The sequence below is a fragment of the Anomaloglossus baeobatrachus genome, chromosome 12 (assembly GCF_048569485.1).
Source record: "Anomaloglossus baeobatrachus isolate aAnoBae1 chromosome 12, aAnoBae1.hap1, whole genome shotgun sequence".
NCBI classification, from domain to species: Eukaryota; Metazoa; Chordata; class Amphibia; order Anura; family Aromobatidae; genus Anomaloglossus; species Anomaloglossus baeobatrachus.
In genome coordinates this window covers 128874000-129018178 of record NC_134364.1, presented here as the reverse complement: position 1 = coordinate 129018178, position 144179 = coordinate 128874000, and the positions used below count along the sequence as shown (strand labels likewise).

Genomic DNA, 144179 nt, shown 5'->3' with positions numbered 1-144179 from the left:
TAGCAGTGATTTATACACTCTGGGCGGAGCTATCTTACTGTACAGTGCTGTATACACACTGGGCAGAGCCATGTTAGGGTGTAGCAGTGATTTATACACTCTGGGCGGAGCTATCTTACTGTACAGTGCTGTATACACACTGGGCAGAGCCATGTTACTGTGTAGCAGTGATTTATACACTCTGGGTGGAGCCATCTTACTGTACAGTGCTGTATACACACTGGGCAGAGCCATGTTACTATGTAGCAGTGATTTATACACTCTGGGCGGAGCTATCTTACTGTACAGTGCTGTATACACACTGGGCAGAGCCATGTTACTATGTAGCAGTGATTTATACACTCTGGGTGGATCTATCTTACTGTACAGTGCTGTATACACACTGGGCAGAGCCATGTTACTGTGTAGCAGTGATTTATACACTCTGGGCGGAGCCATCTTACTGTACAGTGCTGTATACACACTGGGCAGAGCCATGTTACTGTGTAGCAGTCATTTATACACTCTGGGCGGAGCTACCTTACTGTACAGTGCTGTATACACACTGGGCAGAGCCATGTTACTGTGTAGCAGTGATTTATACACTCTGGGTGGATCTATCTTACTGTACAGTGCTGTATACACACTGGGCAGAGCCATGTTACTGTGTAGCAGTGATTTATACACTCTGGGTGGATCTATCTTACTGTACAGTGCTGTATACACACTGGGCAGAGCCATGTTACTGTGTAGCAGTGATTTATACACTCTGGGCGGAGCTATCTTACTGTACAGTGCTGTATACACACTGGGCAGAGCCATGTTACTGTGTAGCAGTGATTTATACACTCTGGGCGGAGCTATCTTACTGTACAGTGCTGTATACACACTGGGCAGAGCCATGTTACTGTGTAGCAGTCATTTATACACTCTGGGCGGAGCTATCTTACTGTACAGTGCTGTATACACACTGGGCAGAGCCATGTTACTGTGTAGCAGTGATTTATACACTCTGGGTGGAGCTATCTTACTGTACAGTGCTGTATACACACTGGGCAGAGCCATGTTACTGTGTAGCAGTGATTTATACACTCTGGGCGGAGCTATCTTACTGTACAGTGCTGTATACACACTGGGCAGAGCCATGTTACTATGTAGCAGTGATTTATACACTCTGGGCGGAGCTATCTTACTGTACAGTGCTGTATACACACTGGGCAGAGCCATGTTACTGTGTAGCAGTGATTTATACACTCTGGGTGGATCTATCTTACTGTACAGTGCTGTATACACACTGGGCAGAGCCATGTTACTGTGTAGCAGTGATTTATACACTCTGGGCGGAGCTATCTTACTGTACAGTGCTGTATACACACTGGGCAGAGCCATGTTAGGGTGTAGCAGTGATTTATACACTCTGGGTGGAGCTATCTTACTGTACAGTGCTGTATACACACTGGGCAGAGCCATGTTAGGGTGTAGCAGTGATTTATACACTCTGGGCGGAGCTATCTTACTGTACAGTGCTGTATACACACTGGGCAGAGCCATGTTACTGTGTAGCAGTGATTTATACACTCTGGGCGGAGCTATCTTACTGTACAGTGCTGTATACACACTGGGCAGAGCCATGTTACTGTGTAGCAGTGATTTATACACTCTGGGCGGAGCTATCTTACTGTACAGTGCTGTATACACTGAGCAGAGCCATGTTAGGGTGTAGCAGTGATTTATACACTCTGGGCGGAGCTATCTTACTGTACAGTGCTGTATACACTGAGCAGAGCCATGTTAGGGTGTAGCAGTGATTTATACACTCTGGGCGGAGCTATCTTACTGTACAGTGCTGTATACACACTGGGGAGAGCCATGTTACTGTGTAGCAGTGATTTATACACTCTGGGCGGAGCTACCTTACTGTACAGTGCTGTATACACACTGGGCAGAGCCATGTTACTGTGTAGCAGTGATTTATACACTCTGGGCGAGCTATCTTACTGTACAGTGCTATATACACACTGGGCAGAGCCATGTTACTGTGTAGCAGTGATTTATACACTCTGGGTGGAGCTATCTTACTGTACAGTGCTGTATACACACTGGGGAGAGCCATGTTACTGTGTAGCAGTGATTTATACACTCTGGGCGGAGCTATCTTACTGTACAGTGCTGTATACACACTGGGCAGAGCCAACTGTGTAGCAGTGATTTATACACTCTGGGCGGAGCTATCTTACTGTACAGTGCTGTATACACACTGGGCAGAGCCATGTTACTGTGTAGCAGTGATTTATACACTCTGGGTGCAGCTATCTTACTGTACAGTGCAGTATACACACTGGGCAGAGCCATGTTACTATGTAGCAGTGATTTATACACTCTGGGCGGAGCTATCTTACTGTACAGTGCAGTATACACACTGGGCAGAGCCATGTTACTATGTAGCAGTGATTTATACACTCTGGGCGGAGCTATCTTACTGTACAGTGCTGTATACACACTGGGCAGAGCCAACTGTGTAGCAGTGATTTATACACTCTGGGCGGAGCTATCTTACTGTACAGTGCTGTATACACACTGGGCAGAGCCATGTTACTGTGTAGCAGTGATTTATACACTCTGGGTGCAGCTATCTTACTGTACAGTGCAGTATACACACTGGGCAGAGCCATGTTACTATGTAGCAGTGATTTATACACTCTGGGCGGAGCTATCTTACTGTACAGTGCTGTATACACACTGGGCAGAGCCATGTTACTGTGTAGCAGTGATTTATACACTCTGGGCGGAGCTATCTTACTGTACAGTGCTGTATACACACTGGGCAGAGCCATGTTACTGTGTAGCAGTGATTTATACACTCTGGGCGGAGCCATCTTACTGTACAGTGCTGTATACACACTGGGCAGAGCCATGTTACTGTGTAGCAGTGATTTATACACTCTGGGTGGATCTATCTTACTGTACAGTGCTGTATACACACTGGGCAGAGCCATGTTACTGTGTAGCAGTGATTTATACACTCTGGGCGGAGCTATCTTACTGTACAGTGCTGTATACACACTGGGCAGAGCCATGTTACTGTGTAGCAGTGATTTATACACTCTGGGCGGAGCTATCTTACTGTACAGTGCTGTATACACACTGGGCAGAGCCATGTTACTGTGTAGCAGTGATTTATACACTCTGGGTGGAGCTATCTTACTGTACAGTGCTGTATACACACTGGGCAGAGCCATGTTACTGTGTAGCAGTGATTTATACACTCTGGGCGGAGCTATCTTACTGTACAGTGCTGTATACACACTGGGCAGAGCCATGTTACTGTGTAGCAGTCATTTATACACTCTGGGCGGAGCTATCTTACTGTACAGTGCTGTATACACACTGGGCAGAGCCATGTTACTGTGTAGCAGTGATTTATACACTCTGGGCGGAGCTATCTTACTGTACAGTGCTGTATACACACTGGGCAGAGCCATGTTACTGTGTAGCAGTCATTTATACACTCTGGGCGGAGCTATCTTACTGTACAGTGCTGTATACACACTGGGCAGAGCCATGTTACTGTGTAGCAGTGATTTATACACTCTGGGTGGAGCTATCTTACTGTACAGTGCTGTATACACACTGGGCAGAGCCATGTTACTGTGTAGCAGTGATTTATACACTCTGGGCGGAGCTATCTTACTGTACAGTGCTGTATACACACTGGGCAGAGCCATGTTACTATGTAGCAGTGATTTATACACTCTGGGCGGAGCTATCTTACTGTACAGTGCTGTATACACACTGGGCAGAGCCATGTTACTGTGTAGCAGTGATTTATACACTCTGGGTGGATCTATCTTACTGTACAGTGCTGTATACACACTGGGCAGAGCCATGTTACTGTGTAGCAGTGATTTATACACTCTGGGCGGAGCTATCTTACTGTACAGTGCTGTATACACACTGGGCAGAGCCATGTTAGGGTGTAGCAGTGATTTATACACTCTGGGCGGAGCTATCTTACTGTACAGTGCTGTATACACACTGGGCAGAGCCATGTTAGGGTGTAGCAGTGATTTATACACTCTGGGTGGAGCTATCTTACTGTACAGTGCTGTATACACACTGGGCAGAGCCATGTTAGGGTGTAGCAGTGATTTATACACTCTGGGCGGAGCTATCTTACTGTACAGTGCTGTATACACACTGGGCAGAGCCATGTTACTGTGTAGCAGTGATTTATACACTCTGGGCGGAGCTATCTTACTGTACAGTGCTGTATACACACTGGGCAGAGCCATGTTACTATGTAGCAGTGATTTATACACTCTGGGCGGAGCTATCTTACTGTACAGTGCTGTATACACACTGGGCAGAGCCATGTTACTGTGTAGCAGTGATTTATACACTCTGGGCGGAGCTATCTTACTGTACAGTGCTGTATACACACTGGGCAGAGCCATGTTACTGTGTAGCAGTGATTTATACACTCTGGGCGGAGCTATCTTACTGTACAGTGCTGTATACACACTGGGCAGAGCCATGTTACTGTGTAGCAGTGATTTATACACTCTGGGCGGAGCTATCTTACTGTACAGTGCTGTATACACACTGGGGAGAGCCATGTTACTGTGTAGCAGTGATTTATACACTCTGGGCGGAGCTACCTTACTGTACAGTGCTGTATACACACTGGGCAGAGCCATGTTAGGGTGTAGCAGTGATTTATACACTCTGGGCGGAGCCATCTTACTGTACAGTGCTGTATACACACTGGGCAGAGCCATGTTAGGGTGTAGCAGTGATTTATACACTCTGGGCGGAGCCATCTTACTGTACAGTGCTGTATACACACTGGGCAGAGCCATGTTAGGGTGTAGCAGTGATTTATACACTCTGGGCGGAGCTATCTTACTGTACAGTGCTGTATACACACTGGGCAGAGCCATGTTAGGGTGTAGCAGTGATTTATACACTCTGGGCGGAGCTATCTTACTGTGTAGAAGGGATGTTTATGTAGCGTCCAGGGATATGGGGTACTCGGTTCCGGGCAGTGTACATCTTGGGAATGTCACGGTGGTGGCTGTTGCCCGGTTCCGTGCCCTGGGCCCTTTTTGTAATGGGGATATTTACAGGGGATTGGTGAATAAAGTTTATTCATGACGCCACTTGCGGTGTTGCGGATAAGTGTAGGGAGCCGCCGCTGCAGAATGTCTCTACTGGGGCTGGTGGTATTGGCAGCTAGTATGGTAGACCCAGAGGGTGTATGGTGTAGTGGGCGTCGGAAGAAGGAGTCCAGACAAGTATTCAGTGCAACTGGTTTACTCACTTGAGATGTTAACAGGTTGCCCGAGGCCGGCTGGTTTCGCCTCCAGGTCCCCTTCGTCCCAGTGCCAGTCTGGTTCTCTGGTACCTTCTTCCCCTGCACCTGTCTCTGGTAAGTGGGTTCCCATGGTATGGAACCCCGGGGGTCCACGTTCTGTGGTTTGTCCACTTCTGTCTGCCTGACGGTAGCGTGAACCCGGTGGGATTGGAGTCTCTGGTCCTGTCCCCGGTTCTCCCTTTGCTACTGAGTCTTCGGATTGTTTAGGGTCAGCAAGGTCCTTGATGGTCCCCTTTGCTGTGTAGGTGTTAACAGGTCGGCTTGAAGCTCTTTCCTGTCCTAGGGTCCTGTACCCCATCGGTGCGTAGTGTGACGCCCTGGACTAGCCAGGTAGTCACAGACAGACCCTTGCACAAACACCCGTCCCCCTAAAAAGGTAACAGCAGCCAACCTAAAAACCTTGGTGACCCCTCTCGGGTCTTGACGTTCACACCAGGGGGCGGAGCCCGGTGGTTTGCCACGCCCACCGCGGAGTTCGGATAGTCTGAGGCGGGAAAGACAGGAGGAGTTGAGTTTTGGAGGTGAAAGGGAGAGGAGTAAACGTCTGACAGGGGTCTGGGTCGTAGCCTGGACACCCTTTGGCCAGGAGGCAGACGGTGGTCGCCGCCTGCAGGAGCCGGGAAGACGGCCTGGTGGAACCGTAAGGGACCGGGACAAGTTAGTGGCCCGCCGGTACCGAACCGGGGAACCGACTGGAAACCGGAGCACAGAGGGGGGTACTCAGACCCTGAAACGAGGTCCCGAATCTACCGGACTAAGTTAATTCACTGATTGAGGTCTGGACTTTAGGTCCTTTCACAACCAAGTCCCAACTGAAGACAACAGCCCACCGAGGGGGATAGAAAGCCAACGCTCAGGCAGAGAGATCCCACGGGCCAGCGTCTGCGGGCAAACGGGCTCTCCCGACACACACACAGCCGGGGAGCGGACTCCCGTCGCTGAAGCGCAGGCAGTCCACAGCTACAAAACAAGGTGCAGGAGAAAGGCGGGGACCACCAAACTGGGTGGGGGACCAGACGCAGCCGGCTGCGGGCACCGATTACCATCTTTTTGGTTTACCAGAGACTCCGGTGTATCTGTCAGAGTGAGTACAACTGTGCCTTCGGCCCATGCACTGCCCCGCACCACACCAATCCGCCCGCACCCTCACAACCGGGCCCCGGGACCATCACCCCCTACCCACGGAGGGGTCAACACCTGGCTGCGCAATACCGTCCCCGGGGGCCTAGTAAATGTAAAAACATTACAATTAATACATCTAGTTATCAAATATTTTATAGTAGGACATATATGTTCACAGTTCTGTTTATGTTGGAGGGCATAGTTTATTGATAAAGTTTTTATAAGAAATAAATAATAAGGTATCTGTATTAAGTATGGATAAATGCTGACATAAGCATGGTACCTAGTTATATATATTCTTCCTTCTGGAAGCTTCTAGTGATTATGTCATATGGAACTGTGTTCAGTTGAAACACCCTATATGGATTGGACAGTTGTCACATAACACACGATGGAGGGGGCTACTCCTGCTCCTGCACGTCGCCTACTGTCCCAGAAGCCTTCAAGGCTGCAAAATGAACACATGCTGTCAAGCCTATGGTATATCACCCCTGCCTTACCATTCAGAATCCAAGGAGAGATGGTTGAAGATTTTCTATTGATCAGTATGGACTAATTGAACTCTTTTTCGTAAGCTAATGAAGTATATTATTTTTCCTTTCTGTAACTGAACCCTGGCAACCATTTTAAATAGATAAAATACATTTATTTTTTACATTTTTGAAGTTCTTTCTTTCATGCGCTTTTACGTATTTGAAGAAAAATATATTTAAGAGTATATTTTTTAACAGTAAACAGCAGCGGTGGTGTCTACATTCACCACAACCCGTGGGTGGCGTCACGAACTTAACTAAAAACCACGGCCCCGGGCGTAAACCTAACCCCTACGTAGCGCCAGCATCCTTTCAGAGCGAAGTGACCCCTGGGTCCGGAGGCGCTCGAGCCTTCCACCAACGAGCCCGTATCCGAGCGGCTCGGCTGCAGCCGAGCGCGGGGCGGTACACGTAGTTCCCAGAGTACTCCACCGGCAACCACTTCTCCTGGGTACCAGGTCACCGTTAATCCGAGTCAGGACGTTGCTCAGTCACACCTTCACACTCCTGCTGTCAACTCAAAAATCCCTACTCTCCACAGTGCGCCCCTCCCACCTGGTCAACTAGTGGACTGGAGTGGCTCCACCTCTAGGCGGCCATCCATTGGTCCCACCCTAGCTAAGTACCATTGTATGGGGGATTGTTGGGGAAACCTGGGCTTACCTAGGTTTTTGGGGTTACCGGCACTGTCGTTCTGAGTTCCTAAGGGGGTAGGCCCTGCATCTTGGTGGGGATGCAGAACCTTATAGCACCCTGATGGTGTCAGGGGCGCTACATTTACACTTTGAGCGGAGCTATCTTACTGTATAGCAGTGATGTATACACTCTGGGTGGAGCAATTTTACTGTGTAGCCGTGCTGTATATACTCTGGGCGGAGCTATCTTACTGTGTAGCCGTGCTGTATACACTTTGGGTGGAGCTATCTTACTGTGTAGCAGTGATGTATACACTCTGGGTGGAGCTATCTTACTGCATAGCCGTGCTGTATACACTCTGGGTGGAGCTATCTTGCTGTGTAGCCGTGCTGTATATACTCTGGGTGGAGCTATCTTACTGTGTAGCAGTGATGTATACACTTTTAGTGGAGCTATCTTACTGTATAGCGGTGATGTATATGTCGCGGGCGGAGGAGGGGACGCAGCGCTCTCCCTACTGCTCGGGTCCGGCCGCCGCAGCGGCCTGCTGCTACTCGGTGGCTCGAGCGATGGGCCGGATCCCGGGGACTCGAGCGGCACTCCTTGCCCGTGAGTGAAAAGGGGATTGGTTTTGGGGATTTATTGTCCATGACGCCACCCACGGTTGTGGTGATTGTGTGGACACCACCGCTGCTCTATATGGGGGTCCCGGGAGCGGTGACAGGGAGCAGCAAAGTTGTTAGTTCTCCCCTCCGTGGGTAGGGGGGGTGGTTGTCCCGGGGCCCAGTGATGAGGTGGGGGGATGAGGGATGGCAGGGCCGGTGCAGGGCCTGGTGAGGTGCAGGGTCACGGGGGCAGCGCTGTGCCGCACGGCACGATGGTACTCACTCAGCCTGAGACGGTGACACAGTTCTCGGTAAAACACATGGCTGGAAAGACGGTTCCCACGGACGGCTGCTGTTGCTTTTCCCCGGTAGTTGACGGTGACTGTCACTTTTCCTGCACCTAAGTTCACTGTTGGTAGCGATGGGTTCCCACCGGTAACCCGCTCCCCGGCTTGGATATGGGCCGGAGGAGCCCCTCTTTGCCCGCAGGCGCTGGCCCTGAGAGACTGGTGCCCTGGCGGTGGCGGTGTCTCTCTCCTATGGTTGGACTGTTGCCTTCAATCGGGACTTAGTTGTTGGGAGACCCAGGAGGTCCCCTTCACTGACGGATTTGGCAAATTCACGGTGACTCCTAGCCTTGCCGGGATCCGAAAGGCCCCTGCCAATGGTGCTGGCTTCTCTTCGTATACCGCTCCGGTACCGCCGGGCCACAACCCGTCCACGGTCCTTTCGGCAACCTCCGATCAGCCTCTCCTGCAGACGGTCACCGCCGTCTGCTGACCTTGCTGTCTCAGTCCGGGGCACACACCCGGACTAACTTCAGGCTCTACTTCTGTCACTTTCCTTCCACTTTTACTCCTCTCACTTGCTCCCCTACCACTTCCCTCTCACTTCAACTCACAAAACTCAACTGCCTGGTTTTCCCGCCTCCAGGACTGTGAACTCCTCGGTGGGCGGAGCCAACCGCCTGGCCCACCCCCTGGTGTGAGCATCAGCCCCTAGGATTTTTGGTGTAGCTTCGGTGTACCTATCCGGGGTGTAGGGTGTGGTGGTGTTAGGACCTGTGACCCCTGGCTTGCCCAGGGCGTCACATTCCCCCTTAGCAAAATGCAGACCGTCCGCAGGCTGCCCGTCCAACACCGGTTTTATTTTTCTGAAAAAAGATAAAAACATAAACAAGTATAATAACTTCATCCCACAGCGGGAGGTACTGTACTTAAACGTTACGGTAACATTTAAACGGTTGCTGCTGCCGCTCTCTCCCACCCAAGTAACCTGGCTCTGATGCTGCCTCTAAGAAACAGGCAGCACCCCTTGACCCCAGTCCTGAACCAAATCACCCGAGCGGGATCTGTCCTTCCCCTCCAGAGGGTAGCCACCGGTTCCGGTGGTGGCTGGGCCCCAGCCTGCTCCACTGCGGGCCCTCCCTCCAACCTGCCTCTCCGGAGGCGGTAACGGTAGTTGCAACAAACATATTTATTTACATGCCACTTAACGTTTGTGGGTGCCCTGCAAGTTCTCGGGCCTGTTCATAGGAGTTCCTATGCAAGACACTGTGAATGGTCCCCACGGGGACAACAATGCCGGCAACGGCCGGTTCCAATCACGGTTCAAATCAGGTGACTTTTCACGGTTTCATTTCTTTTTATTCTTTAAACTTTTCAAACTTTTAAACACACACACACTTGTGGTCCCAACGGGGACGGTGCAACGGTGCTCCGCTGCCATCACTGTGCACTTTCGCCCTCCCCACCCGGCACTGGGTGTAAGAACACGGGCACCAGCCCCTCCAGTGCATAGCAAGCACGGCGAGGAAGGGCCGCCCGATACCCGTTATTTCCACTCCGGGGAATATATGTGGCCTCCATGCCATGCAGAGCGACGACTCCTTCATCTTCTTCTGAAACGGGCTCGGTGTCAGGCCCGGAATCACTATCGTCCGTCCCTGCGCCAGGCGGGTTGCCGCCAGCTGCCGCAGCTTCCAGGCTTGCCACTCTCTCGGCCACTGTGACGAAGGGGTGTACGCCCGACGGGCGAGGCGCAGCGCGATGCACAGGCAAGGAGGATGGAGGCGGCATGGGGGCCAGGGGTAGACCGGGTCCCTCAGCTGCAACGGCCGGTCCCTCGGGGACACAGGGGCATGGGTCACTCACCAGCTCCTCCATCATGGCCTCCATTCCATATACTCTTGCAACGGCAGCTACCGCCTCCACCTCCGCGGTCCACTGCTCCATCAGTCCACAGATCTGGCTTCGGTAATGTCGGCAGATCCCTGCCATTCGGGCCCTCAGCCACGCTGCTGTCCCGGGCACCGGCTCGGTGGCCTCCGCATAGCTAGGTGGAGCGGACATTCTTTGCAGGGGCCGGCGGATTGTGGGGTCCCGGCGTCCCTATCTGTATAGCCGCGGCTACATGCGACCAGTCGCCATTTCGTCCCCCTTAGCCTCTTTCTGGCCCCTCCTCTATCTGGGCGGGGTTTTGGCCTTCGCGCCTCCACTACTCGAGAAGACGCTCGAGCGGGAACTTTTCGCGCCAAAGATGGCGGCTTCTGAAATTTTCTGGCCGGATACCTCCGGCGGTAACAAGGCGCACCTCTACCCAACGGCAGAGTGGTAAGATCCTGTTCGTGACGCCAAGTTGTCGCGGGTGGAGGAGGGGACGCAGCGCTCTCCCTACTGTTCGGGTCCGGCCGCCGCTGCCGCAGCGGCCTGCTGCTGCTCGGTGGCTCGAGCGATGGGCCGGATCCCGGGGACTCGAGCGGCGCTCCTCGCCCGTGAGTGAAAAAGGGATTGGTTTTGGGGATTTATTGTCCGTGACGCCACCCACGGTTGTGGTGATTGTGTGGACACCACCACTGCTCTATATGGGGGTCCCGGGAGCGGTGACAGGGAGCAGCAAAGTTGTTAGTTCTCCCCTCCGTGGGTAGGGGAGTGGTTGTCCCGGGGCCCAGTGATGAGGTGGGGGGATGAGGGATGGCAGGGCCGGTGCAGGGCCTGGTGAGGTGCAGGGTCGCGGGGGCAGCGCTGTGCCGCACGGCACGATAGTACTCACTCAGCCTGAGACGGTGACACAGTTCTCGGTAAAACACACGGCTGGAAAGACGGTTCCCACGGACGGCTGCTGTTGCTTTTCCCCGGTAGTTGACGGTGACTGTCACTTTTCCTGCACCTAAGTTCACTGTTGGTAGCAATGGGTTCCCACCGGTAACCCGCTCCCCGGCTTGGATATAGGCCGGAGGAGCCCCTCTTTGCCCGCAGGCGCTGGCCCTGAGAGACTGGTGCCCTGGCGGTGGCGGTGTCTCTCTCCTACGGTTGGACTGTTGCCTTCAATCGGGACTTAGTTGTTGGGAGACCCAGGAGGTCCCCTTCACTGACGGATTTGGCAAATTCACGGCGACTCCTAGCCTTGCCGGGATCCGAAAGGCCCCTGCCAATGGTGCTGGCTTCTCTTCGTATACCGCTCCGGTACCGCCGGGCCACCACTCGTCCACGGTCCTTTCGGCAACCTCCGATCAGCCTCTCCTGCAGACGGTCACCGCCGTCTGCTGACCTTGCTGTCTCAGTCCGGGGCACACACCCGGACTAACTTCAGGCTCTACTTCTGTCACTTTCCTTCCACTTTTACTCCTCTCACTTGCTCCTCTACCACTTCCCTCTCACTTCAATTCACAAAACTCAACTGCCTGGTTTTCCCGCCTCCAGGACTGTGAACTCCTCGGTGGGCGGAGCCAACCGCCTGGCCCACCCCCTGGTGTGAGCATCAGCCCTTGGAGGAAGGCAACAAGAATTTTTGGTGTAGCTTCGGTGTACCTATCCGGGGTGTAGGGTGTGGTGGTGTTATGACCTGTGACCCCTGGCTTGCCCAGGGCGTCACATTTACACTCTGGGCGGAGCTATCTTACTGTGTAGCAGTGATGTATACACTCTGGGTGGAGCTATCTTACTGTGTAGTCATGCTGTATACACTCTGAGTGGAGCTATCTTACTGTATAGCAGTGATGTATATGTGACGCCCTGGACTAGCCAGGTAGTCACAGACATAACAACACACACACCCCCTCCTCTGGATAGTAACACCAGTCAAACAAAAACCCTTGTTGCCTCCCTCCAGGGTCTGATGTCCACACCAGGTGGGGCGGAGCCAGGCGGTTGGCCAAACCCACCGAGGAGTTCACAGGCCTGGAGGCGGGAAAAGAGTCAGATTCGTTTTGGAGGTGAAAGTGTGAGTAGAAACTGCAAGTGTCTGGGTCGGAGCCCAGGCACTGACAGCAAGGTTGGCAGATGGTGGTAGCCGTCTGCAGGAGTTAGTGGATCTCTGTGGAACCGTAGGACCGGGGTCGGGCGGTGGCCCGCCGGTACCGAACCAGGGAGCGGAGTGAAGCTAAGCACAAAGGCAGGGCCATTGGACCCCGACTAGGCTTGGAGCCGCCGACAACGATCAAATTCGAGTGTGACTGGAACCCCAGGGGTTTCCTAAGAACCAAGACCCGACAGAAGGCAACAGTCCACACCGTGAGGATACACAGCCACCGCCATAGGCTAGAGATCCAAGGGCCAGCGCCTGCGGGCAAGACGGGCTTCTTCGGTACCTATACGCCGGGGAGCGGACTACCGGTGGGTAACCACAGGAGTCAGAACATTCTAACCAGGTGCAGGGAAAGACAGCCACCATCACCCTGTCCAGGGAGAGCACAACAACAACACTGCAGCCGGCTGCGGGACCCGTCCATCCGGCCGTTTGGTTTACCAGAGACTCTGTGCATCTGTTTCTGAGTGAGTACAACAGTGCCATCCGGCACCGCACCGCGCTGCCCCTGCAACCCTGCACCCCAGCCATCCAACCTCCCCGTTACACCACCGGGCCCCGGGATCACCAACCCCTACCCACGGAGGGGACAACAGCCTAGCTGCTCCCTACCATCGCTCCCGGGATCCCCGTCACCAGCAGCGGTGGTGCCTATTATCACTACGACCCGTGGGTGGCGTCACAAACTATCTCCCTAAACAAACCACCCCCTTTTCACTCGTGGGCGAGGAGCGCTGCTCGAGTCCCCGGGTCCGGCCCACCGCTCGAGCCACCGAGCAGCAGCAGCTCCGGACCCGAGCGTAGCGAGCGCGGCCCCTCCGCCCGCGACATATACACTTTGGGTGGCGTTATCTTACTGTGTAGCCGTGCTTTATACACTGTGATCGGAGCTATCTTTTTGTGTAGCGATGATGTATACACTCTGGATGGAGCTATCTTAGGCTGCTTTCACACCTCCGGTTTTAGCAGAGCCGGCCAATCCGACTCTAAAACCTATGCAACGGATGCGGCAACAAAACCGCATCCTTTGCATAAGTTTTTTACATGCGGCCCGTCCGGTTTTTGCCGCTTGCGGCAGGCCACTGAGTATGCGCAGTGGAAAAAACGCATGCGTCGGCCGGATGCGGTGTTTGTCGCAGGACGCCGCATGCGGTGTCCATAGGCATGCATTGCAAATCGCGCCGCATCGGCTGGATGCGGCGCGATGCAGGTTTTTTTGCAGGACAAAAAAACGTGCCAGGCAACGTTCTATCCGACCGCCGCATCGGCTAAATCTGCCGCATGCGGCAAAAACCGGACGGAACGCAAGCCCATGCGGCACAATACGGCACTAATGTAAGTCTATGCAAAAAAAACGCAACCGGCGGCAAAAAAAAACGGTTGCGGTTTTTCTGCAAGCGCCGGATTGTGCCGCACAGGAAAAAACAGATGTGTGAAAGCAGCCTTACTGTGTAGCCGTGCTGTATACACTCTGGCCGGCACTATGTTACTGTGTAGCCGTGCTGTATATGTGACGCCCTGGCCTATCAGGTCGTCACAGGGTATTGTGCAATCTGCCCTTATGTACAGTATCCACCTCCTCCTTGGTTATGGGTCCCTAACCTTTGGTGTTGCCAAGAACAGGCTAATCAAAATCCTAGGAACACTCTGCACCACACCAACCAGACACACCAGTGGACGGCCTGAGTGGAATAGGGTCGCCCACTTGGGTGGTTGTTAAGGGGGGTCAGGAGTGTCAGGAAACAGTGAGTTAAGCAGTGACTCTCGAGAGGAGAAGTCAGGAGCTGGGCTCCTTGAACTACTAGGTGGCAGATGTTGGTCTGGGCCTGGTAGGAGCTGGACCCTGGTTGCAGGGGATCGTCACAAGGGGCACGGACTGTCGAGGAGGACAGCCGGCGGCCTTATGCCATCACCGGGCAGGGGCCAGGGCAGGACGGGGTACGTGGACCCTAAGTCAGGGAGTAGCTTCAGGCGTCCTGACAATTTAGCCGACGAGAACAGAGCCTTCAAGATCTGTTCTCCACCCGCTCCAAAATTGGGGTACTAGCGCAACGAGGAGGATAGGACTTTCCACTACACAGTCCAGAAAATCCCAAGTGTGAACCCTGAGAGCAAGCTGACCCAGTTAGCCATACTGGGGAGCGGGACCCGATTAGTTTCAGGCTAAAGGCACCAACTAGAAGACAAGGTGCCACGGGAAAAGGTCACAGACTAACATGCAGCACCAACGGGCAAGGGACCCAGGCGTGCTGCCCCTCAGAGGCAGCGGTGTCCAGAACTTTAGTTTACTACAGTTGTCGGTGTCAGCATTATTGGATTGAGTGAGTATGCAAGTGACCCTTACCATCCCAACGGCACCCCCCCCGTTGCCTTCACCGAGTCCCAGGGCATCCCCCCTACCCGTGGAGGGGTTAAACACCTAGCTGCCCACACCATCGCCACAGGGTACTCCCAATTTCAGCGGTGGTACTCCACCTTACCACGCACCACGTGTGGCATCACGAACTTTCCACACCATCCCCTGAACATAACCACTCTTGGTTTGAGGAACCGTACGACCCCCCGGGTTCGGAGCCCTCTCGAGCCACCGCAGATCCGAGCAGCCCGGCTGCTGACGTGGAGGCGACACATATACACTCTGGGTGGAGCTATCTTACTGTGTAGCCGTGCTGTATACACTCTGGGTGGAGCTATCTTACTGTGTAGCCGTGCTGTATACACTCCGGGTGGAGCTATCTTACTGTGTAGTGGTGCTGTATACACTCCGGATGGAGCTATCTTGCTGTGTAGTGGTGCTGTATACACTCCGGGTGGAGCTATCTTGCTGTGTAGTGGTGCTGTATACACTCCGGGTGGAGCTATCTTGCTGTGTAGTGGTGCTGTATACACTCCGGGTGGAGTTTTCTTGCTGTGAGGTATACACTCTGGGCAGAGCTATCTTATGGCGTAGCTGTACTGTATAAACTCTGGGCGAAGCTATCTTGCTGTATAGCCGTGCTGTATACACTCTGGATGGAGCTATTTTACTGTGTAGCCATGATGTATACACTCTGGGCCGAGCTATCTTACTGTGTAGTGATGATGTATACACTCTGGGCTGAGCTATTTTACTGTGTAGTGATGATGTATACACTCTGGGCCGAGCTATTTTACTGTGTAGTGATGATGTATACACTCTGGGTGGAGCTATTTTACTGAGTAGCGGTGAATTATACACTCTGGGTGGAGCTATCTTGCTATATAGCAGTGCTATATACACTCTTGGCAGAGATACCTTACTGTACAGTGGTGATGTATACACTTTGGGTAGAGCTATTTTACTGTGTAGTGGTGATGTATACACTCTGGGCAGAGCTACCTGTCTAGCAATGGTGTATACATCCTGGGCGGAGCTATCTTACTGTGTAGCCATGGTGTATACACCCTGGGTGGGGCTAACTTACTGAGTAGTCGAGCTGCATACACTCTGGGAGGAGCTATCTTACTGTATAGCGGTGATATATACATTCTGGGCGGAGCTATCCTACTCTATAGTCATGCTGTATACATTCTGGGCGGAGCTATCTTACTGTGTAGTGTTTATTTATACTCTCCGGGTGGACCTTAATGTGTACGGGTGTTGTATAGACTCTGGGCGCAGTGATCTTACTGTGTAATGGTGATGTATACACTCTAAGTGGAGCTATCTTACTGCGTAGCCGTGCTGTATACACTCTGGGCGGAGCTATCTTACTGCGTAGCCGTGCTGTATACACTCTGGGCAGAGCTATCTTACTGTGTTGCTGTTCTGTACATACCCTGGGCGGAGCTATCTTACTGTGTAGCGGTGAAGTTTACACTCTGGGCGGAGCACCCTTAAGGGCCTGTCACACACAGAGATAAATCTGTGGCAGATCTGTGGTTGCAGTGAAATTGTGGACAATCAGTGCCAGGTTTGTGGCTGTGTACAAATGGAACAATATGTCCATGATTTCACTGCAACCACAGATCTGCCAAAGATTTATCTCTGTGTGTGACGGGGCCTTTACTGTGTAGCGGTAACGTATACATACTCTGACCTTACACTATGTGATGGGGAATGAAGACATTTTGAGGTATCACCCGTGATTAGACCCATCACGTAATAGACGAGTAAGGCTAACCCCCTGCCCCCTGGGTGTCACATATACATTCTGGGTGGAAAACTACTTCCAACCGGTTGGGACTTACCGGCAGATTCCAGGCACCCGCAAGGACTAGCAGCCCGGGCAGCAGGTGAGCTGAAGAAAATCCTTCGTTTTCTACATTCTGGGTGGAGCTTACTGTGTAGCGGTGATGTATACACTCTGGGTGGAGCTATTGTACCGCCCCGCGGGCTCGGCTACGACCGCCGAGCCAATCGGATTCGTGCTCGTACTGCGGGTAGTGGCTCGAGCCTCTCATGGACCCGGGGGTCACGTCGCTCTGCAAGGGGGTTGGCGCTACACGGCGGGGATTTGGGTGTTTGGTTTGGAATGAAAGTTCGTGACGCCACCCACGGGTTATGGCGATTATGGACACCACCGCTGCGGTGAAGGTACGGGGATCCCGGGAGCGGTGTAATGGTGCAGTTAGGTGTTGACCCCTCCGTGGGTAGGGGGTGTTGGTCCCGGGGCCCGGTAGGCGAGGGCCGGGGTGCAGGGTGAAGTGTTGCGGTGCAGTGCCTGATGGCACTGGTGTACTCACTCTGACACAAGACACGGGAGTCTCTGGTAAACCAAACGGAGTGATGAACGGGGCCCGTAGCCGGCTGCAGCTTCTTCCAGACTAGGCTGGTGGTCTCCACCTTTCTCCTGCACCTCTGTGTAAATGTTTCGACTCCTGTGCCTAGGCATCGGTAGTCCGCTCCCCGACTGGTTTGTGCCATAGGAGCCCGTTTGCCCGCAGACGCTGGCCCTTTGGGTCTCTATGCCTTGGCGGTGGCGTTACCCTGTATGGTTAGGCTGTTGTCTTCTAAAGGGACTTGTATGGGGTAGGTCCTTGAGTCCAGCCCGCAATCAGTTGATTCGACTCGTCCCTGTCGGTTCAGGGCTTTGTACGGGGTCTGAGTACCCTGCCTGGTGCTCTGGTATCCAGTTGGCTCCCCGGTTCGGTTCCGGTGGGCCACTACCCTGTCCCGGTCACTTGCGGTTCCACCGGTCGTATTCCCGGTCTCCTGCAGGCAGCCACCACCGTCTGCCTCCTTGCCAATGGTGACTGGGCTCCGACCCAGCCACCGGGTAGTCTCTTATCAGGGCACGGACACAGGACTGCCCGTGACCTTGACTGCTCTCCACTCCGACTCTGAACTTGACTCAGACTTAAGGGGGCTTTACACGCTACGATATCGTTAATGTTTTGTCGTCGGGGTCAAGTTGTTAGTGACGCACATCCGGCGTCATTAACGATATCGCAGTGTGTGACACTGACCAGTGACCTTAAGCGACCTCAAAAATGGTGAAAATCGTTCACCATGGAGAGGTCATCCCAAACTCAAAAATCGGTAAGGGTTGTTTATCCAGGTGGTTCATCGCTCATGCGGCAGCACACATCGCTGTGTGTGACACCGCAGGAGCGAGAAACGTCTCCTTACCTGCCGCCGGCCACAATGCGGAAGGAAGGAGGTGGGCGGGATGTTACGTCCTGCTCATCTCCGCCCCTCCGCTTTGATTGGCCGGCCGCTTAGTGACGTTGCGGTGACGTTGCTGTGATGCCGAACATCCCTCCCCCTTGTAGGAGGGATTGTTCGGCAGTGACAGCGACTCCGCCGACCAGGTAAGTGTAATGTGTGACGCTGCCGTAGCGATAATGTTCGCTACGGCAGCGATCACAAACAATCGCATCCGCGACGGGGGCGGGTACTTACACGCTCGCTATCGCTACAAATTGCTAGCTATATCGCTACCGTGTAAAGCCCCCTTAAGACTAACTGTTTTCCCGCCTGCAGGCCTGTGAACTCCTCGGTGGGCGGAGCCAACCTCCTGGCTCCGCCCCCTGGTGTGGACATCAAACCTGGAGGGTGGTGACAAGGTTTTTTAGGTTGGCGGGTGTTACCTAACCGGGAGGGGGGTGTGGTGTTGTGTGTGTGTGTGTGACTACCTGGGACGACCTGGATAGTCCAGGACGTCACACTATCCTACTGTATAGCCATGCTTTATACACTCTGGGCCGAGCTATCTTACTGTGTAGCGCTGATGTATACATTTTGGGCAGAGATACCTTACTGTGTAGCCATGCTGTATACACTCTGGGTGGAGCTTACTGTGTAGCAGTGCTGTATATACTCTGGCCAGAGCGATCTTACTATGTAGCCATGCTCTATACACTCTGGGCGGAGCCACCTTACTGTGTAGCGGTGAAGTATACACTGGGCGGAGCTTACTGTGTTGCGGTGCTGTATACACTCTGGGCGGCGCATCCTTACTGTCTAGCCGTGCTGTATACACTCTGGGCAGAGCTACCTTACTGTGTAGCCGTGCTGTATACACTCTGGGCAGAGCTACCTTACTGTGTAGCCGTGCTGTATACACTCTGGGCAGAGCTACCTTACTGTGTAGTGGTGAAGTATACACTCTGGGCGGAGCTTACTGTGTTGCGGTGCTGTATACACTCTAGGCGGAGCTACTTTACTATGTAGCCGTGCTGTATACACTCTGGGCGGCGCATCCTTACTGTCTAGCCGTGCTGTATACACTCTGGGCGGAGCTACCTTACTGTGTAACGGTGCTGTGTACATTTTGGGTGGAGCTATCTTACTGTCTAGCAGTGCTGTATACACTCTGGGCAGAGCTACCTTACTGTGTAGCCGTGCTGTATACACTCTGGGCGGAGGTATACACTCTGGGCAGAGCTACCTTACTGTGTAGCGGTGAAGTATACACTCTGGGCGGAGCTTACTGTGTTGCGGTGCTGTATACACTCTAGGCGGAGCTACTTTACTATGTAGCCGTGCTGTATACACTCTGGGCGGTGCATCTGTCGCGGGCGGAGGAGGGGACGCCGCGCTCTCCCTACTGCTCGGGTCCGGCTGCTGCGGCCTGCCACTGCTCGGTGGCTCGAGCGATGGGCCGGATCCCGGGGACGCGAGCGGCGCTCCTCGCCCGTGAGTGAAAGGGGATTGGGATTTAGGATTGTTTATTATCCGTGACGCCACCCACGGTTGTGGTGATTTGTTGACACCACCGCTGCTCTGTATGGGGATCCCGGGAGTGGTGGTATGGAGCAGCCAGATGTTAGTCCTCCCCTCCGTGGGTAGGGGGTTGGTTGTCCCGGGGCCCAGTGATGAGGTGGGTGATGCAGGGCTTGGTGGGGTGCAGGGACGCGAGGGCAGCTCTGTGCCTTGCGGCACTGTGGTACTCACTCAGCCTGAGACGATGACACAGTTCTCGGTAAAACACACGGCTGGAAAGACGGTTCCCACGGACGGCTGCACTTGCTTTCCCCAGTAGGTGACGGTGACGGTCCCTTTTTTCCTGCACCTAAGATGATGATGGACGAGGAGTGCCGCTCGAGAAACCCCCGGGATCCGGCCCACCGCTCGAGCCACCACTGAGCAGCAGCCGCCGGACCCGAGCAGAAGGGGGTGAGCGTGGTGTGCTGACACCCTCCTCCCCGCCCGCGACACTATCTTACTGTATAGCAGTGATGTATATGTCGCGGGCGGAGGAGGGGACGCAGCGCTCTCCCTACTGCTCGGGTCCGGCTGCCGCCTGCTGCTGCTCGGTGGCTCGAGCGATGGGCCGGATCCCGGGGAATCGAGCGGCGCTCCTCGCCCGTGAGTGAAAAGGGGATTGGTTTTGGGGATTTATTGTCCGTGACGCCACCCACGGTTGTGGTGATTGTGTGGACACCACCGCTGCTCTATATGGGGGTCCCGGGAGCGGTGACAGGGAGCAGCAAAGTTGTTAGTTCTCCCCTCCGTGGGTAGGGGGGGTGGTTGTCCCGGGGCCCAGTGATGAGGTGGGGGGATGAGGGATGGCAGGGCCTGGTGAGGTGCAGGGTCGCGGAGGCAGCGCTGTGCCGCACGGCACGATGGTACTCACTCAGCCTGAGACGGTGACACAGTTCTCGGTAAAACACATGGCTGGAAAGACGGTTCCCATGGACGGCTGCTGTTGCTTTTCCCCGGTAGTTGACGGTGACTGTCACTTTTCCTGCACCTAAGTTCACTGTTGGTAGCGATGGGTTCCCACCGGTAACCCGCTCCCCGGCTTGGATATGGGCCGGAGGAGCCCTACTTTGCCCGCAGGCGCTGGCCCTGAGAAACTGGTGCCCTGGCGGTGGCGGTGTCTCCGTTACGGTTCGACTGTTGCCTTCAATCGGGACTTGGTTGTTAGGAGACAGACATCCCCTTCACTGACGGATTTGGCAAATTATGGCGACTCCTAGCCTTGCCGGGATCCGAAAGGCCCCTGCCCTGGTGCTGACTGTTCTTTGTATACTGCTCCAGACCGCCGGGTCACCACCCGTCCGCGGTCCTTCCAGCAACCTCCGAGCAGTCCCCCTGCAGACTATCACCGCCGTCTGCTGACCTTGCTGTCACTGTCCGGGGCACACACCCGGACCAACTTCAGGCTTTCTTAACTGTCCTTTTGCACTGTCCCTACTCTTACTGTTTCCTCCTTCACTTCCCTCACTTGACTCCTAAACTCCTCTCACTTCCTCCTCCAAACTCTATCTGCCTGGTTCCTCCCGCCTCCAGGGCTGTGAACTCCTCGGTGGGCGGAGCCAACCGCCTGGTCCACCCCCTGGTGTGAACATCAGCCCCTGGAGGAAGGGAACAAGGATTTTTGGTTAGCCTTGGTGTTCCTAACTGGGGTGTAGGGTGTGGTGGTGTTATGACCTGTGACCCCTGGCTTGCCCAGGGCGTCACACATCCTTACTGAATAGCGGTGCTGTATACACTCTGGACGGAGCTACTTTACTGTGTAATGGTGCTGTATACATTTTGGGTGGAGCTATCTTACTGTCTAGCAGTGCTGTATACACTCTGGGCAGAGCTATCTTACTGTCTAGCAGTGCTGTATACACTCTGGGCAGAGCTACCTTACTGTGTAGCCGTGCTGTATACACTCTGGGCGGCGCATCCTTACTGTATAGCCGTGCTAAAGAGAAAATTGCATGAAAAATACTAGTCTTAAGGCTGCAAATTCTAGTCTTAAGGCTGCAATTCACATGCTTAATGTTGCATGTTTACTGAACATTGTTTCAGCTCAGTTTTTTTGTGTCTAGCCGTGCTGTATACACTCTGGGCGGAGCTACCTTACTGTGTAACGGTGCTGTATACATTTTGGGTGGAGCTATCTTACTGTCTAGCCGTGCTGTATACACTCTGGGCAGAGCTACCTTACTGTGTAGCCGTGCTGTATACACTCTGGGCGGAGCTACCTTACTGTGTAGCCGTGCTGTATACACTCTGGGCAGAGCTACCTTACTGTGTAGCCGTGCTGTATACACTCTGGGCGGAGCTACCTTACTGTGTAGCCATGCTGTATACACTCTGGGCGGAGCTACCTTACTGTGTAGCAGTGATGTATACATACTCTGACATAACACTATGTGATGGGGAATGAAGACATTTTGAGGTATCACCCGTGATTAGACCCATCACGTCATAGCCGAGGCGTTTTTGCTGTTCGTCTTTCTTTCGCAGACGAGGACGTGACCTCGCATGATATTTTCCCATCATCCTTCCCTCCAGCATGTTATCTGTATGGCTGCTCCTCTTTTCCTGGCTTCCATTGCTTTTCTCGCCGCAGACCTAGTGACACACTGTGATGGTGATTGTCAGTGATCCCCGTACTGTAGGGCTCCTCTTCTCCGGCTGCCATTTTTCCTCTCCGTAGTAGCGCCCCCAGTCGTCTCTGTATCTCCGGTGAACGCCTGTTATCAATCAGCAGGTCAGGGGGCAGCGTCCATGGAGCGCTGCCTGACAGATGAGAGGAGACAGCTTCCCTGAGCTATTGCCCAACTCCGAGGAGGGGGGATCTGCCTCGCCAAAAGTCAGCCGCCCGGATCACTGGAGCACCGTAACGCTTTATCTGCCGGAGCGTTCCTGCCAGATGTCCGCAGCGAGGGCTGCCAGGGTCAATGTCAATGTGATGGGGGGGGTGGACTAGTTCTCCTAGTTTTGTGTTCTCCAAAGACTGATCGCTCCAGTGCAATGTCGTACGAGTTCAAAAGGCTGAAACCCCCTCCGTCGTATTCAGAGACCCCCGCTCCCCGGGGAAGAGTCTTCCTATAAGAAATATTTTTGGTAATAGATAAGAAATTGAAGAATTCCCGTAACACATGACGCCGCTCCAAGACGACACCAGGGGGTTCATTCATCCGAGATACTCAGATTGCATTCCTTTCCAAAGGCGGGCAAAATTTCAAACAAACACACAGGGTCGACTGTTACCTGGAGGGGACTCGCCCGTAAGATCTCACAATTGGCCCCAAAGTCTACAAGTAGAAGCCACCACCGTGTTGGAAGCAGTTGGGGAGGGTTCATCTTTGTAGTTTAGATCCACGAAGAGAGCGCCATCACTCATTCCTTATACCGAAGACGCTCCATGCCGTGTGCAGATGTTCTCCATCCCGACACACGAGGCCTGGTACTGGAGAGGTGGACGAGCAGAGGAGACATCACATACAGCCGAGACTATAATGATCGGGAGGATCGTCACCGGCGGGAGGTGCCTGCTCTGCTCCCTCACGTTGCTCTTATTTCCGCTGTACACAACATCAGAACAAATTGTTCAATTTCTCTGTTTCTCATTCCCTTAATCATCCAAAACAGCTCACTAATAACGCGGAGAGCGACCTGCCACCAGCCTTAAAGAGGCACCACATATTTACTTTGGCTCCTGTGTAGGGAGGGCACGCAGTTTGTGACCAGTGCAATCCTGATGGTGCACGTCTGGATCATACAAAAAGGTCTGCATGTTTATTCCTCCGTAGACATTTAGAATGGACCTGTCAGAAGCGTTTTCCTCTGAAATCACCACCACTGCCTGTCAGATTAGCTGCTGTTCTTTCCAATGATGTCCGTTTTTTTAACGAAAGTAGAACCAATATTTTTGGTAAAGAAATGATATAATCACTGTGATTGTGGTCATGTGATAATTACCATGATAGGGTCAACAAGATCCTGTCCCTGTCCTAAACCAGTCCATCAAGGCTTGATTCAGGTCACACATCCCACACATGTGATGTTGTCTTCTAGATCTCATGTCTGCACAATGCAGCTGGGAGTATGTGCCATGGCTTCATCGGCACACTGCAGATTGGGCAGGGGCAGTGCAAGGACATTTTGTCTTAGGTTGATCACACGGCGAGAAAAACAGGGCGAGTAGAATGCAATAAAAAATCCTATGGGGTTGGTCCCAGGAGCGATTTTTTTTTTTTTTTTTTCTCAGCCCTAATTGGACCGAGAAAGCAATCGCAGCATGCTGCGGGTGGAATCCGATTTGTTTTCACTCACACCCATACAAGGCTATGGGTGAGAGACATATCACATTGCACTCGCATTACATCGGTGTAATGTGAGTGTAGTGCGAGAATCGCATCGGCTTACGATGGAGGAGATAGGGAGATTACTCCCTCCTTCTCCTCCGCAGCGTCCGCCTGTCCTCTGTGGCTGTGTTGTGATCGCAGGATCGGAGCACAGTGGCATGGCAGTCGCATGACACTTGGCTTACACTCCAGCAGAGCAGCAGCTGAGTGTCATGCAACTGACTCGCATTAATGCCCGTGTGGCCTCAGCCGTACTATCCCCAGTAGCCTCACCTCCTTGACTCTAGTTTGTTACTAATCTATGCCTGTAGAAATCAAAACTATTCCCTCATCAGGATCTGGAGCTACAAGTTCTGCTGGAGCAGATTGAAGGTCTACCATTAGGGAAAATCATTCTGTCATCCCATCTTCTGACCCTGGAGCTACAAACTTCACCTGTGATGGCACAGTTTGGTTGTCCCTACAGATTAAACCTCTCTCTGAGTCATTGAACCCTGGATCTGCAAGCGGCACCTCTGGTGGGACAGATATAAGATTTACCTGTATGGACAACTATTCTGTCCTCTAATCTTTTGATCCTAGAGCTACAAGCTACATTCCTGGTGGGCAGATTAAAAGTCTACCTGTGGGAACATCCATTATCTCATTGGGACCAAGAGATACAAGTTACATTTCTGGTGAGGCAGCTTGAAGGTCACCTTGTAAGGACAGCCATTCTCTTAGGCTGGTTTCACACTACGTCTTTTTAACATCCGTTGAAAACGTTATTTTAGCGGAAGTACGGATCCAGTGCAAATGCGTTTTCATTTCAATGCATTTGCAATGGACTCGCGTTAACATCCGTTCACCTGCGTTTGCGTGCGTTATAGTGCGGATCCGGTGACTTGCAGTTTTTTAACATGTTTCAAAAACGCTACTTGTAGCGTTTTTGAGCTGCGTCAAAATACTGCAAGTCACCGGATCCTGACTAAACAGCACGCGAACGCAGGTGAACGCTGGCGTGCTGATAGACAGGATCCTGCTTTTGTACTGAGCATGCCCAGAAAGTACTGAGCATGCCCAGAACCAGTCTCGCGTGATCTGTCTATCTCTCTACTCCCTCCCTCACCCTCTCTCTCTCTATCTCTGTCTTTCCCCCTTCCTCCCCTTCCTCTCTCCCCCACCTGAGAGCTGCGGACACTCGTAACCAAGGTAAATATCGGGTAACCACTTCTCTTAGTTACCCGATGTTTACGTTGGTTACGTGTGCAGGCAGCCCTGCTCCTAGCAGCTGCAGACACTCGTAACCAAGATAAATATCGGGTATCCAAGGCCGATGTTTACCTTGGTTACCAGTGTCTGTAGCTGTCAGAAGCCGGCTCCCAGTCTAGTTCCCCTCACTCCCGATCACATGACTCCAATGCCCGCCCCTAAACATCCAGTGCAGGATCCTGCAAAATAACAGATGCGTTTGCATACGTTATTTGCTGTAAAAGCAGGATCCGTACTTCCGCTAAAATAACGTTTTCAACGGATGTTAAAAAGACGTAGTGTGAAACCAGCCTTATCGAGGACTGTGGGTACAGGCTTCACCTCTCATGGATAAAAGGTCTATCTGTAAGGACAACCATTTTCTCATTAGATCTTCGGGCCCCGGATCTGCAAACTATATTTATGGTGGGACATATTGAAGGACTACTTGTATGTACAACCATTATCGTACCATACATTCACATAATACTAATCCATAACTGAATTCTCCTTCTACATTTGTCATCATACAGAAACTTTCACCCCCAAAAATGTGGACGCTAGAAATATTTATAGCAGTAAAACGAGAATGTCTATTTCACATTTGTAGCCCATTTATCGTCTCAGGGCGTTGGAAGAGGCACGTCACATGTTCCTTCCAGTCCCGTAACCTTCTGCCACGAAGCACCAGTTGATAGACCTCTGGAGTCACTTTGTATCGTGATTTTTATCCATTTTCTATATTTGTAGAGCTCAAAATTTACCAAGTTAAATGAACAAAAATATCTTCAATAAGGCTTAATTATATTACAGTTCTAAAACAACCCAGTAATTGTCTTCTCAGTGTCAACATGAAGTCTACTAAAGTGGTGGGCTTTCGTGTGCATTGAGAGCAGTATTGTCTGACAATGATAAGATTTGGACAGATGCTTTTGAGTATGTTTTCTAGGTAACTAAGCTTTAATCTTATGATGTAGGACAAAGCTTCGTAAAACTTCCCATAGACATTAGCTACCAAAACTGAGGATTTAGTCAACTGTTTGGAAAAGTTGTGCGTGAATTACCGTTCTCAAGACCTGCCATTGATTTGAATCATTAAATTGTGCGTACACACTTGGAGAGATAACTGCTAACAACAGAGCAAACTTTTTGTAAGCACTCAAATATGTATGAAATGGTAGATATTTGCCTAAATCTGTTGTTTATCATGGTATTCTCTAGTGTCCATCTTCATAGCCCCCATTCTGCCAGGTCTATGAATCATCGGTGGTCAACACTTTTGGTTGGTGGTTTCATTGAACACATTACAGTACATTCAGTTTGGTCCACAGTTTGGAAGTTGCTCCACAACGCCTTGTTCATGTTAAGCTCCCTGACTCAGGAAATATATGTCCACTGTGTCTAAGAGGTACAAGAATGGCGTGAATGTGTAGAGTACCCCGAGTCTTTTGCCACCACTGAAAATAAATGAGAAGTCAACCGTGGGTGCTGCTGCTTCTTTCTCCTATTAGCCAGTACGTCCGCACTTTTCCTTTGCCCTGAGTGAAAAATTTAATAGGATTTCAAGAAAGGTACAAAGTTGAAACTTTTGAAATGATTAATGTTAAATCTTGTTAAAAAACAAAAAATCTGAAACGTATGTTACCTTCATCTCTACATCTCCTCGCAAGCCCAGCTGGAAGCAGTTAAACTCCTCTAACACGTTCCGTGTGGCTGCGGAGACGTGAATCTTCAGTGCTACAAGAAATCACATTGATTAGCAGCAAGGGAGCAGGAGGACTCACAGGTATCCGCAATGATGAAAACACTGCAATCCGAGAGCCACCTGAATGATCATTACCAGCAATATAGCACAATATATTCCATCACGTTACAAACCAAGCTGACAGCAGATCCGAGAAGGCAGGGTTGTGTACACACATACGTGACAATTACTTAAAACCATCCTTCATCTTACACTTTGTCTAATTTATCTCATTGAAAATCTCACCTTCACCGTTCGACTCCATTCTTGAAGCTGTGTTCACGGTGTCCCCAAAAAGACAGTATCGTGGCATCTTCAAGCCTACCACACCAGCACAAACAGGACCTACGGAAAGTTCAAGGTATTGGACACAGGGTGACACAAAACTTAAACTATGAGGGTCATCTCAGAAAATCGCTGGGATAGTGGAAAACTAGGGCCCCTAGGCTGACCCTCAGACTAGGGGGCCCTATGCTATCCCTATTCTCAGAGATACCCCTAATGGTGGGGATGTCGGAGTCTCCTTCCAGGCCCTGCTCCAGCTCTGATCTTATACCCCCTGCCCTTCATCTAGGGGGGCCAGAAGAGGAGTGTGATTTAACCCACAGAAATAGACAGACAGGGGAAACTAAACCTCTGTCACACAGCACACACACAGGACAAGACAGAGAGATTAGGAAGAAAACAAGAGCAGGGTGGAAACAACAAAATGATGGGTAATTCCACAACAACTCCACGCACACAGCAACTCTTTCTCCAGCATATCTCGGACACCAGAACTCACAGACTAACAAAGCAGAAACTTTAGTTGGCGTAGGTAGAAGATTTCCTCCAGCTTAAAAATGAGAGGAGCAGAAGTGATTGGCTTCTTTACAACATGTGATCAAAGAAGCCTAACAAGCAGGTTAGTTGAAGTTAACTCTTGCTAGCCTGTCCATGAATGAGTAGACAGCTGGTTGATGCCAAATCTGCCTGAATTGATTAGAAACACCACTAAAACGATCGGACAGAGTGTCAGAATCTGCAATGTGAACAGAGGCTGATGCCGCCATGACAGTCGGCGAGTTTTGTTCAAAACTCTGTGTGTGCCAATTGCTCCCCCGACTCACCCGTATGAATTCCTATACGAAGCCTCAGCTGTTGGTCAGGGCGATGGCGAATCTTAAAAGTCCTGACAGCATCAAGTAAAGCGAGAGACATCCTGGCGATCTCACGTGTGTGGAGTTTACCATTACGAACTGGTAGCCCAGAGACCACCATATAAGCATCTCCTATTGTCTCCACCTGGAAGATATGGAAACCGAGCAATGATGAAGCTCCATTGACTGTTACTCATCCCTTATGAAAAAAACAGGCTACATATCCCACCTTGTAGACATCAAAGTTGTCTATTATGGCATCGAAGCAGGTGTATAAATCATTCAGTAGTGTGACCACCTGGGAGAAGAAGAGAGAACAACATCATTTTTGGAGGGTAAAATAATGGGCTAGATAGTGTAAGGAACAAAGCCTGCACTACTGTCATAGACTTGGTGCACCTCTGACCGTGTTACCGCACCTTCTAGCTGTGAAAATAAGGAAACTTGACCATGATGTGATACAATGAAGCGATCTAGATGTTGAATACCTGCATCGGCGTGCTCTCGGCAGACAGAGCCGTGAATCCCACAATGTCACTGAAGTAAATTGTGACGCTATCGAAGGCTTCAGCCTGAACAGTTTCCCCTCTTTTGAGCTGTTCGGCTACAGAGCTGAATAATGGAGAGAAATTTAGTGAAAAAAAAGACAAGTATGACTTGGAGAAGACAGAAAAGTATTAGATGCAGCATTTTCAGGTTCATTGTGGAAATATGAGATAATATCCAGATAATATCCAGTAAGAAATGTCCATAAGTTGTCATCTTATAGTGGTCAGACGCAGATAGCCAGTAGGTCCTTTTGATACTTACTGAGGCAGGATCTGGTACAGAAGAGCCTCTGCCTTACGTTTCTCCTCCAGGTACGCCTGTGTCCTGTCTTCTACAAGCTCCTCCAAGTTATTGGCGTACTGTTCCATGCGAGAGAGCAGATTGTCCAGGATGTTACTGCTGTTTTCTCTACGGGACAAGAAAAACAATGTTGTAAGCTGAGTGTATTCTGGAGAGGAGAAAAAGTCTGCATGTGTCGTAGTCTATATACTCCATATTTTATAGGACACATGGTAATAAAGTATTAGATAAACCAGAAAGAGAACTTTGACAACTAACACTTGAAGATGACATCAGGCAACCGGCTCCTGAAGTTGATGCCAAATCTGGCAGCCTTAGGCTATGTGTCCACGGTAGAATGTACCTGCGGATTTTTCTGCCTGAAAATCCGCGACTTTCGCGGCAAATCCGCACCCGCGGATTTGCCGCGGATTTTGATGCAGATTTTTTTTTTTCCCCCCATTCTATACCCAAAATCCGCACCAAATCTGCAACAAACAATTGACATGCTGCAGATTTTTCCGGATCAAAATCCGCGGCAAATCCGCAGCGGAAAAATCTGCAGCATGGACACAGCATTTCCAAAATGCCATTGAAATGGCTTGGAAGTGCCGCTGCTGCAGATTTTCGGGAAATCCGCGGCAAATCCGCGGCAAATCCGCGGCAAAATCCGCGGTAAATCCGCAGCGTGGGCACATAGCCTTAAGGGAGACATTCTTCTATCTCAAGTGCTGATCAAGTCTTGTACTCTGGCATGGCTCTCATTCCTTATGCTATTGGTTTTTGTTTTGACTTGTCACTGATCCTGACTGTCACGCTAGGTATGGGGAAGTACCACGCGTATGGCGACAGGGAAACAAAACCATGTGTCTGAGGAAGGGGGAGATGGTGGCCCCTTACCAAATCTTCCGCTGGACCATGGCTCCCCTGATCACCCTAGGTAAGTTCCACCCCTTTGCACTGAGCAGAATACCTGGCCCTGGCTGACCTTGAATGAGGCCTTATCTGAGGAACGGATGGGATGAGCGCTTAGTTAACCCCACTAAGCTCTAAAGAAGACACAGGGAGCACAAACAGGGGGAAGTGAACAAATACGTTATCTCCAAGCAGACTCAGGAGAGGAACAGCAAAAAAGAACAATGTTTCATTAGATGAATACAAGCTGACTGCTTGCATCCAAGGCCTGTATAGGAATACAACTATCACCAGCAAACACCAAATGAAAAGGAAATGTGGGGTATTAAAAGACACAAGGGGAAGTGATGATGATTAACAACTGAAAGGTGAGGATATCCACAGGGTCTCAAAAGGAAAGGGATTAACCCCAAGCAGAGAAGATATATAGGATACCATTTACACCACAGCAGGCAGAATAGAATGTTAGGGAGCAGTTTGTGCAGCCAAATGTTGTGACCTTCTACAGCCGGACACCACAGGACTGTCTGTCACCCATGACCCTGACTGTCACCTAGCCCTTAGGATTCTTCTTCTGGTACTTCTGGATTGTAAGATGGCTACATGGACAAGGTAGCATTCATCTGAAGACAGCTATCTCTCTTTCACCCAACAATACATGTGTTTTTAATGTGAAGCACTGGTGATCATATGATCGAGAGAGTAAGGATAGTGAGCTGGTTGCACCAAAATTGGCGGGATTTGACCTGTTTTCATCTAATGTGTAATGTGAATGTTTTTCCTTATGACTCTGTTCCTACTTACGGTCCCTTTTTGTGCTCTTCCCTGCCACATGCTGACCATTCTGGTAAAGACCCATGGATCCATTCATTACTACACTAAAGATGCAGCACTCCAGCATTGAACAGATTACAGTCAAAGACAAAGAATAAGCTCAAAAGATGTTTAGAGCAAGGGCATTGTTTCACCTGTTGAATTTGCGTAGTAAGACTTTGATCTGGTTGAAGTCAGGTCTGTCTAATTGGTCCTCGGCCCAGCATCGTTGCATAAGGATCCCTAATTCCTGGATATGGCAGTAAAGGTTGGTTGATGGTCTGAAATATGGCTTCTCTCTACTTCGTACTCTTTCTATGATTTCTAAGAAAAAGAAAAATGAGATAAGTATATAAAGTATATAAAGAAGGGAGAGCTGCCATCAGTTTGGTGTTGGATGCACCTTTAGGGCTGTAGTCTCCGCTGTCCATGTAGAAGACCCCGTTCCTCAGTGCAATCTCTTGCAGTATGATTCCAAAGCTGTAGACATCTCCTTTCTGGCTTCCCTGTGGACTGTGAGACTCTATGCGTAGAAGCTCCGGTGCCGTCCATAGTTTCTCTATAGCAAATGTGTACTTGAGATGAGTATTTCACATCAGAAATATACAACAAATTGGGTAAACCGAAGTCAATCGTTTTAGATCTCAACACCCTTCTGTGCTCACGACCACTACCTCTGCTGACTGCAGAGCTCACTAGTCGCTGACCTATATTCATGTTTACCAATACTTTATATAAAAACTTGGTTTGCTCAGGGTAAGCCATCTGCGTGTGCTATCGTCGCCTTATGCCACCTCATGCCTCCCTGCACATCCTGAACATCTGTCTCGTGGAAGCTGCTTTATCATACTCTACCCAGTGCAAGTACATAGTGCAGTTATATAAGAAGATAGATCGAAGGATGAATGGTTGTGACTATCTGTAGGATTGACTCTCCGACACTGAAACAAATAATCATCTTACAGAAGTTTTCTTACTGGCAAAATAAGCATGGGAGTCCTCCGAATCTACAGCACTGCGGAAACTGGCCAGTCCATAGTCTGTGATCTTCAGCACGAAGCGACTGTCCACCACACAATTGGACGACTTCAGGTTCCCATGAGATACTATGACGCTGTTGTGGAGGAAGAGCATCCCCTGGAGGGAAAACGGTAAAAGTTGGAAAATATTATAATTTGCATTTAGCCACAGAGAATGTGAGACCTGGGGGCAAAACACTGATGTTATACTGGTTTATGGTGATTTCAACTCCCGTCAGTCTGTAAGGGGTGGGCAGACCCCTTACAAGGAGGTGCAGTTTCCCCCTGAAGATACCTCACTCTGGGGTAGTTACTGTTGATGTTATTAATAAACATGTTTTTACTGTGCAGTGGGTTTTCCCCTAGAGCCCGGGTGGGACGGCTGTCCCCATAGAAACAGGGCAGGAGAGAGGAGGAGCCGGCAGCTTAGAGAGAGAAGTGTGTGTGTGTTGAAGTCAGTTGATTCCGGGACGGGGGAGAAGAAACAGCCAGGGGCAGAGTGTGGAGCTGAGTGGGCAGAAAGAAAGAAAGAAAGAAGGGAAGAAGAGAAGAAGTGTCCTCAAGAGTGGAAGCAGAGCAGGGGCAGAGTGTGGGAGCTGGATGAAAAGGGAAGCCGGAGAGAAAAGGAGCGGGCGGAACCTCAAAGTGCGAAGCAGTACCGGTGTGGGTCCGGTCTGTGGGTAGCCGTAGTGGGAGCCAGGTGAAGCAGATTAGCCGGGCACATCCCCACTGGAGGTGACGTCAGGACAGGCTTTCCCTCAGCTAAAGGAAGTGTGAAGTGTCATCTATAACTGCCGGTTGTGTGAAGAACTGTGTAATAAAGAATGCCTTTTGTTTGCACCGAATCATGCCTGGAACGTGTTTATACGTCGGACGACATCTGCACTACCACACTCTGCCCCATCGAGACATCTCCCGTCCCGATAGTGACGGCGGAGCCAGGGGTAAGCCTGATAGCAAGGGCCACGACTACAACCCTGGAGGCACCCCTGGCACCCCGTTACATGTGGCGTAGTCGGCAGGATGCGGATTGTATGCCAGGGGTCCCGACCCAAGAAGACGGAGACCAAGTGGTGCCTAGGGCACAGGATCCGGATTATTGGAGAAGAGTCCCGATCCCTTGGTGGGAAGAAGAAGAAGTGCCTGAAGCGTTGGACTGGGCACAAGATGGCGGCAAGATGGCCGTCGTCTTTGAGAACACAGAAAGCGCGCGAAGAATTGGCGCCAAAAGAAGAGCCTGGGGCTGGCCGGTGCCGAAAAAGAAGTTCGGAGTACTCCGCCCAAAGAGGGGAGGTGCCGGTCCCAGGGCACGGATGAAGATATGTGAAGTGGGCGGTGTTCCAAGGAAAAAGAAGAACCGCCGCGGAGGGGTCGACCTGATGTGTGAGACTGGGGGTGGAGTATACCCAAGAGCGGGAAAAGTAGGCCCGCCTCCACTTCCTCCAGCTTCTCCACTGACCCCGCCGCCATTATCAGAGACGCTGACTGAAAACGAGATGGAGACCTCCAGACAACAGCAAGATGTGGTGGCCGCGTTAGCAGCCACTAATCTGGGCAGAGGACGCCCGAAGCAGACTGCGGACGCAGAAGGACTTGCCCTTGCTTTACCGGCCATGCCAGAAGGACCGGAGCGGCCCACAAAAGTAACCTGGGTCACTACCTGGGATGCCGCGACCGGTGAGACCTCGACTGAAGTCCGGGCCACCTACAAGGCACAGCTACATCCGGGGAACAAATTCCTGGGAACTCCACACCAGTGTCCGGAGGTATTCCCGCCAGACGAGGTGGGATCCCCAACCCACGCAGCAGTTCCGGCCCCGGAAGAGCGACATGCCCGGGAGCTAGAAGAGGACGAGTGGGGATTCTTTTGGGAGCCGGTGAAGCCGACGCCCCCGACTCAGCGACCCCATCACCCCCGTCGGGGGTTGAGGAGGCAAGACCGGAGACAGAGGCACCAGAACCAACCGTCAACTACGAACCGTTCCGGAGGCTGCGCCGCTTGCCAGGTCAGTCCCTTTCTGATTATGTGAGGGCTCAGCGGGCCGAATGGCAGCGCGCGTACCACCCAGAGTGACCCGTAATGACCGGAGGTGATGGACATGTTCATGTTGAATACCGGCATTGTTCAAGAGCCGGAAAAGTTCCACAGTTTGCAACCATGTTTAAGCTACTGAGCCCGGAAGGAGCCTGATGCTGGACTGAGCCAGGGGCTCCCTCTGTGTTGTTAACGGAGACGTTACTGTTTTGTACTTTTACCTATCTACTAAGACCGGGAGTGCTGTAAAAGCCTCCGGGCAGAAGACCAGCAAAGACCGGGAGTGCCTGCTGAAGGCCTCCGGGCACACTGCCTACAAAGACCGGGAGCTCCCAGGAGGGACTCCGGGCGCAGAACTTGGGCACTCAGTGGTTGACTTTGTTTATGAAGGTTTCAAAGTTTTATCCAAAGTTTGCCTTGCTGCTAAATTGTGTTTTACAGGTTCGAGCCTTGCCGGGAGGCTTAGGCTTAAAGAGGGGAGGAATGTAAGGGGTGGGCAGACCCCTTACAAGGGGGTGCAGTTTCCCCCTGAAGATACCTCACTCTGGGGTAGTTACTGTTGATGTTATTAATAAACATGTTTTTACTGTGCAGTGGGTTTTCCCCTAGAGCCCGGGTGGGACGGCTGTCCCCATAGAAACAGGGCAGGAGAGAGGAGGAGCCGGCAGCTTAGAGAGAGAAGTGTGTGTGTGTTGAAGTCAGTTGATTCCGGGACGGGGGAGAAGAAACAGCCAGGGGCAGAGTGTGGAGCTGAGTGGGCAGAAAGAAAGAAAGAAAGAAGGGAAGAAGAGAAGAAGTGTCCTCAAGAGTGGAAGCAGAGCAGGGGCAGAGTGTGGGAGCTGGATGAAAAGGGAAGCCGGAGAGAAAAGGAGCGGGCGGAACCTCAAAGTGCGAAGCAGTACCGGTGTGGGTCCGGTCTGTGGGTAGCCGTAGTGGGAGCCAGGTGAAGCAGATTAGCCGGGCACATCCCCACTGGAGGAGATGTCAGGACAGGCTTTCCCTCAGCTAAAGGAAGTGTGAAGTGTCATCTATAACTGCCGGTTGTGTGAAGAACTGTGTAATAAAGAATGCCTTTTGTTTGCACCGAATCATGCCTGGAACGTGTTTATACGTCGGACGACATCTGCACCACCACACTCTGCCCCACCGAGACATCTCCCGTCCCGATAGTGACGGCGGAGCCAGGGGTAAGCCTGATAGCAAGGGCCACGACTACAACCCTGGAGGCACCCCTGGCACCCCGTTACAAGTCCACACAGAGGAGCAGGTTATAAAGGATTCAGATTAGAGGTCTTATATCTACAGATTAATGCTGCCCCTTCCCAAATCATTGATGTCTCACCTTCACAATATCATTGATAAGTGAATATCTGAACATCCAGTCCAGGGTGATGCTCTCATTTTCCAGAATATCCTGGGGAAACAGAATGAGTTATAAAGTCTACCTACTGTACATCCAATGCATCTTGTTGCTATATACCGATCAGCCGTAACACTAAAACAGGTCGCCCTAATGCTCGGCCTCATCGTGGAATGGACTCCGGATGACGGTGTCCTGTGATATCTGAAGCGAAGACGTTAGCACTGCAGCAGATCCTATAAGTCCTTTAAGATGTGAAGGGCGGCCTCCATGGATAAGAGTTGTTTTTCCAGGACACTCCACAAGTGGTTTGATCGAATTGATACCTGGGGATACCTGGCACCTTTATCTCTTGACAGGTTTACAGACCATTCCTGAACTGATTTAGGAGTTTGGTAACACACATGATCTTGCAAGAATAGAGAGTGCGTACTTTGCACAATATGTTGGTATTTGGTACATGTCATATTCACGTGAATGCCAGGAGCTAAGGATTCACAGTAGAACATCACTCTATGACACGGCCTCTTCTGGCTCATCCATGGTGAATCCTTTCTTCCCAGGTAAGTCACACTCACACACAGCTGGTTGTCCCCATAACGGAAAGCAGGATTCATCAGAATAATCCACCTTCTTCTACTCCTCCATAACACTTATGTACCCATTGTAGGCTCTTTCGATGATGGACAATCTGGGCACCTTGACCGTTCTGCAGCTGCACAGGCTCATACTACATCTAGAACATCAGAGTTTGTGATGTAACACCTTTTCAATCATACTTACATGGGATAGACCCAGATGACTTAGCCTTCACTCACCGCACACTGCAATGAGCCTTTTCTTACAAAGCATTTCTACCAGCAAGGGTAGAAAACCTTTGTGGAGTTGATCCAGATGATAAACCATCACAATTTTCCTCTTTGTGCCTCTGAACTCACATTTGCTAGTTTTCCCTGATTAGAAAACATCGACTAAGAAATTATTTATTATGGCTGATAATATATCCACCGGAAAGGCGCCATTGTCACCACCTGTCAGGGGTATTGATATTATGGCTGATAGGTGTAGACATTACATGAAGATACTGATAGAATTCCTACCTGGAGGCTTCCTCTAGGACAGTACTCAGTCAGGATGCATATATTCGGAGGGTCAATACAAGCCCCCACAAAGCGGGTGAGGTGTTCATTCTGCACGTCCCTCATCTGGAAGACACACAGTAAAGATACTAGAAATCATGGATAATTAATCAACCATATGATCGCATGAGATAATATACCCAATTCCATGACATTGCCGTTCTAGGACGAGCATACTACAGCGTATTCACACCACAACTCTGTGTCTGAAGATACTGCACTGTCTCTTGACCCTTAGGAGTAACACGACACCTCTTCCAAGGTAAGATATGGTTGGTTATGAAACACTTTTTAGGTTGTTTTAGTATAGATCCCCCCCAAAAAACGTGCACACCAGTTCTTGTATCAAGAGACCCAAAGGGAGGACTACGTGACTGTAGGGTCTTCAACATGTGAAGCGCTGATACTTCTGCATTTTGGACTTTATGAGGTTAGGGCTCCTGGATGAAGCTCTACTGTTTTGTGTGGTGAGGGTTAAGGCTGCACTGCTCTTGTGTGAAGTATAGAACAGTGCCACAAATACATATGGATAGCCGGTGGGGTCTCATCTTCTCAGTGATGGATGCTGAACATTAAATGCTGAGATAATTCCTGATTTAAGCATCTACAGAGGGAGGGAGAAGGGAGGCAGACGGAGCGGAGAGCTGCTCAGACCGAAGATTGCAAATATTACTGAAATGTCAGCGCTGGTCCTGATTAATATTGGGGTAGAGAAAATAACATTATCTAGAGGATTTAAGAAGCCGAGGGAGAGAAGACACAGTGAATACTAAAGACAAGGGCAGAGGCGGCATGGCAAGAGAATAAACGAGACCGAGAAGAGAGTGCAAATGACGAGCGTCGGGGACAAATTTCTCTCAGATACAGACCAATGGGAGAAGAGAGAGGTGCAATATAACATAAAAAGGCAGATTATTCCACTATACGGGGTCTGCCAAAAGCTGGCCGATAACCCCTGTAATGAGCAGTTGTCTCCGAGCCGGACTGATTAGAATAAAAAACACTTCAGCTAATTAGAGGCTTTATTTTCCATGTCACATTTGGATTTTAGAGGTAAATGCTCTAAGTAACCCCCAGAGTCAACGATCTTTGCATTTTTCTATTTGCCGAGGCTGAAACGCAGCCGGTTATCTGGATATCACATTTCTTTTCAACCCTCTCCAGACAAGAGCCCTTATTGTCACCACTCAACAAGTGACAAGCGTACAGATTAGCCGGCTGCTGCTGTCTTCTTTTCGAGGACTATTTGGATGCGAGAAAGAAGCCGTGACCGACTAGCTCAGGTTAAGTGGAGGAGAGCAGAAGGGTACCGTCCGCGCTTACAATAAAAATGACAACAAACGAGCTGTTTATGTTCAACAAGAACCATTTCTGTGGTGTCAGCAGCATTTCCCCGAGACTGGGAGCCAAGGATGTGTCGGAGCAAAGACAGCTCCCAGATGCCAACGTAAAAGCTTTGAGCATGAAGGGATGAATAGACTGGAGGAAATGCATTATGTAACCGGAGGATTACTAAAAATCTCAACACACACACAACGCAATGCTTACATGCTTCAGTTCAAACAGGACTTTGCGGATCAGTTCTATGCGTTTCCGGTTGATGTACTTAACTGCAACGATATTACCCTGCAAGAGAAAACAGGTTAAAGCCAACAAAAACTTGGTTAGATCCGGTCATAAATTAACATCCCATTAAGAAGGGTTACAACTCATCCAAGATTGCACCCTGGGGACCCATCTGGAGAAGGAATAAAATTTGTTTCGTCTCAAGAGAGCCAAGATATGGGGTTAATCAAGAGATGTTTGCGGAATATTTCTTTTTTATCGGCTTGGGCTACTAGTACCTTGTAATATGCTGTCTTTGCAAATATCTGGAATTGCCCTTCAGTGGTGAGCAGGGATCCATAGTTGGAGCCTCTCTAGATTGGAAACAATATTAATAAAAATGATCAGTGTACAAGACATGAGAGCGAGAAGGATAATGGCAATGTGTAAGGGGGATGTATGAGTAATGGGAAGAAATAATCAGACGGAAGAGAAGTCTGAGAATGAGGAGAAGCACAGAAGGTGGAGAAGAAATCAAGGGTATCGGATAGATGAGGACTGATATTTGGAATGACTGTTGCAGGGCTGGCCTCCGACATACCCCTCTATACATCGTGGACTTCACCATTGAACAACAACATCCATAACAAAAAAAAATGGGATGAAAAAAGAAGAAAACACATCAGCCCGAGCCTCCGAACAATGGCTTGCTCAGTGAACATTTTTTCGCACACTGCAGCCAACTCAGATGGGTTTTGCGATCTTATCTCCACACTTTGACGTACATTGTAAATTATGGGATGAAAATAGTAACCAAACATATTGAGTAAAAGAGATATTTTTGTTCTATGACAAAGCGTTGGACTCAGGTGGAGGAAAGATAAGAAAGAGGAAAACAAAGTTTAGTTTCGGTTTGAGAGAAAGAAAAGATAGAGGAATGTGCCAATGATGTTCTGTAGGTACGGAGATGACAAGATGAAGGCGTGTGGAGCAAAGTCGGATAATGTCAGAGAGAACTAAAGGGGATTAGAAATAGCAAAAGGAATAGAAAAAAGTAATGGGGTACGAAAACGATGGCTACTGATTCAAACCATTGATATAGAAGATCCAACAAAGTCTCCAGAAAATCATGTCGAGAAGGGCCTCTAGTGGCTCTCATTGTTTTTATTTTGGCTTTACATGTCAAATAGTTTATTTTTTTTAGATCCAGGTCATTAATGTCAAGGTGCAACCACAAAGATGTCAAACCACTAATTAAACTAGCGAACACCTACTAACTTTTGGGGTGAAGCTTATTGACACTTCAGTAGGTCACCAATTTGTTTTTATTTCCAAGGGTGCCAACATCACTGCTGACTATTTTATACAAAGAGAGGACTAAGTGAAATAGAGGCCCCTGGTAATTTATATAGGAGTGAAAACCCCAGTCTACTAGCAGCTAAACTCAATATAAATGGAAATCCACACAGGAGCAGAAGAACAAACCCAAGGGTTTCACCTTTACTTGAGTTCGTATCTTATATTTGGTGGATGTCTCCTATTGGATCTGGATTCGTAACTGGGACCAAACCACTTATTTAGGCTTCTAAAGTAAGACTCGGACATTGTGTAGACTATAAAGAGTAACAACAGATTTTGGGTTGAGTAATACAAGTCCTCCATTGCACAGCGGCTGGTGAATTGTCTTCTAACGCAATGAAGATTGGGGTCTCACCACTTTGGGGCAACCGACACAAATTTACATCGATCCTATGACTTACTTCAGCAGTAGAAAAGGCAAGCCAAGTCGTAAGCAGTGTAACAGTGGTATCTTTTATTTATTAGTGGGTGTAACAGAAGACAGAAAAATACAAACCGGACCACACAACCAGCCCCTTCGGTCCATTACTGGACTCAGCCAAGGATGGTCAATACAAAGACCAAATCTATCCTAAGTAAATTTTGAGGGGAGCTAAACTACCTCTTCTGATTATTGAGGATTATCGTTTGTAGTTGCTCTGCCCCTTAACATGACCAGGTGGGCAGGCGCGGACATGCAAGATGCTTCTGGCGCAGTTACCAGGGATAGCGTGAGCTTGCTGCCTGCCCTGCGGAGGTTCTTCTCCATGTTGCTCGTCTGAATGTCCTCCCAGCGTACTTTCCACAGCTCCGCAGCCAACTCTTTCTCCAAACGCAGCTTCCTATGGAGACAACGGTAGATGTTTGCTTCATGGAAATTTCATGTTTTCTTTATGAAATTGACCATGTGTTGGACATGGAGCTATGACCGCTTATAGCCTTGGGTGATATTTTTCAAGTTTTCATCAAAGTAAATATACGGAGTAAGCCTATAATATATTGAGTCTAATTTATCACACAAGGCCAAGGCTTAATGACATCAAAGGCGACAGCTTGTGCAACTTTGGTGTGACTCAACGAGGCTCCCCATTAGTGCTTTCTGCAGGCGGCTGTGATTCTCGGTGCCTACTCTTTCCCTGCATGTAGCTTTAGTTGTCCGTACACTGTACATGGCTAATAACTGACAGCTACTCCTCCTGCTCTCATGACATACATGCTCATGTGGTTTAGCCTAGCAGAGAATCGGAAGAGTGGATTGATTTTTGCCCATAAATGTGCACGAATCCCAGATTAATGCTCGTTTGTGGTCCCGTTCACAGCTCACCCCCTCCCTCCTGTACAATGACTTATAACACTTGGATTACATAGGTGAAAAGACAGAAAAAAACACATATACACTGGAGATCAAAATTAGAGAACAACACACAATTTCCTAAAAGTTGCGGTCATTGTGTTGTCCTATGTGATTATCTCCTCACATGAGGAAACTCAAAGGATTTCCCGCTTATTTCATAAATTGAATTTATTGTAAAGCAAATAATAAAAATGTAAATGTGATAAATGAAAAAGAACAAGGATCAAAATTAGAGAACACTTTCAGATCCCTGCTGGTTATTGGTGTTAATATGGCACGTGGTGCTAATTTCCTTCATTATCTGACAAACCCTATGTAACTGGCGCCAAACTTTCCAATTTCCCGTTACAAAGTGACTGAAACCCTCCAGCAGCAGGTTGTCCAGATGAAGGCCAAAGGGGTGACCCAATCAGCCATAGCAAGAGAAGTTGGTCTTTCCAAGTCTGTGATATCAAGAATATTGCATCTTTACAACATCACAAACTCTTTCATGTCCCCCAACAAGGCTGGTCGCCCGTGAAAGACAAATGCAAGAGAGGACAGGATAATGTAGAGATTCTCCATGGGTAATCGTCTCACACTACAGCTGGAATTGCCGCCTGTTCAGCACTGAACTGGGTAAGGCTATAGGCACACGCTGCAGTTTTTGCCGCGTTTTTTTGGTGCAGTTTTGTTGGCAGAACTTTCTCACTTTTCACTTCCCAGCAAAGTCTATGAGAAGTCAGATTTGCTGTGCGCTTTTGCAGTTTATTTGTCAGCAGAATTTTTTGACAAAATTTTGTGACAAAAAAGAAGCAGGGGCAAAATGTTCATTCTTCTTGTGTTTTTGTCAACATTTGTCACCCATTGAAATCAATGAGGGAATGAATAACGCAAGGAAAATCTCATGGTTACAAATTGTTTGCGTTTTACATACGTTTTATCTGCGGTTTTGTCAACAAAAACGCAGCTGATAAACTTAGTTCCAGAATGACAAAATCAATGCTGGAGTGATTGTGGGGTGTCGGTTTCGCTCTCTCCAAGCGCTTCATACTCACCGATCACCAGGCGGCTGTCACACTTCTCCCGCAGCAGTTCTTTGTTCTTCCCGAGCCCGCCGCTCATTAGGCTCATACATATTCACTGCACCCGCTTATTAGGCTCATACATATTCACTGCTTCCCCTACTCACCGTCGTCTGTGATTGGTTGCAGCCATACGCGCCCCCACGCTGAGAAATAGCTGTCTGACTGCAACCAATCACAGATGCCAGTTGGCGGGTCTATATCGTACAATAAAATAATTTAAAAAAAAAGTGTGGGGTCCCCTCCAATTTTGAGCTGGGCCCAGCACCAGAATTGGCGCATCTTATGGATGTGCCACGTCTGGGGCAGCTGTGGGCTGCTATTGTTAGGCTGGAAAGGGCCAAAAACAATGGCCCCTCCCACCCTAATAATATCAGCCCCCAGTTGTCTGCAGTACCTTTGCTGGTTTTAGAAACAGAAGGGGACCCCATGTCATTTAAAAAAAATCAAATAATTAAGAAAAAAGTGTGGGATTCCTTCTATTTTTCATAAAACGCCAAGGTAAAGCAGACAGCTGAGGGTTGCAACCTGCAGCTGCTGCTGTTCCTGTGTTGGATAAGAAAAATGGGGGGCCCAACGTCATTTTTTTACCACCAAAATATTAAAAAAAATAAGTTTGCTAAGCTAGCTATCCCTCTATTGAGCTACTCTGTTATTCTTTCTATCTATTCTCTTCTTTCTTATTATCTATTCTATATGTTCTTTCTATCTATCTGTTTTATATGTTCTATCTATTTTTTCTGTTTTTCAATATATCAATGATCCTATCCTATCATATTTTGTTTCTCCTTTAAAAAATGCATTAACAAAAACGCTAGAAAATCGCAGTAAAAAGGAGGCAAAAACACACCATCGTTACAAGCATTTTTTTAACATTTCCAGGCTCTTTGTGACAAGGTGCAGTTTTGGTTGCAGTTTGTGTGCAGAAAAAACTTCAGCGTGCACATATAGCCTAAGGACTTGTCTCGTCATACAGGGTCATGACGTGTAAGAGCATTTGGACTGAAAGCCCACTGTGCAGTGACCAAACCTTTCATTAGCAGAAAGAATGACAAGGCTAGACTCGCCTTCGGTGAGGAGCATGTTGTGTGGACAGAGAAGTGTCCACAGGTCATTTTAGTGATGAAAGAAAGTTTAATTTATTTGGGTCTGATGGGAAACATTATGTTAATCAACACATTGACCTTCTCCCCCTCTTGTATGATGACAGATAACCCTCTATGTACACAGTATTCACTATTCACAACACACTCCCCCTACTCCGTCTCACTTCACATTAATGTTTGCACACGCACATTATATGCTTGAGTACAAAGAGCAGGGTTGGAGTCAGTCTACTGCAGTCTAATGGACTTTTTTAATTCCTGGAACAACAGGAAAAGTGATTCTGAAAAAGTCCAAGTGAGGAGGGTTATAGCTGTGAAAAAAAAATTGTCGGACATTTTTTACACACAAAAGCCTGATTTCCACTGCAGGTGATTTTCTGAAGATCGCTCCCTCTTATGCTGCAGCCAGACACCTCTGGAGGCGACTTATCTCCTTAGGAACACAGTAATTGGTCAGGCTCGCATCTAACACTCCCAATCCTTTTTCCTCTGGATATGAGCCTTTTTGGAAGAGTTGAGACACCGCAGTACAAAAAAACAAAGTTGGCTTAAACATGAATAAATCTGCCTTTAAATGTTCTTCCACAATTGAGGTGCAGTTGAGATCAGAGAAGAGGCGCAGGAGCTTTAGGAGATACGGCATTGTGTTGTAACGGTGAAGACTGAGGCTAGGTGAACATTCACCTTATGTACAGTGCTGCTGAAGGATACAATATTTTTATATATTTGTCCTACCCCAATTAGTCCTTCCAAAGTCTACTGCTTTGACCAACAGCTGCCCTCCGAGATCTTTCCTTAATCCCATAATTCTCCCTCCTCCCACCCTTTTCGATTTTGAAAGCTGAAGTCAAGCAGCGGTCCCTTCCAATTACGGCTCTCATGGAAACAAAATGCGGGTCTGGAGGCTCCAAATGACACATCCCCTCCCTCCCATCTACCAGGATCCTGAGAATCCCAGTTTTCAATTAGCAGCTACAAGGCCAAGGCAGCGGGAACAGGAGACGAGCCGAGTAGAAGGGGGTGAAGCTTGTCTATTAGGAGGTAGCAGGAGAAGAGAGAGGATACCTGTATATGAAGATGGAGGAGACTGCAATCGCCAAGAGGATGAAGCAGATCACTATCGACGTGACCTCCAGGATGGAGAAACTGGCTAATTAAAAAAATACAAGAATCATTAGAGAGGGAGAAACATATTCATGAAACACCAAGGCTGAGACATAGTAGTGCTGACAGTCTACCACATCAAAGTCTACATAAATATCCAACATACCACTCCTCAGCAGGACATCCAAGTCTACAGATGAATCCAACATGTACATCTCCCCAGCATCCTGAGAAAAGCTACACACAAATCCAACACAGAGAACATGCAACCTCTGAGAAGTATACAGAACTGAACGAGGAACATGACAAAGTCTACATGAAACATACAACCACTGAACAGCATGACGAAAGACGTGACCTGCAACGTTTGAGCAATGTGATGAATACTACACATGCCCAACATGAAGAACATATAGTATATGTGATAAACATGAAGGGAACATTTGTATCCGGCAGCAGGACAAACAACTCCCAAGTGATATGACGGTGTCTACAAACATCCAAAAAGGGAACATAGAACAGCTTTTTAAAATGATGACTCAGCATGTGTCCAACAGAGAGAACATACAACTGGTGACCAGTATGATGATATCTACATGTGTGCACTAGAGAGAACGTACAACTGGTGACCAGTATGATGGTATCTACATGTGTGCACCAGAGAGAACGTACAACTGGTGACCAGTATGATGATATCTACATGTGTGCACCAGAGAGAACGTACAACTGGTGACCAGTATGATGATATCTACATGTGTGCACCAGAGAGAACGTACAACTGGTGACCAGTATGATGGTATCTACATGTGTCCAACAAAGAGAACGTACAACTGGTGACCAGTATGATGGTATCTACATGTGTCTAACAGAGAGAACGTACAACTGGTGACCAGTATGATGGTATCTACATGTGTGCACCAGAGAGAATGTACAACTGGTGACCAGTATGATGGTATCTACATGTGTCCATCAGAGAGAACGTACAACTGGTGACCAGTATGATGGTATCTACATGTGTGCACCAGAGAGAATGTACAACTGGTGACCAGTATGATGGTATCTACATGTGTCCAACAGAGAGAACGTACAAGTGGTGACAAATAAGATGGTATCTACATGTGTCCGACAGATAGAACGTGCAACTGGTGACCAGTATGATGCTATCTACATGTGTCTGTCAGAGAGAACATAAAAACTGGTGACCAGTATTATGGTATCTACATGTGTCCATCAGAGAGAACGTACAACTGGTGACCAGTATGATGGTATCTACATGTGTCCGACAGAGAGAACATACAACTGGGGAGCAGTATGATGACATCTAAATGTGTCCATCAGAGAGAACGTACAACTGGTGACCAGTATGATGGTATCTACATGTGTCCGACAGAGAGAACGTACAACTGGGGAGCAGTATGATGACATCTACAATTGTCCAACAGAGAGAACATACAACTGGTGACCAATATGATGATATCTACAGTACATGTGTCCAGCAGAGAGAATGTACATCTGGTGACCAGTATGATGGTATCTACACATGTCCAACAGAGAGAACATGCAACTGGTGCCCAGTATGATGGTATCTACATGTGTCCAACAGAGAGAACATACAACTGGTGACCAGTATGATGATATCTACAGTACATGTGTCCAACAGAGAGAACATGCAACTGGTGAGCAGTATGATGATGTCTACATGTGTCCATCAGAGAACATACATCTGGTGTCCAAGTATGATGATGTATACATGTGCCCATCAGAGAGATCATACATGTGGTGACCAGTATGATGGCATCTACATGTGTACACAAGAGAGAACATACAACTGGTGACCAGTATGATGGCATCTACATGTGTACACAAGAGAGAACATACAACTGGTGACCAGTATGATGGCATCTACATGTGTACACAAGAGAGAACATACATCTGGTGACCAGTATGATGGTATCTACATGTGTACACAAGAGAGAACATACAACTGGTGACCAGTATGATGGCATCTACATGTGTACACAAGAGAGAACATACATCTGGTGACCAGTATGATGGTATCTACATGTGTACACAAGAGAGAACATACAACTGGTGACCAGTATGATGGCATCTACATGTGTACACAAGAGAGAACATACAACTGGTGACCAGTATGATGATGTATACATGTGTCCATCAGGGAGAACATACAACTGGTGACCAGTATGATGACGTCTACATGTGCTGCTCAGTGACTTGGCACTTGACTTACGGATACAGTCACACTCCATGTGTCCTACCCCAATAGCAGAGTTAATGGCAGTAATTAAACAAATTACTGACTGTCCTAAATTGCCTGATGTAATCTGCCAGAAAGTCTGAAACATATTGATAATATCTGACCTTTGCTGCAAACTCTGTAATCATACAAAGCACAGTGCACACGTTTTTTCCATGGTTACAAGTATAAAACCAGTTATCCATGACCTGGACTGGCAGAGTATATCATTGGTTTGCATTAATAAGTCCAGTTTCAGCATAAAAGGATTCAGACCACGCTTTGAGAAGTCATCAGTTCACACCACTAACAAGAGCAATTTGGGCTGAAAACATTGTATTTACTTATTTTACGGCTGAGCCCCTCCATGAACACGCTTACTCACTTTTCTTGCACGCTGGATTGTTGTTATCAAATCCACAAGGAGGGAAGTCAAGTGGTGGGAAGCCGTTCCCCGGCCAGTGGATCTCCCGTCCTGGTACCTGCACAATCCTCCGAAGAGTCCCGTTATAAATGGCCACTATCTAGGAGCAGAAGACATTAGTCTGTGAGACCTGTGAACACAGCCTGAGCTCGCCACCTTAGCAGTTGTTGGTCTTGTACCTGGAAGTCTCCAGTAGCTGAGGACATGTCCCAAAGAGAATAGTCAGTTTCACGGTCACCGTTGTCATCTATCCTCATGAACCCGGACACCCCTGTAACATGGCAGAGCATTAGTCGCAGAAGGGCCAGAATATGGAGGGTTATTGAGGCCACAGGGGCAGATGAGGGGTCACTTATGACCATGACACACAGGTGATGAGAGAACACTAATGACTGTGACACATGGGGGAGATGAGGGGACACTAATGACTGACACCTGGGGAGATGAGGGGACACTAATGACTGACACCTGGGAAGATGAGGGGACACTAATGACTGTGACACCCGGGGAGATGAGGGGACACTAATGACTGTGACACCCGGGGAGATGAGGGGACACTAATGACTGACACCCAGTGAGATTAGGGGACACTAATGACTGAAACCTTGGGAGATGAGGGGACACTAATGACTGTGACACCCGGGGAGATGAGGGAACACTAATGACTGTGACACCCGGGGAGATGAGGGGACACTAATGACTGACACCCAGGGAGATGAGGGGACACTAATGACTGTGACACCCGGGGAGATGAGGGGACACTAATGACTGTGACACCTGGGGAGATGAGGGGACACTAATGACTGTGACACCTGGGGAGATGAGGGGACACTAATGACTGTGACATATGGGAACTCACAACCGTTTTCCTTTGCAGCTATGGGTAAAGGGTTAAGCCCACTGATTCCTTGCATCGAGCAGAGTACGACAGCCTGTGTGGCACGTAATCATCGTGCATGTTTGAAGTAGCTGGTAATGATGGGATAATTACCCAGGAAAATTATGCTAAGAATCAAAGTATTGAAAATGAGCTTCAATGTAATTCAGAAATCCCAGAGGCAGCAGATGGTAACCGAGCATCTGACAATGGAAAAGGTGACTCAATGGGAAGAGTGTGGTAAGTACACCTCTCGCCCCAACAGACATCTCATCCTCCTCCAGACACCCATGGCATGAGAGAGGAACTGGACAGGATGAAATCATCAGGACTTCTCCAAACACATGAGATGGCCAGTCCCACCACAACAAAACATAGAGCACTCCTCCATCATTCAGCAGCATAAAATCATCAGGACTTCTCGAAACACATGAGATGGCCAGTCCCCACCACAACAAAAAAATAAAGCGTTTGTCCATCTTTCGGCTACCAGAAATTATGGATCGTCCCACAGATTTGTAGACTCTGGGCTTCTGGAGATCCTTGTGAGGATGGTGAATGATTCTGCAATGATTCTGCAGGATCTAGAGAAGCAGCTGATAAATGGAAATGTTGTCTTGGGCCACAGCCATCAACACGCGAGATACCAAGACAAATCAGATATGTTGAAGAATGAGAATATGAAAAAAGTTAAGGAGGTTCTAAATCAAAGTAAAAAAAATAATCTGGGAAGCGGAAATATGAATATGATGCCCGTTGTGTTGTAGAATACGTTCAGTTACATCAGATCATGACTGTCGGGTGGTCACTTATCTTTGGTAAATAATCGTATATTTCCAATATTTCTTACTTCAACATTTTCCATTGAGAGTGAGTGGGCACAGCCATGTAGGTGACTGATCCCACCAAAGCCAGTGGGGTGCTGGCATTTCATGTCTCTTTACGTATTGTCCTTATTCACCAGGTTTGGGTGGCTGTTCTTGTCTGAACATGAGAGCTGGACATTCTCTGAATAAATGTATATATGTCTGTAGGAGCTGTAGAGCAGAGAGCTAACAAAGGAAGGAAGATGAAGTGGGAATTCTTGTGTTGGAGGAATGTTCTCCGCACCCCTGTAGGAGGTAGACCATGTGCAGCGTTTAGGCGTTGTAGTTGGCCCATGTTACATGACATAACACTGGAATAGTGAAGAAGCAGTGAAGGCCGAGCAACAGCTGCTTCCCGTACGTTCAGGAACCCTTCACTGCGTCATACGATTTTATGGGGTTGTCTGGATTTAATGGGACACTAAGTCTTATCTCCATTTGCTCAGCAGTTAAGTTCAGCCTATTGTTCACCTTCTTTTAAGAGCTTTACATGAGCTCAGCAGTGCTGGGTACTGAGCTGCTCACACTTTAATAGTTCTCATCAGGGCATTGCATGGAGAGGTTTGACTTTACGCCTTGACACTCACAATCGGCCCAACTGAAAGTGCTGCTGTCTGCTGACTCTAATTTTGACTCTAATTTTGGAGTTATTCCCAAAAAGCCGAAGAGCAAAAAGTTGCAAGTCTCATCACGGAGTATGGTTGATGTTTCTTAATAGCCCTTGACTACTGGTAGCCATGATGGGATGCATGTCCTTCCTCCATGAATTGTACAGGAGATAATTGCCCACCTTTGGACACCCTTAGCTATGATCACTCTCATTCGTTTTCAGCCTGAAAGTTTGGCAGATCATCTTATGAGCACTTCCAATCATTCATGACTCCTCATCTCATAGTAAACACAACCTAACAGTACACATGACCACTTTTCCAACTCTTTGGACATTTTTCTTCAGGAGAGGAAGTGTGACAGCCTTAAACTTGTCCTTGTATGTTGGGGCTTGGGTTGAAGATTTGCCTATCCTACTAGGAGTTTGGGGAAAGTTTGCACCTCATGCATGGGACGCCCTGGGGACATGATCTCACCATAGTAGGTTCTGTTCCACATATGTTCGGTAATGGCAGAGGCATTCGTCATACTGTACCCCTTTGCCCGGGTTGCATTTACCGCCTGAGCGTAGAGCATGACCGAATCGTAGAAGGCAGCCGCCACTGTGTTCATCTGTAAACAGTACATAGACACATGATGAGCGGGGATCCGAGAACGCACACACACTTCCTCTCACATTGTCCTTCCAAGTCATTTCAGAGCACCTGCACGTGTCCAATGTCACACACTCCCCCCTCACCCCTACTCAGCGCTGACATTGGGCCATGTTCTAGATCTTATTTCTTTTCCCATGAGCCGGTAATGAAACATTTCCTACTGACGTACACAATTAATCGCCCATCAGACCCAAGTGGTAAATTACTTTGCGCTAATTTGTAACAAGGAGAATGAAGACAGCCTTCCCCCATCACATCCCCTGGAGACCTGGATAATCATTGCGTCGGGACTGAGATGATAGCGGTATGATTACATAAAGCCGGCTCTGCACTTCCCCGATGCCACACTCACCAGAGTGCTCTCCGTAGTGTAGTTGTATCTGTGAGCGTAGATCCTCAGGTCGTGGAGGAATTCCTGATACTCCGGGTTGTTGGGCTCTTTGATTGTGATAATCATCACTGCCTGACCAGGAGACACAACATATCGGTCACCATTATACCTCGCACACTCTACCCAGGACCATCACAACGTATGGGTCACCATTATACCTCGCACTCTACCCCGGACCAACACAACCTGTCGGTCACCATTATACCTCACACTCTACCCCGGATCAACACGACATATCGGTCACCATTATACTTTGCACTCTACCCCAGACCAACACAACATCACCATTATACCTCGCACCCCACCTCGGACCAACACAACGTATCGGTCACCATTATACCTCGTACTCCACGACGGACCAAAACAACATATCGGTCACCATTATACCTCGCACTCCACCCCGGACAAACACAACGTATCTGTCACCATTATACCTCGTACTCCACGCCGGACCAACACAACGTATCGGTCACCATTATACCTCGCACTCCACCCCGGACCAACACAACGTATCGGTCACCATTATACCTCACACTCTACCCCGGACCAACACAACGTATCGGTCACCATTATACCTTGCACTCCACCCCAGACCAACACAACGTATCGGTCACCATTATACCTCGTACTCCACGCCGGACCAACACAACGTATCGGTCACTATTATACCTCGCACTCTACCCCGGACCAATAATGACCGGTATCCAATCAATGTAGAATGACCTCGTTGGTCGGTAAATCTATCGAATCTCCGTCACTATCATCTTCAGTCACCATCAAGGAATGGCAGTGCAAATACTCCACGTTATTTATTAGCCACCTCTATATATACAGCAGCAAGTCAATATGTACCCTGTGTTAACCCCTTCCTATCCCTTTTATTAGACTCAGATGACAGGTTGGTGCCTTTTTGACTTTATAAAAATCCCCCTGGCTTACGCCTTCCTTGCAGACGGACAGGGGTGACAATCTCGTACTGACAGCTCTGGCTGTGATTTCTAGGAGACTGCACACATGGGGCACGTCATGTCTCTGCAGGGTCCATGGGGACATATTCAGAGTCTTTTATAAAGTAACCCCTTCTACATAACTGTCCATATTATACCACTCATTACTGTTAGAAAAAAAAACCCTGACAAAGGAGTTAATTCCTGGAATATACGAGGCTAAGAAGATCATATGTGGGAGAGAAACGTCTGTACCTGAAATGCTTTCTTGGCCTTTTCATCGTCTGCGTCTCCTCTGTACCATGGCCTCTTGGAGTCTGGGTATTTGGTGCCCTGGAGGCTGGCACCGAAGATATCAACATAGAAGAATACGTAGTCACCGGAGCACAAACCTTGTTGATACACTTGAAGCATCAGCTGACGAAAAGTATCTGGAGAGCAGCAAATGTAGACGACTGAGGAAGAAATAACAAGCAACAGATCAAATAATATTCCCAAACCAGAAATTCACACGTAACCGATCATACATGAGTAATTCTGTAACTACAGAGACATTTAGTTACATATTCTTCTACATTAGTATTATAGTAGTTATACAGTCATATGAAAAAGTTTGGGCACCCCTATTAATGTTAATCTTTTCTCTTTATAACAATTTGGGTTTTTGCTATTTCAGTCTCATATATCTAATAACTGATGGACTGAGTAATATTTCTGGATTGAAATGAGGTTTATTGTACTAACAGAAAATGTGCAAACCGCATTTAAACAAAATTTGACCCGTGCAAAAGTATGGGCACCCTTATCAATTTCTTGATTTGAACACTCCTAACTACTTTTTACTGACTTACTAAACCACTAAATTGGTTTTGTAACCTCATTGAGCTTTGAGCTTCATAGGCAGCTGTATCCAATCATGAGAAAAGGTATTTAAGGTGGGCACTTGCAAGTTGTTCTCCTATTTGAATCTCCTATGAAGAGTGGCATCATGGGCTCCTCAAAACAACGCTCAAATGATCTGAAAACAAAGATTATTCAGCATAGTTGTTCAGGGGAAGGTACAAAAAGTTGTCTCAGAGATTTAAACTGTCAATTTCCACTGTGAGGAACATAGTAAGGAAATGGAAGAACACAGGTACAGTTCTTGTTAAGCCCAGAAGTGGCAGGCCAAGAAAAATATCAGAAAGGCAGAGAAGAAGAATGGTGAGAACAGTCAAGGACAATCCATAGACCACCTCCAAAGACCTGCATGTTGTGAATGTCAGTTATGCTTTGGCTGCTGGGAGGCTCCCTCTTGTGGCCAGGAATGGTTTGGACATAGACCAGGTGTGTTGAGCAATGGGCGTTTCCATTGCTAACTCTCTGCTTATTTAAATCCTGGTCTGATAGCAGGCTATGCCGGATGTCAGTTGTTCCTTGTTCACCAGCCTGCTTCATTGTGCTCCACACCACATCTACCCTAGATAAGTGTTTTGCTCTTTATTTGTTGTTTGGTTCTTTTATTCTTATCTGAGTTTGTCATTTGCTGTGGTTGTTTTCAGTTTATTTGCATGCAGGGATTTTCCCTCTCAGTTGCTTAGCTGGGAAACTCCCTGCAGTTTTGTTTGGAGTATAGCTCCTATATGTCCATGTGTTTGTAGCTTTTTGAATTTGTAATGATTCTTGTTTTCTGTTCATTGGTATGACAAGAGCGCCTGGTATAGGACGGAGTGCAGATCGTGCGATCTGAGGGCCTTTTTGTACTATCAGGAATTTGGAATTTTGCAGGTTTTTCTCTGGCCACCATCAGCCCCTTTCCTGTCCTTTCCTATTTTAGTCAGTGGGGGCCGCACCTTTTGCTAATCCTATCATCTATCTGTGTATTGTGTTTTCCTATATCACCGCAGTCTTTGAATGTGGGGGGCTTGCTATTCTTTGTCTATTTTCTGAGGCAGAGAGTTATTCATCTTTCCTTCCTTTAGGAAGCTAGCTAGCTAGTTCTCCGGCCGGGTTCGCGGTGCACAGGATGTTAGTTCACCCCTCGGCTACTTCTAGTGTTGATGGTTAGTAAGGGGATGGCGGCCAGATTAGTTGCCAATGCTCTTGTCGCCTTTTACCAGTGAGTTATGGTGGTCTTCCATGGTTCCGGATCATAACACCTGCAGCATCATCTTGCTGCAGATGGTGTCAATGTGCATCGGTCAACAATACAGCGCATGTTGCACAAGGAGAAGCTGTATGGGAGAGTGATCCAAAAGAAGCCGTTTCTGCAAGCACGCCACAGAGTCGCCTGAGGTATGCAAAAGCACATTTGGACAAGCCAGTTACATTTTGGCAGAAGGTCCTGTGGACTGATGAAACAAAGATTGAGTTGTTTGGTCATACAAAAAGGCGTTATGCATGGAGGCAAAAAAACATGGCATTCCAAGAAAAGCACTTGCTACCCACAGTAAAATTTGGTGGAGGTTCCATCATGCTTTGGGGCTGTGTGGCCAATGGCGGCACCGGGAATCTTGTTAAAGTTGAGGGTCGCATGGATTCAACTCAGTATCAGCAGATTCTTGACAATAATGTGCAAGAATCAGTGACGAAGTTGAAGTTACGCAGGGGATGGATATTTCAGCAAGACAATGATCCAAACCACCGCTCCAAATCTACTCCGGTATTCATGCAGAGGAACAATTACAATGTTCTGGAATGGCCATCCCAGTCCCCAGACCTGAATATCATTGAAAATCTGTGGGATGATTTGAAGCGGCTGAACATGCTCGGCCACCATCAATCTTAACTGAACTGGAATTGTTTTGTAAACAGGAATGGTGAAATCTACCTTCATCCAGGATCCAGGAACTCATTAAAAGCTACAGGAAGCCACTAGAGGCTGTGATTTCTGCAAAAGGAGGATCTACAAAATATTAATGTCACTTTTATTTTGAGGTGCCCATACTTTTGCCAAATTTTGTTTAAATGCGGATTGCACATTTTATGTTAGTACAATAAACCTCATTTCAATCCAGAAATATTACTCAGTCCATCAGTTATTAGATATATGAAACTGAAATAGCTACTGCAAAAACCCAAATTGTTATAAAGAAAAAAGGTTAACATTAATAGGGGTGTCCAAACTTTTTCATATGACTGTATTCTTGTACATAGGAGCAGTATTATAGTAGTTATATTCTTGTACATAGGGGCAGTATTATAGTAGTTATATTCTTGTACATAGGGGCAGTATTATAGTAGTTATATTCTTGTACATAGAGGCAGTATTATAGTAGTTATATTCTTTTACATAGGGGCAGTATTATAGTAGTTATATTCTTGTACATAGGGGGCAGTATTATAGTAGTTATATTCTTGTACATAGGGGCAGTTGTTGTGAATGTCAGTTATGCTTTTGCTGCTGTGAGGCTCCCTCTTGTGGCCAGGAATGGTTTGGACAGAGACCAGGTGTGTTGAGCAATGGGCGTTTCCATTGCTAACTCTCTGCCTATTTAAACCCTGGTCTGATAGCAGGCTATGCCGGATGTCAGTTGCTCTTTGTACACCAGCCTGCTTCATCCTGCTCCAGACCACATCTACCCCAGATAAGTGCTTGGCTCTTTATTTGTTGTTTGGTTCTTTTTGCTCTTATCTGAATTTGTCATTTACTGTGGTTATTGTCAGTTTATTTGCATGCAGGGATCTTCCCTGTCAGTTGCTTAGCTGGGAAGCTCACTGCAGCTATGTTTGGAGCATTGCTCCTATAAGTCCATGTGTTTGTTGCTTCTTGAATTTGTAATGGTTCCTGCTTTCTGTTCATTGGTATGACAAGAGCGCCTGGTATAGGACGGAGTTCAGATCTAGCGATCTGAGGGCTTTTTGTACTATCAGGTTTTTGGATTTTTGTAGGGTTTTTCTCTGGCCACCATCAGTCCCTTTCCTATCCTGTCCTATTTAGTCAGTAGGGCCTCACCTTTTGCTAATCCTATCATCTATCTGTGTATTGTGTTTTCCTATATCACCACAGTCTCTGAATGTGGGGGGCTTGCTATTCTTGGGCAATCTATTTTCTGAGGCAGAGAGTTATTCATCTTTCCTTCCGTAATGATGGTGTAGTTCTCTCGGCCATTTCGCCTAATCTGCGGTTGGCACTGGCGGAATTTCAGGGGGATAAACCTGAGAGATGCCCTACGGGGAAACTGTTTCTCCCTAGACAATGGAGAGACCGAGTTGTCTCTGAGGTTCATTGCTCTGTTTTGGCGGGTCATCCTGGCATTTTTGGTACTCGGGATCTTGTGAGCCGCTCTTTTTGGTGGCCTTCCCTGTCTCTGGATGTCCGTCGTTTTGTGCAGTCACGTTATAGTGGGCTATTATTGCCTTTGCTGGTACCTAAGAGACCTTGGACGCACATCTCTATGGATTTTATTTCAAAGCTTCCCGTCTCTCAGAAAATGACTGTGATTTGGGTGATCTGTGATAGATTCTCCAAGATGGTCTACTTGGTTCCCCTATCTAAGTTGCCGTCTTCATCAGAGTTGGTGCCTTTGTTTTTCCAGCATGTTATTCGTTTGCATGGTATTCCCGAAAACATTGTTTCCGACAGAGGGGTGCAGTTTGTATCCAGATTTTGGAGGATTTTTTGTTCCAAATTGGGTGTTCAGCTGTCTTTCTCCTCGGCGTTTCATCCTCAGACCAACGGTCAGACTGAAAGGGCTAACCAGACCCTGGAGACCTATTTACGGTGTTTTGTTTCTGCGGATCAGGATGACTGGGTTTCGTTTTTGCCTTTGGCTGAATTTGCCCTTAACAATAGAGCTAGCTCTACCACATTAGTGTCCCCATTTTTTTGCAATTTTGGGTATCACCCCCTGTTCCTCTCGGGGCAGCTTGAGGCGTCTGACTGTCCAGGGGTGGATTCGGTGGTAAACAGAATGCATCAGATTTGGGGGCAGGTAGTGGATAAATTGTTTCAATCCCAAGAATCTGCCCAGAAATTTGCCAACCGGCGTCGAACTGTTGGTCCCCGGTTTAAAGTGGGGGACATGGTGTGGTTGTCTTCTAAAAATATTCCTATGAGAGTTCCATCTCCTAAATTTAAGCCCAGATTTATTGGACCTTATAAGATTTCAGAGATTATCAACCCTGTATCTTTTCGTTTGACTTTGCCTGCGTCATTTAAGATTCACAATGTCTTCCATAAGTCCTTGTTGAAGAAACATGTGGAGCCGGCAGTTCCTGCAGCAGCGCCTCCTGACCCTGTTTTGGTACAAGGGGATCTGGAGCATGAGGTTGAAAAAATTCTGGATTCCCGTCGCAGTAGGCGAAAGCTTCAGTACCTTGTGAAATGGAAGGGTTATGGGCAGGAGGATAACTCTTGGGTTGTGGCTTCTGACATTCATGCGGACAGGTTGGTTCGCGCCTTCCATCATGCTCATCCTGAGCAACCCGGTGGCGTTGGTGAGGGTTCGGTGACCCCTCCTCAAGGGGGGGTACTATTGTGAATGTCAGTTATGCTTTTGCTGCTGTGAGGCTCCCTCTTGTGGCCAGGAATGGTTTGGACAGAGACCAGGTGTGTTGAGCAATGGGTGTTTCCATTGCTAACTCTCTGCCTATTTAAACCCTGGTCTGATAGCAGGCTATGCCGGATGTCAGTTGTTCTTTCTTCACCATCCTGCTCCATCCTGCTCCAGACCACTTCTACCTCAGATAAGTGCTTGGCTCTTTATTTGTTGTTTTGTTCTTTTTGCTCTTATCTGAGTTTGTCATTTACTGTGGTTATTGCCAGTTTATTTGCATGCAGGGATCTTCTCTCTCAGTTGCTTAGCTGGGAAGCTCCCTGCAGCTATGTTTGGAGTATTGCTCCTATAAGTCCATGTGTTTGTGGCTTCTTGAATTTGTAATGGTTCCTGCTTTCTGTTCATTGGTATGACAAGAGCGCCTGGTATAGGACGGAGTTCAGATCTAGCGATCTGAGGGCTTTTTGTACTATCAGGTTTTTGGATTTTTGTAGGGTTTTTCTCTGGCCACCATCAGTCCCTTTCCTATCCTGTCCTATTTAGTCAGTGGGGGCCTCACCTTTTGCTAATCCTATCATCTGTCTGTGTATTGTGTTTTCCTATATCACCGCAGTCTTTGAATGTGGGGGGCTTGCTATTCTTGGGCAATCTATTTTCTGAGGCAGCGAGTTATTCATCTTTCCTTCCTTTAGGATAGCTAGTTCTCCGGCTGGGTTCGCGGTGCACAGGATGTTAGTTCACCCCTCGGCTACTTCTAGTGTTGATGGTTAATAAAGGGATGGCGGCCAGATTAGTTACCTTTTACCTTTTACCAATGATTTATGGTGGTCTTCCATGGTTCCGGATCATAACAAGCAGTATTATAGTAGTTATATTCTTGTACATAGGGGCAGTATTATAGTAGTTATATTCTTGTACATAGGAGCAGTATTATAGTAGTTATATTCTTGTACATAGGGGCAGTATTATAGTAGTTATATTCTTGTACATAGGGGGCAGTATTATAGTAGTTATATTCTTGTATATAGGGGGCAGTATTATAGCAGTTATTTTCCTGTACATAGGGGGCAGTATTATAGTACTTATATTCTTGTACATAGAGGCAATATTATAGTAGTTATATATTCTTGTAAATAGAGGCAGTATTATAGTAGTTATATTCTTGTATATAGGGGGCAGTATTATAGTAGTTACATTCTTGTACATAGGGGGCAGTATTATAGTAGTTATATTCTTGTACATAGGGGCAGTATTATAGTAGTTATATTCTTGTACATAGGGGCAGTATTATAGTAGTTATATTCTTGTACATAGGGGCAGTATTATAGTAGTTATAGTCTTGTACATAGGGGGCAGTATTATAGTAGATATATTCCTGTACATAGAGTGCAGTATTATAGTAGATATATTCTTGTACATAGGGGACAGTATTATAGTAGTTATATTCTTGTACATAGGGAGCAGTATTATAGTAGTTATATTCTTGTACATAGGTGGCAGTATTATAGTAGTTATATTCTTGTACATAGGGGCAGTATTATAGCAGTTATATTCTTGTACATAGGGGGCAGTAATATAGCAGTTATACTCTTGTACATAGGGAGCAGTATTATAGTAGTTATATTCTTGTACATAGGTGGCAGTATTATAGTAGTTATATTCTTGTACATAGGGGGCAGTATTATAGTAGTTATAATACTGCCCCCTATATACTAAAATATAACTACTATAATACTGCCCCCTATGTACAAGAATATAACTACTATAATACTGCCACCTATGTACAAGAATATAACTACTATAATACTGCTCCCTATGTACAAGACCCACATCTAGTCCAGTGGCAAGATTCATTTCCACCTATTGCCGACAGTGGGACCAAATCAGGGCTGTACTAAATAAACATTGGGCCATTCTCCTTACTGAGCCCTCTCTCTGTGGCTATTTGCCGGAACGCCCCCTGATGACGGCAAGGAGGGGGAGGAGTCTCAGAGATACATTGGTGCATAGTCACTATGTGGCCAAGAGTACTCCCCTTTTTGGATGTGGTCCCCAACGTGTCGGCTGCTACCCTTGTGGTAGCTGCCGCGGCTGCCAGAACATCATTCGGGCCACAACCTTCTGCTCAGCGGACGGAAAGAGGGAGTTTTCCATTCGGACATATATCTCTTGCAGCACATCTGGCGTAGTATATTACGCCACGTGTGGCTGTAATAAGATATATGTCGGTTTGACCTCACGTGAGCTCCGTATTCGCACGAGGGAGCATGTGCGTGACGTTCTGGCGGCCAAAGAGGCCACCAACCCTGAATCCCTAAAAACGATCCCGAGACATTTTAGGGAGGCTCACAATTGTGATCCTGCATCCCTCCAGGTCCGGGGCATTGATAGGGTACATCTGGGAATTCGGGGCGGGGACCTCAAAAAACGGCTTGCACAGATGGAGTGCCGTTGGATCTTTGTTTTAGGTACTCAGGCACCAGATGGGCTGAATGAACGTCTTTCATTCGCCCCTTTTTTGTAACCATCACTCTTATCCCCACCATTTTGATACCTTGGGTGAATCCGACTGGGGGGAAATAGGAGGGAGGCTGGATCCCTCCCAGTTGTAGTTAATGAAACTCGAATTTTCGCCCTCAGGGTGTTTTGGGTCCACCCTGGCTGAGCAACAGAGGCGTGAATAGCTGCGTAGCCCCCTATGTGTCTTCTATGATTCTTGGGATTTTAAGTGTTATTCTTTTCATGCTGTATATATTGGTGGTCTTATGACTCTTTTAACAGTGTGTCTTTTTCTTTGTTTTGCTTTAAGGGACCTTCTTGTCATGAACTTTCCTCCTTAGCCGCCCCCCCCCCCTCCCCCTCTCTCCCCCCCCCCCCCCACCTTTCCCGTCTAAGTGTCCCCTTCATTCGGGTTTTGTTACCAATCCTGGCCTGGAAGAAATGGAGATTCGCATATGTTTGCAGTACCTATAATTGGGAGGCCATGGAACTGCGATATACATGGACATGTAATATTTGGAATTGTGGGTGATATATTTATGCCTACATTTTGTCTATCTTCTTCTTTATTCTCTATTTCTTTGCAGACGTCTGCTTTCTCATTTTATCTATTCTTCTCCTTTCCTCTGTACATAAACAAAAGAATTTTTTGATATGTATGTACTTTATAATATGTATTCCACTGATGATGTCATTATGTGATTCTGTATAGATTTAATAATGTTTACAGGTACTATATACCACACTGCTATTGATGGGGGTGGGACTGTTATCTCTACAGGGGCAGCTCCATCTTACCCAGCACTGCAGTGGGTTCCGCTTGTTGATTCGCGTCCGTGGCAACGTCTGTTGCGGCGGAGAACCGGAAGTATCGCACAGTGACGTCACCGGAAGTTCTCGCTCCGTTGACTTCCGGCCGCCGATACCGAGCCACGGCGCGGTCTGCAGCGGCTATTCACTTCAGGTGCGCGTGGTGTAATGGAGGCGTGTTACCAATTAGGCTCCCTTTTTAAGCTCCATTCCTGGCACTCTTTTTATCATCGTCCCCCGACGAAGCATTGTGACGAAACACGTGTCGGGACGTCGGTCCCCACGTGCCCTCCAGGATTTTCGGACGCTTTAACTGTTTGTGGTAAGCCTGTATGCCTCATTAATGATTGACTTACATGATACTGCTTGGGCACTTTTTACCTTTTTTCCTTGTAAATTGGTATTGAGTGATAACAGTGCCTTAGTAGGTTTTCCGTCCATTGTGCAGCTCCACATATCGGCCCTTTGAGTTATGACCTGATTTAAGGCCATAGGCCCAGGCCATGGGTTCTGGTATCAGCTGCCCAGTGGAGGGTTTTGCCCCTATATAGGATTATCCTTATGGTCATCAGGTTGCCACATTAAGTTCTGTAATCATCTGGTTCAGCAGGTCCGACACAACTTTGATATATTTCCTGGGTCACGTGGGGGTTTCCCCTCTTCCTTCACCTACTCAATCTGGTTTTTCATGATTATTAATTTGTATGTACTGTAATACCCTGTGCACTATAAAATAAAATGTTTTATACATTTGTATCACGGTGTCTATGGGGTATTTCTATATTTTGGTAAATTTAAAGACTCTTGCGCTTTGTGTTTAATCCCTATGTACAAGAGTATAACTGCTATATTACTGCCCCCTATGTACAAGAATATAACTGCTATAATACTGCCCCTATGTACAAGAATATATCTACTATAATACTGCACTCTATGTACAGGAATATATCTACTATAATACTGCCCCCTATGTACAAGACTATAACTACTATAATACTGCCCCTATGTACAAGAATATAACTACTATAATACTGCCCCTATGTACAAGAATATAACTACTATAATACTGCCCCCTATGTACAAGAATATAACTACTATAATACTGCCCCCTATGTACAAGAATGTAACTACTATAATACTGCCCCCTATATACAAGAATATAACTACTATAATACTGCCTCTATTTACAAGAATATATAACTACTATAATACTGCCTCTATGTACAAGAATATAAGTACTATAATACTGCCCCCTATGTACAGGAAAATAACTGCTATAATACTGCCTCTATGTACAAGAATATAACTACTATAATACTGCCTCTATGTACAAGAATATAAGTACTATAATACTGCCCCCTATGTACAGGAATATAACTGATATAATACTGCCCCCTATATACTAAAATATATCAGTTATATTCCTGTACATAGGGGGCAGTATTATAGTACTTATATTCTTGTACATAGAGGCAGTATTATAGTAGTTATATTCTTGTACATAGAGGCAGTATTATAGTAGTTATATTCTTGTACATAGGAGTAGTATTATAGTAGTTATATTCTTGTACATAGGAGGCAGTATTATAGTAGTTATAGTCTTGTACATAGGGGGCAGTATTATAGTAGATATATTCCTTTACATAGGGGCAGTATTGTAGTAGTTATATTCTTGTACATAGAGGCAATATTATAGTAGTTATATTCTTGTACATAGGGGGTAGTATTATAGCAGTTATATTCTTGTACATAGGGGGCAGTATTATAGACGTTATACTCTTGTACATAGGGAGCAGTATTATAGTAGTTTATATTCTTGAACATAGGGGGCAGTATTATAGTAGTTATACTTTTGTACATAGGGAGCAGTATTATAGTAGTTATATTCTTGAACATAGGGGGCAGTATTATAGTAGTTATATTCTTGTTCATAGGGGGCAGTATTATAGTAGTTATATTCTTTAACATAGGGGGCAGTATTATAGTAGTTATATTCTTGTTCATAGGGGGCAGTATTATAGTAGTTATATTCTTTAACATAGGGGGCAGTATTATAGTAGTTATATTCTTGAACATAGGGGGCAGTATTATAGTTATATTCTTGAACATAGGGGGCAGTACTATAGTAGTAGTTATATTCTTGTACATAGGGGCAGTATTATAGTTATACTCTTACAGACAGTATTATAGTACCATTGCAGTCTTTCCTTATAACATTAAATGGGTAAATGTATTTGTGTATAGCACTGGTATTTAAAATTTAACCTTTATTAATTTCTCTATTAAAATTATAGGACCAATCAGGTGATACCACAAGGTAAAAAAAAAACACAAAATACAGATTGGATGCATACAATATATCAACAGGAGTTATATCCAATTCCCTCACGGTCCTCCCGGTTCAGATATATACATCCAAATGATTAAAGTGACATTGTGCAAAAAACCGTGATCCTCCCAAAATTGCACTCTTGCCCTTAGATTAACACTCTTTTTAAAGTGGCTACGTGCAAATGCAAAGATTATCCATAGATCACAGAAAACACTGGGGTATAATCAGGGAGGAAAAACAATGGTGTTTTCCGTGATCTATGGATAATCTTTGCATTTGCACGTAGCCACTTTAAAAAGAGTGTTAATCTAAGGGCAAGAGTGCAATTTTGGGAGGATCACGGTTTTTTGCACAATGTCACTTTAATCATTTGGATGTATATATCTGAACCGGGAGGACCGTGAGGGAATTGGATATAACTCCTGTTGATATATTGTATGCATCCAATCTGTATTTTGTGTTTTTTTTTACCTTGTGGTATCACCTGATTGGTCCTATAATTTTAATAGAGAAATTAATAAAGGTTAAATTTTAAATACCAGTGCTATACACAACTTCTTATATTGGTATTACCCCCTCATATGGGTAAATGTATTTGCCCAGATCACATGGAGTAGGAGAAGAGTAAAGTTTATCTTTTTGATTAGTTGTGAGAAGATAAATGATCATCAGATGTCATATGGAGATTTTTACAAACTTCGCCGACTGTCCTGGTGGTGGCGGGTTCTATTCAAACTATTGTTTCTAACATGATGACGCCCGATAACTTCTCTGGTGTTTGTGATCAAGGCAGGCAAATCTCAGGCGTTGACCTGCAGAGTGATAGTTCATAGTCAGGCTAGCAAGAGTTAATCTCTGCTATTCTGCTTGTTAGACTCCTTTGATCACATGTCGTGGGGAAGTCAATTTTATCTGCTCCCCTCCTATATATGCAGGCTAGATCCATCCACCTATGCCAGCTATAGTTTATCTTAGTTGGGCTGGTGAGGTGTTGCAATCTAAACTATCTGGTGTTGTTATACTTGTTGCTTAGTGCGGTTGTGGAGTTAACCCTTGTTGCCATTTGTTGATACCTTCCTGCTCTTGCTTTTCTCCTAAGTTTCTCATTGTCTATTCCTGTGTGTGGGTGTGTGTGCATAGTGTGTTATGCGGGCGTCACACGAGACAATCTATCGTGCGATATGTCGTCGGGGTCACGGTTTTCGTGACGCACATCCGGCATCATTTACGACGTCGTCCCGTGTGACACCTACGAGCGACGCAGAACGTTCGCAAATCGTGTATCGTTGACACGTCGCTCATTTTTAAAAAGTCGTTTATTTTTCTTTGTGCAGGTTGTTCATCGTACCCGGGGCAGCACACATCGCTCCGTATGACACCCCGGGAACGCTGAACACAGCTTACCTGCATCCCGTGGCTCCTGCCGGCTATGTGGAAGGAAAGAGGTGGGCGGGATTGTTTACGTCCCGCTCAGCTCTGCCCCTCCACTTCTATTGGCCGGCCGCTGTGTGACGTCGCTGTGACGCCGAACGTCCCACCCCTTTCAGGAAGTTGATGTTCGCCGCCCACAGCGACATCGCTCAGCAGGTAAGTACGTGTGACGGCGGTTTAACGACTTTGTGCGCCACGGGCAAATAATTGCCCGTGACGCACAAACGACGGGGGCGGGTACGATCGCTCGTGCAACCGCACAATAGATCGTATCGTGTGACGCCCGCATTAGAGTTTTGGTTTTCCTTTGTCTGTTTTTATCTGTGTTCCTATCTCACGTCTGCCCTTCCCTTCTTTGGTGGGAGAGGGAAATCAGATTAGTTCTGGTCAGCAGCATAGCCATGCAAGGGACTGCGGCATCTCCACCATGAGGAGTAACTCTGAGGTTAGGGATAGCCTAGCATCCCCTAGTGTGAGGGACAGCTTAGGAGCCCCTGTCCCTCACTATCCCACAGTCACATTAGGACATTAGAAAAGACAGTTATGTTTGAGAGAGGTAAAGAGAGAAACGGAGGAGGACAACTTGCAACAAGATGGATTGAGATAATAGTGGAGACATGGGGGTCAGTGGGTGCTCTCGTCCGCTGGCCGGCTGCCTTTAGAAAGACTGCATGGACGAGGGCTTATCCCAACTGAACGCCTGAACTCCGTACCCGTGGGCAGATAACACAGGGTGCGGGAACCACAATAATTAGACTTTATTGGATCCCCAACAGTCAAAGGCATATAACACAAAACCACGCAAACCATACAATGTAACAGACAACAGAGTATCACCCTTCCGCTGGCTCACAAGGGAGTAGACTATTCGTGCCTTCAGAGCTTCCAGGGCCACATACCCCAAACCAGCAGCACCCCGCTTTTGGCAGGCACCGACCGAGAATAGGATAGTGACAAGCGTAGGAAGCTTCACGAGCACAGCAAAGTCTGTAGCCAGGTAACTGTTTCGTCCCAACCTGGGTTTCTTCCAGCCGAATCCTAGGATCCATAGCGGTGCTCCAGCACAATGTAATCCAGTTTCAGATTCTCCAGCCGGCGCCGAAGTGCCTAGACTGGGTAATGGATTTCCAACCGGGATCGAAACCCCTAGATTGCAGCCATGTAGCAAAAGAACAACCTGATGACTCCAACAGTCCCTTTTTATATCTCCCAGGCACTCGTCCCAAGGTATAGTGTCTCATCGAATTGGTGGAATAAGGCTGTGCTCTGATTGGGTGGCATTTCAATCCGCATTGGTAATTCTCATCCACATTCTCAGACAATGGGAGGATCTGATGGGGAAAACAATCAATCAAGAAATACTAGTTAACACACCAAAGGGGCTCTTGTCTGGCCAAATTAAGAATATTTACCCCTGACAGACATTTTACAGGGCCCTGTCCTTCATATTCCTCCACCTTCTTAATTAGCCAGAAGGGAAACGGCTGAATGTTGAGAAGATTCACTGTTGATGGGGTTGCCAAGTGTGATAGGTTTCCTATCATCCTTCTCCACCTGTCGGGAAAGCCCATCGCCATTTCCATGATTCTTGACCTGTTTGTGCGAGATTGAAAAATTATAGGATTGTAAGGCCAAGCTCCATCTATGTAAATGTCCGTTTTCCCCGGCAGTTCAATTAAGCCAACTTAAGGGATTGTGGTCAGTTAAGACTGTGAACTCCTTGCCATAGAGGTAGGGCTGCAACTTTGTCAGGGTCCAGACTATGACCAGACATTTTTTTTTCTATTGTGGCATAGGCTCTCTCGGTTCAACAGTTTCTGGGAGAGATAGGCTATTGGATGTTCTTGACCGTTAGTCCCCACTTGGCTAAGTACAGCTCCTAGTCCCGTATTCGATGCATCTGTTTGGACAATGAACCGGTGGCAGAAATCAGGAGCAGACAGAACTAGGCTCTGTGCTAGTTGACTTTTCAACGTGAGGAACGCTGATTCATAGGCTGAGGTCCAGATGAGGTTACGGGCATACATTTTGGTTGTGCGGTCAGTGAGGGGTTTGCATATGGTACTGTAGTTGGTAATTAACTTCTGATGATAGTTTGTGGTTCCTAAGAATGCACGGACTTGTTTTTGGTTGACCGGGCGGGGTCACTGGCTTCTACTTTTGCAGATTCTGGACAAATGCACTCACTTCCCACCCGATGTCCCAGGTATAGCACCTCAGTCATCCCCATTTGGCACTTGTCAGGTCGGATTGTGAGTTGGGCTTTGGCTATCTTCTGCAGTACCTGAGACACGTGCTTAAGATGCGCTTCCCAGGTGTCATTGTAGATAGCAAAGTCATCAAAGTAGGCCTGGGAAGAATCCTGACATTCCTCTAGTAGCTAATCCACCATCTTTGGAAGGTAGCTTGGGCATTCTTCATCCCAAATGGCATGCGGGTGAACTCATACAGGCCAAAAGGGGTTATAAGTGCAGATTTTTCTTGGGCCTCCTTCGTGAGTGGGATTTGCCAGTATTCCTTGTTCAGATCGAGGGTAAATATGAACAGAGATCCCCCTAACCTGTCTAGTAGTTCATCCACCCAAGGCATGGTGTAGGCATCTGTAACGGTGATCTCATTGAGTCGTCTATAGTCTACAGAGAAGTGAGCACTTTTGTCCTTCATGGGCACCAACACCACACTGGCAGCCCAGGGGATATGGGAAGGAATTATGACTCCCATATTTAACATGTCATCCACCTCAGCCTTCAACATTGCCAACACTGACGGCGTCACCCGGTATGCAAGTTGTCGGAGTAGGGTGGCCGACCCTGTATTGACATGATGTTAGACCAGGGGTGTTTGACCAGGGCGACTCGTGAACAGGGATTCATATGTTCCGAGCAGGTCTGCTAACTGTCGCTTCTGTGACGGACAAAGCCGCTCCCCCAGTGTTACATCCTGTACCCCCATTTTCCTTTTGGAGTCCACTAATAAGTCTGAGATCTGGTCCATCTCTGGGTCATCTAAATCGGGACAACAAACTAAGTTAGTGACCTCTCTTTCCTTATACGCTTTTAGCCTGTTGACATGGTAGGTACCGTATGTTCACGGACACCTGCTCGATCCAGGGCCACAGTATAATCACTATTCCCACATCTCCTGGTAATAGTGAATGGACCTGCCCACATGGCTTACATCTTGTTTTGCGTACCGATACTAATACCAGGACTTTCTGTTCACAGGCAAATTCTCGGAGGCGGGGCAGTGCAGTTGAAACATCATTGTTGCCTTTCCTGAGTTACTTCTAAATTCCCGTGGGCTAAAGCCATGAGGTGCCTTGGCCAAAAGAAACTACGTATCAGGTGGGACCGGGTCTTTCTTTCTGACCCTCCAGCTGCAGGAACATCATGAGCCAAGCGCAAGAGTTGGGATCTGTACTGCTGGGCTACCACAAGCTGATGTACATGGGTCCAGGGTTTCTCTGGGCAGGATGCGGGCTTTTCCCGATAGAAGAGTCCTTTCTCCCATCTTTACACGTCCCCCTGATTTCCTCCCCCAGGTTGGGCAGCCACACTCCAGATAGGTTCTAAGGTAGGGTCCGTAAGTTGGGATTCCCTAAACCTCTGACGATCTATCTCCCCCCAGTCAATGGCCACAGTTGGTTAGATTCACTATTGTCGGCTCAGAGGACGATGATAAGGATTCACGAGGTGGGTTATTTTCGTATGGATTGGTAGAGGAAACCACATTCAGATGATGCTTGACTTGACTGCGGCTGATGATGGTGACAAACTGACTGGATAGTCCTTGTCCTAGGTAATTTCCTAGAATAACAGGGGTTGGGAGGCATTCCATGAGCCCCACTTCAACTTCTCCTTGGTCAGTTCCCCAGTCCGGTTCCACATGCGCCACCAGAGGGATGTTCGAACGCTGGCCGCCACCAAGGGAGATGGTCACTTGGCGGCCTGATACATGATGTGCTGGGGAAAAAATATCTGGACTGACCAGGGTGATGGAAGATCCAGTGTCTCTAAGTCCCTGGGCCTGTATACCATCGACCTTGATGGTCTGGATGTGGCGATTGAGATTGGCTGGTGTACGGTGTCCGACCTGCCGTAGGGTGTGGACCGGGTATATCCCTTCCTCGGCTAATGGAGTTTCTCGGTGGCAGTATTCCCCAGACCCCGATGGCTCATCTCAGCAGATGTTGACTGGTTGGACCGGCAGACGGGCTCCAGGCATGGGGCCCTGGCTTTGAAAACAATCTTTGGCCATGTGTCCAAGACGCTCACACGTATAACAACGCCGTGGATAAGGCAAGTCACGGGCCTTGTTTGTAAACAGTCGTCCTGGTGGGGCTCCTGTTGTGTAGTGAGTTAGACCGGCACAATAGTCTAATGGACTCTTGAATGCATGGTTGAGGGGCCTTTTGGGATCGGTGGGCCTATTGGGTCTCCAGCTGAGTCGATTGTCTGGGAACTCATCAGCCAATTGGGCTGCTTGCTCTGGGGTGTTGGGCTTCCGGTCAGCTACCCATTCTCGTATTTACGGGTCCATCTTCTCCATAAGTTGTTCAAGCACTATCACGTCCTGGTGGGAAGCAGTGGAGTGGGAAGCCCGACCATCGAGCCAGCGGTTACAGTGTCGTCGGAGTTGACTGCCAAATTCCACATAGGAGACACCCTGGGGAGACATAGTCTGGAACATGGTGCAATATCTCTCGGGGGTTATGGTAAAAAGGGCCAACAGAGTGTCCTTAATCCCATAGTCCAGACAGTCATGAGGCCCAAGTGATCGGACAGCCGCCTGGGCTCGGCCAGTCAAACTAGTGCACAGATATTTGTCCCAATCAGCTGTGGGTACCCAATGCATCAGCATTAATGGCTCAAATCTTTGCTAGCGTTCATCTAGCTAAGTGCTGGACTCATTAAACACTGGCACAAACCTGTAGAGGAGATGATTTCCTTGGTGGCGAACCATCATGGTGGTAGTTGCTGGCAGCAGGGAAATTGGAACTTCCAAAACTTATTGCATAACACGAGCCCTCTCCTCTCTCTCGGCTTCAGGCACCAGCATGTCCTTGATTTGATCTGCTTGGGACCGATTTGTTTTCAGGCTGTCACTGGTTCCATTATGTGGCACACAGTCTTCATCCGCTGTCAATATCAGCGGGGTCCTCATCATCCTCTGCATCATTCTGGGCATGCCCACGAACCAATTTCTAGATCAGATCTAGAACCGGGTGTCAGTGTCCCTGATTTTCATCTGTTGTAACTGACATGCCTGCTGTAGTTGCACTTTTTTGGAGCAGCTGTATATCCACTCCAGTCCTCTTCCCAAGGCTGACCTGGTGGGTTTGGACACGGCTGCGTCCAAACCCACCTGTATGCCTCACCTATGACCTTCTGGGTATGTCTAAATGCCTCCCTGGTTGTCGAGCCCCCTGGACGTTGTCCACAAACACCAGTCCCTGCAGCTCCGCTGGATAACCCAGGTTGAGTAGTATCCCACCGCTGCCACCAATTGTGTAGAGATGGGGGTCAGTGGGTGCTCTTGTCTGCTGGCCCGGCTATCTTTAGATAGACCGTATAGACTAGAGCTTATCCAAACTGAACGTCCAAACTCCGTACCCGCGGGAAGAACACTACTCAGGCAACACAGGGTGCGGATACCACAATAATTAGACTTTATTGGATCCCAACACTCAAAGGCATATAACACAAAACCATGCAAACCACACAATGTAACAGGCAACAGATACTTACCCTTACGCTGGCTTACCAGGGAGTAAACAATTCCTGCCTTCGGAGCTTCCAGGGTCATATACCCCACATCAGCAGCACCCTGCTTTTGGCAGGCACCCAACGAGAATAGGAGAGTAGGAAGCTTCACAAGCACAGGAAAGGCTGTAGCCAGGTAACCGAATTGCCCCAACCTGGGTTTCTCCCAGCAAAATCCTAGGATCCATGGCGGTGTTTCTGCACAATGTAATCCAGTTTCAGATTCCCTAGCCGACGCTGAAGTGTCTAGGCTGGGTAATGGACTTCCAACCAGGATCGAAATCCCTAGATTGCAGCAATGTAGCAAAAGAACAACCTGGTGACTCCAACAGTCCCTTTTTATATCTCCCAGGCACTTATTCCATGGAATGTTTTCTCACCGGATTGGTGGAATAAGGCTGTGCTCTGATTGGGTGGCATGTCAATCCGCATAGGTAATTCTCATCTGAGTGAGGTAGACAGAGAGGCTGGGGGAAGTTACATTAATTTAGCAATCCACATTCTCAGACAATGGGGGGCTCTGATAGTCCTGGGGAAAACAATTGTGACGCCATGGCGCCCCCAGGTGGTCACACATAGAAAAGCCCCCTCATAACACCTTCCCTCACAGGGCTACACCAAGCCAACAAAACCCTAGTCACCCCCCCCCCAGGGTATGACAGGCACACCAGTGGGCGAAAGCAGGCGGAAGGACAACGCCCACCTACGGGTCTAGAGAATCCGGGGGCGGGAAAAGAGTCAGTTTGAGTTTGAAGTTGGAGTTTGGCGTTTAGTTTAAGTTCTGAGTTCAAAGTGAGAGGAGTAGGAGTGAGAGAGGAGAAGGTCAAGTGCAAGTGAAGTCAGAGAGCAAAGGCGTCGGGGTTGGAACCCCAGCGTTCTGGCTAGGTGGCAGACGGTGGTCAGTGTCTGACAGGAGACGGGAAGATGGCTGCCGGAGATCCGAGGTGGACCGGGACAGGGTAGGAGCCCGCCGGTACCAATACCGGACAACCAACCCGGAAACCGTGCACAGAGGGGGTACCTGGACCCTGACGCAGAGAGCGGAATCACTGACTTTGTTAATTAACCAGTTGAGGACAGGATTACAGGTTCTGTCCCACCCAAAGTCCCAAAAGCAGACCAGCAGCCCACCAAGAGGGATTGGGCATCCGCCAGGGCCCCTTTAGATCCCACAGGTCAGAGTCTGCGGGCAAGGCTCCCACCTGAAGTTCTGGGAGCGGACTCCCGAGTTACATACCGAGAAGTCCAAAAGAGAACTAAAATAGTGCAGAGGAAAGTGACACAGACCATCACACCGGGTGAGGGACCAGAATACACCCGGCCGCGGAGCTCCGGCCACTGGCACCTTGGTTTACCACGGGCTTGTGTGATTTCTTTAATAGTGAGTACACCAACATCCCCCGGTCCGTCCGGGAACGCCGGCCCCTGCAATCACCATCCTCAGCACAGAGACACTGGGTCCCAGGGCATCCATCCCTAACCACGGAGGGTTAACAACAGCTAGCTGCCATCCCAACGCCCCGGGTGCTCCCTAATAGCAGCGGTGGTACCCCATTTTACCACACACCTTGGGTGGCGTCACGGACTGTATACAATATCCCCACATACCATTATCCCACCTTTTATTTCGAAGTGTCCGCGAGACCCCCGGATCTGGAGACCCCTCGAGCCACACTGCAGATCCGGATCCGAGCAGTCCGGATGCTGACGTGGGGGCAGTACACAATGACTCAACAACAAACACTAGTTAACACACAAAGGGGACTCTTGTCTGTCCAAATTAAGAATATTAACCTCTGACAAACATTTTACAGGGCTGTGTCTTCACAATAATCACAGGTAATGAGCCGATTTAATAAGCAGTTTGAAGATCCTGAAGACAGACGATTTGGAACATTTTTAGTCCATGGACACTTTGAACTGGAAGCCAGTATACTGATGATATTGATGTGGAGACACGGGGCTCAGTGGGTGCTCTTGTCCGCTGGCCCAGCTGCCTTTAGAAAGACAGCGTGGCTCAGGGCTCATCCCAACTGAACGCACGACCTCCTTAACCGTGGGCGAAACACTACTCAGACAACACAGGGTGAGGGAATCACAATATTAAGACTTTATTGGATCCCCAAAATATTAATGGCACATAACACATAACCAGCAAAACACACAAATGTAACAGGCAACACAGTCTCACCCTTCCGCTGGCTCACCAGGGATTTAGAATGTCAGTGCTTCAGAGCTTCCAGGGCTACTTACTCCAATCCAGCAGCACCCCGCTTTTGGTGGGCACCCACCGAGAATGGAATAACGCCAGATTTAGGAAACTGTGTGAGGTCTGCAAAGTCTGTAGCCAGGTGACCAAATTGTCCCAACCTGGGTTTCTTCCTTAAGTAGTCCTTGGTTTGATGATATAATCCTGGCAGCCGGAGTCGAAATCCCTAGACTGTGGATATGGTCTCCAATCGGAACCGGAGTCCCTAGATTGAAGCCACAAGGTATCCTGATCCTCTAGCCAGCTCCTAGGAGCTTAGACTGGATCACGCACATCCATCAACAACCACCTGGTGACTTAAAGAAATCCCCTTTTATAGCCACAGCCTTCCCTTTGGATACACTGCGTCCTCATCGGATTGGTTGGACAAGATTGCTTCTCCCATTGGATGAATTTCAAGCTGCATGGATAATGTTCATTTAAATGATGTGGGTAGAAAGACTGAGGATATCTACATGGGGTCTGCAAGTCACCGACTAGACAATGGCTACTAAGGTAATCACATTAGCAATGCACAACTAAATTACAATGATTACTGGAAGGGTCTGGAGAAACAATAGCTAAGCAAACATGAGGTAATACACAAAAGAACAATACGTCTGGCTGAATGTTAAGAAACTTTAACCCATGAGAGTCCAAGTCATCACAATTGATACCATGCAGGTGTGAGGACACGTAGAGACCTTATCTACTGGGCAGCAGCACTCCTCTACTTCTACCAAAACGTGATAACTTTTTAGTCTGAAATATAAAATTTAGAGTTTTTTAGAGGTCATGGGACATTAAAGCCATCAAGGTTCCTCATGAGATGATTTTTTAGTTCAAGCAGTTATAAAACAGTTAGTCTTTCAGGCATCCCATTAGGTTTTACGGGATTTTTTTGCTATTTCTTTGGCCTTTCCTTAGGAAAAATATGCAGAATTTGCTGAACTATTAGGTCCATCAGTCCAGGGACTTTAGCGATGTTTATGTGTTTTATTCATGAATTCTTCAGTTTTTTAACTCGTAAAAGTTAAAAGTTACAAAGACGACCTCTACTTCACGATATTCTTCATGTGTAGACCAGAACCGGTCCAACAGTTTATTGAGAGCAAATCTTACTTGTGTGTCAGCCAATATTACAGTCCCGTTAGTTTTCAGTGGACACAGGAAAAATTCATCCAGGCAAAAGGTCAGAAAAAGAGGTTCCAGGCTTTTAAATGTTGAATTCCCTGAACCTGGCAAAGTCATAGTAACATCGTTCTGCACTTTATAATTTGGCCAAGTCTGTATTTTTTTAAATAATTGAATGCAGCTTACTCGGGTAATTTTCCAAATTGAGATTATTCTTGTTCTTGTACAACCCCAAGTGGGATTTTTTCTGCACAAACACAAAGCCACGATGCTTCTTTCCTCCTTTCCGAAGCTATGACATAGAAACCAGAGACTCAAACAAATCTTTTTAACTTGGATCTAAAACACATCTCCGCCAATCCAAAAGACCTTCACAACCTTTCTTGCCAAGGACTGGAGCTTATTCTGCCAAATACTGACATAAATCCATCTGATGGATAAAAGTATAACATCGAAACCAACAATATCCAGCACAAGTTGAACATTGCTTGTCAAGGATTTATCCCATTACCATGGACCAAAGACCCATTTTGAGAAAATCTCCCCATTCCTTGAAATGTGGACTCTAAACAACATCAACCCAACGTAGATTAAAAATTCAACTTAAACCTTGTTACAGAAAGTGGGCTCACTAGGTGAGGTGGACCAGTCAGGTGTGGGTAGGCACATGGGCCATAGGGGTTGTTGCAGCAGACAGGAAACAGATAGCAGATCTGAAAGGGGTCCGGTCCAGGAAGATGCAAGTGGTCAGTAAATGTCCTGTAAGCTGCAGGGGGAAACAAAGAGGCAAACAAAGAAGTCCTAAAGGGGTCTTGGAAGCCACAAGCAGACAGGAGAAGTCCAGGAAGCCACAGGGGGACACATAGAGGTAAACGGAAAGTCCTAAAGAGGTCCTGGAAATCTCAGGTAGACAGGAGTCGCCCTGGAAGCCGTAAGTGTACATGAGATATCCTGGAAGTTGCAGGGGACACGTAGAGGTAAACTAAAAGTCTTGAAAGCCGCAAGCAGACAGGAGATGTCCCGGAAGATGCAGGGGGACACATGGAGGCAAACTGAAAGTCCTAAAGGGGTCCTGAAAGCCACAAGTGGACAGTAGATGCGCTGGAAGCTGCAAGTGGACAGGAGATGTCTTGGAACATGTAGGGGGACATATAAAGATAAAATTAAAATCTAAAGGGGTCCTGGATGCCTCAAGTGGACAGGAGATGTCACGGAAGATGCAGGGGGATAAATAGAGGAAAACTGAAAGTACTAGAGGGGTCCAAAAAGCTGCAAGTGGACAGTAGATGCCCTGGTAGACACAAGTATACAGGAGATGTCCTGGAAGCTGCAGGGGGACAGGAAATGTCCTGGAAGCCGCAAGTGGACAGGAGACATCCTGGAAGGTGCAAGGGGACATGTACAGAGAAACAGAAAGTCCTAAAGGGGAGGGGTCCTGGATGCCACAAGTGGACAGTAGACACCCTGGAAGCCGCAAGTGGACAGGAGATGTCTTAGAACCTGTAGGGGGACATATAGAGACAAAGTGAAAGTCTGAAAGGGGTCCTAGAAACCACAAGCAGACAGGGGATGTCCAGGAAGCCACAGGGGGACACGTAGAGGTAAATGAAAAGTCCTAAAGAGGTCAAGTGGATAGGAGGCGTCCTAGAAGGGGCTTGTGCGTAACAATCCTGCAAAGATAGACAAGCCTGCCATGCCATTATCACCAAGTCAAGTAGAAAAATGAGACTACGTAAACATAGCTACTGAGGAGTCAACCTAAGACACAACGTCATCAGCGCCATCTCCACCGACGCAGAAGTCAGCATTGCTGCACAAGTATCTGTGGAGATGCGCCTGAAATCCAGATCTGATGGAGAAGAAAGGATGGAAGAGATGATATATGAATTAGAGCTAATGATAAACTTGTTCCCCGGGAGGATTATCTACAGGCTGGTAAACACGACAGTCACCGGCTGGACCCCCAGTGTGGCACAGCGGTCTCACTCCTCTCCAATCTCCGCACAGTTGATGTGTGTTTAAAATGCTAATGGCGGTCGGTAATGTTTATCTCATACATAATGGATATGTGAACATCCCACGCCTCATTATTTACACTTATCCAATCTCTCCTGCTGGGAAAGGGGCACGGTGAAGGAGGCGGCTGGGCGCAGGAATGCCACGGCAGGTGTCCTTACCTGAAGGATGGAGGAGCAGAGTCCGCAGCTATGAAAAAAACCTTCAACAGGGGAATAAAGTGTCGTACTGTAGGGAAATCTACTGCGGAGCCAGACCCAAAAACAAGTCGGTTCATATCCTTTATTATGTACATCACTGCAAGATTATTGTCCCATGTACAGGGCGCTGACTCCTCCGTAGATGGGACGTAAGATTATGTAGGTTATCGCTTTCTACAACACTGCACATTTATAGTGAACAGTCCCAGGAAGAGAGGCACAAACAGCACAAAACCCAAAATGTCGCCACCAGGGACAGCAAACACTAACCCACGAAGAAACTGAGCCCAAAAATCTCAAAATAAGAGATAAAAACAATGTGTGAGACACACTGTAATGAAAGTGTCACATCAGCTGAAGAACAGGACTTACAGAATATAACTGCAAATGCTCCAATCACCATAGATCAGCAGTGACATCACTGAGAACACCTCCTATCCATCACAAGAGATCAGCGGTGACATCACTGAGAACACCGCCTATCCATCACTAGAGATCAGTGGTGACATCACTGAGAACGCCGCCTATCCATCACCAGAGATCAGCGATGACATCACTGAGAACGCCGCCTATCCATCACCAGAGATCAGTGGTGACATCACTGAGAACACCGCCTATCCATCACCAGAGATCAGTGGTGACATCACTGAGAACACCTCCTATCCATCACCAGAGATCAGCGGTGACATCACTGAGAACACCACCTATCCATCAACAGAGATCAGCAGTGACATCACTGAGAACACCTCCTATCCATCACAAGAGATCAGCGGTGACATCACTGAGAACACCTCCTGTCCATCACCAGAGATCAGCGGTGACATCACTGAGAACACCGCCTATCCATCACCAGAGATCAGAGGTGACATCACTGAGAACACCTCCTATCCATCACCAGAGATCAGAGGTGACATCACTGAGAACACCGCCTATCCATCACCAGAGATCAGAGGTGACATCACTGAGAACACCGCCTATCCATCACCAGACATCAGCGGTGACATCACTGAGAACACCTCCTATCCATCACCAGAGATCAGCAACGACATCACTGAGAACACCTCCTATCCATCACCAGAGATCAGCGGTGACATCACTGAGAACACCTCCTATCCATCACCAGAGATCAGCGGTGACATCACTGAGAACACCTCCTATCCATCACCAGAGATCAGCAGTGACATCACTGAGAACACCTCCTATCTATCACTAGAGATCAGCGGTGACATCACTGAGAACACCTCCTATCCATCACCAGAGATAAGCGGTGACAATACTGAGAACACCGCCTATCTATCACTAGAGATCAGCGGTGACATCACTGAGAACACCTCCTATCCATCACCAGAAATCAGTGCTGACATCACTGAGAACACCGCCTATCCATCACCAGAGATCAGCGGTGAGATCACTGAGAACACCACCTATCCATCATCAGAGATCAGTGGTGACATCACTGAGAATGCCTCCTATCCATCACCAGAGATCAGTGGTAACATCACTGAGAACGCCAACTATCCATCACTAGAGATCAGCCATGACATCACTGAGAATGCCGCCTATCCATCGCTAGAGATCAGTGGTGACATCACTGAGAATGCCGCCTATCCATCGCTAGAGATCAGTGGTGACATCACTGAGAACGCCTATCCATCACTAGAGATCAGTGGTGACATCACTGAGAACGCCGCCTATCCATCACTAGAGATCGGCGGTGACATCACTGAGAACGCCGCCTATCCATCACTAGAGATCAGCGGTGACATCAGTGGGAACGCCAACTATCCATCACTAGAGTTCAGCAGTGACATCACTGAGAACACCGCCTATCCATCACTAGAGATCAGTGGTGACATCACTGAGAACACTGCCTATCCATCACTAGAGATCAGCGGTGACATCACGGAGACCGCCGCCTATCCAGCACCAGAGATCAGCGGTGACATCACTGAGAACGCCAACTATCCATCACCAGAGATCAGCGATGACATCACTGAGAATGCCGCCTATCCATCGCTAGAGATCAGTGGTGAGGTGACATCACTGAGAACGCCTATCCATCACTAGAGATGAGCGGTGACATCACTGAGAAGTCCACCTATCCATCACCAGAAATCAGTGGTGACATCAGTGAGAACGCCGCCTATCCATCACTAGAGTTCGGCGGTGACATTACTGAGAACACCTCCTATCCATCACTAGAGATCAGCAGTGATATCACTGAGAACACCTCCTATCCATCACTAGAGATCAGCGATGACTTCACTGAGAATGCCGCCAATCCATCACTAGAGATCAGTGGTGACATCACTGAGAACGCCTATCCATCACTAGAGATGAGCGGTGACATCACTGAGAATACCACCTATCCATCACCAGAAATCAGTGGTGACATCAGTGAGAACGCCGCCTATCCATCACTAGAGTTCAGCGGTGACATCACTGAGAACACCGCCTACCCATCACTAGAGATCAGCGGTGACATCAGTGGGAACGCCAACTATCCATCACTAGAGTTCAGCGGTGACATCACTGAGAACACCGCCTATCCATCACTAGAGATCAGTGGTGACATCACTGAGAACACCGCCTATCCATCACCAGAGATCAGCAGTGACATCACTGAGAACGCCTCCTATCCATCACTAGAGATCAGTAGTGACATCACTGAGAACACCGCCTATCCATCACTAAAGATCAGTGGTGACATCACTGAGAACACCGCCTATCCATCACCAGAGATCAGCAGTGACATCACTGAGAACGCCTCCTATCCATCACTAGAGATCAGTAGTGACATCACTGAGAACACCGCCTATCCATCACTGAAGATCAGTGGTGACATCACTGAGAACGACGCCTATCCATCACTAGAGATCAGCGGTGACATCACTGAGAACACCACCTATCCATCACTAGAGATCAGTGCTGACATCACTGAGAACGCCGCCTATCCATCACCAGAGATCAGCGGTGACATTACTGAGAACGTCTCCTATCCATCACTAGAGATCAGTGGTGACATCACTCAGAACGCCGCCTATCCATCACCAGAGATCAGCGGTGACATCACTGAGAATACCTCCTATCCATCACTAGAGATCAGAGGTGACATCACTGAGAACACCTCCTATCCATAACCAGAGATCAGCGGTGACATCACTGAGAACGACGCCTATCCAACACTGGTAGATCAGCGGTGACATCACTGAGAACACCACCTAATCATCACCAGAGATCAGCGGTGACATCACTGAGAACACTGCCTATCCATCACTAGAGATCAGCGGTGACATCACGGAGACCGCCGCCTATCCAGCACCAGAGATCAGCGGTGACATCACTGAGAACGCCAACTATCCATCACCAGAGATCAGCGATGACATCACTGAGAACACCTCCTATCCATCACCAGAGATCAGCGGTGACATCACTGAGAACGCCTATCTATCACTAGAGATGAGCGGTGACATCACTGAGAACACCTCCTATCCATCACCAGAGATCAGCAGTGACATCACTGAGAACACCACCTATCCATCACCAGAAATCAGTGGTGACATCAGTGAGAACGCCGCCTATCCATCACTAGAGTTCGGCGGTGACATTACTGAGAACACCTCCTATCCATCACTAGAGATCAGCAGTGACATCACTGAGAACACTGCCTATCCATCACTAGAGATCAGCGGTGACATCACGGAGACCGCAGCCAATCCAGCACCAGAGATCAGCGGTGACATCACTGAGAACGCCAACTATCCATCACCAGAGATCAGCGATGACATCACTGAGAATGCCGCCTATCCATCGCTAGAGATCAGTGGTGACATCACTGAGAACGCCTATCCATCACTAGAGATGAGCGGTGACATTACTGAGAATAGCACCTATCCATCACCAGAAATCAGTAATGACATCAGTGAGAACGCCGCCTATCCATCACTAGAGTTCAGCGGTGACATCACTGAGAACACCGCCTATCCATCACTAGAGATCAGCGGTGACATCAGTGGGAACGCCAACTATCCATCACTAGAGTTCAGCGGTGACATCACTGAGAACACCGCCTATCCATCACTAGAGATCAGTGGTGACATCACTGAGAACACCGCCTATCCATCACCAGAGATCAGCAGTGACATCACTGAGAACGCCTCCTATCCATCACTAGAGATCAGTAGTGACATCACTGAGAACACCGCCTATCCATCACTGAAGATCAGTGGTGACATCACTGAGAACGACGCCTATCCATCACTAGAGATCAGCGGTGACATCACTGAGAACACCACCTATCCATCACTAGAGATCAGTGCTGACATCACTGAGAACGCCGCCTATCCATCACTAGAGATCAGCAGTGACATCACTGAGAACACCGCCTATCCATCAACAGAGATCAGCGGTGACATCACTGAGAACGCCGCCTATCCATCACTAGAGATCAGCGGTGACATCACTGAGAACGCCGCCTATCCACACTAGAGATAGGCTGTGACGTCACTGAGAGCGACGCTTATCCATCACCAGAGATCAGTGGTGACATCACTGAGAATGCCACCTATCCATCACCAGAGATCAGCAGTGACAACACTGAGAACGCCTGCTATCCATAACCAGAGATCAGCGGTGACATCACTGAGAACGACGCCTATCCATCACTGGTAGATCAGTGGTGACATCACTGAGAACGCCGCCTATCCATCACCAGAGATCAGCGGTGACATCACTGAGAACGACGCCTATCCATCACTAGAGATCAGAGGTGACATCACTGAGAACACCACCTATCCATCACTAGAGATCAGTGCTGACATCACTGAGAACGCCGCCTATCCATCACCAGAGATCAGCGGTGACATCACTGAGAACACCACCTAATCATCACCAGAGATCAGCGGTGACATCACTGAGAACACCGCCTACCCATCACCAGAGATCAGCGGTGACATCACTGAGACCACCGGCTATCCATCACTAGAGATCAGCGGTGACATCACTGAGAACACCACCTAATCATCACCAGAGATCAGCGGTGACATCACTGAGAACACCGCCTATCCATCACCAGAGATCAGCGGTGACACCACTGAGAACACCGCCTATCCATCACTAGAGATCAGTGGTGACATCACTGAGAACACCTCCTATCCATCACCAGAGATCAGCGGTGACATCACTAAGAACACTGCCTATCCATCACTAGAGATCAGCGGTGACATCACTGAGACCGCCGCCTATCCAGCACCAGAGATCAGCGGTGACATCACTGAGAACGCCAACTATCCATCACCAGAGATCAGCGATGACATCACTGAGAATGCCGCCTATCCATCGCTAGAGATCAGTGGTGAGGTGATATCACTGAGAACGCCTATCCATCACTAGAGATGAGCGGTGACATCACTGAGAATACCACCTATCCATCACCAGAAATCAGTGGTGACATCAGTGAGAACGCCGCCTATCCATCACTAGAGTTCGGCGGTGACATTACTGAGAACACCTCCTATCCATCACTAGAGATCAGCAGTGATATCACTGAGAACACCTCCTATCCATCACCAGAGATCAGCGATGACATCACTGAGAATGCCGCCAATCCATCACTAGAGATCAGTGGTGACATCACTGAGAACGCCTATCCATCACTAGAGATGAGCGGTGACATCACTGAGAATACCACCTATCCATCACCAGAAATCAGTGGTGACATCAGTGAGAACGCCGCCTATCCATCACTAGAGTTCAGCGGTGACATCACTGAGAACACCGCCTATCCATCACTAGAGATCAGCGGTGACATCAGTGGGAACGCCAACTATCCATCACTAGAGTTCAGCGGTGACATCACTGAGAACACCGCCTATCCATCACTAGAGATCAGTGGTGACATCACTGAGAACACCACCTATCCATCACCAGAGATCAGCGGTGACATCACTGAGAACACCTCCTATCCATCACCAGAGATCAGCGGTGACATCACTGAGAACACCGCCTATCCATCACCAGAGATCAGCAGTGACATCACTGAGAACGCCTCCTATCCATCAGCAGAGATCAGCGGTGACATTACTGAGAACGTCTCCTATCCATCACTAGAGATCAGAGGTGACATCACTGAGAACGCCGCCTATCCATCACCAGAGATCAGCGGTGACATCACTGAGAATACCTCCTATCCATCACTAGAGATCAGTGGTGACATCACTGAGAACACCTCCTATCCATAACCAGAGATCAGCGGTGACATCACTGAGAACGACGCCTATCCAACACTGGTAGATCAGTGGTGACATCACTGAGAACGCCGCCTATCCATCACTAGAGATCAGCGGTGACATCACTGAGAACACCACCTATCCATCACTAGAGATCAGTGCTGACATCACTGAGAACGCCGCCTATCCATCACCAGAGATCAGCGGTAACATCACTGAGAACACCTCCTATCCATCACCAGAGATCAGCGGTGACATCACTGAGAACACCACCTAATCATCACCAGAGATCACCGGTGACATCACTGAGAATACCACCTATCCATCACCAGAAATCAGTGGTGACATCAGTGAGAACGCCGCCTATCCATCACTAGAGTTCGGCGGTGACATTACTGAGAACACCTCCTATCCATCACTAGAGATCAGCAGTGACATCACTGAGAACACTGCCTATCCATCACTAGAGATCAGCGGTGACATCACGGAGACCGCCGCCAATCCAGCACCAGAGATCAGCGGTGACATCACTGAGAACGCCAACTATCCATCACCAGAGATCAGCGATGACATCACTGAGAATGCCGCCTATCCATCACTAGAGATGAGCGGTGACATCACTGAGAATACCACCTATCCATCACCAGAGATCAGCGGTGACATCACTGAGAATACCACCTATCCATCACCAGAAATCAGTGGTGACATCAGTGAGAACGCCGCCTATCCATCACTAGAGTTCAGCGGTGACATCACTGAGAACACCGCCTATCCATCACTAGAGATCAGCGGTGACATCAGTGGGAACGCCAACTATCCATCACTAGAGTTCAGCGGTGACATCACTGAGAACACCTCCTATCCATCACCAGAGATCAGCAGTGACATCACTGAGAACGCCTCCTATCCATCACTAGAGATCAGTAGTGACATCACTGAGAACACCGCCTATCCATCACCAGAGATCAGCAGTGACACCACTGAGAACACCTCCTATCCATCAGCAGAGATCAGCGGTGACATTACTGAGAACGTCTCCTATCCATCACTAGAGATCAGCGGTGACATCACTGAGAACGCCACCTATCCATCACCAGATATCAGCGGTGACATCACTGAGAATACCTCCTATCCATCACTAGAGATCAGTGGTGACATCACTGAGAACACCGCCTATCCATCACCAGAGATCAGCGGTGACATCACTGAGAACGCCGCCTATCCACACTAGAGATCGGCTGTGACGTCACTGAGAGCGACGCTTATCCATCACCAGAGATCAGTGGTGACATCACTGAGAATGCCACCTATCCATCACCAGAGATCAGCGGTGACATCACTGAGAACGACGCCTATCCATCACTGGTAGATCAGTGGTGACATCACTGAGAACGCCGCCTATCCATCACCAGAGATCAGCGGTGACATCACTGAGAACACCACCTATCCATCACTAGAGATCAGTGCTGACATCGCTGAGAACGCCGCCTATCCATCACCAGAGATCAGCGGTAACATCACTGAGAACACCTCCTATCCATCACCAGAGATCAGCGGTGACATCACTGAGAACACCACCTAATCATCACCAGAGATCAGCGGTGACATCACTGAGAACACCGCCTATCCATCACCAGAGATCAGCGGTGACATCACTGAGAACACTGCCTATCCATCACTAGAGATCAGCGGTGACACATGGAGACCGCCGCCTATCCAGCACCAGAGATCAGCGGTGACATCACTGAGAACGCCAACTATCCATCACCAGAGATCAGCGATGACATCACTGAGAATGCCGCCTATCCATCGCTAGAGATCAGTGGTGACATCACGGAGACCGCCGCCTATCCAGCACCAGAGATCAGTGGTGACATCACTGAGAACGCCGCCTATCCATCACCAGAGATCAGCGATGACATTACTGAGAATGCCGCCTATCCATCGCTAGAGATCAGTGGTGACATCACTGAGAACGCCTATCCATCACTAGAGATGAGCGGTGACATCACTGAGAATACCACCTATCCATCACCAGAAATCAGTGGTGACATCAATGAGAACGCCGCCTATCCATCACTAGAGTTCAGTGGTGACATCACTGAGAACACCGCCTATCCATCACTAGAGATCAGCGGTGACATCACTGAGAACACCTCCTATCCATCACCAGAGATCAGCAGTGACATCACTGAGAACACCTCCTATCCATCACCAGAGATCAGCGGTGACATCACTGAGAACACCGCCTATCCATCACCAGAGATCAGCGGTGACATCACTGAGAACACCGCCTATCCATCACCAGAGATCAGCGGTGACATCACTGAGGACACCGCCTATCCATCACCAGAGATCAGTGGTGACATCACTGAGAACACCTCCTATCCATCACCAGAGATCAGCGGTGACATCACTGAGAACACCGCCTATCCATCACCAGATATCAGCGGTGACATCACTGAGAACACCTCCTATCCATCACTAGAGATCAGTGGTGACATCACTGAGAACACCTCCTATCCATCACCAGAGATCAGCGGTGACATCACTGAGAACACCTCCTATCCATCACCAGAGATCAGCAGTGACATCACTGAGAACACCGCCTATCCATCACCAGAGATCAGCGGTGACATCACTGAGAACACCGCCTATCCATCACCAGAGATCAGTGGTAACATCACTGAGAACACCTCCTATCCATCACCAGAGATCAGCGGTGACATCACTGAGAACACCGCCTATCCATCACCAGAGATCAGCAGTGACATCACTGAGAACACCTCCTATCCATCACTAGAGATCAGTGGTGACATCACTGAGAACACCTCCTATCCATCACCAGAGATCAGCGGTAACATCACTGAGAACACCTCCTATCCATCACCAGAGATCAGCGGTGACATCACTGAGAACACCACCTAATCATCACCAGAGATCAGCGGTGACATCACTGAGAACACCGCCTATCCATCACCAGAGATCAGCGGTGACATCACTGAGAACACCACCTAATCATCACCAGAGATCAGCGGTGACATCACTGAGAACACCGCCTATCCATCACCAGAAATCAGTGGTGACATCAGTGAGAACGCCGCCTATCCATCACTAGAGTTCGGCGGTGACATTACTGAGAACACCTCCTATCCATCACTAGAGATCAGCAGTGATATCACTGAGAACACCTCCTATCCATCACCAGAGATCAGCGATGAAATCACTGAGAATGCTGCCAATCCATCGCTAGAGATCAGTGGTGACATCACTGAGAACGCCTATCCATCACTAGAGATGAGCGGTGACATCACTGAGAATACCACCTATCCATCACCAGAAATCAGTGGTGACATCAGTGAGAACGCCGCCTATCCATCACTAGAGTTCAGCGGTGACATCACTGAGAACACCGCCTATCCATCACTAGAGATCAGCGGTGACATCAGTGGGAACGCCAACTATCCATCACTAGAGTTCAGCGGTGACATCACTGAGAACACCGCCTATCCATCACTAGAGATCAGTGGTGACATCACTGAGAACACCACCTATCCATCACCAGAGATCAGCGGTGACATCACTGATAACACCGCCTATCCATCACCAGAGATCAGTGGTGACATCACTGAGAACACCTCCTATCCATCACCAGAGATCAGCGGTGACATCACTGAGAACACCGCCTATCCATCACCAGAGATCAGCGGTGACATCACTGAGAACACCTCCTATCCATCACTACAGATCAGTGGTGACATCACTGAGAACACCTCCTATCCATCACCAGAGATCAGCGGTAACATCACTGAGAACACCTCCTATCCATCACCAGAGATCAGCGGTGACATCACTGAGAACACCACCTAATCATCACCAGAGATCAGCGGTGACATCACTGAGAACACCGCCTATCCATCACCAGAGATCAGCGGTGACATCACTGAGAACACCACCTAATCATCACCAGAGATCAGCGGTGACATCACTGAGAACACCGCCTATCCATCACCAGAGATCAGCGGTGACACCACTGAGAACACCGCCTATCCATCACTAGAGATCAGTGGTGACATCACTGAGAACACCTCCTATCCATCACCAGAGATCAGCGGTGACATCACTGAGAACACTGCCTATCCATCACTAGAGATCAGCGGTGACATCACTGAGACTGCCGCCTATCCAGCACCAGAGATCAGCGGTGACATCACTGAGAACGCCAACTATCCATCACCAGAGATCAGCGATGACATCACTGAGAATGCCGCCTATCCATCGCTAGAGATCAGTGGTGAGGTGATATCACTGAGAACGTCTATCCATCACTAGAGATGAGCGGTGACATCACTGAGAATACCACCTATCCATCACCAGAAATCAGTGGTGACATCAGTGAGAACGCCGCCTATCCATCACTAGAGTTCGGCGGTGACATTACTGAGAACACCTCCTATCCATCACTAGAGATCAGCAGTGATATCACTGAGAACACCTCCTATCCATCACCAGAGATCAGCGATGACATCACTGAGAATACCTCCTATCCATCACCAGAAATCAGTGGTGACATCAGTGAGAACGCCGCCTATCCATCACTAGAGATCAGCGGTGACATCAGTGGGAAAGCCAACTATCCATCACTAGAGTTCAGCGGTGACATCACTGAGAACACCGCCTATCCATCACTAGAGATCAGTGGTGACATCACTGAGAACACCGCCTATCCATCACCAGAGATCAGCGGTGACATCACTGAGAACGCCGCCTATCCATCACCAGAGATCATCAGTGACACCACTGAGAACACCTCCTATCCATCACCAGAGATGAGCGGTGACATTACTGAGAACGTCTCCTATCCATCACTAGAGATCAGCGGTGACATCACTGAGAACGCCGCCTATCCATCACCAGAGATCAGCGGTGACATCACTGAGAATACCTCCTATCCATCACCAGAGATCATCAGTGACACCACTGAGAACACCTCCTATCCATCACCAGAGATCAGCGGTGACATTACTGAGAACGTCTCCTATCCATCACTAGAGATCAGCGGTGACATCACTGAGAACGCCGCCTATCCATCACCAGAGATCAGCGGTGACATCACTGAGAATACCTCCTATCCATCACTAGAGATCAGTGGTGACATCACTGAGAACACCTCCTATCCATAACCAGAGATCAGCGGTGACATCACTGAGAACGACGCCTATCCAACACTGGTAGATCAGTGGTGACATCACTGAGAACGCCGCCTATCCATCACCAGAGATCAGCGGTGACATCACTGAGAACGACGTCTATCCATCACTAGAGATCAGCGGTGACATCACTGAGAACACCACCTATCCATCAACAGAGATCAGCGGTGACATCACTGAGAACACCTCCTATCCATCACCAGAGATCAGCGGTGACATCACTGAGAACACCTCCTATCCATCACCAGAGATCAGTGGTGACATCACTGAGAACACCACCTATCCATCACCAGAGATCAGAGGTGACACCACTTAGAACACCTCCTATCCATCACCAGAGATCAGCGGTGACATCACTGAGAACACCACCTAATCATCACCAGAGATCAGCGGTGACATCACTGAGAATACCACCTATCCATCACCAGAAATCAGTGGTGACATCAGTGAGAACGCCGCCTATCCATCACTAGAGTTCGGCGGTGACATTACTGAGAACACCTCCTATCCATCACTAGAGATCAGCAGTGACATCACTGAGAACACTGCCTATCCATCACTAGAGATCAGCGGTGACATCACGGAGACCGCCGCCAATCCAGCACCAGAGATCAGCGGTTACATCACTGAGAACGCCAACTATCCATCACCAGAGATCAGCGATGACATCACTGAGAATGCCGCCTATCCATCACTAGAGATCAGTGGTGACATCACTGAGAACACCACCTAATCATCACCAGAGATCAGCGGTGACATCACTGAGAACACCGCCTATCCATCACCAGAGATCAGCGGTGACATCACTGAGAACACCACCTAATCATCACCAGAGATCAGCGGTGAAATCACTGAGAACACCACCTAATCATCACCAGAGATCAGCGGTGACATCACTGAGAACACCGCCTATCCATCACCAGAGATCAGCGGTGACATCACTGAGAACACCTCCTATCCATCACCAGAGATCAGTGGTGACATCACTGAGAATGCCACCTATCCATCACCAGAGATCAGCGGTGACATCACTGAGAACGACGCCTATCCATCACTGGTAGATCAGTGGTGACATCACTGAGAACGCCGCCTATCCATCACCAGAGATCAGCGGTGACATCACTGAGAACACCACCTATCCATCACTAGAGATCAGTGCTGACATCGCTGAGAACGCCGCCTATCCATCACCAGAGATCAGCGGTAACATCACTGAGAACACCTCCTATCCATCACCAGAGATCAGCGGTGACATCACTGAGAACACCACCTAATCATCACCAGAGATCAGCGGTGACATCACTGAGAACACCGCCTATCCATCACCAGAGATCAGCGGTGACATCACTGAGAACACTGCCTATCCATCACTAGAGATCAGCGGTGACACATGGAGACCGCCGCCTATCCAGCACCAGAGATCAGCGGTGACATCACTGAGAACGCCAACTATCCATCACCAGAGATCAGCGATGACATCACTGAGAATGCCGCCTATCCATCGCTAGAGATCAGTGGTGACATCACGGAGACCGCCGCCTATCCAGCACCAGAGATCAGTGGTGACATCACTGAGAACGCCGCCTATCCATCACCAGAGATCAGCGATGACATTACTGAGAATGCCGCCTATCCATCGCTAGAGATCAGTGGTGACATCACTGAGAACGCCTATCCATCACTAGAGATGAGCGGTGACATCACTGAGAATACCACCTATCCATCACCAGAAATCAGTGGTGACATCAATGAGAACGCCGCCTATCCATCACTAGAGTTCAGTGGTGACATCACTGAGAACACCGCCTATCCATCACTAGAGATCAGCGGTGACATCACTGAGAACACCTCCTATCCATCACCAGAGATCAGCAGTGACATCACTGAGAACACCTCCTATCCATCACCAGAGATCAGCGGTGACATCACTGAGAACACCGCCTATCCATCACCAGAGATCAGCGGTGACATCACTGAGAACACCGCCTATCCATCACCAGAGATCAGCGGTGACATCACTGAGGACACCTCCTATCCATCACTAGAGATCAGTGGTGACATCACTGAGAACACCTCCTATCCATCACCAGAGATCAGCGGTGACATCACTGAGAACACCTCCTATCCATCACCAGAGATCAGCAGTGACATCACTGAGAACACCGCCTATCCATCACCAGAGATCAGCGGTGACATCACTGAGAACACCGCCTATCCATCACCAGAGATCAGTGGTAACATCACTGAGAACACCTCCTATCCATCACCAGAGATCAGCGGTGACATCACTGAGAACACCGCCTATCCATCACCAGAGATCAGCAGTGACATCACTGAGAACACCTCCTATCCATCACTAGAGATCAGTGGTGACATCACTGAGAACACCTCCTATCCATCACCAGAGATCAGCGGTAACATCACTGAGAACACCTCCTATCCATCACCAGAGATCAGCGGTGACATCACTGAGAACACCACCTAATCATCACCAGAGATCAGCGGTGACATCACTGAGAACACCGCCTATCCATCACCAGAGATCAGCGGTGACATCACTGAGAACACCGCCTATCCATCACCAGAAATCAGTGGTGACATCAGTGAGAACGCCGCCTATCCATCACTAGAGTTCGGCGGTGACATTACTGAGAACACCTCCTATCCATCACCAGAGATCAGCGATGAAATCACTGAGAATGCTGCCAATCCATCGCTAGAGATCAGTGGTGACATCACTGAGAACGCCTATCCATCACTAGAGATGAGCGGTGACATCACTGAGAATACCACCTATCCATCACCAGAAATCAGTGGTGACATCAGTGAGAACGCCGCCTATCCATCACTAGAGTTCAGCGGTGACATCACTGAGAACACCGCCTATCCATCACTAGAGATCAGCGGTGACATCAGTGGGAACGCCAACTATCCATCACTAGAGTTCAGCGGTGACATCACTGAGAACACCGCCTATCCATCACTAGAGATCAGTGGTGACATCACTGAGAACACCACCTATCCATCACCAGAGATCAGCGGTGACATCACTGAGAACACCGCCTATCCATCACCAGAGATCAGTGGTGACATCACTGAGAACACCTCCTATCCATCACCAGAGATCAGCGGTGACATCACTGAGAACACCGCCTATCCATCACCAGAGATCAGCGGTGACATCACTGAGAACACCTCCTATCCATCACTACAGATCAGTGGTGACATCACTGAGAACACCTCCTATCCATCACCAGAGATCAGCGGTAACATCACTGAGAACACCTCCTATCCATCACCAGAGATCAGCGGTGACATCACTGAGAACACCACCTAATCATCACCAGAGATCAGCGGTGACATCACTGAGAACACCGCCTATCCATCACCAGAGATCAGCGGTGACATCACTGAGAACACCACCTAATCATCACCAGAGATCAGCGGTGACATCACTGAGAACACCGCCTATCCATCACCAGAGATCAGCGGTGACACCACTGAGAACACCGCCTATCCATCACTAGAGATCAGTGGTGACATCACTGAGAACACCTCCTATCCATCACCAGAGATCAGCGGTGACATCACTGAGAACACTGCCTATCCATCACTAGAGATCAGCGGTGACATCACTGAGACCGCCGCCTATCCAGCACCAGAGATCAGCGGTGACATCACTGAGAACGCCAACTATCCATCACCAGAGATCAGCGATGACATCACTGAGAATGCCGCCTATCCATCGCTAGAGATCAGTGGTGAGGTGATATCACTGAGAACGCCTATCCATCACTAGAGATGAGCGGTGACATCACTGAGAATACCACCTATCCATCACCAGAAATCAGTGGTGACATCAGTGAGAACGCCGCCTATCCATCACTAGAGTTCGGCGGTGACATTACTGAGAACACCTCCTATCCATCACTAGAGATCAGCAGTGATATCACTGAGAACACCTCCTATCCATCACCAGAGATCAGCGATGACATCACTGAGAATGCCGCCAATCCATCGCTAGAGATCAGTGGTGACATCACTGAGAACGCCTATCCATCACTAGAGATGAGCGGTGACATCACTGAGAATACCACCTATCCATCACCAGAAATCAGTGGTGACATCAGTGAGAACGCCGCCTATCCATCACTAGAGATCAGCGGTGACATCAGTGGGAAAGCCAACTATCCATCACTAGAGTTCAGCGGTGACATCACTGAGAACACCGCCTATCCATCACTAGAGATCAGTGGTGACATCACTGAGAACACCGCCTATCCATCACCAGAGATCAGCGGTGACATCACTGAGAACGCCGCCTATCCATCACCAGAGATCATCAGTGACACCACTGAGAACACCTCCTATCCATCACCAGAGATCAGCGGTGACATTACTGAGAACGTCTCCTATCCATCACTAGAGATCAGCGGTGACATCACTGAGAACGCCGCCTATCCATCACCAGAGATCAGCGGTGACATCACTGAGAATACCTCCTATCCATCACCAGAGATCATCAGTGACACCACTGAGAACACCTCCTATCCATCACCAGAGATCAGCGGTGACATTACTGAGAACGTCTCCTATCCATCACTAGAGATCAGCGGTGACATCACTGAGAACGCCGCCTATCCATCACCAGAGATCAGCGGTGACATCACTGAGAATACCTCCTATCCATCACTAGAGATCAGTGGTGACATCACTGAGAACACCTCCTATCCATAACCAGAGATCAGCGGTGACATCACTGAGAACGACGCCTATCCAACACTGGTAGATCAGTGGTGACATCACTGAGAACGCCGCCTATCCATCACCAGAGATCAGCGGTGACATCACTGAGAACGACGTCTATCCATCACTAGAGATCAGCGGTGACATCACTGAGAACACCACCTATCCATCAACAGAGATCAGCGGTGACATCACTGAGAACACCTCCTATCCATCACCAGAGATCAGCGGTGACATCACTGAGAACACCTCCTATCCATCACCAGAGATCAGTGGTGACATCACTGAGAACACCACCTATCCATCACCAGAGATCAGAGGTGACACCACTTAGAACACCTCCTATCCATCACCAGAGATCAGCGGTGACATCACTGAGAACACCACCTAATCATCACCAGAGATCAGCGGTGACATCACTGAGAATACCACCTATCCATCACCAGAAATCAGTGGTGACATCAGTGAGAACGCCGCCTATCCATCACTAGAGTTCGGCGGTGACATTACTGAGAACACCTCCTATCCATCACTAGAGATCAGCAGTGACATCACTGAGAACACTGCCTATCCATCACTAGAGATCAGCGGTGACATCACGGAGACCGCCGCCAATCCAGCACCAGAGATCAGCGGTGACATCACTGAGAACGCCAACTATCCATCACCAGAGATCAGCGATGACATCACTGAGAATGCCGCCTATCCATCACTAGAGATCAGTGGTGACATCACTGAGAACACCACCTAATCATCACCAGAGATCAGCGGTGACATCACTGAGAACACCGCCTATCCATCACCAGAGATCAGCGGTGACATCACTGAGAACACCACCTAATCATCACCAGAGATCAGCGGTGAAATCACTGAGAACACCACCTAATCATCACCAGAGATCAGCGGTGACATCACTGAGAACACCGCCTATCCATCACCAGAGATCAGCGGTGACATCACTGAGAACACCTCCTATCCATCACTAGAGATCAGTGGTGACATCACTGAGAACACCTCCTATCCATCACCAGAGATCAGCGGTAACATCACTGAGAACACCTCCTATCCATCACCAGAGATCAGCGGTGACATCACTGAGAACACCACCTAATCATCACCAGAGATCAGCGGTGACATCACTGAGAACACCGCCTATCCATCACCAGAGATCAGCGGTGACATCACTGAGAACACCACCTAATCATCACCAGAGATCAGCGGTGACATCACTGAGAACACCGCCTATCCATCACCAGAGATCAGCGGTGACACCACTGAGAACACCGCCTATCCATCACTAGAGATCAGTGGTGACATCACTGAGAACACCTCCTATCCATCACCAGAGAACAGCGGTGACATCACTGAGAACACTGCCTATCCATCACTAGAGATCAGCGGTGACATCACTGAGACCGCCGCCTATCCAGCACCAGAGATCAGCGGTGACATCACTGAGAACGCCAACTATCCATCACCAGAGATCAGCGATGACATCACTGAGAATGCCGCCTATCCATCGCTAGAGATCAGTGGTGAGGTGATATTACTGAGAACGCCTATCCATCACTAGAGATGAGCGGTGACATCACTGAGAATACCACCTATCCATCACCAGAAATCAGTGGTGACATCAGTGAGAACGCCGCCTATCCATCACTAGAGTTCGGCGGTGACATTACTGAGAACACCTCCTATCCATCACTAGAGATCAGCAGTGACATCACTGAGAACACCACCTATCCATCACCAGAGATCAGCGGTGACATCACTGAGAATGCCGCCAATCCATCGCTAGAGATCAGTGGTGACATCACTGAGAACGCCTATCCATCACTAGAGATGAGCGGTGACATCACTGAGAATACCACCTATCCATCACCAGAAATCAGTGGTGACATCAGTGGGAACGCCAACTATCCATCACTAGAGTTCAGCGGTGACATCACTGAGAACACCGCCTATCCATCACTAGAGATCAGTGGTGACATCACTGAGAACACCACCTATCCATCACCAGAGATCAGCGGTGACATCACTGAGAACACCGCCTATCCATCACCAGAGATCAGTGGTGACATCACTGAGAACACCTCCTATCCATCACCAGAGATCAGCGGTGACATCACTGAGAACACCGCCTATCCATCACCAGAGATCAGCGGTGACATCACTGAGAACACCTCCTATCCATCACTACAGATCAGTGGTGACATCACTGAGAACACCTCCTATCCATCACCAGAGATCAGCGGTAACATCACTGAGAACACCTCCTATCCATCACCAGAGATCAGCGGTGACATCACTGAGAACACCACCTAATCATCACCAGAGATCAGCGGTGACATCACTGAGAACACCGCCTATCCATCACCAAAAATCAGCGGTGACATCACTGAGAACACCACCTAATCATCACCAGAGATCAGCGGTGACATCACTGAGAACACCGCCTATCCATCACCAGAGATCAGCGGTGACACCACTGAGAACACCGCCTATCCATCACTAGAGATCAGTGGTGACATCACTGAGAACACCTCCTATCCATCACCAGAGATCAGCGGTGACATCACTGAGAACACTGCCTATCCATCACTAGAGATCAGTGGTGACATCACTGAGAACACCTCCTATCCATCACCAGAGATCAGCGGTGACATCACTGAGAACACCGCCTATCCATCACCAGAGATCAGCGGTGACATCACTGAGAACACCTCCTATCCATCACTACAGATCAGTGGTGACATCACTGAAAACACCTCCTATCCATCACCAGAGATCAGCGGTAACATCACTGAGAACACCTCCTATCCATCACCAGAGATCAGCGGTGACATCACTGAGAACACCACCTAATCATCACCAGAGATCAGCGGTGACATCACTGAGAACACCGCCTATCCATCACCAGAGATCAGCGGTGACATCACTGAGAACACCACCTAATCATCACCAGAGATCAGCGGTGACATCACTGAGAACACCGCCTATCCATCACCAGAGATCAGCGGTGACACCACTGAGAACACCGCCTATCCATCACTAGAGATCAGTGGTGACATCACTGAGAACACCTCCTATCCATCACCAGAGATCAGCGGTGACATCACTGTGAACACTGCCTATCCATCACTAGAGATCAGCGGTGACATCACTGAGACCGCCGCCTATCCAGCACCAGAGATCAGCGGTGACATCACTGAGAACGCCAACTATCCATCACCAGAGATCAGCGATGACATCACTGAGAATGCCGCCTATCCATCGCTAGAGATCAGTGGTGAGGTGATATCACTGAGAACGCCTATCCATCACTAGAGATGAGCGGTGACATCACTGAGAATACCACCTATCCATCACCAGAAATCAGTGGTGACATCAGTGAGAACGCCGCCTACCCATCACTAGAGTTCAGCGGTGACATCACTGAGAACACCGCCTATCCATCACTAGAGATCAGCGGTGACATCAGTGGGAACGCCAACTATCCATCACTAGAGTTCAGTGGTGACATCACTGAGAACACCGCCTATCCATCACTAGAGATCAGTGGTGACATCACTGAGAACACCACCTATCCATCACCAGAGATCAGCGGTGACATCACTGAGAACACCGCCTATCCATCACCAGAGATCAGTGGTGACATCACTGAGAACACCTCCTATCCATCACCAGAGATCAGCGGTGACATCACTGAGAACACCGCCTATCCATCACCAGAGATCAGCGGTGACATCACTGAGAACACCTCCTATCCATCACTACAGATCAGTGGTGACATCACTGAGAACACCTCCTATCCATCACCAGAGATCAGCGGTAACATCACTGAGAACACCTCCTATCCATCACCAGAGATCAGCGGTGACATCACTGAGAACACCACCTAATCATCACCAGAGATCAGCGGTGACATCACTGAGAACACCGCCTATCCATCACCAGAGATCAGCGGTGACATCACTGTGAACACCACCTAATCATCACCAGAGATCAGCGGTGACATCACTGAGAACACCGCCTATCCATCACCAGAGATCAGCGGTGACACCACTGAGAACACCGCCTATCCATCACTAGAGATCAGTGGTGACATCACTGAGAACACCTCCTATCCATCACCAGAGATCAGAGGTGACATCACTGAGAACACTGCCTATCCATCACTAGAGATCAGTGGTGACATCACTGAGAACACCTCCTATCCATCACCAGAGATCAGCGGTGACATCACTGAGAACACTGCCTATCCATCACTAGAGATCAGCGGTGACATCACTGAGACCGCCGCCTATCCAGCACCAGAGATCAGCGGTGACATCACTGAGAACGCCAACTATCCATCACCAGAGATCAGCGATGACATCACTGAGAATGCCGCCTATCCATCGCTAGAGATCAGTGGTGAGGTGATATCACTGAGAACGCCTATCCATCACTAGAGATGAGCGGTGACATCACTGAGAATACCACCTATCCATCACCAGAAATCAGTGGTGACATCAGTGAGAACAACGCCTATCCATCACTAGAGTTCGGCGGTGACATTACTGAGAACACCTCCTATCCATCACTAGAGATCAATAGTGATATCACTGAGAACACCTCCTATCCATCACCAGAGATCAGCGATGACATCACTGAGAATGCCGCCAATCCATCGCTAGAGATCAGTAGTGACATCACTGAGAACGCCTATCCATCACTAGAGATGAGCGGTGACATCACTGAGAATACCACCTATCCATCACCAGAAATCAGTGGTGACATCAGTGAGAATGCCGCCTATCCATCACTAGAGATCAGCGGTGACATCAGTGGGAAAGCCAACTATCCATCACTAGAGTTCAGCGGTGACATCACTGAGAACACCGCCTATCCATTACTAGAGATCAGTGGTGACATCACTGAGAACACCGCCTATCCATCACCAGAGATCAGCAGTGACATCACTGAGAACGCCGCCTATCCATCACCAGAGATCATCAGTGACACCACTGAGAACACCTCCTATCCATCACCAGAGATCAGCGGTGACATTACTGAGAACGTCTCCTATCCATCACTAGAGATCAGCGGTGACATCACTGAGAACGCCGCCTATAAATCACCAGAGATCAGCGGTGACATCACTGAGAATACCTCCTATCCATCACTAGAGATCAGTGGTGACATCACTGAGAACACCTCCTATCCATAACCAGAGATCAGCGGTGACATCACTGAGAACGACGCCTATCCAACACTGGTAGATCAGTGGTGACATCACTGAGAACGCCGCCTATCCATCACCAGAGATCAGCGGTGACATCACTGAGAACGACGTCTATCCATCACTAGAGATCAGCGGTGACATCACTGAGAACACCACCTATCCATCAACAGAGATCAGCGGTGACATCACTGAGAACACCTCCTATCCATCACCAGAGATCAGCGGTGACATCACTGAGAACACCTCCTATCCATCACCAGAGATCAGTGGTGACATCACTGAGAACACCTCCTATCCATCACCAGAGATCAGCGGTGACATCACTGAGAACACCTCGTATCCATCACCAGAGATCAGCGGTGACATCACTGAGAACACCACCTAATCATCACCAGAGATCAGCGGTGACATCACTGAGAATACCACCTATCCATCACCAGAAATCAGTGGTGACATCAGTGAGAACGCCGCCTATCCATCACTAGAGTTCGGCGGTGACATTACTGAGAACACCTCCTATCCATCACTAGAGATCAGCAGTGACATCACTGAGAACACTGCCTATCCATCACTAGAGATCAGCGGTGACATCACGGAGACCGCCGCCAATCCAGCACCAGAGATCAGCGGTGACATCACTGAGAACGCCAACTATCCATCACCAGAGATCAGCGATGACATCACTGAGAATGCCGCCTATCCATCACTAGAGATCAGTGGTGACATCACTGAGAACACCACCTAATCATCACCAGAGATCAGCGGTGACATCACTGAGAACACCGCCTATCCATCACCAGAGATCAGCGGTGACATCACTGAGAACACCACCTAATCATCACCAGAGATCAGCGGTGAAATCACTGAGAACACCACCTAATCATCACCAGAGATCAGCGGTGACATCACTGAGAACACCGCCTATCCATCACCAGAGATCAGCGGTGACATCACTGAGAACACCTCCTATCCATCACTAGAGATCAGTGGTGACATCACTGAGAACACCTCCTATCCATCACCAGAGATCAGCGGTAACATCACTGAGAACACCTCCTATCCATCACCAGAGATCAGCGGTGACATCACTGAGAACACCTCCTATCCATCACCAGAGATCAGCGGTGACATCACTGAGAACACCACCTAATCATCACCAGAGATCAGCGGTGACATCACTGAGAACACCGCCTATCCATCACCAGAGATCAGCGGTGACACCACTGAGAACACCGCCTATCCATCACTAGAGATCAGTGGTGACATCACTGAGAACACCTCCTATCCATCACCAGAGAACAGCGGTGACATCACTGAGAACACTGCCTATCCATCACTAGAGATCAGCGGTGACATCACTGAGACCGCCGCCTATCCAGCACCAGAGATCAGGGGTGACATCACTGAGAACGCCAACTATCCATCACCAGAGATCAGCGATGACATCACTGAGAATGCCGCCTATCCATCGCTAGAGATCAGTGGTGAGGTGATATCACTGAGAACGCCTATCCATCACTAGAGATGAGCAGTGACATCACTGAGAATACCACCTATCCATCACCAGAAATCAGTGGTGACATCAGTGAGAACGCCGCCTATCCATCACTAGAGTTCGGCGGTGACATTACTGAGAACACCTCCTATCCATCACTAGAGATCAGCAGTGATATCACTGAGAACACCTCCCATCCATCACCAGAGATCAGCGATGACATCACTGAGAATGCCGCCAATCCATCGCTAGAGATCAGTGGTGACATCACTGAGAACGCCTATCCATCACTAGAGATGAGCGGTGACATCACTGAGAATACCACCTATCCATCACCAGAAATCAGTGGTGACATCAGTGAGAACGCCGCCTATCCATCACTAGAGTTCAGCGGTGACATCACTGAGAACACCGCCTATCCATCACTAGAGATCAGCGGTGACATCAGTGGGAACGCCAACTATCCATCACTAGAGTTCAGCGGTGACATCACTGAGAACACCGCCTATCCATCACTAGAGATCAGTGGTGACATCACTGAGAACACCACCTATCCATCACCAGAGATCAGCGGTGACATCACTGAGAACACCGCCTATCCATCACCAGAGATCAGTGGTGACATCACTGAGAACACCTCCTATCCATCACCAGAGATCAGCGGTGACATCACTGAGAACACCGCCTATCCATCACCAGAGATCAGCGGTGACATCACTGAGAACACCTCCTATCCATCACTACAGATCAGTGGTGACATCACTGAGAACACCTCCTATCCATCACCAGAGATCAGCGGTAACATCACTGAGAACACCTCCTATCCATCACCAGAGATCAGCGGTGACATCACTGAGAACACCACCTAATCATCACCAGAGATCAGCGGTGACATCACTGAGAACACCGCCTATCCATCACCAGAGATCAGCGGTGACATCACTGAGAACACCACCTAATCATCACCAGAGATCAGCGGTGACATCACTGAGAACACCGCCTATCCATCACCAGAGATCAGCGGTGACACCACTGAGAACACCGCCTATCCATCACTAGAGATCAGTGGTGACATCACTGAGAACACCTCCTATCCATCACCAGAGATCAGCGGTGACATCACTGAGAACACTGCCTATCCATCACTAGAGATCAGCGGTGACATCACTGAGACCGCCGCCTATCCAGCACCAGAGATCAGCGGTGACATCACTGAGAACGCCAACTATCCATCACCAGAGATCAGCGATGACATCACTGAGAATGCCGCCTATCCATCGCTAGAGATCAGTGGTGAGGTGATATCACTGAGAACGCCTATCCATCACTAGAGATGAGCGGTGACATCACTGAGAATACCACCTATCCATCACCAGAAATCAGTGGTGACATCAGTGAGAACGCCGCCTATCCATCACTAGAGTTCGGCGGTGACATTACTGAGAACACCTCCTATCCATCACTAGAGATCAGCAGTGATATCACTGAGAACACCTCCTATCCATCACCAGAGATCAGCGATGACATCACTGAGAATGCCGCCAATCCATCGCTAGAGATCAGTGGTGACATCACTGAGAACGCCTATCCATCACTAGAGATGAGCGGTGACATCACTGAGAATACCACCTATCCATCACCAGAAATCAGTGGTGACATCAGTGAGAACGCCGCCTATCCATCACTAGAGATCAGCGGTGACATCAGTGGGAAAGCCAACTATCCATCACTAGAGTTCAGCGGTGACATCACTGAAAACACCGCCTATCCATCACTAGAGATCAGTGGTGACATCACTGAGAACACCGCCTATCCATCACCAGAGATCAGCAGTGACATCACTGAGAACGCCGCCTATCCATCACCAGAGATCATCAGTGACACCACTGAGAACACCTCCTATCCATCACCAGAGATCAGCGGTGACATTACTGAGAACGTCTCCTATCCATCACTAGAGATCAGCGGTGACATCACTGAGAACGCCGCCTATCCATCACCAGAGATCAGCGGTGACATCACTGAGAATACCTCCTATCCATCACTAGAGATCAGTGGTGACATCACTGAGAACACCTCCTATCCATCATTAGAGATCAGCGGTGACATCACTGAGAACACCTCCTATCCATCACCAGAGATCAGTGGTGACATCACTGAGAACACCACCTATCCATCACCAGAGATCAGAGGTGACACCACTTAGAACACCTCCTATCCATCACCAGAGATCAGCGGTGACATCACTGAGAACACCACCTAATCATCACCAGAGATCAGCGGTGACATCACTGAGAATATCACCTATCCATCACCAGAAATCAGTGGTGACATCAGTGAGAACGCCGCCTATCCATCACTAGAGTTCGGCGGTGACATTACTGAGAACACCTCCTATCCATCACTAGAGATCAGCAGTGACATCACTGAGAACACTGCCTATCCATCACTAGAGATCAGCGGTGACATCACGGAGACCGCCGCCAATCCAGCACCAGAGATCAGCGGTGACATCACTGAGAACGCCAACTATCCATCACCAGAGATCAGCGATGACATCACTGAGAATGCCGCCTATCCATCACTAGAGATCAGTGGTGACATCACTGAGAACACCACCTAATCATCACCAGAGATCAGCGGTGACATCACTGAGAACACCGCCTATCCATCACCAGAGATCAGCGGTGACATCACTGAGAACACCACCTAATCATCACCAGAGATCAGCGGTGAAATCACTGAGAACACCACCTAATCATCACCAGAGATCAGCGGTGACATCACTGAGAACACCGCCTATCCATCACCAGAGATCAGCGGTGACACCACTGAGAACACCGCCTATCCATCACTAGAGATCAGTGGTGACATCACTGAGAACACCTCCTATCTATCACCAGAGATCAGCGGTGACATCACTGAGAACACTGCCTTTCCATCACTAGAGATCAGCGGTGACATCACTGAGAACGCCAACTATCCATCACCAGAGATCAGCGATGACATCACTGAGAATGCCGCCTATCCATCGCTAGAGATCAGTGGTGAGGTGATATCACTGAGAACGCCTATCCATCATTAGAGATGAGCGGTGACATCACTGAGAATACCACCTATCCATCACCAGAAATCAGTGGTGACATCAGTGAGAACACCTCCTATCCATCACTAGAGATCAGCGATGACATCACTGAGAATGCCGCCAATCCATCGCTAGAGATCAGTGGTGACATCACTGAGAACGCCTATCCATCACTAGAGATGAGCGGTGACATCACTGAGAATACCACCTATCCATCACCAGAAATCAGTGGTGACATCAGTGAGAACGCCGCCTATCCATCACTAAAGTTCAGCGGTGACATCACTGAGAACACCGCCTATCCATCACTAGAGATCAGCGGTGACATCAGTGGGAACGCCAACTATCCATCACTTGAGTTCAGCGGTGACATCACTGAGAACACCGCCTATCCATCACTAGAGATCAGTGGTGACATCACTGAGAACACCGCCTATCCATCACCAGAGATCAGCAGTGACATCACTGAGAACGCCTCTTATCCATCACTAGAGATCAGTAGTGACATCACTGAGAACACCGCCTATCCATCACCAGAGATCAGTGGTGACATCACTGATAACGCCGCCTATCCATCACCAGAGATCATCAGTGACACCACTGAGAACACCTCCTATCCATCACCAGAGATCAGCGGTGACATCACTGAGAACGTCTCCTATCCATCACTAGAGATCAGCGGTGACATCACTGAGAACGCCGCCTATCCATCACCAGAGATCAGCGGTGACATCACTGAGAATACCTCCTATCCATCACTAGAGATCAGTGGTGACATCACTGAGAACGCCGCCTATCCATCACCAGAGATCAGCAGTGACACCACTGAGAACACCTCCTATCCATCACCAGAGATCAGCGGTGACATTACTGAGAACGTCTCCTATCCATCACTAGAGATCAGCGGTGACATCACTGAGAACGCCGCCTATCCATCACCAGAGATCAGCGGTGACATCACTGAGAATACCTCCTATCCATCACTAGAGATCAGTGGTGACATCACTGAGAACACCTCCTATCCATAACCAGAGATCAGCGGTGACATCACTGAGAACACCTCCTATCCATCACCAGAGACCAGTGGTGACATCACTGAGAACACCACCTATCCTTCACCAGAGATCAGCGGTGACATCACTGAGAACGACGTCTATCCATCACTAGAGATCAGCGGTGACATCACTGAGAACACCACCTATCCATCAACAGAGATCAGCGGTGACATCACTGAGAACACCTCCTATCCATCACCAGAGATCAGCGGTGACATCACTGAGAACACCTCCTATCCATCACCAGAGATCAGTGGTGACATCACTGAGAACACCACCTATCCATCACCAGAGATCAGAGGTGACACCACTTAGAACACCTCCTATCCATCACCAGAGATCAGCGGTGACATCACTGAGAACACCACCTAATCATCACCAGAGATCAGCGGTGACATCACTGAGAATACCACCTATCCATCACCAGAAATCAGTGGTGACATCAGTGAGAACGCCGCCTATCCATCACTAGAGTTCGGCGGTGACATTACTGAGAACACCTCCTATCCATCACTAGAGATCAGCAGTGACATCACTGAGAACACTGCCTATCCATCACTAGAGATCAGCGGTGACATCACGGAGACCGCCGCCAATCCAGCACCAGAGATCAGCGGTGACATCACTGAGAACGCCAACTATCCATCACCAGAGATCAGCGATGACATCACTGAGAATGCCGCCTATCCATCGCTAGAGATCAGTGGTGACATCACTGAGAACGCCTATCCATCACTAGAGATGAGCGGTGACATCACTGAGAATACCACCTATCCATCACCAGAAATCAGTGGTGACATCAGTGAGAACGCCGCCTATCCATCACTAGAGTTCAGCGGTGACATCACTGAGAACACCGCCTATCCATCACTAGAGATCAGCGGTGACATCAGTGGGAACGCCAACTATCCATCACTAGAATTCAGCGGTGACATCACTGAGAACACCGCTTATCCATCACTAGAGATCAGTGGTGACATCACTGAGAACACCGCCTATCCATCACCAGAGATCAGCAGTGACATCACTGAGAACGCCTCCTATCCATCACTAGAGATCAGTAGTGACATCACTGAGAACACCGCCTATCCATCACCAGAGATCAGCAGTGACACCACTGAGAACACCTCCTATCCATCAGCAGAGATCAGCGGTGACATTACTGAGAACGTCTCCTATCCATCACTAGAGATCAGCGGTGACATCACTGAGAACGCCTCCTATCCATCACCAGAGATCAGCGGTGACATCACTGAGAATACCTCCTATCCATCACTAGAGATCAGTGGTGACATCACTGAGAACGTCTCCTATCCATCACTAGAGATCAGCGGTGACATCACTGAGAACACCGCCTATCCATCACCAGAGATCAGCGGTGACATCACTGAGAACGCCGCCTATCCACACTAGAGATCGGCTGTGACGTCACTGAGAGCGACGCTTATCCATCACCAGAGATCAGTGGTGACATCACTGAGAATGCCACCTATCCATCACCAGAGATCAGCGGTGACATCACTGAGAACGACGCCTATCCATCACTGGTAGATCAGTGGTGACATCACTGAGAACGACGCCTATCCATCACCAGAGATCAGCGGTGACATCACTGAGAACACCACCTATCCATCACTAGAGATCAGTGCTGACATCGCTGAGAACGCCGCCTATCCATCACCAGAGATCAGCGGTAACATCACTGAGAACACCTCCTATCCATCACCAGAGATCAGCGGTGACATCACTGAGAACACCACCTAATCATCACCAGAGATCAGCGGTGACATCACTGAGAACACCGCCTATCCATCACCAGAGATCAGCGGTGACATCACTGAGAACACTGCCTATCCATCACTAGAGATCAGCGGTGACATCATGGAGACCGCCGCCTATCCAGCACCAGAGATCAGCGGTGACATCACTGAGAACGCCAACTATCCATCACCAGAGATCAGCGATGACATCACTGAGAATGCCGCCTATCCATCGCTAGAGATCAGTGGTGACATCACTGAGAACACTGCCTATCCATCACTAGAGATCAGTGGTGACATCACGGAGACCGCCGCCTATCCAGCACCAGAGATCAGTGGTGACATCACTGAGAACGCCGCCTATCCATCACCAGAGATCAGCGATGACATTACTGAGAATGCCGCCTATCCATCGCTAGAGATCAGTGGTGACATCACTGAGAACGCCTATCCATCACTAGAGATGAGCGGTGACATCACTGAGAATACCACCTATCCATCACCAGAAATCAGTGGTGACATCAATGAGAACGCCGCCTATCCATCACTAGAGTTCAGTGGTGACATCACTGAGAACACCGCCTATCCATCACTAGAGATCAGCGGTGACATCACTGAGAACACCTCCTATCCATCACCAGAGATCAGCAGTGACATCACTGAGAACACCTCCTATCCATCACCAGAGATCAGAGGTGACATCACTGAGAACACCGCCTATCCATCACCAGAGATCAGCGGTGACATCACTGAGGACACCGCCTATCCATCACCAGAGATCAGTGGTGACATCACTGAGAACACCTCCTATCCATCACCAGAGATCAGCGGTGACATCACTGAGAACACCGCCTATCCATCACCAGAGATCAGCGGTGACATCACTGAGAACACCTCCTATCCATCACTAGAGATCAGTGGTGACATCACTGAGAACACCTCCTATCCATCACCAGAGATCAGCGGTGGCATCACTGAAAACACCACCTATCCATCACCAGAGATCAGCGGTGACATCACTGAGAACACCGCCTATCCATCACCAGAGATCAGCGGTGACATCACTGAGGACACCGCCTATCCATCACCAGAGATCAGTGGTGACATCACTGAGAACACCTCCTATCCATCACCAGAGATCAGCGGTGACATCACTGAGAACACCGCCTATCCATCACCAGAGATCAGCGGTGACATCACTGAGAACACCTCCTATCCATCACTAGAGATCAGTGGTGACATCACTGAGAACACCTCCTATCCATCACCAGAGATCAGCGGTGACATCACTGAGAACACCTCCTATCCATCACCAGAGATCAGCAGTGACATCACTGAGAACACCGCCTATCCATCACCCGAGATCAGCGGTGACATCACTGAGAACACCGCCTATCCATCACCAGAGATCAGTGGTGACATCACTGAGAACACCTCCTATCCATCACCAGAGATCAGCGCTGACATCACTGAGAACACCGCCTATCCATCACCAGAGATCAGCGGTGACATCACTGAGAACACCTCCTATCCATCACTAGAGATCAGTGGTGACATCACTGAGAACACCTCCTATCCATCACCAGAGATCAGCGGTAACATCACTGAGAACACCTCCTATCCATCACCAGAGATCAGCGGTGACATCACTGAGAACACCACCTAATCATCACCAGGATCAGCGGTGACATCACTGAGAACACCGCCTATCCATCACCAGAGATCAGCGGTGACATCACTGAGAACACTGCCTATCCATCACTAGAGATCAGCGGTGACATCATGGAGACCGCCGCCTATCCAGCACCAGAGTTCAGCGGTGACATCACTGAGAACGCCAACTATCCATCACCAGAGATCAGCGATGACATCACTGAGAATGCCGCCTATCCATCGCTAGAGATCAGTGGTGACATCACTGAGAACACCTCCTATCCATCACCAGAGATCAGCGGTGACATCACTGAGAACACCTCCTATCCATCACCAGAGATCAGCAGTGACATCACTGAGAACACCGCCTATCCATCACCAGAGATCAGCGGTGACATCACTGAGAACACCGCCTATCCATCACCAGAGATCAGTGGTGACATCACTGAGAACACCTCCTATCCATCACCAGAGATCAGCGCTGACATCACTGAGAACACCGCCTATCCATCACCAGAGATCAGCGGTGACATCACTGAGAACACCTCCTATCCATCACTAGAGATCAGTGGTGACATCACTGAGAACACCTCCTATCCATCACCAGAGATCAGCGGTAACATCACTGAGAACACCTCCTATCCATCACCAGAGATCAGCGGTGACATCACTGAGAACACCACCTAATCATCACCAGGATCAGCGGTGACATCACTGAGAACACCGCCTATCCATCACCAGAGATCAGCGGTGACATCACTGAGAACACTGCCTATCCATCACTAGAGATCAGCGGTGACATCATGGAGACCGCCGCCTATCCAGCACCAGAGTTCAGCGGTGACATCACTGAGAACGCCAACTATCCATCACCAGAGATCAGCGATGACATCACTGAGAATGCCGCCTATCCATCGCTAGAGATCAGTGGTGACATCACTGAGAATACCACCTATCCATCATCAGAAATCAGTGGTGACATCAGTGAGAACGCCGCCTATCCATCACTAGAGATCAGCAGTGACATCACTGAGAACACTGCCTATCCATCACTAGAGATCAGCGGTGACATCACGGAGACCGCCGTCTATCCAGCACCAGAGATCAGCGGTGACATCACTGAGAACGCCGCCTATCCATCACCAGAGATCAGCGATGACATTACTGAGAATGCCTATCCATCACTAGAGATGAGCGGTGACATCACTGAGAATACCACCTATCCATCACCAGAAATCAGTGGTGACATCAATGAGAACGCCGCCTATCCATCACTAGAGTTCAGCGGTGACATCACTGAGAACACCGCCTATCCATTACTAGAGATCAGCGGTGACATCACTGAGAACACCGCCTATCCATCATCTGAAATCAGCAGTGACATCACTGAGAACACCTTCTATCCATCACTAGAGATCAGCAGTGACATCACTGAGAACACCTTCTATCCATCACTAGAGATCAGCAGTGACATCACTGAGAAAACCACCTATCCATCACCAGAGATCAGCGGTGACATCACTGAGAACACCTCCTATCCATCACCAGAGATCAGCGGTGACATCACTGAGAACACCGCCTATCCATCACCAGAGATCAGCAGTGACATCACTGAGGACACCGCCTATCCATCACCAGATATCAGTGGTGACATCACTGAGAACACCTCCTATCCATCACCAGAGATCAGCAGTGACATCACTGAAAACACCACCTATCCATCACCAGAGATCAGCGGTGACATCACTGAGAACACCTCCTATCCATCACCAGAGATCAGCAGTGACATCACTGAGAACACCTCCTATCCATCACCAGAGATCAGCGGTGACATCACTGAGAACACCGCCTATCCATCACCAGAGATCAGCGGTGACATCACTGAGGACACCGCCTATCCATCACCACTAGATCAGTGGTGACATCACTGAGAACACCTCCTATCCATCACCAGAGATCAGCGGTGACATCACTGAGAACACCGCCTATCCATCACCAGAGATCAGCGGTGACATCACTGAGAACACCTCCTATCCATCACTAGAGATCAGTGGTGACATCACTGAGAACACCTCCTATCCATCACCAGAGATCAGCGGTGACATCACTGAAAACACCACCTATCCATCACCAGAGATCAGCGGTGACATCACTGAGAACACCTCCTATCCATCACCAGAGATCAGCAGTGACATCACTGAGAACACCTCCTATCCATCACCAGAGATCAGCGGTGACATCACTGAGAACACCGCCTATCCATCACCAGAGATCAGCGGTGACATCACTGAGGACACCGCCTATCCATCACCAGAGATCAGTGGTGACATCACTGAGAACACCTCCTATCCATCACCAGAGATCAGCGGTGATATCACTGAGAACACCGCCTATCCATCACCAGAGATCAGCGGTGACAACACTGAGAACACCTCCTATCCATCACTAGAGATCAGTGGTGACATCACTGAGAACACCTCCTATCCATCACCAGAGATCAGCGGTGACATCACTGAGAACACCGCCTATCCATCACTAGAGATCAGCAGTGACATCACTGAGAACACCGCCTATCCATCACCAGAGATCAGTGGTGACATCACTGAGAACACCTCCTATCCATCACCAGAGATCAGCAGTGACATCACTGAGAACACCTCCTATCCATCACCAGAGATCAGCAGTGACATCACTGAGAACACCTCCTATCCATCACCAGAGATCAGCGGTGACATCACTGAGAACACCGCCTATCCATCACCAGAGATCAACGGTGACATCACTGTGAACACCTCCTATCCATCACCAGAGATCAGCGGTGACATCACTGAGAACACCTCCTATCCATCACCAGAGATCAGCGGTGACATCACTGAGAACACCTCCTATCCATCACCAGAGATCAGCAGTGACATCACTGAGAACACCGCCTATCCATCACCAGAGATCAGCGGTGACATCACTGAGAACACCTCCTATCCATCACCAGAGATCAGCGGTGACATCACTGAGAACACCGCCTATCCATCACCAGAGATCAGTGGTGACATCATTGAGAACACCTCCTATCCATCACCAGAGATCAGCGGTGACATCACTGAGAACACCTATCCATCACCAGAGATCAGCGATGACATCACTGAGAACACCTCCTATCCATCACCAGAGATCAGCGGTGACATCACTGAGAACACCGCCTATACATCACCAGAGATCAGCGGTGACATGACTGAGAACGCCGTCTGTACATCAGTGAGGGGTTAAAACTAAGAAGAGAAATGAATGGCAATCCTTCCCAGGCATATGCAGAGCGTAGCCCCCTCGTTGTGTACATAGTTGCTTTGTACTAGCTGAGAGACCCCTGTAGGGCGCCGCTTATCATACAGTGGAGTGCTGGGACTGACGTTTGCCATCTGTAATCAGCAGAGTGCAGTCTGCAGGACCAGTACAGAGGGGATGGTGTTATTAGCAGGAGGCCTTGATCTGGGCCCAGCTCCCTCCTCGCGCACTATAATTAGTATATAAGCCTCCAGCACCAGAACTCTCTGCTCGTCTTGTGTGTTATGGGTCGAGTTGTCAGGTAGAGTTCTGCTTTGGTGGCTTGTCTCACCGGGGGCTGCCCGCAGGGGTCACCTGCCACTGGAGGTATCATTATATGTTCTCATTATTACGGATTCCTCTGTATCGAGAGCCGGCGGATATCGTGTAATTCATCCACAGGGGAATTGCTCTAACATGGGACACATAGTAGAATGTGTAACTGGGCCAAAAACAGTCAGTGGGTAAGGGGCAGTTAGTACCTAGGTATCAGTGGATGAGGGGCAGTTAGTACCTAGGTATCAGTAGGTGAGGGGCAATTAGTACCTGGGTATCAGTGGGTGAGGGGCAATTAGTACCTTGGTATCAGTGGGTGAAGGGCAGTTAGTACATAGGTATCAGTGGGTGAGGGGCAGTTAGTGCCTAGGTATCAGTGGGGGAGGGGCAGTTAGTGCCTAGGTATCAGTGGGTGAGGGGCAGTTAGTACCTAGGTATCAGTGGGTGAGGGGCGGTTAGTACCTAGGTATCAGTGGGTGAGGGGCAGTTAGTGCCTAGGTATCAGTGGGTGAGGAGTAATAGTTGTTTAAAGGGCAGCTGTTAAGTACATTGCTAATGGCAGATATTAACCCTGGAGGGTTGTTCTTGGGTGTCAGTAAGGGCCATGTATTGGGGTATTTTGCTTAGCATGGTGGGCATCAGCTTAGTGGCAGTGCAGTGGTTAAACCCTGAGGAACATTCAGGGAGCGGTGGCAGCACAGAATGTCACACACAGTTTCCTCCTGCTGCTGCCTGAATCCTTCCGCAGGATGAGGGGTGGAAGCCACTGTCAGGGAGTGCGAGGCTTCCTTCCCGAGTGCGAGTGTTTACATCAAAGTGTCTACATCTCACCACTACTTTTGGACAAGACGTGTGAGGAAACATATATATTGACGTGTGCCTCTGAGAAGTGGTCACGGTGCTGACATACTGATATATGGTCCAGCGTGTCACCACCAGTGACCCTGTCCTTTGGTGACACTAGATGACCAGGTAGATGTGGGGGTCCGACCAGCAGTAACAATGGAGAGGACAACCTCTCCTGATCAAGGCGGGTCTCATGTCGTACACAACTCTTCCCCCTCACATATAATAACTGTTTAGATGTGGAACTGTATCTATGAGATTGGCCTCGGTCCCGCTCCCTCCTGCGGTCAGGTCACCGATACGGGCTGCACTTTCAGTACAGGATTGAGGTTACGAAAGTTTATGTGCGGTAACATTAAATACTCCACAGCGATCTGCCGGAGCATTGTATAAACAATTTATTGTCCTACTGCTGGAGATAAAGGGGGGAAAAAGATTAAAAAACTAAAAATTTACAATTTATAGACTGGAAGGTTTCTAAGATTAGAGAATAATATGTAAAGAAAAAGCTCCACAATTATCTACCTACACATATGTGAGGATTATATAGAGCCGCGATCACATGAACAGACGTGTGAAAATTATATAGAGCCGTGATCACATGAACAGACGTGTGAAGATTATATAGAGCCGCGATCACATGAACAGACGTGTGAGTATTATATAGAGCCGTGATCACATGAACAGACGTGTGAGGATTATATAGAGCCGCGATCACATGAACAGACGTGTGAGGATTATATAGAGCCGCGATCACATGAAGAAGAGACATGTGAGGATTATATAGAGTCGCGATCACATGAACAGATGTGTGAGTATTATATAGAGCCGCGATCACATGAACAGACGTGTGAGGATTATATAGAGCCGTGATCACATGAACAGACGTGTGAGGATTATATAGAGCCGCGATCACATAAACAGACGTGTGAGTATTATATAGAGCCGCGATCACATGAACAGACGTGTGAGTATTATATAGAGTCGCGATCACATGAAGAAGAGACATGTGAGGTTTATATAGAGCCGCGATCACATAAACAGACGTGTGAGTATTATATAGAGCCGCGATCACATGAACAGACGTGTGAGTATTATATAGAGTCGCGATCACATGAAGAAGAGACGTGTGAGGATTATATAGAGCCGCGATCACATGAAGAAGAGACGTGTGAGGATTATACAGAGCCGCGATCACATGAAGAAGAGACGTGTGAGGATTATATAGAGCCGCGATCACATGAAGAAGAGACGTGTGAGGATTATATAGAGCCACGATCACATGAACAGACGTGTGAGGATTATATAGAGCCGCGATCACATGAAGAGAAGTGTGAGGATTATATAGAGCCGCGATCACATGAACAGACGTGTGAGGATTATATAGAGCCGCGATCACATGAAGAAGAGACATGTGAGGTTTATATAGAGCCGCGATCACATGAAGAAGAGACGTGTGAGGATTATATAGAGCCGCGATCACATGAAGAAGAGACATGTGAGGATTATATAGAGCCGCGATCACATGAAGAAGAGACGTGTGAGGATTATATAGAGCCGTGATCACATGAAGAAGAGACGTGTGAGGATTATATAGAGCCGCGATCACATGAAGAAGAGACATGTGAGGATTATATAAAGCCGCGATCACATGAACAAGAGACGTGTGAGGATTATATAGAGCCGCGATCACATGAACAGACGTGTGAGGATTATATAGAGCCGTGATCACATGAAGAGAAGTGTGAGGATTATATAGAGCCGCGATCACATGAACAGACGTGTGAGTATTATATAGAGCCGCGATCACATGAACAGACGTGTGAGTATTATATAAAGCCGCGATCACATGAAGAAGAGACGTGTGAGGATTATATAGAGCCGCAATCACATGAAGAAGAGACGTGTGAGGATTATATAGAGCCGCGATCACATGAAGAGACGTGTGAGGATTATATAGATCCGCGATCACATGAAGAGACGTGTGAGCATTATATAGAGCCGCGATCACATGAAGAAGAGACGTGTGAGGATTATATAGAGCCGCGATCACATGAAGAGACGTGTGAGGATTATATAGAGCCGCGATCAAATGAAGAAGAGACGTGTGAGGATTATACAGAGCCGCGATCACATGAAGAAGAGACGTGTGAGGATTATATAGAGCCGCGATCACATGAAGAAGAGACGTGTGAGGATTATATAGAGCCGCGATCACATGAAGAAGAGACGTGTGAGGATTATATAGAGCCACAATCACATGAAGAGACGTGTGAGAATTATATAGAGCTGCGATCACATGAAGAAGAGACGTGTGAGGATTTTATAGAGCCGCGATCACATGAAGAAGAGACGTGTGAGGATTATATAGAGCCGCGATCACATGAAGAAGAGATGTGTGAGGCTTTTATAGAGCCGCGATCACGTGAAGAAGAGACGTGTGAGGATTATATAGAGCCGCGATCACATGAAGAAGAGACGTGTGAGGATTATATAGAGCCACGATCACATGAAGAAGAGACGTGTGAGGATTATATAGAGCCGCGATCACATGAAGAAGAGACGTGTGAGGATTATATAGAGCCACGATCACATGAAGAAGAGATGTGTGAGGCTTTTATAGAGCCACGATCACATGAAGAAGAGACGTGTGAGGATTATATAGAGCCGCAATCACATGAAGAAGAGACATGTGAGGATTATATAGAGCCGCGATCACATGAAGAGACGTGTGAGGATTATATAGAGCCGTGATCACATGAAGAGACGTGTGAGGATTATATAGAGCCGTGATCACATGAAGAGACGTGTGAGGCTTTTATAGAGCCACGATCACATGAAGAAGAGACGTGTGAGGATTATATAGAGTCGCGATCACATGAAGAAGAGATGTGTGAGGATTATATAGAGCCACGATCACATGAAGAAGAGACGTGTGAGGATTATATAGAGCCGCGATCACATGAAGAAGAGACGTGTGAGGATTATATAGAGCCACGATCACATGAAGAAGAGACGTGTGAGGATTATATAGAGCCGCGATCACATGAAGAAGAGACGTGTGAGGATTATATAGAGCCGCGATCACATGAAGAAGAGACGTGAGGATTATATAGAGTCGCGATCACATGAAGAAGAGATGTGTGAGGATTATATAGAGCCACGATCACATGAAGAAGAGACGTGTGAGGATTATATAGAGCCGCGATCACATGAAGAAGAGACGTGTGAGGATTATATAGAGCCACGATCACATGAAGAAGAGACGTGTGAGGATTATATAGAGCCGCGATCACATGAAGAAGAGACGTGTGAGGATTATATAGAGCCGCGATCAAATGAAGAAGAGACATGTGAGGATTATATAGAGCCGCAATCACATGAAGAAGACGTGTGAGGATTATATAGAGCCGCGATCACATGAAGAAGAGACGTGTGAGGATTATATAGAGCCGCGATCACATGAAGAAGAGACGTGTGAGGATTATATAGAGCCGCGATTACATGAAGAAGAGATGTGTGAGGCTTTTATAGAGCCACGATCACATGAAGAAGAGACGTGTGAGGATTATATAGAGCAGCGATCACATGAAGAAGAGACGTGTGAGGATTATATAGAGCTGCGATCACATGAAGAAGAGACGTGTGAGGATTATATAGAGCCGCGATCACATGAAGAAGAGACATGTGAGGATTATATAGAGTCGCGTTCACATGAAGAAGAGACGTGTGAGTATTATATAGAGCCGCGATCACATGAAGAAGAGATGTGTGAGGCTTTTATAGAGCCGCGATCACATGAAGAAGAGACGTGTGAGGATTATATAGAGCCGCGATCACATGAAGAAGAGACGTGTGAGGATTATATAGAGCCACGATCACATGAAGAAGAGACGTGTGAGGATTATATAGAGCCGCGATCACATGAAGAAGAGACGTGTGAGGATTATATAGAGCTGCGATCACATGAAGAAGAGACGTGTGAGGATTATATAGAGCCGCGATCACATGAAGAAGAGACGTGTGAGGATTATATAGAGCCGCGATCACATGAAGAAGAGATGTGTGAGGATTATATAGAGCCGCAATCACATGAAGAAGAGACGTGTGAGGATTATATAGAGCCGCAATCACATGAAGAAGAGACGTGTGAGGATTATATAGAGCCGCAATCACATGAAGAAGAGACGTGTGAGGATTATATAGAGCCGCAATCACATGAAGAGACGTGTGAGGATTATATAGAGCCGTGATCACATGAAGAGACGTGTGAGGCTTTTATAGAGCCACGATCACATGAAGAAGAGACGTGTGAGGATTATATAGTGCCGCAATCACATGAAGAAGTGACGTGTGAGGATTATATAGAGCCGCAATTACATGAAGAAGAGACGTGTGAGGAATATATAGAGCCGCGATCACATGAAGAAGAGACGTGTGAGGATTATATAGAGCCGCAATCACATGAAGAAGTGACGTGTGAGGATTATATAGAGCCGCGATTACATGAAGAAGAGACGTGTGAGGAATATATAGAGCTGCGATCACATGAAGAAGAGACGTGTGAGGATTATATAGAGCCGCGATCACATGAAGAAGAGACGTGTGAGGATTATATAGTGCCGCGATCACATGAAGAGACGTGTGAGGATTATATAGAGCCGTGATCACATGAAGAGACGTGTGAGGATTATATAGAGCCGCGATCACATGAAGAAGAGACGTGTGAGGATTATATAGTGCCGCGATCACATGAAGAGGCGTGTGAGGATTATATAGAGCCGCGATCACATGAAGAAGAGACGTGTGAGGATTATATAGAGCCGCGATCACATGAAGAAGAGACGTGTGAGGATTATATAGAGCCGCGATCACATGAAGAAGAGACGTGTGAGGATTATATAGAGCCGCGATCACATGAAGAAGAGACGTGTGAGGATTATATAGAGCCGCGATCACATGAAGAAGAGACGTGTGAGGATTATATAGAGCTACAATCACATGAAGAAGAGATATAGGGGTATTTTAGTGATGTTTATAGTGTTGCTGTCTGATATAAACGTGTGAGGTCGAGTTGGAGTGTTGTCCGTAGACCTCGGACATTGCACATACTCAGTTTTATGTTATGGGTGGAGGTCAGGTGGTTGGCAGCATTTGGTCTCTATAGTTGGCACCCTGCCTTTTGTGGCAGGAAGCATATATGCCAGTCACACACCCCTTCATACTTTAACAGTGTTTATCGTAAAATGGCCGTCTGTCTCCCGGTTATGGTAACTGGTTACTCATTCACCGGCTCTCTAACTTTGCTACTCCCTAAAACTGATTGTTAACCCTGGCACTGCTGGAGAGAAGAGGGTAGTACGTGACAGTGTGGTGGGTGAGGGTGCACAATGGGATATGTGTACTGAGCCCGGTCCCACCATGGTCCCCATATGGATCTGGAGCCTTTTCTACATTATAAAGCCTAGCACATGCTGTCATTACATGTTGGGATAATTAAATGTGGACTTCCCTGCTTGGCATCTCGCTCCACGTTAATGTAAGGGCATGCTGCAACTTTTAGTTCCAATTGCAGTTTTCTTAGTTGTGCCTTGTCTTCAGCTCTGGAGGGATCAGGCGTGTAGACTTGGCAGAGCTTTGTTATAATGCCGCCTGTCAGTGAGGAATTTTGCTGATCCCAAACTCCTCCAGGAGATCTTAAAACTCATTAATGGCAGATTTGTCGTCGTTTTTTCACTTGTGTCACCGGAGACTTAACCCCTCAGGGTGAAGATCCACAAATCTGGAGGCAGAGCTCAACCCAGATCAATAATCAAGAACGAAGCGACTGTCGGGGGCGGACGAGCGATTAAACTTTAATTTAGCTATAACTGCAAAAACATAATTGTTTTAGAAACATTCCTCCAATATTAATTCAGAAGAGACTAACCACAGGGACCCATGGCTCGCAGGCTGTGTAACTACACAAAAACGTACAGATGTAGCACAGATGATTCTGTCAGATGACAGAACCGACAGATGTAGCGGAGCAGACTCAGATATAAGAGCTGTCAGTCAGCTGAGCACGGCTGTAGTCCTGGGTCTCAAGAGCCAAATGGGGCACCAATAAGCCTCTTTGCTTTAGCCAGGGTAATGGCTGCAAAGTGAACATTTCTGTAAGCACAACGGCGTCAGAAACATAAATGCTCACTTTGTATAGATGTAGAAGAGCTAACATTGTGATCAGGGACAAACCATCATCATGATATAGATTGAAATAAACACTACTTACTGCGACTCTTCTGTATAATATCCTGGATGATGGGGGTGAAGTTGACCGGTTCCGTCTCGTTTATGTTCATGTCGGCTATGGTCATGTTTTTGAGTTTGCCCAACTCCACATATGGACCCTCGATGGTGAAGTAGCATGGGCGATCGTCCTGTTTGTCCACACTGTACAGCACCATAGCTCGTCTGCTCCAATTGTAATTCTGGTGGAGATTGACCACAAACTGTCCCAGCTTCAAGTAGATGGGACCCATCCTGGTGGTGAACTTGTACTCTTCAACTTTCTCACCAAATCCATAGGCACTGGCTCCAGCCGTTATAAGAGGGACCTTCCAGTGCCCCGTAAAACGACCAACAGGAGCCGCTGAATACATACACCCAGGGCCGATGAACGCGGCCGGTTTGTAGGTGAACTGAAAGTCTACAGCTACCAACGGGGCAGAGGCATCTGAGCATTTACCATATTTGTTCTCACTGTTCCCAAACACGGGCCAAACGTTGAGGTCGGGCAAAAGATTGGAGTCATTGTTAATACGTTCAATGGCCAACCTAATGGCCGGTCCAACTCTGGGCTGCGCCCATGGATATTGGGTGTTGGTTTCAGGAAGAACCACGGCCAGCGTCAAATTCTGAACTTCTGATTGATAGCTGCAGCCAAGGAACCAAACCAGCAGCAAAGCCAGGAGCCAACCTCTTGCCATGACTACAGGGACCTCATGATCCGAATGCCGAAAGGTGAATCTGGAGCTTGCAGGGTTCCTTCAGGGTTCAGTGGCACCTATTGCTGCTTCTCGTATGGAGATACATGCAGACTCCTGTTAATCATCTCCTCGTCTGTGTGAGAGCGACAGGCAGAAAGCATCGCACTCAGCCATTAGATTCCCACTGCTGGAAGTAACTAGAGGACAGGATCCGTATTATCTGGAGGCAGGCTTCCTTTTTTCCTTCCCCTGACTCAATGACAAAAGGGTTGTTATCGTAAGCCCTGCTTGTTAACCCTTTGCCAGCTGTGGGGACAACCCGAAGCATCCAGGTTTCTCTCACCGGCTTCGTCCAACTGGATCTTACAGCCGAGGCGAACCCACGGGGGGCTCTCGGTGGAGGTGCGGAGGAGGCGATACTTCCAACCCTGAAACTTGGAGAGCACCCAGAATTTTGCTGGAGAACTGAACCAAGAGATTTAGCTCCCCCCACCGCCACTAATTGGAATAAATATTTTTATCCGGAGATCATGATTTTCAAAAAAATTTAAATAAATCAAGATGGAAAACGTGAGATTCCTAGGAAGTTCTTCTTTCAGCGCCAGGTAATGACCAAAGGATGTAGATGAAGGAAAAAGGAAGGGAGCCTGCTGTGAGGGAGAGCGCGGTCAGTGGGGAGTTAGGGATGAGGAGGTTGGAGGTTCAGAGAGGGACACAGAAGGATGAGCAAGAAAAGGAGGATGGCAGAGTAAGGAAAGGTGGAGGACGGGAAGAGAGGAGTTGTGTAAGAGAGAGACAGGTAGCTGGCAGGAGTAGAATGTGAGAGCGGAGAGAGGAGTACAGAAAAGACTGGGAGGGGGGCACAGTAGGGTGTGGTGAAGCTCAGACACACAAAGTCAGGAAGGTGACAGCAGCCACCAAGAAATGAAGGAAGTACTAATAAGAGAAAGAAGTGTCCCTGCCACAGAGAGTACTCAATACAGGCAGGGAGGCAAAATAACTCAGGAGTGGTAACAAAAACATCCAGGAGTGATAGAGAATATCATACAAGATGTGAGGAATATAAGGAGAGGGTATGAGATGGAGAGTATCACAGAAGAGATCATCTAAGTATTATTGAGAGAGTATGAGATGGAGAGTATCACAGAAGAGATAATATAAGTATTATAGAGAGAGTGTATGAGATGGAGAGCATCATAGAAGAGATAATCCGATTATTATAGGGAGAGATTATGTGATGGAGAGCATCACAGAAGAGAATATAAGTATTATAGGGGGAGAGTATGAGATGGAGAGTATCACAGAAAATACAATCCGAATATTTTAGAGAGAGTATGAGATAGAGAGTATCAAAGAAGAGAATATAAGTATTATAGAGATGGAGAGTATCACAGAAGAGACAATATAAGTAATATAGAGCGAGAGTATGAGATGGAGAGTAACAGAAGAGATAATATAAGTATTATAGGGGGAGAGTATGAGATGGAGAGTATCACAGAAGAGATAATACGAGTATTATAGGGGGAGAGTATGAGATGGAGAGTATCACAGAAGAGATCATATAAGTATTATAGGGCGAGAGTATGAGATAGAGAGTATCACAGAAGAGATAATACGAGTATTATAGAGAGTATGAGATGGAGAGTATCAAAGAAGAGATAATATGAGTATTATAGGGGGAGAGTATGAGATGGAGAGTATCACAGAAGAGATAATACGAGTATTATAGGGGGACAGTATGAGATGGAGAGTATCACAGAAGAGATAATATAAGTATTATAGGGAGAGAGTATGAGATGGAGAGTATTACAGAAGCGATAATACGAGTATTATAGGGGGAGAGTATGAGATGGAGAATATCACAGAAGAGATAATATAAGTATTATAGGGAGAGAGTATGAGATGGAGAGTATTACAGAAGATATAATACGAGTATTATAGGGGGAGAGTATGAGATGGATAGTATCACAGAAGAGATAATACGAGTATTATAGAGAGTATGAGATGGAGAGTAACAGAAGAGATAATATAAGTATTATAGGGGGAGAGTATAGGCCCAGTCACACACAACGACTTATCAGCGATCCCGAAAACGATACGACCTGATAGGGATCGCAGGTAAGTCGCTGGGAGGTCGCAGGTGAGATGTCACACAGTCAGATCTTACCAGCGATGCAGGAACAATACAGGTCGCAGTAGTGACCTGTATAACGATCTCAGCAGTCACTGTGACCCTGTCACACAGTGTCAAACACAGCGATGTGTCCTGCCCAGCAGGACATCGCCTTTGAAGAAAATGGCCTGGACCATTCTGCAACGACTAGAGATCTCACAGCAGGGGCCTGATCGCTGGTAGGTGTCACACATAACAAGATCGCTAACGGGATCGCTACTGCGTCACGGAAACGGTGACTCAGCTGCGATCTCGCTAGCGATCTCGTTATGTGTGACAGTACCTTATGAGATGGAGAGTATCACAGAAGAGATAATATAAGTATTATAGGGAGAGAGTATGAGATGGAGAGTATCACAGAAGAGATAATACGAGTATTATAGAGAGTATGAGATGGAGAGTATCAAAGAAGAGATAATATAAGTATTATAGGGCGAGAGTATGAGATAGAGAGTATCACAGAAGCGATAATACGAGTATTATAGGGGGAGAGTATGAGATGGAGAGTATCACAGAAGAGATAATACGAGTATTATAGAGAGTATGAGATGGAGAGTATCACAGAAGAGATAATACGAGTATTATAGGGGGAGAGTATGAGATGGAGAGTATCACAGAAGAGATCATATAAGTATTATAGGGCGAGAGTATGAGATAGAGAGTATCACAGAAGAGATAATACGAGTATTATAGAGAGTATGAGATGGAGAGTATCAAAGAAGAGATAATATGAGTATTATAGGGGGAGAGTATGAGATGGAGAGTATCACAGAATCGAATATAAGTATTATAGAGAGAGTATGAGTATTATAGAGATGGAGAGTGTCACAGAAGATAATACGAGTTTTACAGGGAGAGAGTGTGAGACAGAGAGTATCACAGAAAAGATAATATATACATACATGTACATATATACACATACATACATAGAGCAGTATGATGGCATATGAACACACGCTCCTCTATATTTGTATATTCTGGAGGATTCTCTGCAGCTTTCATCCCCGCAAAAAAGATCAATAATGATTCCTGCCATTACTATTCTGTTTCATATTGACAGTTCTCCGGAGTAATACTCCTGCCGTCTCCACCCTCCTCTACCTCGCTCATCCGTTACATTCCCCATCATTAATACTCTCCCTGTAATTCCATCATCTACTCACAGCCTAATCTGTATCCCCATCACTATTCTCCACTACACAGTGTAGTATTTTCCATAACTCATACTCACCTGTATAATATTCTCCATCACTCATACTCGCCTGTATAGTATTCTCCATAACTCATACTCACCTGTATAGTATTCTCCATCACTCATACTCACCTGTGTTGTATTCTCCATCACTCATACTCACCTGTATAGTATTCTCCATCACTCATACTTGCCTGTATAGTATTCTCCATCACTCATACTCGCCTGTATAGTATTCTCCATCACTAACAACTCACCTGTATAGTATTCTCCATCAACCATACTCGCCTGTGTTGTATTTTCCATCTCTCATAGTCGCCTGTATAGTATTCTCCATCAACCATACTCGCCTGTTTTGTATTTTCCATCACTCATACTCGCCTGTATAGTATTCTCCATCACTCACACTCACCTGTATTGTATTCTCCATCACTCATACTCACCTGTATAGTATTCTCCATCACTCATACTCGCCTGTGTTGTGTTTCCCATCACTCATACTTGCCTGCATAGAATTCTCCATCACTCACACTCGCCTGTTTTGTATTCTCCATCACCCATACTCGCCTGTGTTGTACTCTCCATCACTCATACTCACCTGTGTAGTATTCTCCATTACTCATACTCACCTGTGTGGAATTCTCCATCACTCATACTCACCTGTGTAGTATTCTCCATCACTCATACTTGCCTGTGTTGTATTCTCCATCACCCATACTCGCCTGTGTTGTATTCTCCATCACCCATACTCACCTGTGTTGTATTCTCCATCACCCATACTCGCCTGTGTTGTATTCTCCATCACCCATACTCGCCTGTGTTGTATTCTCCATCACCCATACTCACCTGTGTTGTATTCTCCATCTCTTATACTTGCCTGTATATTATTCTCCATCACTCATACTCGCCTGTGTTGTATTCTCCATCACCCATACTCGCCTGTGTTGTATTCTCCATCACCCATGCTCACCTGTGTTGTATTCTCCATCACTCATACTCGCCTGTGTTGTATTCTCCATCACCCATACTCACCTGTGTAGTATTCTCCATCACTCATACTTGCCTGTATATTATTCTCCATCACTCATACTTGCCTGTATATTATTCTCCATCACTCATACTCACCTGTGTTGTATTCTCCATCACCCATACTCACCTGTGTTGTATTCTCCATCACCCATACTCGCCTGTGTTGTATTCTCCATCACCCATACTCACCTGTATAGTATTTTCCATCACTCATACTTGCCTGTATAGTATTCTCCATCACTCATACTCGCCTGTATAGTATTCTCCATCACTCACCTGTATTGTATTCTCCATCACCCATACTCGCCTGTGTATTTTCCATCACCCACACTCGCCTGTGTATTTTCCAACACCCACACTCGCCTGTGTTGTATTCTCCATCACTCATACTCGCCTGTATAGTATTCTCCATCACTCATACTCGCCTGTGTTGTATTCTCCATCACTCATACTCGCCTGTATAGAATTCTCCATCACTCACACTCACCTGTATTGTATTCTCCATCACCCATACTCGCCTGTGTTGTACTCTCCATCACTCATACTCACCTGTGTAGTATTCTCCATCACTCATACTCACCTGTGTTGTATTCTCCATCACTCTTACTCACTGTCATGATGTATTTTACCTTCTCACTGTATTTGCTGTAATACTATGTCTTGGGATGTAAGTAACCATACCTTCCCCCCCATCTCCTGTGTCTCTGGGCCCATAATGCAATTATCTCTTGTCCACACAGCCAGGGGAACTTCTCATTGTTTCGTAAGCAGTGGATAACACCAACTACACAAACCTGTAGACATCTCGGAGCCAACCTTCTAGAATCTTCTAGTGGGCCCAACCATTGCATAGACCCCTACCCTTGAGGGGCGGGCCCACGAGCTCAGACAATTCACTCCTGTTTCTAAATGCAGTTGGGAGCTGAGTTTTCAAGAGGAAGGGAGCGAGATCTGATTCTGCGGACAGATCTTGCCGTCCAGTGGATTGTGTGGGATTTCTGGGACTCTGAAGAGGACTATTTTGTCGTGATCTGGCACTTTGGATTATCGGGAGGTGCCCCCGAATCTGTTTTATTTGGACTTGTCGTGTGCTGTTCCTGTATTCCTGTTAGTAAACCTGTTGGATCATCCTCGGCCTGTTGTCTCTCTTTGCTCTGATGTACACCCCGTCACACTCACCTGTGTAGTATTCTCCATCACCCATACTCGCCTGTGTTGTTTTCTTCATCACTCATACCTGTGTAGTACTCTACCTCAGTATACAGTCAGGGCCAGAAATATTTGGACAGTGACACAAGTTTTGTTATTTTAGCTGTTTACAATAACATGTTCAGAAATACAATTATATATATAATATGGGCTGAAAGTGCACACTCCCAGCTGCAATATGAGAGTTTTCACATCCAAATCGGAGAAAGGGTTTAGGAATCATAATTCTGTAATGCATAGCCTCCTCTTTTTCAAGGGACCAAAAGTAATTGTACAAGGGACTCTAAGGGCTGCAATTAACTCTGAAGGCGTCTCCCTCATTAACCTGTAATCAATGAAGTAGTTAAAAGGTCTGGGGTTGATTACAGGTGTGTGGTTTTGCATTTGGAAGCTGTTGCTGTGACCAGACAACATGCGGTCTAAGGAACTCTCAATTGAGGTGAAGCAGAACATCCTGAGGCTGAAAAAAAAGAAAAAATCCATCAGAGAGATAGCAGACATGCTTGGAGTAGCAAAATCAACAGTCGGGTACATTCTGAGAAAAAAGGAATTGACTGCTGAGCTTGGGAACTCAAAAAGGCCTGGGCGTCCACGGATGACAACAGTGGTGGATGATCGCCGCATACTTTCTTTGGTGAAGAACCCGTTCACAACATCAACTGAAGTCCAGAACACTCTCAGTGAAGTAGGTGTATCTGTCTCTAAGTCAACAGTAAAGAGAAGACTCCATGAAAGTAAATACAAAGGGTTCACATCTAGATGCAAACCATTCATCAATTCCAAAAATAGACAGGCCAGAGTTAAATTTGCTGAAAAACACCTCATGAAGCCAGCTCAGTTCTGGAAAAGTATTCTATGGACAGATGAGACAAAGATCAACCTGTACCAGAATGATGGGGAGAAAAAAGTTTGGAGAAGAAAGGGAACGGCACATGATCCAAGGCACACCACATCCTCTGTAAAACATGGTGGAGGCAACGTGATGGCATGGGCATGCATGGCTTTCAATGGCACTGGGTCACTTGTGTTTATTGATGACATAACAGCAGACAAGAGTAGCCGGATGAATTCTGAAGTGTACAGGGATATACTTTCAGCCCAGATTCAGCCAAATGCCGCAAAGTTGATCGGACGGCGCTTCATAGTACAGATGGACAATGACCCCAAGCATACAGCCAAAGCTTCCCAGGATTTCATGAGTGCAAAAAAGTGGAACATTCTGCAATGGCCAAGTCAATCACCAGATCTTAACCCAATTGAGCATGCATTTCACTTGCTCAAATCCAGACTTAAGACGGAAAGACCCACAAACAAGCAAGACCTGAAGGCTGCGGCTGTAAAGGCCTGGCAAAGCATTAAGAAGGAGGAAACCCAGCGTTTGGTGATGTCCATGGGTTCCAGACTTAAGGCAGTGATTGCCTCCAAAGGATTCGCAACAAAATATTGAAAATAAAAATATTTTGTTTGGGTTTGGTTTATTTGTCCAATTACTTTTGACCTCCTAAAATGTGGAGTGTTTGTAAAGAAATGTGACAATTCCTACAATTTCTATCAGATATTTAAGTTCAAACCTTCAAATTAAACGTTACAATCTGCACTTGAATTCTGTTGTAGAGGTTTCATTTCAAATCCAATGTGGTGGCATGCAGAGCCCAACTCGCCAAAATTGTGTCACTGTCCAAAGATTTCTGGACCTAACTGTACTTATCAGTGATAAAAATCAAAATGAAAAGTACTAGATAACTAAGTCTATTTTCTAACACCCCTCCCCCGTCGTCCATCCCATCACATATTCGTGTGTAGCACTCTCCACCTCCCATCACTCATTCATGTGTAGTACTCTCCACCTCCCATCACTCATTCATGTGTAGTGCTCTCCATCTCCCATCACTCAGTCATGTGTAGTATTCTCCACCTCCCATCACTCATTCATGTGTAGTACTCTCCACCTCCCATCACTCATTCATGTGTAGTACTCTCCACCTCCCATCACTCATTCATGTGTAGTACTCTCCACCTCCCATCACTCATTCATGTGTAGTACTCTCCACCTCCTATCACTCATTCATGTGTAGTACTCTCCACCTCCCATCACTCATTCATGTGTAGTACTCTCCACCTCCCATCACTCATGCCTTTTCATATGAATATTCCTGTCTCCCATTCATTTAGCAGTAGTTCTGACGTCTCATCACAGGGCACCTCTAGGATCTCCGATCTTTCCCCGCTCCTCCTCTGTCAGCCTGCGGGGCATCTCCTGTGTACAGCGCCTTCTTCACCACACATTTCCATTGGACTCAGGTCTGGGCTCTGCCCTTCCATGACTTCCATCATCTTCTTCTGGAGAAGCCGTTCTTTTGCGGATTTGGAGCTCTCAGGGTCGTTGTGCTGAAAAGTTTATTTTTTCATCTTCAGCTATAAATATTGACTGATGTTTGGACTTTTCATAATGTCCTTCATCTTGAGGAAAGCCCCAGCTGCCAAAACAAACCGCCCCCAAACACGATGCTGCCCCCACCAGGGCTCACTGTGGGGAGGGGATCTTTTGGGGATGCGCAGTGGTGTCTGCACGTTTTGCAGTTAAGGTCAAAAAGTTCCTCTTCGGGCTCATCAGACAGAACACGTTCCCCACAGTCTTTTGGCCAACTTCGTGTAGGTTTTGGCAGAGCAGTCTGGTGTGGATGTTTTTCTCTGTAAAGGCATCTGTCTTGTCATCCTATGCACAGGCCAGAGATAAGAATACGGGAGATTTTTGTCACATGCAGGACACAACCACAAATTCCTGCAGCTCCTTTAATGTTGCCGTCGGCCTCTGAAACACATTTCTTTTTTGCTTTTCATCAATTTTAAGCCATGTCCATTTCTCAGGAATGTCACTGTTGTGCCAGATTTAAGCAGCTCCTTGAGGACGTGTTCACAGTGGGCATTGTTTTGTTCCTTCTCCCGACTGATAACTTTCCACCCACAGTGAGATCCTTTGCTGTGTTGTCAGCAGTTTACAGACCAGAAAATTTCCCCAAGAACAGCGACACTTTCTCAGGGGTTAATCAGATTCGCTGTAAATGGCGGCAGCTGAGCACTGATACTGTGTAGCATGAGCATAACCACACCATCAATTATAAAGAGAGTGTGAGCACTTATGCATACATGTATCATACATACAAGAAATCCTAGGAATTATATATGTGTAACTACCATTATCAGGAAATCAGACTCATCTGGCCTTGCAGAAGTATAACGTAAGTCTTGGCACCTCTGTTACCCACGTATCGTCGCGATTAGAGCTGTGATCTTGTCCCGCCTCGTTATAGGAGACGTGTAACTTGTAGCGAGCACTGCTCACCAGGCTGAGTATAAACATGATTTACAACCCCAGATATCGCCCCAACGCCTGCGGTAAAGGGGATGCAGACCAGCCTGACGGCTCCACCACATCGCCTGTGGCCATATTAGCATAGGCAGGTGATGAGTCTCCTATATAATTTATATCACTCATTTCTCTGTTCCGGAAAAGCCCCCCCCAGACCCCAATCCATCTCTGGTCTAATAGAAGAGAACGCGCCACACGACCTCCATCATCCCTATCTGGGTCTGAACTAGGATACAATACTGACACCTGCTGGACGCAGCGGGAATTACTGTAATGTTCTCTGACCGCTTTCCGGGGACAGTATTCCTGCTGAAACTTATTCTGGTAGCAGCAAAAATCCAGAACACTCTCTCAGCATCCGGTGTCACAAGTACATCCCCCCAAACTCTGCTCCGGTCTGACTTGAGCCCGTCACAGATAAAGGCGCTATTGTCTCTGGATCTTCGTTGCGTAGATGAACCTGTTCTGCTGCATCCAGAGCCAGGAGACGGTATAAAGGGGGCATTCATACACCAAGGTCACCGGGCGACACCTGGAGACTTACACCCTAGGGCCACCAGTCTCCGAGATTCCCCCCCAGCGAGGGGAACGAGCCGCCAGAAAAGATCACCTGCATTAGGACCAGACTACAACTCCCAGCATATGCTCGTATACACGGCTCATCAGCCAGCATCATACAGTACGGGATTAGATACACTTAGACATACAGTGGCATGCAAATGTTTGTGCACCCCTGGTCAAAAATTACTGCTATTGTGAACAGTTGAGCATGTTGAAATTAATCTCTAAAAGGCGAAAGGTTAAAATGAAACTTTTTTTGTATTTCAGGCAAAAAAAAATAAATCATCTTTTACATTTGAAAAATTATAAAAAGGAAATACGTAATTACTTACCGGTAATGTGTTTTTTTCTGAACCCATGAATGCACCACGAGAGAGGGGATCCGCCCTTCAAGGACAGGAAACCTCCAGGATAAAAAGGGGTGGTACCTCTCCCCGCATCAGTTGGATTACAGAGCATGAAAGGACCTCCAAAAAAATGAACATTGTTATGACATGCTCCACCACCAAAAAAACTACCCCTGTGAATAGGAGCGAAATAATAAAAACTGGTAACACCTAAGTGCAGGGAGGGAATGTAAGGGTGCCGTCATGGGTTCAGAAAACACACATTACCGGTAAGTAATTACGTATTTTTCCAGCACCCATGACGGCACCACGAGAGAATTACAGAGATAATATCTTAGGAAGGGAGTACAGTCATGGCCAAAAGTTTTAAGAATGACACCAAAATTATATTTTCACATGATCTGTTGCCCTCTGGTTTTAATTGTGTTTGTCTGATGTTTCCATCACATACAGAAATATAATTGCAATCATATTATGAGACCAGAAGGTTCTATTGACAGTTAGAATGAGTTAATGCAGCAAGTGAATATTTGCAGGGTTGACCCTTCTTCAGGACCTCTGCAATTCTCCCGGGTATGCTCTCAATCAACTTCTGGAGCAAATCCTGACTGATCGCTGTCCATTCTTGCATAAGCAATGCTTGCATTTTGCCAGAATTTGTTGGTTTTTGTTTGTCCACCCGTCTCTTGATGATTGCCCACAAGTTCTCAATGGGATTAAGATCTGGGGAGTTTCCAGGCCATGGACCCAAAATCTCTGTTTTGTTCCATGAGCCATTTAGTGATCCCCTTTGCTTTATGGCAAGGTGCTCCATCATGCTGGAAAAGGCATTGTTGGGCGCCAAACTGCTCTTGGACAGTTGGGAGAAGTTGCTCTTGGAGGACATTCTGGTATAATTCTTTATTCATGGCTGTGTTTTTAGGCAAGACTGTGAGTGGTGCGATTCCCTTGGTTGAGAAGCAACCCCACACATGAATGGTTTCCGGATGCTTAACAGTTGGCATGAGACAAGACTGATGGTAGCGCTCACCTGTTCTTCTCCTAATAAGCTGTTTTCCAGATGTCCCAAACAATCCAAAGGGGGATTCATGTGAGAAAATGACTTTACCCCAGTCCTCAGCAGTCCACTCCCTGTACCTTTTGCAGAATATCAGTCGGTCCCTGATGTTTTTTCTGGAGAGAAGTGGCTTCTTTGCTGCCCTCCTTGAAACCAGGCCTTGCTCAAGCAGTCTCCGCCTCACAGTGCGTGCAGAAGCACTCACACCAGCCTGCTGCCATTGCTGAGCTAGCTCGCCACTGCTGGTAGTCCCATCCCGCAGCTGAAACAGTTTTAAGATACGGTCCTGGCGTTTGCTGGTCCTTCTTGGGCGCCCTGGAGCCTTTTTGGCAACAATGGAAGCTCTCTCCTTGAAGTTCTTGATGATGCAATAGATTGTTGACTGAGGTGCGAACTTTGTAGCTGCGATACTCTTCCCTGTTAGGCCATTTTTGTGCAGAGCAATGATGGCTGCACGTGTTTCTTTAGAGAAACCATGGTTAACTGAAGAGAAACAATGATACCAAGCACCAGCCTCCTTTTAAAGTGTCCAGTGGTGTCATTCTTACTTAATCATGACTGATTGATCGCCAGCCCTGTCCTCATCAACACCCACACCTGTGTTAATGGAACAATCACTAAAACAATGTTAGCTGCTCCTTTTAAGGCAGGAATGCAATGATGTTGAAATGTGTTTTGGGGGTTGAAGTTCATTTTCTTAGCCAGTATTGACTTTGCAAGTAATTGCTGTTAAGCTGATCACTCTTTATGACATTCTGGAGTATATGCAAATTGCCATTAGAAAAACTGAAGTAGTAGACTTTGTAAAAATTAATATTTGTAGCATTCTCAAAACTTTTGGCCATGACTGTACTGTTTGTGTTAAGGTGAGACTACAATGGGTCTCTTAAGCCCTGACTGCCGTGTTCAGATTATAATGTCATGTGTGCACACGAGAAAGAATAAAATAATGAACTACAAGTCAGTTATGACTTTCTCTCATGACCGACGCCAGTGAATTCTGCCCGTTTATTTTCCATGAAGTCTTTATAGTTCTAGAGGAGTAAAGTGTGTAGACAAAATATAGTCCAATCAAGTATCACAGATCGGGCTCAGGACTTATAAGAATTTGCATAGTCTCTGCTGGATTGCTCAGTCCATACGTTGAGAATTCTCCTTCGTGTTGATCATCTTGGGTGTTGGCCAAGATGTAGGAGCCATCTTTAAAGTTACATATACTAATATATTGTATTAAGGAAAATCACTGAAATTATATATATATATATATATATATATATATATATATATATATATACACATACACACAGTACAGACCAAAAGTTTGGACACACCTTCTCATCTCTAGAACAACTGTTAAGAGGAGACTTTGTGCAGCAGGCCTTCATGATAACATAGCTGCTAGGAAACCACTGTTAAGGACAGGCAACAAGCAGAAGAGACTTGTTTGGGCTAAAGAACACAAGGAATGGACATTAGACCAGTGGAAATCTGTGCTTTGGTCTGATGAGTCCAAATTTGAGATCTTTGGATCCAACCACCGTGTCTTTGTAGAAAAGGTGAACGGATGGACTCTACATGGCTGGTTCCTACCGTGAAGCATGGAGGAGGAGGTGTGATGATGTGGGGGTGCTTTGCTGGTGACACTGTTGGGGATTTATTCAAAATTGAAGGCATACAGAACCAGCATGCCTACCATAGCATCTTGCAGCGGCGTACTATTCCATCCGGTTTGTGTTTAGTTGGACCATCATTTATTTTTCAACAGGACAATTACCCCAAGCACACCTCCAGGCTGTGTAAGGGCTATTTGACTAAGAAGGAGAGTGATGGGGTGCTACGCCAGATGACTTGGTCTGCGCAGTCACCAGACCTGAACCCAATCGAGATGGTTTGGGGGTGAGCTGGACCGCAGAGTGAAGGCAAAAGCGCCAACAAGTGCTAAGCATCTCTGGGAACTCCTTCAAGACTGTTGAAAAACCATTTCCGGTGACTACCTCTTGAAGCTCATCAAGAGAATGCTAAGAGTGTGCAAAGTAGTAATGAATATAAGATATATTTTCAGTTGTTTCACACTAAGTATTTCATTCCACATGTTTTAATTCATAGTTTTGATGCCTTCAATGTGAATCTACAATTTTCAGAGTCCTAAAAATAAAGAAAACTCTTTGAATGAGGTGTGTCCAAACTTTTGGTCTGTACTATATATATGTGTGTGTGTTAGTAAGAAACAAAAGCATTCATAAATATGTGTTAGGCTACATCAACTAAACTATATACCTGAGTCTATGAAATGGCTGAATTAAGTATTTTTGGTTACTTAATTCTTATCCTCAACATTTGTAGAACCCGTCTCCCAAAGGTGAGGTCGGTGAAGGACAAATCAAGTCGGTAGTGATTAAAAAAGGTGGACGGAGAAGACCATGTGGCCGCCTTACAAATCTGTTCAATGGAGACTTCTGATCTTTCTGCCCAGGAAGATGCCATCGCTCTTGTAGAGTGAGCCTTGAGACCAGCAGGTACTTCCTCACCACCCACTAGCCGTGTAAGCCATGGAGATGGCATCTCTGATCCACCTGGATAAGGTTGACCTAGAAGCCCTAAGCCCCTTCCTAATACCCTGAAATACTACAAATAATGACCTATCCTTTCTCCACTCTGTAGTGACCGATAAATACTGCTGAAGACAACGTTTAACATCTAGGCAGTGCCACCCTATTTCTTCCTGAGTAGAGGGATTATCATAAATGGAAGGGAGAACAATCTACTGAGTTCTATGGAAGTGAGAATTAACCTTTGGCAAATAAGCATGGTCCATTCTTAGGACTACTCTGTTATCAAAAAACTGAGTATAGGGTGGATTTACTGACAGGGCCTGGAGGTCGCGAACCCTGCGCGCTGAGGTGAGAGCGACCAGGAGAATAGTCTTGAGGGACAGATTCTTGAGACAGAAGAATCCAGGGGCTCAAAGGGGGGTTTAGTTAAAGCAGAGAGGACTAAATTAAGATCCCATGATGGCAGGGTCATACTGCGTCGTGGTCTGGATTTAGAACAGGCTCTAATAAACCTGGAGACCCAATGGTCTCTGGCCAGATTATGGTTATACAAGGCACCCAGGGCTGAGACTTGAACCTTTAGGGTACTAACCGATAGACTGAATTCCCAACCCTTCTGAAGAAATTCTAGAATGACAGGGACTGGGACTGGCCCGGCTGGATCTGCACCTGTGGAGGCTAAAAACTTGGTCTATATCCGCCCTTAAATCTGCGTACTGACAGGTTTCCTACACTGCATCAAGCTAGAAACTAGACCTGGAGAAAACCCGCTGCCTCCTATAAGTGACCTTTCAAATTCCACACTGTGAGGTGCAGCCTGTCGTTCCGGGGGGGGGAAGGCTGCACCCTGAGAGAGGAGGTCTGGCAATTCCGGCAGAACCCATGGTTTGGTTATGGACTGTCTGGTCAGCCAATAAAACCATGGCCTCTTTGACCAAAAGGGGGCTATCAGAATGACTGCTGCTTTGTCCTCCCGCACTTTCCTCAGAACTGCTTGAATGAGGGTGACTGAAGGGAAGGCATAAGCGAGGTTGAAGTCCCATTTGAGCAACAGAGCGTCCACAGAGTAAGGATGATCCCTTGGATCTAGTGAGCAGAAGTGGTGAACTTTCCTGTTCTTCCTGGTCGCAAAAAGATCTCTCTGGAACCCTCCACTCTTCCATTATCTGGTTGAAAGTGGACTGTTGTAGGGTCCATTCTCCTTGATGTAACCTGCTGCGACTGAGAAAGTCCACCATACAGTTCTCTTTCCTTCTTATGTGGACAGCCTATAAGGATTCCAAATGGTTCTCCGCCAGAGCAAGAATTCTGCTTGCTATACCCATGATCGGCCTGGAACAAGTACAGTACCTCCCTGATGGTTGAGATACATAACTGTTGCCTGGTTGTCTGATAGAACCTTGACATGGTGGTGACCCTTCAGTGATGGCGGAAACTGACAACGCTTTTTCTACCGCCAGTAATTCTCTGGTATTTGAGGAACCTTGAGCTTCTCCTCCAGACCATCTCCCTTGTATTAGATGATCGTGTAGGTGGGCCCCCCAACCGTACAAGCTTGCGTCGGTGGTCACAACCACCGTTTCTGGGATTATCCAAGGCACCCCTCTTCTTAAATTGATTGGATTCATCCACCAACGAAGGGACTGTACTGTGTGAGGGCGGAGAACAATGGATCTGTCCAGGTGATCCCCCCCAGAGCTTCCTGATGTCCCAAGATATCCCACTGGAGGATTCTGGTGTGTGACTGAGCCCATCGGACTGCCGGGATGGCCGATGTCAAGGAGCCTAGAAGGGGCATTGCTCCTCAGTGAAATCTGGTTGGAATTCAGTACTCGCTCTGAGTCTGAAGACCATCCACTTTGTAATCCGGTAGATGACACCACATTTGAGTGGCTGAGTCCCAGGTGAGGCCTAGAAAGAGCTGAATCTTGGACGGGTTTAATCTGGACTTCTCTTGATTTATGAGCCATCCAAGCTCCGTCAGGGAGGACAGTACTTCCTGTAGAAGGGCTGTGCAATGTTGAGCAGAGGTGCCGACAATTAGGAAGTCGTCCAGATGGGGTATGATGACTTCTTTCTGACGCAGATAAGCGGTTACTTCAGATAACAGCTTCATGAAGATCCTCGGAGCCACTGCGAGGCCGAAAGGGAGGGCTTTGTACTGGAAATGGCAGATCCGTCCATCCATAGTCAGGGCTACTCTGAAGAACTTCTGGAACAGACTGTGTATCGGGACATGGTAGTATGCGTCGCGCAGGTGAAACACCGCCATGTGACAATGTGGATACAGATATTTTACTGTGGATCTCACAGACTCCATCTTGAAGCTGTCTATTTGAAGGAACTGCTTGAGAGCTTTCAGGTTTATTATGGTTCGATACGAACCGTCGAGCTACCTCACCAGAAAGAGGGTGGAGTAGAATCCTTCTCTCTGTTCTTGTTTGGGAACCTCTATCAAGACTCCTTTGAGTAGAAGCTGCCGAATTTCTTTCTCCAAGGCCAGTTGTTCCGCTGGAGACCGTCTCAGAGGTGTAAGAACGAACCTTTGAGGATGAGAGTGATGGAAGAAAAGCTTGAGGCCTGATCTTACTAGGCCGAGAATCCACGGATGTGACGATATCTGCTCCCAGGACGGAAGGAAATATGAGATTCTCCCTCCGACCTGGGGAAACAAGTCACTGGGATGATCTTTTCTGGTCCTTTGAACATGAACCCCTACCCTGGCTTCTTCCTATCGGACCAACGATTCTGGTCTCTGTTTGGTGCACCTCGGCGAACCTGTCCCTTCTGAAAGGAATGTCTGGAACATGGAAAGGGATGGAAAAGGAAATCCTCTCTTATGACTAGCCTTCTCTAGGATATCATCCAACACTGGTCCAAATAAATGTTCTCCCTGGCAAGGGATGTTGCAGAGCTTTGTTTTTATCTGAATATCACCCCGGCCAGCATTTTAGCCAAAGGGCCCTTCTGGCTGCGTTGGAGAGGGATGCCGACTTTGCCGCTAATTTAGTCGAATCTGCCAGGAAGGCCGCTGATCCCCGTAACCGGGAAACGGATGAAGATATCTCCTCTTTTGGGGCCTTTGCCCTAAGCTGGTCCAATCTATCCACACTGTAAGCAATCTAGCCGTACAGGTGGCCTCGATGGCAGGTCGCACTCCTCCGGCAGAGGCCTCCCAGGTATTCTTCAGAATTGGTCTGCCTTCTTGTCCAATGGATCTTTTAATGATCCCAAGTCTTCAAATGGTAAGGCAAATTTCCTAGAGGCTTTGGCGACTGCAACGAAGGGAATTTTGTTACTTACCGTAAATTCCTTTTCTTCTAGCTCCTATTGGGAGACCCAGACGATTGGGTGTATAGCTACTGCCTCCGGAGGCCACACAAAGCATTACACTAAAAAGTGTAAGGCCCCTCCCCTTCTGGCTATACACCCCCCGTGGGATCACGGGCTGCTCAGTTTTAGTGCTAAAGCAAGAAGGAGGAAAGCCAATAACTGGTTTAAACAAATTCACTCCGAAGTAACATCGGAGAACTGAAAACCGTTCAACATGAACAACATGTGTACCCGAAAAAACCAAAAATCCCGAAGGAAACAGGGCGGGTGCTGGGTCTCCCAATAGGAGCTAGAAGAAAAGGAATTTACGGTAAGTAACAAAATTCCCTTCTTCTTCGGCGCTCCATTGGGAGACCCAGACGATTGGGACGTCCAAAAGCAGTCCCTGGGTGGGTAAAGAAATACCTCATGTTAGAGCTGCAAAGACAGCCCTCCCCTACGGGGAGGCAACTGCCGCCTGCAGGACTCTTCTACCTAGGCTGGCGTCCGCCGAAGCATAGGTATGCACCTGATAATGTTTGGTGAAAGTGTGCAAACTCGACCAGGTAGCTGCCTGGCACACCTGTTGAGCCGTGGCCTGGTGTCGTAATGCCCAGGACGCACCCACGGCTCTGGTAGAATGGGCCTTCAGCCCTGATGGAACCGGAAGCCCAGCAGAACGGTAGGCTTCAAGAATTGGTTCTTTGATCCATCGAGCCAGGGTGGATTTGGAAGCCTGCGACCCTTTGCGCTTACCAGCGACAAGGACAAAGAGTGCATCCGAGCGGCGCAGAGGCGCCGTGCGGGAAATGTAGATTCTGAGTGCTCTCACCAGATCCAACAAATGTAAATCCTTTTCATACCGATGAACCGGATGAGGACAAAAGGATGGTAAGAAGATATCCTGATTAAGATGAAACGAGGATACCACCTTAGGGAGAAACTCCTGAATGGGGCGCAGCACTACCTTGTCCTGGTGGAATACCAGGAAGGGAGCCTTAGATGACAGCGCTGCTAGCTCAGACACTCTCCGAAGAGACGTGATCGCTACCAGAAAGGCCACTTTCTGTGATAGTCGAGAAAGTGAAACATCCCTCAGAGGCTCGAAGGGCGGCTTCTGGAGAGCAACTAGTACCCTGTTGAGATCCCATGGATCTAACGGCCGCTTGTACGGGGGAGCGATATGACAAACCCCCTGCAGGAACGTGCGCACCTTAGGAAGTTGTGCTAGACGCTTCTGAAAAAACACGGATAGCGCCGAGACTTGCCCTTTCAGGGAGCCGAGCGACAAGCCCTTTTCTAACCCAGATTGCAGGAAAGAAAGAAAAGTAGGCAATGCAAATGGCCAGGGAGACACTCCCTGAGCCGAGCACCAGGATAAGAATATCTTCCACGTTCTGTGGTAGATCTTAGCAGACGTGGGCTTCCTAGCCTGTCTCATGGTGGCAACAACCCCTTGAGATAATCCTGAAGACGCTAGGATCCAGGACTCAATGGCCACACAGTCAGGTTCAGGGCCGCAGAATTCAGATGGAAAAACGGCCCTTGGGACAGTAGGTCTGGCCGGTCTGGTAGTGCCCACGGTCGGCCGACCGTGAGATGCCACAGATCCGGGTACCACGACCTCCTCGGCCAGTCTGGGGCGACGAGTATGACGCGGCTGCAATCGGATCTTATCTTGCGTAGCACTCTGGGCAAGAGTGCCAGAGGTGGAAACACATAAGGGAGCCGGAACTGCGACCAATCTTGCACTAGGGCGTCTGCCACTAGAGCTCTTTGATCGCGAGACCGCGCCATGAAGGCCGGAACTTTGTTGTTGTGCCGAGACGCCATTAGGTCGACGTCCGGCACCCCCCAGCGGCGACAGATTTCCTGAAACACGTCCGGGTGAAGGGACCATTCCCCTGCGTCCATGCCCTGGCGACTGAGGAAGTCTGCTTCCCAGTTTTCTACGCCCGGGATGTGAACTGCGGATATGGTGGATGCTCTGTCCTCCACCCACATCAGAATCCGCCGGACTTCCTGGAAGGCTTGCCGACTGCGTGTCCCTCCTTGGTGGTTGATGTATGCCACCGCTGTGGAATTGTCCGACTGAATTCGGATCTGCTTTCCTTCCAGCCACTGCTGGAAGGCTAGTAGGGCAAGATACACTGCCCTGATTTCCAGAACATTGATCTGAAGGGTGGACTCCTGCTGAGTCCACGTACCCTGAGCTCTGTGGTGGAGAAAAACTGCTCCCCACCCTGACAGGCTCGCGTCTGTCGTGACCACTGCCCAGGATGGGGGTAGGAAGGACCTTCCCTGTGATAATGAGGTGGGAAGAAGCCACCACTGCAGGGAATCCTTGGCCGACTGGGAAAGAGAGACTTTCCTGTCCAGGGACGTTGACTTCCCGTCCCATTGGCGGAGAATGTCCCATTGAAGTGGGCGCAGATGAAACTGTGCAAACGGGACTGCCTCCATTGCCGCCACCATCTTCCCTAGGAAGTGCATGAGGCGTCTTAAGGAGTGCGACTGACCGTGAAGGAGAGACTGCACCCCTGTCTGTAGTGAACGCTGCTTGTCCAGCGGAAGCTTCACTATCGCTGAGAGAGTATGAAACTCCATGCCAAGATACGTTAGTGATTGGGTCGGTGACAGATTTGACTTTGAAAAGTTGATGATCCACCCGAAAGTCTGGAGAGTCTCCAGCGCAACAGTCAGGCTGAGTTGGCATGCCTCTTGAGAAGGTGCCTTGACCAGAAGATCGTCTAAGTACGGGATCACCGAGTGTCCCTGAGAGTGCAAGACTGCTACCAGTGCCGCCATGACCTTGGTGAAAACCCGTGGGGCTGTCGCCAGACCAAATGGCAGAGCTACGAACTGAAGATGGTCGTCTCCTATCACGAAGCGTAGAAAACGCTGGTGCTCTGGAGCAATCGGCACGTGGAGATAAGCATCTTTGATGTCTATTGATGCTAGGAAATCTCCTTGGGACATTGAGGCAATGACGGAGCGGAGGGATTCCATCCGGAACCGCCTGGTTTTCAAATGCTTGTTGAGCAGTTTTAGGTCCAGAACAGGACGGAAAGAGCCGTCCTTTTTTGGAACCACGAAGAGATTGGAGTAAAAACCTTGCCCTTGTTCCTGAAGAGGAACAGGGACCACCACTCCTTCTGCTCTTAGTGAGCCCACCGCCTGCAGAAGGGCATCTGCTCGGTCGGGATGTGGGGAAGTTCTGAAGAACCGAGGCGGAGGACGAGAACTGAACTCTATCCTGTACCCGTGAGACAAAATGTCTGTTACCCACCGGTCCTTGACCTGTGGCAGCCAAATGTCGCAAAAGCGGGAGAGCCTGCCCCCGACCGAGGATGCGGAGAGAGGAGGCCGAAAGTCATGAGGCAGCCGCCTTGGAAGCGGTTCCTCCGGTTGCTTTCTTTGGGCGTGATTGAGCCCGCCAGGAATCTGAGTTCCTTTGGTCCTTCTGAGTCCCTTTGGACGAGGAGAATTGGGCCCTGCCCGAGCCTCGAAAGGACCGAAACCTCGACTGTCCCCTCCTCTGTTGAGGTTTGCTTGATCTGGGCTGGGGTAAGGAAGAGTCCTTACCCTTGGACTTTTTAATGATCTCAGCCAATTGCTCACCAAACAGTCTGTCTCCAGATAATGGCAAGCTGGTTAAACATTTTTTGGAAGCAGAATCTGCTTTCCATTCCTTTAACCACAAGGCTCTGCGCAAAACTACAGAGTTGGCGGACGCCATTGAGGTCCGGCTCGTAGAGTCCAGGACTGCATTGATAGCGTAGGTCGCAAACGCAGACATTTGCGTCGTCAAGGACGCCACTTGCGGCACTGCTGGACGTAAGATAGAGTCCACCTGTGCCAGACCAGCTGAAATAGCTTGGAGTGCCCACACGGCCGCGAATGCAGGAGCAAACGACGCGCCGATAGCTTCATAGACAGATTTCAACCAAAGGTCCATCTGTCTGTCATTGGGATCTTTAAGTGAAGCCCCATCTTCCACTGCAACTATGGATCTAGCCGCAAGCCTGGAGATTGGGGGATCCACCTTTGGACACTGGGTCCAGCGTTTGACCACGTCAGGGGGAAAGGGATAACGTGTATCCTTAAGACGTTTGGAGAAACGCTTGTCTGGATAAGTATGGTGTTTCTGCACTGATTCTCTGAAGTCAGAGTGGTCCAGAAAAGTACTCAATTTACGCTTTGGATATCTGAAATGGAACTTCTCCTGCTGTGCAGCTGCCTCCTCTGCTGAAGGGGCTGGGGGAGAAATATCCAACAGCCTATTGATGGCCGCTATAAGGTCATTTACCATGGCGTCACCATCAGGCGTATCCAGATTGAGTGCGGTCTCAGGATTGGACTCCTGATCACCCCCCTCTGTCTGATCATACAGAGACTCTTCTCGCTGAGACCCTGACCAGCGTGATGACGTGGAGGGTCTCTCCCAGCGAGCTCGCTTAGGCTGCCTGGGACTGTCATCCGAGTCAGAGCCATCAGCCTGTGATGCCAGGGACCCCCTTGGAGCACGGATAAGTTCCAACTGAGGGGGACCAGGGAGCATTGACTCAGCAGTGTCCATGGTCTGGGTAACTGGCCTGGACTGCAAGGTTTCCAGTATCTTTGTCATAGTCACAGACATCTTATCAGCGAAAACTGCAAACTCTGTCCCCGTCACCGGGGCAGGGTTCACCGGTGTCTCTGCCTGGGTCACTACTATCATAGACTCCGGCTGCCGAAGCGGCACAGGGATCGAACATTGCACACAATGGGGGTCCTTGGAACCTGCCGGTAGATCAGCCCCACATGCGGTACACGCCTCGTATACAGCCCGTGCCTTGGCACCCTTGCGTTTTGCGGATGACATGTTGTTGTCTCCTTAGAGCAGTATAGGGTATAAGCCAAGAAGCGACCGCAGTGCAATATGTATATATATATATGGCACAGTAAAAGTACACCAATAACAACACTGTGGCACTAGTGGGGCCAGCACATATGTGCCGCTTACCGCCCGCTGAAAAGCGGGTGTGTGGTCGCCAAAATCCCTTGTCTGGGTCTCCCAGAGCCTGTGTCCGTTCTCCAGCCAGACTGCATGCAGGAATGGCTGCCGGCGTCCTGTGGAGAGGGGCGGGCCCTGGGCGTATACAGACAAAGTGCGGGAAACATGCGTCCCACTGTGCCCAGTGAGAGGGCTGGAGCATGTAAATAAGGCTCCAGCCCTCGGCGCTGCCTATTGCACAGCGTCTCTCCCCTTCCCTGATTGACAGGGTGGGGGCGGGAACGAAGCGGAGCTAGGCCGCAAAAGCCGGGGACTAAATTTATAAGCGCCGCCGTCGTAAAAGCACGGTCGGCGCTAAGTCCCCGGCGCACCACAAGTCTCAGCCGCGCCGCCGCTCTAGGGGCGGTCGGCGCGGTAGTTCCCAACCATAAAGTCACTCAGTTAAGCTGCAGTGACACGACCCCAGCGCTACTGTCCCCGGCGCACTAGCACACCCAGCAAGTCTGGAGTGTGCCTGTGCCTGTCTGAACGGGGACACAGAGTACCTGAATGTTGCAGGGCCTTGTCCCTGAACGGTACCCAGCTCCGTATCCAGCAGGTTCTATGGGTCTGTGGATGGAGCCCGGCCCCAGGGCTTGGGGGCCGGTAAGATCCCACTTCCTCAGAGCCCCTCAGGGGGATGGGGAAGGAAAGCAGCATGTGGGCTCCAGCCTCCGTACCCACAATGGTTACCTCAACCTTAACAAACACCGCCAAAAGGAATGGGGTGAGAAGGGAGCATGCTGGGAGCCCTATATGGGCCCTCTTTTCTTCCATCCGATATAGTCAGCAGCTACTGCTGACTGAAACAGTGGAGCTATGCGTGGATGTCTGACCTCCTTCGCACAAAGTTTGAAAAACTGAGCAGCCCGTGATCCCACGGGGGGTGTATAGCCAGAAGGGGAGGGGCCTTACACTTTTTAGTGTAATGCTTTGTGTGGCCTCCGGAGGCAGTAGCTATACACCCAATCGTCTGGGTCTCCCAATGGAGCGCCGAAGAAATCTAGTTTAGGAGCCTTATCCCAGGTGGAGCAAGAGGCATCCTCAAAGGGATATTTTCTCTTAAATGTGCCTGGAAGGGAACGTTTCTTATCTGGCCCCTTCCACTCCTTTGTAATCAGAGCCTGCACTTTCTCTACAACAGGGAAGGTGCGCCATTTCCTCTGCTCCATGCCCCCAAACATCCGATCCTGGACAGATTTTTCCGGTTTCTCGTCTGGGATGCCCATAATGGATCGCACTGTTTTTACTATCTTCCATGTATTCTAAACTGGGAAGCACTGGCGACCTCCCAAGTCGCTATCAGAAGAGCATGGTGAGGGTGAGGCGGAGGAGTCATGTTCTCCATCTGACCTATCAGTATCTGCATAAGCCGTGGAGGGGGGCTTAGGTACCTTAGAGCTTCTAAACTTGGACATGGATTTAAGGGATTCCCTGACCTCTTCCCTAATAATGGATCTTAAATCTGAGGCAAATCCCGGTTTTTCTTCGGCCAGAGTCTGCTGAATGCAGCCCCTTCACAGCCTCTTAGTACAGGAACTGGATAGTTCCTTCTTGCACAGAGCACATTCCTTATACCTGGTTTTTGATACACATTTTTTAGGTCTGTCACAAATTTGGAAGAAATAGAGAAAAAAACGACCTTAAAAGGAGGTGAACTTTCACGAAGACTCACCATTCAGATGCAAAGAGGTGGTACCGGGTCAGGAGTGACGTAATCCGACTTTCCTCCTTTGGAGGGTCGTTTGGTGTCGGGCTTGCCAGAACTAGGTTCACGCTGGCTGAATCGGTCATCACTCTTCCCGCTTGCCACCAGAGCCTGTGACACTGCTGTCTCAGCTGCCTCTTTGCTGCCGCTTCTAAGACTCAGAGCCATCCCGATCAGATCGCAGCCGTGGTGAAGGAGGTGAAGGTGCTGACTGCCGCTCATCCATGGTATTGGAGAGTCATAGGCTGTTACACCAGCCCAGGAGGTTTGCCGCCCTTTTTTAAACTGGGCCGGAACTCCTCCTCACTACTTCCGGGAGCTGACGTCACCAGAACGGGGCACCCAATAGAAGGGAACGCCCCGCACATGCGCACTGTTGAAGGTGCATCCCCCCGCCACACACAACATGGCGCCTCCTAGCAATAAGCATAAGCGCCACGGAGTATGCAGCCCGTAAGGACACCACCGCCAAAGTAAGTGCTGCTTGCTCCTTACCTGGTCATCGTAGGACTCCACACCACTCCCGTGCCTCGCCGCTCCGATGTCAGCCCCCCTGAGCCTGCCGTGGCGCCACTGTAGGAGGGTGTTCTTACTCGCAGTCAGGACCCCTGGGTCTTATGCGGCGTCTCCACAACACCTCGGCCGGCCGCAGCAGGACCCGTGCCTCTGCCAGAACCGGTCGGCCAGGGCTTGTATCTTCATCTTCAGCCCCAGTAGGACCATCCTGATTCTCGTGGTGATTCCTCGAGGCTCCCTGTTCAAGGACAGGAAACCAACTGATGCGGGGAGAGCTACCGCCCCTTTTTATCCTGGAGGTTTCCTGTCCTTGATGGGCAGATCCCCTCTCTCGTGCTGCAGTCATGGGTGCTGGAAAAAAGAAGGGAATTTTGTTACTTACCGTAAATTCCTTTTCTTCTAGCTCTTATTGGGAGACCCAGACGATTGGGGTATAGCTACTGCCCTCCGGAGGCCACACAAAGCACTACACTAAAAAGTGCAAGGCCCCTCCCCTTCTAGCTATACCCCCCCGTGGTATCACGGGTTCTCCAGTTTTAGTGCCAAAGCAAGAAGGAGGAAGCCAATAACTGGTTTAAACAAATTAACTCCGAATAACGTCGGAGAACTGAAAAACCGTTCAACATGAACAACATGTGTACCCGCAAACAACAAAAAAATCCCGAAGGACAACAGGGCGGGTGCTGGGTCTCCCAATAAGAGCTAGAAGAAAAGGAATTTACGGTAAGTAACAAAATTCCCTTCTTCTTCAGCGCTCTATTGGGAGACCCAGACGATTGGGACGTCCAAAAGCTGTCCCTGGGTGGGTAAAGAGATACCTCATGTTAGAGCTGCAAAACAGCCCTCCCCTACGGGGATGTCACTGCCGCCTGCAGGACTCTTCTACCTAAGCTGGCATCCGCCGAAGCATAGGTATGCACCTGATAATGTTTGGTGAAAGTGTGCAGACTCGACCAGGTAGCTGCCTGGCACACCTGTTGAGCCGAAGCCTGGTGTCGCAAAGCCCAGGACGCACCCACAGCTCTGGTTGAGTGGGCTTTCAGCCCTGAAGGAACCGGAAGCCCAGCAGAACGGTAGGCTTCCAGAATTGGTTCTTTGATCCATCGAGCCAGGGTGGCTTTAGAAGCCTGCGACCCCTTGCGCTGGCCAGCGACAAGGACAAAAAGTGCATCTGAACAGCGGATAGGCGCCGTGCGAGAAATATAGATTCTGAGTGCTCTCACCAGATCTAGCAAACGTAAGTCTTTCTCATACCGGTGAACCGGCTGAGGACAAAAGGAAGGCAAGGATATATCCTGATTAAGATGAAACGAGGATACGACCTTAGGGAGAAACTCCGGAATGGGGCGCAGCACTACCTTGTCCTGGTGGAACACCAGGAAGGGAGCCTTGGATGACAGAGCTGCCAGCTCAGACACTCGCCGAAGCGATGTGATCGCAACAAGAAACGCCACTTTCTGTGACAGGCGAGAAAAGGAAACGTCCTTTAGAGGCTCGAAGGGCGGCTTTTGCAGAGCAACTAGTACTCTGTTCAGATCCCATGGATCTAACGGCCGCTTGTACGGGGGCACAATATGACAGACCCCCTGTAGGAACGTGCGCACCTTAGGAAGACGTGCTAGACGCTTCTGAAAAAACACAGATAGTGCCGAGACTTGCCCTTTAAGGGAGCTGAGCGACAAGCCCTTTTCCAACCCCGATTGCAGGAAGGAAAGAAAGGTGGGCAATGCAAATGGCCAAGGGGATACTCTCTGTGCAGAGCACCAGGATAAGAAAATCTTCCACGTTCTGTGGTAGATCTTAGCAGACGTTGACTTCCTAGCTTGTCTCCTTGTGGCTACGACTCCTTGAGATAATCCTGCGGACGCTAGGATCCAGGACTCAATGGCCACACAGTCAGGTTCAGGGCCGCAGAATTCTGATGGAAAAACGGCCCTTGGGACAGTAAGTCTGGTCGGTCTGGCAGTGACCACGGTCGACCGACCGTGAGATGCCACAGATCCGGATACCACGATCTCCTCGGCCAGTCTGGGGCGACGAGTATGACGCGGCTGCAATCGGATCTGATCTTGCGTAACACTCTGGGCAAGAGTGCCAGAGGTGGGAAGACGTATGGGAGCCGGAACTGCGACCAATCTTGAACTAATGCGTCTGCCGCCAGAGCTCTTTGATCGCGCGACCTCGCCATGAATGCCGGGACCTTGTTGTTGTGCCGGGACGCCATTAGGTCGACGTCCGGCACTCCCCATCGGCGACAGATTTCCTGAAACACGTCCGGGTGAAGGGACCACTCCCCTGCGTCCATGCCCTGGCGACTGAGGAAGTCTGCTTCCCAATTTTCTACGCCTGGGATGTGAACCGCGGATATGGTGGATGCTGTGTCCTCCACCCACATTAGAATGCGCCGGACTTCTTGGAATGCTTGCCGACTGCGCGTCCCTCCTTGGTGGTTGATGTATGCCACCGCTGTGGAGTTGTCCGACTGGATTCGGATCTGCTTTCCTTCCAGCCATTGTTGGAAGGCCAGTAGGGCAAGATACACTGCCCTGATTTCCAGAACATTGATCTGAAGGGTGGACTCCTGCGGAGTCCACGTCCCCTGGGCCATGTGGTGGAGAAACACTGCTCCCCACCCTGACAGACTCGCATCTGTCGTGACCACTGCCCAGGATGGGGGCAGGAAGGATCTTCCCTGAGACAATGAGGTGGGAAGGAGCCACCATTGTAGAGAGTCCTTGGCCGTCTGGGAAAGAGAGACTTTCCTGTCCAGGGACGTTGACTTCCCGTCCCATTGGCGGAGAATGTCCCATTGAAGTGGGCGCAGATGAAACTGCGCAAAGGGAACTGCTTCCATGGCTGCCACCATCTTCCCGAGGAAGTGCATGAGGCGCCGTAAGGGGTGCGACTGGCCTTGAAGGAGGGATTGCACCCCTGTCTGTAGGGACCGCTGCTTGTTCAGCGGAAGCTTCACTCTCGCTGCTCGAGTATGAAACTCCATGCCAAGATACGTTAGCGACTGTGACGGTGACAGATTCGACTTTGGAAAGTTGATGATCCATCCGAACGTCTGTAGAGTCTCCAGCGTAGCATGTAGACTGAGTTGGCATGCCTCTTGAGAGGGTGCCTTGACAAGTAGATCGTCTAGGTAAGGGATCACCGAGTGTCCCTGAGAGTGCAAGACTGCTACCACCGCCGCCATGACCTTGGTGAAGACCCGGGGGGCTGTCGCCAGACCGAATGGCAGAGCTACGAACTGAAGATGGTCGTTTCCTATCACAAAACGTAGAAAACGTTGATGTTCTGTAGCAATTGGCACGTGGAGATAAGCATCTTTGATGTCTATTGAGGCAAGGAAGTCTCCTTGAGACATTGAGGCAACGACAGAGCGGAGGGTTTCCATCCGGAACCGTCTGGCGTGCACATGTTTGTTGAGCAGCTTTAGATCCAGAACAGGACGGAACGAGCCGTCCTTTTTTGGAACCACAAAGAGATTGGAGTAAAACCCTCGCCCTTGTTCCTGAGGCGGTACAGGA

General features: G+C 48.4%; 1 protein-coding gene across 1 annotated transcript; it reads right to left on the bottom strand.

The window, feature by feature from the left end:
- Positions 1-25756: 25756 nt before the first annotated feature.
- NPR1 (natriuretic peptide receptor 1) lies at positions 25757-117485 on the bottom strand. The gene is made up of 22 exons (XM_075330631.1): positions 115889-117485; positions 51066-51265; positions 49825-49935; positions 49293-49428; positions 46644-46735; positions 46426-46564; positions 43745-43829; positions 39877-39997; positions 38117-38191; positions 37821-37898; positions 36234-36338; positions 35116-35187; positions 31697-31856; positions 31123-31278; positions 30875-31043; positions 28974-29120; positions 28652-28775; positions 28393-28461; positions 28134-28308; positions 27271-27369; positions 26926-27017; positions 25757-26818 (listed from the first exon to the last, which is right to left on the bottom strand). The coding sequence occupies exons 1-22, from the start codon at positions 116583-116585 to the stop codon at positions 26756-26758; spliced, it is 3165 nt and encodes a 1054-aa protein (XP_075186746.1). The 5' UTR covers positions 116586-117485; the 3' UTR covers positions 25757-26755.
- Between the last annotated feature and the right edge of the window lie 26694 nt (positions 117486-144179).

Coding starts and splice junctions, on each gene's coding strand:
- NPR1 (XM_075330631.1), bottom strand. CDS start 116,585: ATGGCAAGAGGTTGGCTCCTGGCTTTGCTGCTGGTTTGGTTCCTTGGC. Junction 49,936..51,065: donor AGGCCAAGAAAGCATTTCAG/GTACAGACGTTT, acceptor TCTCCTGGTCAG/GCAGTGATGATTATCACAAT. Junction 36,339..37,820: donor TCCTGTTTGAACTGAAGCAT/GTAAGCATTGCG, acceptor TGTGTCTTCCAG/ATGAGGGACGTGCAGAATGA.